Source organism: Peromyscus leucopus, chromosome 8b (assembly GCF_004664715.2).
Source record: "Peromyscus leucopus breed LL Stock chromosome 8b, UCI_PerLeu_2.1, whole genome shotgun sequence".
Lineage (NCBI taxonomy): Eukaryota > Metazoa > Chordata > Mammalia > Rodentia > Cricetidae > Peromyscus > Peromyscus leucopus.
The window spans coordinates 89995927-90134535 of NC_051086.1; the positions used below are offsets into that span (position 1 = coordinate 89995927).

General features: G+C 51.8%; 6 protein-coding genes and 1 non-coding gene across 21 annotated transcripts in view; 4 read left to right on the forward strand and 3 right to left on the reverse strand.

Annotated features, from left to right (window-relative positions):
* The first annotated feature begins 1487 nt into the window (after window positions 1–1487).
* Window positions 1488–11549, forward strand: Fam171a2 (family with sequence similarity 171 member A2). Its single transcript, XM_028882604.2, is given in 9 exon segments — window positions 1488–1745; window positions 4955–5182; window positions 5411–5503; window positions 8600–8692; window positions 8695–8757; window positions 8841–9020; window positions 9129–9245; window positions 9355–9481; window positions 9996–11549. Coding segments are annotated over 9 exon segments (2475 nt in total). The 5' UTR covers window positions 1488–1627; the 3' UTR covers window positions 11452–11549.
* Window positions 11550–12002: 453 nt separating this feature from the next.
* Window positions 12003–18415, reverse strand: Grn (granulin precursor). Its single transcript, XM_028882605.2, has 13 exons — window positions 18309–18415; window positions 15703–15847; window positions 15466–15591; window positions 15263–15347; window positions 14769–14878; window positions 14533–14668; window positions 14304–14413; window positions 13982–14105; window positions 13654–13751; window positions 13318–13563; window positions 12871–13104; window positions 12564–12788; window positions 12003–12475 (listed from the first exon to the last, which is right to left on the reverse strand). Exons 1-13 carry the CDS (start codon window positions 18338–18340, stop codon window positions 12335–12337), a joined length of 1812 nt encoding a protein of 603 aa, XP_028738438.1. The 5' UTR covers window positions 18341–18415; the 3' UTR covers window positions 12003–12334.
* Window positions 18416–39905: 21490 nt separating this feature from the next.
* Slc25a39 (solute carrier family 25 member 39) lies at window positions 39906–44550 on the forward strand. Of its 4 annotated transcripts, none has more exons than XM_028882602.2 (12): window positions 39906–40033; window positions 40807–40906; window positions 41043–41102; window positions 41223–41264; window positions 41478–41611; window positions 42212–42279; window positions 42403–42527; window positions 42696–42869; window positions 43531–43640; window positions 43821–43902; window positions 43981–44061; window positions 44155–44549. In XM_028882602.2, the coding sequence occupies exons 2-12, from the start codon at window positions 40822–40824 to the stop codon at window positions 44268–44270; spliced, it is 1077 nt and encodes a 358-aa protein (XP_028738435.1). In that variant the 5' UTR covers window positions 39906–40033; window positions 40807–40821; the 3' UTR covers window positions 44271–44549. The 4 variants fall into 4 exon arrangements, with proteins under 4 accessions (XP_028738435.1, XP_037056492.1, XP_037056493.1 ...); XM_037200597.1 differs by having other exon boundaries at window positions 39909–40033; window positions 41025–41102; window positions 44155–44550; XM_037200598.1 differs by lacking the exon at window positions 39906–40033 and adding an exon at window positions 40458–40645 and having other exon boundaries at window positions 41025–41102; window positions 44155–44550.
* A 695-nt stretch (window positions 44551–45245) lies between these two features.
* On the reverse strand, window positions 45246–55087 carry Rundc3a (RUN domain containing 3A). Of its 6 annotated transcripts, none has more exons than XM_028882600.2 (11): window positions 54712–55087; window positions 50499–50614; window positions 49842–49978; window positions 49597–49682; window positions 48595–48684; window positions 48417–48497; window positions 48100–48265; window positions 47846–48003; window positions 46961–47098; window positions 46762–46868; window positions 45246–46405 (listed from the first exon to the last, which is right to left on the reverse strand). In XM_028882600.2, exons 1-11 carry the CDS (start codon window positions 54816–54818, stop codon window positions 46386–46388), a joined length of 1206 nt encoding a protein of 401 aa, XP_028738433.1. In that variant the 5' UTR covers window positions 54819–55087; the 3' UTR covers window positions 45246–46385. The 6 variants fall into 6 exon arrangements, with proteins under 6 accessions (XP_028738433.1, XP_028738429.1, XP_028738431.1 ...); XM_028882596.2 differs by having other exon boundaries at window positions 45246–45790; window positions 49842–49990; XM_028882598.2 differs by having other exon boundaries at window positions 45246–45790; window positions 49842–49975; window positions 54712–55062.
* Window positions 55088–85828: 30741 nt separating this feature from the next.
* Window positions 85829–102741, forward strand: Slc4a1 (solute carrier family 4 member 1 (Diego blood group)). Its single transcript, XM_037200908.1, is given in 23 exon segments — window positions 85829–85990; window positions 89989–90071; window positions 90189–90309; window positions 91229–91302; window positions 92067–92247; window positions 92345–92480; window positions 92927–93050; window positions 93170–93245; window positions 93357–93538; window positions 94191–94401; window positions 94575–94787; window positions 94948–95046; window positions 95049–95095; window positions 95203–95397; window positions 96669–96839; window positions 97229–97318; window positions 98009–98175; window positions 98611–98749; window positions 98751–98865; window positions 99854–99895; window positions 99898–100022; window positions 100104–100277; window positions 101138–102741. Coding segments are annotated over 22 exon segments (2778 nt in total). The 5' UTR covers window positions 85829–85990; window positions 89989–90056; the 3' UTR covers window positions 101219–102741.
* Window positions 96185–96257, reverse strand: Trnaa-agc. The gene has a single exon. It is a non-coding gene; the product is annotated as a tRNA-Ala (tRNA).
* Window positions 102742–132212: 29471 nt separating the features above from the next.
* Ubtf (upstream binding transcription factor) overlaps window positions 132213–138609 on the forward strand; it is a 14649-nt gene continuing 8252 nt past the window's right edge. For 2 of the 7 annotated variants that reach the window (XM_028882587.2, XM_028882591.2), the window contains exons 1-4: window positions 133523–133767; window positions 136171–136295; window positions 137622–137797; window positions 138486–138569. In XM_028882587.2, the coding sequence (XP_028738420.1) occupies window positions 136238–136295; window positions 137622–137797; window positions 138486–138569 (318 nt within the window). In that variant the 5' untranslated portion in view covers window positions 133523–133767; window positions 136171–136237. Of the gene's footprint in view, window positions 133305–133522; window positions 133768–134771; window positions 135062–135422; window positions 135497–136170; window positions 136296–137621; window positions 137798–138485; window positions 138570–138609 lie in introns of those variants that run through there. The other 5 variants (XM_028882589.2, XM_028882593.2, XM_028882592.2 and 2 more) reach the window with 5 other exon arrangements.

A 138609-nucleotide genomic window follows, 5' to 3' on the forward strand; every position in this document is an offset into this window, starting at 1 on the left:
AACGGGCAAGTGAAGCAGATTCAAGGCAGCCCTGACAGATTGTAAAGTTGGGTTGAGACCAACAAGATGAAACTCACCAAGGATGAGTGCTAAAGCCGGTGTCAGGCTCCAAAAAAAATGGTTACATAAGCACAGGACGGGGAATATGGTTAGATGGAAATGTCTATTAAAAAGGAGGAGATGTATGCAATCCCATCTACTCCTGGCTAGCTACTCCAGTCTGAGGTGGGAGGGCTGTGAGTTCAAGGACAGCTTAGTCTGCATGTGAGACACTACCAAAAAAGGAGGAAGAGGGAAACAGATGGAAGTGGGGGGAGGGGAAGGAAAGAAGGAAGAGAGGAAGGAGGGAGGGAGGGAAAGACCTGGTGGCCTTTGTCCCCTTAAGTAGAGAGGCCTAAAGAGGGAAGCCTGCTGGGTCCTCTGGGGGTGGCCTTCCTTGTCCTAGGTCCCCTCGAGGGTAGTAGGTTGTGCTGAAAAGCTAACAGGGTAGATGGAGGAGTGTGTGGGTAGATGAGGACCTGCTCACGCAGAACGGAAGTGGAGTGATGGTAACAACCAGAAATAATGAGAGAAAGATTGTTTGGGGCAAGTCTTCAAATGTGGGGTTCAGCGACGCGAAAGATCCAGTGTGTCGTTGGTGAAGCCCGAACCCATGGGATGCTCTGTGGGAGGGAGATTTGCTTCCACGCTCCAAGACCTCTCTGGCCAGGTGACTCCTCCCCCGACCAACACCCATGCTCCTGTCAGACTTGGGCTGGAGTTCCAGGAACTGGCTGTGTAGACCAAGGTGACTTTGAACTCACAGAGATGAGTGCTGTGATTAAAGGTTCGTGGCACCACCCCCGGCACCCCAACCACTCTGCTAGGAAGAGATTATTATAACTGTCATTTTAAAGGATAAGTGAGGTTGACCATGGCGGCTCACATTTGAAATCCCAGCACTCCGGAAACCAAGGCCGGAAGATCGCCATGAGTTCGAGGCCAGTCTGGGCTACCTAGTGAGTTGCAGCCCACCCTGTTTAAAACAAATCAACAGAGTGAGGACCTGAAGGCTGTGAGGGACATGTCTTGCCCAGCTTGTTTCTGAATGGGAGACATGAGAGAGGCCAGACACGACCACAGGTCTACTTTTCCGTGCTGGAGACGGCAGCCTCCTTAACACTGCGGAGCTGTCCCGGTGGGAGAAGGGGAGTCTCACCCTTTTGAACCACACACAGCCCCCAGGAGTAAGCAATAGCCATTCTCCAACACGGCCAGCCCCCCCCTCCCCCAATTTGACACCATATCTCAAGAGCTCTCGAACCTCAACCCGGGTAATTGCCCCCTAATTGCTGCGCTCCCTTGCTGTTTGGAGTCTTGGGTTGCTGGGTGGGGGGCTGTCGGGTGGGCTGCAGGCAGAGCCGGGCCGCGAGGGGGCGGTGCCCGCAGGCCCGCCGTGCCGGGCGCCGACTGCAGGGGGCGCTGGCGGCCGCTCCGGGCGGAGACAATCGAGCCGAGCGGGCGCCGCAGCCGGAGCGGGAGCCCAAGCCCGAGCTGCACGGAGCCGTGCAGAGCTGGGGCTGAGCGGGGCCGGCCGAGCGGGGCCGGGAGGCAGCGATGGACCGCTAGGGCCCGGCCGAGCCCCGCGATGCCGCCGCCGAGTGGCCCCGGCGTCCTCGCGCGGCTGCTGCCGCTGCTGGGGCTGCTGCTCGGCGGCGCCTCCCGGGCTCCCGGCAAGTCTTCGCCGGAGCCCCCCAGCCCTCAGGGTGAGTCTCGGCCGCGAGGGGGAGGCGATCGTGGGCCTGCGCCCGGTGATCGGCTACCACCGCTGGCGCCCTCTTCACGGTGCTAGTGACTTGGGGTGCATTCTGCTCCCAGGATGGGGGGAAGGCGACCCGAGATCGGTGCTTCTGGGAGAGGGAACGGGGGACTGTTTGCGGCGGGGGTCTTGGGGAGACACAATGGGGAGGGCGAGGGTCTCCAGGCTCGGCGCCACCGCCTCCTCCGACTTGTTTTTCTCCCTCCTGGTCCGCGAGGCGCTGCAGCCAGAGCTATTGTCTGCGGAAGACACCCGCCCAGGGGCGGGCTGGGGCGGGCGCCCGCTCCGCAGCCCCCCGCGGGTCCCTAGCCGCGACCCAGGCTGGGTGGGGGCGCAGGCATCGGCTGCCACCCTGGGCCGGACGGGGGCTGGGAGCTTAGAGCTGGGCTGCAAGGGAGGAGGGGAGAGGGGGAGTGGGTGAGGCTGTGGGCGGGATTGACTGCTCGAATGAGGTTTTCACCCAGGAACCTGACAGCTCCCAGCCAGCCCCCCAGGTTTAGAATTTGGGGTGCATCAAATAAACACTGATCAGCTCATACTGGAGGGAGGGACTGCAGTGGTGGTGGTGGGGGCTGAGGGCAGGGGTAATGGTGATTCCCAGCTTAGGGCGCATGGCAAGGCTGTGGTAGCGGAGCCATGCTGAGCGGGCTGGCTGGCTGTAGGCAGCACCAGCTGAGAGGGCAGGTGTCTGGGTCCTTGTCCAGCCCGTCTCTTGCCACTACCCTCCTCTGCCAGCTTCCAGATCCTCCCCTCTTCATTTCGCTTCGCTCCCCCAAAAGGAGGGGACCCTGACCCTCCTCAAGCCTAACCTGGCTCAGATAGGTGTGTGAGGTGGGGGTAGGGCTGGCCTCTGCGGTGAGAGCTGGAGACCCCGACTCCACAGCCCAGTCCTGGATGCTCTGGACCTCCACCCTCCCCATCCCTGCTTCCGTCTCCCACATTTCAGGTTCCTGCGCCACCACCCCACTACTGCCGTACCTTCCCCCTGCCTGTGGCTCCGTCCTGAAACAGTGTTCGTTCCTTACACAGCCCCCCCCCCCCACACACACACCAGAAGCTATCAGGAAAGGCGGCGGCGGCGGGAGGTGGGAAGTGTCTGGTGGAGGGAAGTAGGGTCCGGATGAAGGGAGGAGGTCGGATTTCCTCCTGGAATGAGGCAGGGCTAAAGTGGAGAGATCCAGCTACTGCGTGGAATGTCAAGGTTGGAGGGTAGGGAGAGATTTCCCTCCCTGTGCCTCAGTCTCCCCTGATTTCCCAGAGAAGAGGCCCAAGCTTCCTAGGAAGCTCCGCCCACAAGACTCTGCACCCCAGGGGAGGGAGGGCCCAGGGAATTAGCTGGAATAGAGCCAGGATGGGGGCTCTCTCAGGCAGCTGGCTCGGAGCCCAGGCTGTGGGGAAGAGGCAAACTGCTAGACACCTACCCCACCTCCTCGGCACCGACGCCCCTCGGGCCTTACCTGCCCACCTCTGTATTGTTTCCCCGGGACCCCTCCCTCTTCTAAGGCTTTGGCCCTTGAGCCCAAAGGCTTCCCTCAAGTGACGAAATTTCAGACTCCTGGACCCCCTCTCCCCAGCTGCTCTCTCCAGCTGTTCCCAGCCTAGGATAGGGCTGGGAGCAGTCAGGATCTTTTAGCTTCTCAGAATTCCTACTGGGACAGGAGGCTGCCACTCCTTGGAGAACCAGAGTGGAAGTGGGCAGAGTGGGCGCCCCACCCTGAAGAGCTAGACTCTGGCCTAGCGTGGAGAGGGAGGTGGGCTCCGGGAACAGCTGGATGGGATGCCAGGGACAGGCGTGGTGCCCTGCATTGGAAGCCTGAGATGAGACAGCTGTCACTGTCGAGTGGCAGCCTCCGGGAAAGGCCTTCTCGGGGTTCTGTGGCTGCCCACACCTCCCCCCTCCCCCGCTCCGCTCTCAGCTCCAGAGTCCTTCTCTACCCGGGATTTCCACCCAGCACCCAGTGTATTCCCCGCCAGCCTCCTGTGTCTGAACCTCTCCATCGATGACCCTCAGTGGGGAGGCTGGGGTGGAGCATGGCCTGGAGGGAGAAGTTGGTGCTGAGTGGAGAGGGTTAGGGCGGCCGAGGCTGCCTGAGGAAATCCATGAGAGCAACTCAAGGCCTCATTACCCCATCCAAGCCCAGAGCACCTCACTGCCAGGGCCAATCTGACCGGGTTATCCTGGAGGCGGGGATCACAGCCAGCCTGGGAATCTAGAAGTTGTATGCTTCCTTCCCAATCCCCTCCACAGGATTGTCTGGGTCTTGGGCCTGGGTCTGCTTCCCATGCAGCCCTTCCTCACCAGGGCCCCAGCTCCCTTGCCTGATCTCCTGGGAGGAATGAGGGCGTTGCCATGGTGACTGACTGTAGCTGACCAGCTAATAGACTTGAGGGGAGGGATCGAGATACTTGTTTGGGCTTAGGAGCTGGGGCAGGTCCCTACATTTGAAGGGAAACAGATTTTTGGAAAGGATCCTGGAGTGAGGGTGAGTGATAGGGATGACCTAAGACAGCTTAGCATCTTAATTTTGTTTTTCTTTCTTGAGAACTCAAATGGGGACCCAGCCCCCATCCTCCCTCCAAGTGACCTCACCTTGACCTTCACCCTCTTCACCCGAAGCTCCTCATTCTCCCCTGACTCATTCTTGGCCTTTCTTCTCCTCCCCATAGACATTGGTCTCTTAGGGTCAAGTGGCCAAATATTTATATTCTAGAAGTAGACTGCTAGGTTTGAAGCTCCGATTTCTCACTTAACTGTAGTGCAAGAAATTACACTTTCTGAGCCTCGCTGTCTTTATCTGTAAAATGGGCTGAGGGCATATTTTAGCAAATAGAGCATTTCTTTGGCTGTAAGATGTATTCCTATTTTGGAAACCAGTAAGAGTGGGGGAAATGCTGTCAAATTGTAATGATGACATCACTTATCACAGACACCACCTGAGCTCAGAAACCTGAAAGTGTGCATGGGCTAGAGCTGGCGAAACGGATTGACCTGCTCGGACTGCTGGCTTTGGCAGAGAGCGCCGCTCACTGATTGAACTCGGTGCTGAGAGCCTGGATTTGATATCCCCCAGCACTGCACTGGAGTCAGCCCCCAAACCCCTCTCCCTCAATGTCCCCCCTTCTCATCCTCACTCCCTGCACCCCATCTTCCCACAGAGATCCTGATCAAGGTACAGGTATATGTGAGCGGGGAGCTGGTGCCCCTGGCCCGGGCCTCGGTAGACGTGTTTGGGAACCGCACTCTGCTGGCTGCTGGCACCACGGACGCAGAGGGCGTGGCCACGCTACCCCTCAGTTACCGCCTGGGCACCTGGGTGTTGGTCACTGCTGCCCGCCCCGGTTTCCTCACCAACTCCGTGCCGTGGCGTGTTGACAAGCTGCCCTGTGAGTGCAGGGGCAGGTGGAGGGGGTGGGGACAGAGCGGCAGCTGACCCACCATCAGCCCCTTCCCAAAATAGTCCTTGGGGGTGGAGGGGGCAGCTTCCCAGCAGCTGCTGCTGCCTGGGCTGGGGCATACAGAAGGGGCCGGGGAGGATGAAGCCACTGGGATGCGGATGAAGGCAGCATCTGGGGAGCGCTTCCTCTAGAGCTGACAGGCCACCCTTCTTGCAGTATACGCATCCGTCAGCCTCTACCTGCTCCCAGAGCGCCCAGCCACCCTCATCCTCTATGAGGACCTTGTACACATCCTCCTAGGCTCTCCAGGTAAGCTCTACCCTGCTGTTCACTCCATAGCTCCTCTCCCTGCCCTCACCTGTATGCAGAGACCCCCTGCTTCTTAACACAGTAGCTGGGTGTCCTTGGGCAAGTCACTCACCCTTTCTGAGCAGTACTTGATGTATGTATCAGATGTGGAAAGATAATACTTACATCATCAAATTAAGCTTAAAAAATTGCATCAGGCGCAAGGCCCTGGGTTCAATCCTCAGCTTTAAAAAAAAAAAAATGCATCAGATGTGCTAAGAGAGAGAGAGAAAAAAAAAAAAAACAAGTGTTCAATAAATATTTATAGTTTTTTGGGGGCCTTTTTGTAGTTTCTATTCTCCATGTCCCGCCTCCCTGACCTGCTTATCTCCAGTGGATCGACATGCATTTGTCGTGCACTCTCCTGGTGCCTGGCTGTTCTGAGGCCACGAGGGCATGCCACAGCAGCTCACCATCTATCCCGTGGCCCGGGGCAATCCTCAGTGTTCCTTGTCTCTGCGCACAGGCCTTCGGTCCCAGCTCACATTCTGCTCCGTGCCATGCGGAAGGCTGGTGCTGGCACACAGGGTGAAGGAGAACACACCCACAGCCCACCTCACGGTCCTAGGCAAATGGGAAGACAGACAGACAGACAGACAACTGCCAATCCTGGGAGAGTTTACAGAGCAGGCAGACAGTGGCCGAAACACCCTCACCTTTGGGGGAAACCGGGTGGGGCTAATAAAAGGAGCAGCAGGCTGCGTGGCCTGGGGGTGGCAGGTGAGGTGAGGCGCCTGGCTGGAGAGAGAGGGTGGTGAGTCGGCAGGCAGAAGGGGCAGTGGGGGTTCAGTGTGCTTTCTGGCCGGGACTGCAGACCTGTACTACAGTGGGTTTGGGAGCGGGAAAGGCCCCTCCCCAGTTTAAGTCCTTACGGAATCCTTATGGACAAATTGCTAGTTTGCCATCTTGGGCTCACTTGACGCCATATCAGAGGCCTCCATTGCCCCCCAGGGATTCCAAAATGTCAAATGGATCTTTGTCCCAGTACTTCTGCCCTCTCGTGGCTTCCACAGCTCTTCAGAGCTGGCAGCACCCTGCAGGACAGAGCAACCACTACCCCCTTGTAGCCTGTGACCTCTGGGCCTTTCTCCTGCGTGTCCCCCAAAGCAAGTCCACTTCCTTACTCCCCTACCCTACAAAACTGCAGAGGGTGGGCCAGGCTCCCAACATGTAGTTGGGATGGGCTTGTGTGGAGGGATGTGGGGTGACAAGGCCAGGCTCCAGGATGGTGGTCCTGATACGTTTCTGAAGTTCTGGCTCCATTTCTGCATCTATAAAATGGAGTTGATACCTCAGGGGCTGCTAGGCTAATTAAGGGAGTTACTATACATAGCCTGCTTAGGACAGTATCCAGAATATTTTGAAGTTTAATAAATGTTACCTATGATCACACTGGATTGGAATTCTGTTTATATGTCTGCTCCCTCGGCCCCAACACACACACACACACACACACACACACACACACACACACACACAGCACTGTAAGCTAATGTGTGTCTATCTAAATGGAAATTATCTGGGGCTGGAAAGATGGCTCACTGCTTAAGAGCACTTGTTGCTCTTCCAAGTACTAGGGTCCTATTGGATTCCTAGTACCAGCACGGTGCCACACAAACTACCTTGTCCCAGGAATCTGACGCCCTCTTCTGGCCTCTGAGAGCACTGCACACATGTGGTGCACAGACATAAATACATACAAAATACACATAAAAATAAAGGAAAAATATATACTTCTTTTGTCTGTCTGTTTTTCAAGACAGATTCCTTTGTATAGGCTTGGCTGTTCTGGAACTCACTTTGTAGACCAAGCTGGCCTCAAACTCACAGAGATCCGCCTGCCTCTGCCTCCCCAGTGCTGGGATTAAAGGCATGCACCACCACCAGCTGGTAAGAAAAAATATTTTTTTTAAATATTTATTTATTTATACAGTATTCTGTCTACATGAATGCTTACAGGCCAGAAGAGGGCACCAGATCGAATTATGGATGGCTGTGAGCCACCATGTGGATGCTAGGAACTGAACTCAGGACCTCTGGAAGAGCAGACAGTACTCTTAACCTCTGAGCCATCTCTCCAGCTTTTTTGAAACAGGGTTTCTCTGTGAAACAGTCCTGGCTGACCTAGAACTCGCTCTGTGGACCAGGCTGGCCTCGAACTCACAGAGATCCACCTGCCTCTGCCTCCCAAGTGCTGGGATTAAAGGCATGCACCACCACCACCTGGCCGGGAAATTTAAAAAAGATAAAATTCCTCAGTTGCTCAGCCACACACTTTGGCCACTTTTCTCTTTTTCTTTAATTTTTGAGAGTGGCTCAGAACTCTGGTTCAGTCTAGCCTAAGACTTCTGCTGTAGACGCCCGAGTGCTGACATTACACGTGGGTGCCACCAGGCCAGGCTCACCAGCCATGTGTATCCAGGGGGCACTAAATGGGCAGCACCCTACAGAAGGTTCTAGAGAAACTGTAAAGAACAGCACACACTATACTGTGAGAATGGAGACAGGGGATCTCCTAGTCAGCTCGGCATCCCGGGACTTAACTCAAACACCTGCCACTCAGAAGACACTGTTAGCCCAGGGCATGATTGTCGTTTGTGTGTGTGTGTGTGTGTGTGTGTGTGTGTGTGTGTGTGTGTGTGTGTGTATTTCTGCACACCATGTGCATTCAAGAGCCTATGGAGGTCAGATGAGGGTGTTGGGTTCCCTGGAACCAGAGTTACAGATGGTTGTGAGCTGCCATGTAGGTGATGGGAACAGAACTCTGGGCCTCTGCAGTCAGCTCTCTAAGCCACTGTGCCTTCTCTTCAGCCCCACGACCCTCACCGTTTTATAAGTTTATAAGGAAACTTAAGAGAAAGCAAGTAATTTGTGGAAGGTCACACACACAGTCGCCAGACACGGAGGTTTCAGAACCACATCCCTTCAAGTTACCCGTTCCTCTCCATCACCACCCTGGCCTTTTCGGTTGGCCTAACCCAGTGGTTCCCTTTTTTTGGATGTTTGCACTCTGCGTCGGTCCGGGTCAGGCTGCCATAGTGCCCGCTTTCCATCCAGGTGCCCGCTCCCAGCCCTGGGTGCAGTTCCAGCGCAGAGCGGCCCGCCTGCCCGTCAGCTCTACCTACAGCCAGCTTTGGGCTTCGCTCACCCCGCCAGCTCCCAGCAGGAAATGCGGGCTTTCCCTGCCTTCCTGGGCACCGAGGCCTCCAGCTCAGGTAGGCCATGTCCCGAACGTAGAGGGGAGACTCCTTCCTTCCCTAGGGACTTAGCCATTAGTGCCAGTGTCCTCTTCCCTCAGGCAACGGCTCCTGGCTGGAGCTGATCCCCCTGGCTGCTGTGAGCGTACACCTGCTAACGGGCAATGGCACAGAGGTGCCGCTCTCGGGCCCCATTCACCTGTCCCTGCCCGTGCCCTCGGAGCCTCGTGCCCTGGCTGTGGGCACCAGCATTCCAGCCTGGAGATTTGACCCTAAGAGCGGTAAGTGTTAGGGGCAGGGCTGCAGGAGGTCGGGGAAGGAATGTGGGGCTCAGGTGAGAGGTGGCAGGACACCGAGTTTGACACACGAACTCCTCTGGCCTCTTCCAGGGCTGTGGGTCCGAAACGGCACCGGTGTGATTCGGAAGGAAGGCCGACAGGTCTACTGGACTTTTGTCTCCCCACAGCTGGGGTACTGGGCGGCTGCCATGGCCTCCCCTACGTCTGGTGAGATTGGCGGGCCGGTGGGGCAGTAGGCAGTGGTGGGAGGAGAGGCTGGGAGAGCTCAGGCCCTGTGAGAGGCAGGAAGGGCATCCTAAGCCCTTGCCTGGCACAGGGCTGGTTACCATCACCTCAGGCATCCAGGACATCGGCACCTACCACACAATCTTCCTGCTGACCATCCTGGCCGCTCTCGCACTTCTGGTTCTCATTCTGTTGTGTCTACTGATATACTACTGCCGGTGAGTGTTCCCGGGACCCACCCGCCCTCTCTCCCAGGATCCCTGCACTGGGGTCCCAAAGACGCAGAAAGCACAGTTCTGATCCTCAGTGGGCTTCCGGGAAAGAACAGCAATACAAGGCCTAAGACCGAGAGGCTGGTAGCTTTACAGGGAGGGGTGACAGATGGCAGGACCTGCGGGCCTTGCCCCTTGCGGAGACTATCCAGCTGCTCCAACCAACCCAACTCTCACTCCCAGGGGATCCCCCCAGAGCAGGCACTCTGGCTGGTTTACATGCCAAAGCATTACCGAGTTTACCCCCATGAAGTTGAAAGGATGAAGCTCCTGGACGTGTTATCGTCTTTCTACAACCAGCTTCCAGGCATCATCTAGCGGGACCCCCCTTCCCCCATCTATCTCGAATGTTCCAAGCATCATCCACTATCCATCCCTTGTGTTGGCAACTGTGGGGTTTAAGGAGACCTTTGCTTTCAGCATTCCCGAGGTCTTGTCTCGTCTCGCTCCTCCTCTCCAGGAGACGCTGCTTGAAGCCAAGACAACAGCACCGCAAACTGCAGCTCTCCGGCCCCTCGGACAACAAACGAGATCAGGCCACGTCGATGTCTCAGCTCCACCTCATCTGCGGGGGACCCCTGGAGCCTACCTCTTCGGGAGACCCCGAGGCCCCGCCCCCAGGCTCTCTGCACTCGGCCTTCTCCAGCTCCCGGGACTTAGCATCCTCCCGAGATGACTTCTTCCGTGCCAAACCGCGCTCCGCCAGCCGTCCGGCCGCCGAGCCTCCGGGTACGCGCAGCGGCGACGGTGCCGGGCTCAAGAGCGCCCGCTCCGTCGAGGGTCCTGGAGGGCTGGAGCCCAGCCTGGACGAGTACCGGCGGGGTCCCGCGGGGGCCGCGGCCTTCCTGCACGAGCCGCCCTCGCCGCCGCCGTCCTTCGACCACTATCTAGGCCACAAGGGGGCGACCGAGAGCAAGACCCCTGACTTTCTGCTGTCGCAGTCGGTGGACCAGCTGGCACGGCCGCCGTCCCTCAGCCAGCCCGGCCAGCTCATCTTCTGCGGCTCCATCGACCACCTCAAGGACAACGTGTACCGCAACGTCATGCCCACCCTGGTGATCCCCGCACACTACGTGCGCCTGGGCGGCGAGGCGGGCGCCGTGGGAGTGGGCGACGAGGCCACCCCACCGGAAGGCTCGGCCGCCGGCCCCGCGCGCCCTTTCCCTCCACCCGACCCCCAGCGCCCGCTGATGCAGGGCCACGCGGGTGCCGGGGGAGACGGCGGCGGCGGCGGCGGCGGCGAGGGCTGGGGCGGCGGGCGCTCCGCCCCGGTCAGCGGCTCGGTCACCATCCCGGTGCTGTTCAACGAGTCCACCATGGCGCAGCTCAACGGCGAGCTGCAGGCTCTGACCGAGAAGAAGCTGCTGGAACTGGGCGTGAAGCCTCACCCGCGCGCCTGGTTCGTGTCCCTGGACGGGCGTTCCAACTCGCAAGTGCGCCACTCCTACATCGACCTGCAGGCGGGCGGCGGCGGCCGCAGCACCGACGCCAGCCTGGACTCGGGCGTCGACGTGCACGAGGCTCGGCCGGCGCGTCGCCGGCCCCCACGGGAGGAACGAGAGCGCGCGCAGCCGCCCGCGCCGCCGCCGCCCGCGCCCCCGCGCCTGGCGCTCAGCGAGGACACGGAGCCCAGCAGCAGCGAGAGCCGTACGGGCCTCTGCTCGCCCGAGGACAACTCGCTGACGCCCCTACTGGACGAGGTGGTGGCGCCCGAGGGTCGGGCGGCCACGGTACCCCGGGGTCGGGGCCGCAGCCGTGGGGACAGTTCCCGCAGCAGCGCCAGCGAGCTACGGCGCGACTCGCTCACCAGTCCGGAGGACGAGCTGGGGGCGGAGGTGGGCGACGAGGCTGGCGACAAGAAGAGCCCGTGGCAGCGGCGGGAGGAGCGGCCGCTGATGGTGTTCAACGTCAAGTAGCGCGGCCCGGGGATCGGCCGCCGCCCCGGCCGCCGGTGCAGGTCCCCAGAGTGCGCGCCCCGGGGTGCTGCGGGGGGCACGCGCTCTTAGCCGGGAGAAGGGTTCTGAGCCCATCGGGGGTATGTGCTGGGGGAGTGTCTTGGGAAGGGACCCTGGCTCGAAGCAGAGGGTGGTGGGAGGGGCCCGGTCCCCCTCGGGAGGGGCTGGGGAGGAGGGCTGGGGTGGGGAGCAGTGCCTGGATAAACGTGGCTGTACATAGAAAGATCTATTGTGGGCGAGCAGGAGGGGCGGCCCAGCTTCAGCGGCTAGGGTGAGGGCTGGGAAGGGAGGGGCAATCTCTGTGGACCCTTGGGAGGGGAGGGGTGCTGCTTGGATGTCACAGGGCTGGTGGCTGGGGTGGTCCTGGGGACTAAGTGGGTAATGTGATGGTGACGCTCTAGACACAAAAAAATACAGAGCTGTTGAGGTTGAAGATGTGTGTGTGTGTGTGTGTGTGTTTCTCTGGGGGATGCTGACACTGGAGGACCCCAGAGCACCAAATCAGACACCGCTAAGAAAGTGTACAAACTTTATTGGAGCAAACACACGCACGCACACGTGTGTACATACACACAAGCGAGCTCACACAATACCTGTGGATCGGGAAGAGCACCTGGCCACAAGGTCCACAGAAATCTGAAGAAATGGCAGTTTGAAATGGGGCTTTTTTCCACAGCGTTCTTTGCATAAAAGAAGGTCTTAGTTTGAGGCCCCATCTCCCATGGTGATGGGGTGACTCAGAATGGGTAGGTCTAGAGGAAGAGGTGCTAGGGAGGCCTGAGTGGTGGGTACCCTCTGATCAGGGTGCCCAGGGCTGTGGAGTTTCTTAGTCTTTAGCCCCTCCTTACAGCAGCGGTCTTGGGGCTGGATTACTCAAAAACATGTCCCAGCGAAAGGTCTTCTTTTGAAGCAAACACTTGGTTCCCTTAGACGAGCAGTGGAAGCCAACGGGGCAACAGTGACGCCCGTCTACACAGCAGGTACCCTGGACGGCCAAGGGAGAGTGAGTACCGGAGAAGGCAGGGCCCAGCCCACGGCCACACCCAGCCCCGGGGGTCAGGGACGGCACTGACCTTTAGGTAGGGACAGCAGGCCCACTCTTCTCGGTGGCTTCTACAACAGGTCTGGTCATCGTGGCAGAAATGCCCCTCGCCACACTCCACACCCCCAATGTGAGGGCCGAGGGTCAGGCGGGCAGCAGGCTGGACGGAGTCCACCTCCTTCTCACAGGTTCTGGCCTTCACGTTGCAGGTGTACCCAGCTGGGCAGCAATGCTGGTGATCCTCACAGCACACGGCCTGGGAGCAGGGCAAGGGGCAATCACCCTGCTTAGCCCACGAACACAGCCCCCTTCTCCCAGGGCAGTGGGTGGAAACTCACATGGGGCAACTGGCAGCAGGCCCAGCCTTCCTTCAGGCTAGGGCAGCAGGTCTGGCCTACTGGGCAGCTGATGTGCTGATCACAACTGTTATCCTCACTTAGGGACATGGATGTGTGGTGGGCGGGTATCTTCTCCAGGCTAGCCACTATTCTGTCTCCATCTTGACAGTACCCCTCGGCTGTACACGTAAAGCCGTGGGGGCAGCAATGTTCGTGGTCTAAGCAGCAGACAGCCTAGGGGTGGGGGGCAGAGAAGAGCGTTCTCCCAAGGGACTCGGGGAGGCCTCTGCCCACGGCTCCTCCGGCTGGGGACAGACCACAGCCCAGGGCACCACCCTGGACTAGGCGGACCGTGGACACACAAAGCAACAGGACACTCCTGCCACCCACCCGCCAAGGTCCAGGTGCTCTCCCCACCCCCACACTGCTGACCCCCTATCCTTGTACCTCTGGGACAGGACAACAGCCCCAGTCCCCAGAACTGAGTCTGCAGCAGGTATTGCCAGGAGGGCAGGTAGTGAAGTCGTCACAAGGGACATCACTCGTGAAGACTTGTGGGTGCAGCGGGCTGGGAAAGGCTGAGATCTTCTTCATCCAGGGCAGGTGGAGGGCTCCCATTTCACAGGTGCCCGTCTCTGTGTGACACTCGAACCCTGTCGGGCAGCAGTGGACATGGTCGTCACAGCACACGGCCTACGGTGGACAGAGAAAAGGCCCAAAAGCACTGGCGCCAGGCGGGCTGCCCCGTCCGCTGGGACCCATGTGCCCGCGGCTCCCGGGTACCTTGGTGAAGGGACAGCAGCCCCAGGCCCCAGTGATGAGGTGGCAGCAAGTGTATCCATCCGGGCAGCTCACCTCCATGTCGCACTTCACCTCTATCACTGTGGGCAGAAGACACGTCATCAAAGGCACCGGAACCCGGGGTTGCAGATGGAGCGCTTGGCTACGTCAACCCACAGTGAACCTCAGGCAGCACCCGTGGGGAGGGGAGGGATGCACTTGCCAGGTCCCTCCACGCAGCCATCGACACCCACCCCCACACCCGTTTCCGGACCTGAGCCGAGCCCCCCTTTATTGGGCGGAGGAAATGGGAGTCCAGTCTGCCCTGTACCTGGATAGCCATGCAGCCTGGTCAGGAAGTCCGTGGTGTAGTCCTTGGCCAGGCACTTACTCTGGATCAGGTCACATACCGTGTCGTGGGGACAGCAGTGCAGATGGTCGGAACAACAGATAGCCTGGGTGGGGACAAAGAGGGGGGTCCTGGATTCCAGTCTCTAGGGAGCACAGGGAGCAAGCCAGGCTGATGGCTGACACTACCCCAATCTCCCACCAGGGGGCAGCATGGGCCTTGAGGCGCCCAGCAATCAGCCCAGTTCTTGGAGCCCCCTTGCAAGGCTGTGTCCGGGCCCAGTTGGCTCCAGCCCTTTACTCACATTAGGCATTGGACAGCAGCCATACTTCCCAGTGGGCAGCTCGCAGCAGGTAGAATCATCGGGGCACTGGGTCTGTGCATCCGGACACACCACGGAATCATGCCAATCCACTGGAAGAGGAATGAGGCATGAGGCAGAAGCGCCTGGATGGAGGGGAACTTCTTTCCGGCCAGGAGTTAAATGTGGCTTCACCCCCAAGTGCTAGCTGCATGGCCTCCCACCTCCTCACCTGCCCTGTTGGTCCTTTGTGCAGGGAATTTCCTTAATAGCTCGTGGGTGCCCACAGAACTGATGCATCGTGTGTGAGCCAGGTCACAGGTGGACCCTTGGGGACAGCAGTGTACTCTGTCTTCACAGCAAGAAGCCTGAGAAGAGATAGATGGCCCATAATCCATCTCCTCCAGCCCCAGCTCCCAGCTCTACCCCCACTACCTGTGAGTCACCCCCACTTCCCCACACCTGTACCTGGGGAATGGGGCAGCACCCCCAGGAACCATCAATCATAATGCAGCAGGTAGAGGAGTCGGGACATTCGAATTTGCTATCCGGGCACTGGATAGCACCCACGGAGTTACCTGCAGATGGGAGAGTCCAGGATTCCACCAGTCCAGTCAGTCAAGGTCACTGCCAGCATCATCACTAAAGGAACTGCAGTAGGCCTAACAGCTGGGACCAGGGCTTAGGTGACGGCCCAAGATCCCAAGCCACCCTTCCCACAAGCTAGACCCCACTTCGGAGAGATGGTAGAGGCATCCAGTCAAAGTGGGCGGGTGTGAAATCACCCCAGCGTGGCCTCTCCAGGTCCCCCAACACCTGGAATTCTGCATCCCTGTCTGTCCCCTTCTGCTCTCAGAACTGCCCCTCTGTTCAGAGCAGAACAGGAATCGGGACCACCCAGGCAGCTGGGCTCCGGGGCATTTCCGGCCCACACGATGCCCCCATCCCGTGCCCCACAGCACCTGATTTTCGGAAGCAGGCTGTCCCATTTGTACTACAGTGGAAGCCCGGGGGGCAGCAGTTGAAGCCATCACCACAAGATATACCCTGGGGGACACAGAGAAGCCCGTGTGAGCAAGACCCCTTTGCCGGGGACGAGGAGAGGGAAGGAAAGCGGTCAAGGCAGACCTTAAGCACCGCCCCCTCGGGCCAATCGCACCCTCACCTGAGGAAAGGGGCAGCAACTGGAAGTCCCGGACACAGTGCGGAGACACGAGTAGCCAGAAGGGCAGTGGCTATGGCTCTGACAGGAGCCACTTAGAGGATGGCTCATTACGACAGGCAATGTTTCCTGGAAAGAAGAGATGACATAAACCAGAGTATCCGTGCCAGCCCTCTTCTGGCCAACCCAAGGTAGCCCTTCAGAAGGCTCCGGCTGCCAGCTGGGCTGTGAGGCACTCACCAGAAGAGGGTTGCAGCAGCTGTACTTGGCTCCCCCCGGGTCCGGGCAGCAGGCAATAGAGCAGAGCTGACCATCTGGACACTGTGTTCCAGCCACCAGTCCTGCCACAAAGGCCAGCCAGCTTACCAGGATCCACATGATCTGCCTGCAAACGCCAAGGGAAGTCTGGCAGCCATCTTAAGCCTAGGCCACCTTCTATTCTGAGGCCATGCCCTTCCCTGTGCCCAGGCCAAGGCATGGCATGCATTGGATTTATTGAATCCTCTCCACAAGTGAACAGGAAGGCAAGTCGATGCGCTGCCCGGAGCCAGCGGGTCCCACCGTGTGTGCGGCACACCTGCACCAGCTTGCACACACTGTGAGCATGAACGCTGGCAGGAACACAAGTGTTGATTCACGTCCTCACACACGGCCTAACACCCGACACTAGGGGTGAGTGGAGAGGAGCGGAGTTGTGACAGTCAGGAAGGCGTGTGGCTTTGATCTGAGACCGCGAGCTAACTGGGAGGCAGAGGAGACTTCAGTGGCCGCGGGAGGACAGCCAGCCTCACCTTCCTGCCTGGTGCCAACTCCCACATGTACCTTCCAAAGGCCTTTGGGGAAACAGTTGCCAGTCACATGATCATATGGGAAGCCAAGGGGGTGAGAAAGTTGTGAAAACGGAAGTACAGTGGCCAGAGGTGTCTGGGCTGCTGTCCCCACAGGCCAGCCACTGCCTGCCCGCAACTGTCCCCTCCCCTCCCAGGGGAAGGGCACACAGAGCTGGATTAGCCTCAAAGCTAACTTCATAATGACCCCTCCCCGGCATTAACAGCCTCCCCCCTAAAAGGGGCCATCACCAGGGCCCCCTTGGACTCCTCCAACATGCCACCTGTCTCTCCCTATGCAGAAATCGAAACTCAGCTGCAAGTGCCCCGGTGCCTCAGCAGGAGGAACTGAGCCTCTCACTTCCCTAATAAGCCTTTTCCCAGCTCAGCCACCGAGAGTAAGGCGACCCTGCCTGGGGCAGCAAAACCAGCAATATTCAAAGACCCTCTAGGGGCCACTCTGCCTCTCCCTGCTGTACCCTCTGCAGCAATTATGCAAAGCAGTAATCATAATATTACTTTCACTCTTCAAATCCATGCCCAAGTCAGGGAAAACAGACTGTGGATCCTGGACCTGGGTCCTTATGTCAACTGATACCCTGGACATTGCCAGGGATTGGACACTAAGTCTCAGTGGTCGGAGGTATAAACAGAGGGAAGGGGCTGAGTATCTATGTCCCAGGCAGGTGACCTATGCAGGAGAGAAATAGGCTGGGTATAGCTGGGAGGTGGCGGTGCACGCCTTTAATCCCAGCACTCAGGAGGCAGAGGCAGGCGAGTCTCTGTGAGCTCGAGGTCAGCCTGGGCTACAGAGTGAGTTCCAGGACAGCCAGGGCTACACAGAGGGATCCTGTCTCAAAAAAAGAAAGAAAAGAAAAAAAAAATAGGGTGGGTATAGGAACTGCGAAGCATCTGCACTTGAGTACGAGTCCTGGAAGTGCCACTGATTGATTGCCAAGGGCCTCAGAAATTGTTCCCTGTGTCTCAGTTCGTCAATCTCTGTGTGAACCCTGGTGGCCATAGAAGGCGAGAAATCCCAACCGCCCAGACCTCAAAGCTTCCGCCAGGCACGTTAGGCCGTCTTTGATTCCAGCACTTGAGAGGCTGAGGTGGGCGGATTGCAAGTTCGGGGCCAACTTGGGCTACACGGTGAAAATGAGGCCAGCCTGGGCTACATAGATCTGTTCGCCGCCGCCCCCCACCCCCCAACGCGCCCCCCCCCACCCCCGCTTCCTTCTCTAGTTTTCAAGTGCGCTCTCCCCTAACTCAAAGAAGATCCCCGAGGTCGTCTCCTGGCCAGATTAGAATGGGGTAGGGGAGTCCCAAATCCCCTCATTAGGATTAGGGAGTGGTGACCCCCTGGCCCCCTCTACACCACGCTGTTGAAACAGCCAAAGGACAGGAGCCGTTCAAGACCCTAGCTTCGAAATCTTCCACTAGGTGGCACCCCCCAACTCCGAGTGTCAAGGGGAGATGAATTTCCCAAAAGGTGAGCCAATCGAGCTGCGGAGCAGGGAAAAGTGGCGGGGAGAGGCGGAAGTTAGCTCTCTCACCCTCCAGAAAGGAAGTACGGTTGACACAAGCCAGGGATTCGGCCACCACGCCCAGGTCCTGCTCCCAACCCCTCTGAGATCCCCACCCACCGCAAGCCACCGCGGAGACCACTCGCCGCACCAGCATGAGAAAGAGCCAGGACCTGGAGACAGAGGTGGGAGGCACAGACGGAGAAAAGCTGGCCCAAGAGTGGGGTGGCTCCTGCTCCGGAGAAAGGCCTTCGGCCCTCCGACATGATGGGCAAGGGGAGCCTTTTATTGGGGGTGTCTACAACTGCTCCCACCCCTCCCAAATGAAAAGAAAGAAAGAAACCCTCGTTAGTGCATCAGAAAGCCCGAGGGGATTTTCACGAGGCGGGTCTTCTCTTGTCTCTGAGCTGCGACTCCAGGGGAGTCTCAATTGTATAGCAGCCTGGCCAGGCCTCTGGGCAGTCGCCGGGGAGATGTCTGCAACGGGTCCTCCTACCTGCTTCGGGGTCCGCGCTCCCTGGGAGGCATCTGGCGGTCAGCTCCTGGACTAGGGTTTGGCCGCGCGATGGCCCGCCCACCTCAGTTTCCATTAGCCGAGGGTCGGGGATCCCGGGCTTCCATTGGTTACTTGTCTACATAGAGGCGGGACTCGCCAGGAATGCTGTGTTTCTTTTCTACTCAATTCTCACTGCTCCTCCCTTGCGTCTCTCTCCCCACACCCCATTTCTAGGGATCATGTGACTAGACAATCATATGACACTATGGCCCGCCTCCCCCAGAGCAGCGCTTGCTGGTCGGGTTGCTTCCCACCCCCACCCCCCGGGTCCTGGCGGCGCCTGGCGGGGTGTTCTGGAGATGGAGCTTCGCGTGCCTAAGGCCACCGACAGTTAAGAGGGCTGCCTCCAGGGCGCGTGTTCAAGGTCGTTTACGGGATAGCGTCCGCTCCTGGATCGGGACAGTTGCACATTCATTGTCTTTTCACGCTAGGCAGCGGGGACTCGGAACAAGCTAAAAGATGGTTATGAGGGTGCAGATAAACAGTCCCTAGGTTTGGTTGGGAGACTAGCTTAGACTAAATCTAATAAACGTTCGAGGGCGAGTACCAGGCGCTATGGATGTGTGTAGGGAGGAGGCAGGAGATTGGCTCAAGGTAGGGGAAGAAGAGAGATGTAGATCAACGTTGAACTATATCCAAGAGATAGCGCCACATAGAGCTGAATCTGGAAGAATTTTAAGAGGCTGGTTAGGCGGGCCCGAGGTACTTAGGAAGAGGCTAGGAAACCAGATGGGAAGTACAGTCTCTAGCAAGGGTTGAAAGTCACATTCAAGGTAAGGGCATGTGGCATGGGCCGGCGGAGCAGGCTGGTGACTGTCAAGGTGGAAGAGGCTTCCTAGTTTCAGCTGCCCCCACCTTCGAGGAATTGCCGGGGTGGGTAAATAGATTTTAGCAGCAGAACAGACTAGCCATAAACAAGAGTCAGGCTGCTGAGTGCTAAAGGGCCAGGGCCAGACAGAGACGCCTGAAGAGGCGTCTGGCCAGGAAGAAGACAGGCCTGAGGAAAAGCAGTGTTTGTGTGAAAGACAGGTCCCCCACGTGGAGCAAAGAGCTTGACTGGGAGGCCACTCCATACAAATAAATTCAGGACGGTGAGAGTCTTGCATAGAGCAGAGCAGAAGAGTTGCTGTGGGGTTCTGTGGTGGACTTCTTAGGCTAGAGCTGCAGGAGTCCCAGAAAGTGGAGACCAATGTGGAGAATCTAGGGTAATTCTGCACCCCGATGACATTCGTCTGGGTGTCCCTTCTAGTATCCCCAGACTATAGCTTACACTTCAGTGAGACACATCCATGCTCAGGCAGGGGAGTTGCTTAGCCAGGGCTTGGAAGCGAGCTCCAGCAAGACTGCAGCTCTGAGTCAGGGCCTCCTGTGTTCCAGACTCGCCTCCGACCTGATATGTAGCTGAGGATGAGCCAGGACGCCTCGTTTCCCTTCCCCTACCTTCTAAGAGCTGGGACTTGGCAGCCATACTTAGCTTCTGTGGTGTTGGGATTAAACCCAGGGCCTTGTTCATGCCAGGCAAACGCTATCAACTGAACTGTATCCCAGCCCAGGACTGCCTCATAAGAAAGTGGAAAACGGGAAATTATATTCTGGGCCTACTAAAAGCCTATTTCTTTTTGTTTGTTTGTTTTTTGAGACAGGGTTTCTCTGTGTAGCTTTGAGGCCTTTCCTGGATCTCCCTCTGTAGACCAGGCTGGCCTCGAATTTACAGAGATCCGCCTGCCTCTGCCTCCCAAGTGCTGGGATTAAAGGTGTGTGCCACCACTGCCCAATGAATATTCATTTTTGTGTGTATCATGATTGCATGCCTCTTACACAGTGAAATTTTGAGAAGATTCTCATTCTCCCCATCCTCATCGACTTTTTTTTTTTTTTTTAAGATAGGGTCTCACTGTGTAGTCCTAGCTACCTTTGAATTTACTTAATTAGACCAGTCTGGCCTCTAATTCACATAGATCCACCCACCTCCCTCTGCCTCACAAGTGTTAGGATTAAAGGCATGTGGCACCATGTTCAGCTCTACCGAATCTTTTGAGATGTCACCCATAGAACAAGTAGACAGTCATTTCAGCCAGACGGGCTGGCCAATGGGCCGCTGGGAGCTACCTGTCTCCTCCTCCGCTTCACTGCTTCCAAGGTACACAGCTACACCTTAGGGGCTCACACCTGCAGAGCGAGAACTTGACCCACTGAGCCGTCTCCTTAGCGTCTGAGTTTTATTTTATGTTCTTGGAGTGAGTGATGGGGGTATCAGGTAAGGGCTCTACCTCTGAGCCACATCTCCAGTCCCCGTCTTCAATGTAGCGTAGAGGCTGGGAAGTTTAAGACCCAGGAAAGCAGATGGTAGAATCAAGTCCAGGCCGTCTTTTTATTTTTGTTTTGTTGAGACAGGGTTTCTCTGTGTAGCCCTGGCTGTCCTGGATCTCACTCTGTAGCCCAGGCTGGCCTGGAACTCACAGAGAGCTGTCTGCCTCTGCCACCCAGGTGCTGGGATTAAAGGTGTGAGCCACCACCTCCTGCCCAGGCCATCTTTTGAATGATTCGGGCCTTCCACTGGTTGAGTGAGCCCCACTTACAATCTGGTCTACCCAGAAATCACTGACCTAAATTTCATATCATTCAAAACACATGGAGGGAGGCATGCAGATAACCACCACATTACCCTTTTGTTTTCCTACATTTTCTCCTGTACTATACTATGTATGTGCGTATATATACTGGGTATTACATATTTTCCCTCCCAGCCTGTTACTCGTGTTTTGTGCTGTTACATCATCTGGAATCTATGGATCAATCTTTCCTTTCTGGCTTCTGCTTTTTTTTTTTTTCTTTCCCTTTCCTGGTCAAAATTTATAGAGACTGGGTGTTTCCATATCAAATGCGTACGAGGTCCTGATTCTGTCAGTATTAACACATCCCGTAAGTTTCCAGCCTGATGTCCAGATGCCAGACCTGTGCTGAAGTGGGGCTGTGTGGGTGACAGGCCATGCTGAGTTGTGATGGAAGTGTAGATGTCCCCAGTAAAGTCATGCCTCACACTGCCCTGCTTTCTGCAGGCCAGCCCAGAGCTGCTTGGTTGGGTAAGGGATGTGGGACTCTCCCGCCTGGGACCCTCCCTTTCCCCCTGCCTCTCCCTGATTTTCAATAGTCCCTTCAGGGTTTTCTGCAGTCTCTGCTCTGTTCCGAAGGGCCACGACTGTACCAGCATGGCAGCGCCTCCAATCCGCAGGGCCTTGATGTGCCAGATAACATACAGAATGCCCAGTTAACTGAATTCCAGGTTTATTTGTTTGTATACACAGGGTCTCACTGTGTAGCCTTGACTGGCCCAGAACTCCATATGGAGACCAGGCTGGCCCCAAACTCACAGAGATCCACCTGCCTCTGCCTTCTGAGTGCTGGGATCAAAGGCGTTCGCCACCACCCACCAGACTCTAAAGGTAAATTTCCTTTAGTGTACATACATCTCAAAAATAAAATGACACAAAAAATGACATAAAAAATGCACAAAAATAAAAATAATGACAATAACAGCATGTCCCATGCAGCATTTGAGACACACTTGAAATTATCCACTGTGCAACCGAAACTGAAATTTCACTGGTGGCTTTGTGTTTTTATGTGCTCTGCCTGCTTAACCATGGAAGACCAAGGCTGGACAGAGCACAAAAGCAGCTTCCCATCCCCCACCCTGCCTCGCTTGCCTGAGTCAGCCCGTCACAAGCAGTTCTTGCTCTGGTTCTCCAGTCGACTGCCCTCCTCCTTTGGGTCATCTGAACAGCTGCCTTCCAGCTGTGGTCCCAGGACACACAGGGTGGGATGAGTCACAGCCCAAAGGACTAGCTTGATGCGGGGGGGGGGGGGGGGGGCCGCCTGAACCCCCTACGAGCTGAGTCACACGGTCACCCGTCTTCCATAGTCAGGATGGCGATGGGCAAAGAAGACTAAGATTCTGGGAAAGTCATCCTGGAAGGAAGACCGGTGCCAGAGGAGGAAACGGAGCTCAGAGAGACTCGGGCCAAGGCCTGGTGAGCTCAGGAGCTGTAGAGCGTCCATTCCAAGCTCTGGGTTGAGGTGGGGCCACCTACACAGGAAATGACCAGAGCCTGTGCTGAGAAGGCCGTGGTTTTGGTTGATTTTCTTCTATAGACATCTTTTTTGGGGGCAGGGGGAGAGAGGGGAGTCAGAGTCTTACTGTGCAGCCCTATCTGTCCTGGAGCTCACTATGGAGACCACACTGGTCTCCCAAGTGCTGATGGAAGCCATACCCATTCATGCACACTGGACAGCACTCTACTCCAAACTACACCCTGCCCATGAAGCTCTTTTTTTAAAGATTTATTTATTATGTATACAGTATTCTGTCTACATGCCAGAAGAGGGCACCAGATCGAATTGTAGATGGTTGTGAGCCACCATGTGGTTGCTGGGAATTGAACTCAGGACCTCTGGAAGAGCAGCAAATGCTCTTAACCTCTGAGCCATCTCTCCAGCCCCTCCATGAAGTTCTTAATACATCTATCTTTCTATCTATCTATCTATCTATCTATCTATCTATCTATCTATCTATCTATCTATCATCTACTTATTTATTTTTCCAAGACAGGTTTCTCTGTGTAGCTCTGGCTGTCCTGGAACTCACTCTGTAGACCAGGCTGGCCTCGAACTCAGAGAGCCACCTGCCTCTGCACCATCATTGCCTGGCTTAAATTCTTAATACTTTTCAAATAAAGGGATCCTGTGTTTTCATTAGCCCTGGACCTAGAAAATGAAGTGGCCTGTCACGACTTCCCAGCCCAGGCTCCTCTCCGACTCTAGTTCCTCTGACTGAAAATGCAGGGTCAGCCATGTGTGCTGGTGAAGCCTGCAGTTCCAGCACGCGGAAGGCTGAGACAGAAGAACCGCTTCAAGTTCAGTGCCACCATGAGCTACAAAGCCAACCTGAGGTACATAGCAAGACCTTGTCTCAATCCCTGGCCCTTAAGATGCAGTGTGAATTCCTGGGTTCCTTCCTCATCACAAAGGTCAAATGTGAACAGAGGCAGCTGCACATGCTCGGAGGCAGCATTAGTGCTTCCAAGGTGGGACTGGGAGGCTGGAGAGATGGCTCAGTGGTTAAGAGCACTGGCCGCTCTTCAGAGGACCAGGCACACACTTGCATGACATAGATGCAGAAACAAACCACCCATACACATAAAGTTGAGAAAAAAAAAAAGATGGATTGGGGGTGTGGTGGCGCACACCTTTGGTTCCAGCACTCAGGAGGCAGAGGCAAGAGGATCTCTGAGTTTGAGGCCAGCCTGGTCTACAGAGACAGCCAAGGCTACATAGAGAAACCCTGTCTTGAAAAACCAGAAAAACAAACAAACAACAACAACAAAAAGAGTCAGGACTGGGATTTGAGCGGATCTCCAGAAGCCCCCCTGTTAGTCACTGTGACAAAATACTTGAGATGGATTCAAGCCAACAAAACAAGCCTGGGCGGGAAGGTGACTTAACGCCTGAAGGTGTGCTTGCATCAAGCCTGATGACCTGAGTTCAGTCCCTGGGGCCCATATGATGGAGGGAGAGAACTGGCTCTCATAAGTTGTCCTGTGACCTTCACATGCACACCATGGCACTTGAATGCTTCTATGCACACAATACACCACGCACATGCAAGATAAAAATGAAAAAAAAAAAAAAAAACCGGAAGAAAGGAAGAATTTGTTTTGGCTCAGTTTCAAAGGTTTCAGAATTCAAGGTTGGCTGGCTCCATCGTTTTGGGACTCAGAGGAGGCTGAACGCCTTGGCAAGAGCCTTTGTGTGGCCAAGCTCCTCCCTTCAGACAAAGTGGGGACCGAGACTGCGTGGGTGAGGATAAAATACAAAGTTCAAAAAGGCCCTACTTGCCGGGCAGCGGCGGCACACGCCTTTAATCCCAGCACTTGGTTTTTTTTTTTTTTTTTTGGGTTTTTCGAGACAGGGTTTCTCTGCGTAGCTTTGCGCCTTTCCTGGAACTCACTGGTAGCCAGCTGCTCGAACTCACAGAGATCCGCCTGCTCTGCCTCCCGAGTGCTGGATTAAAGGCGTGCGCCACCACCGCCGGCTTAATCCCAGCACTTGGGAGGCAGAGCCAGGCGGATCTCTGTGAGTTCGAGGCCAGCCTGGGCTACCAAGTGAGATCCAGGAAAGGCGCAAAACTACACAGAGAAACCCTGTCTCGATAAACCAAAACAAACAAACAAAAGGCCCTACCTGCTAATAGTCCATTCAGCTGTGATGCCATCAGTGGATTAAGTCTTATGGAATTTAGTACTCTCAACGCACCGCCAACCAGGAACTAAGCCTGCAGCACAGGAGCCTCTTGTGGGCTGACATCAGATCCAAGGCCAACCTGACCCAGCTCTCCACAGGACTAACAGACAGAGCAAGCAGGGACAGAGAGGGTGTGTCCTTCCCGAGACCTCTGGCCTTAAGTCCTGCTACAGATAGAGTGTCCTTCTTTAGGAAGAAAGGGATATCAGAGCTGGAGTGGTAGCCCAGGCTGGAGCAGCTTAGCGATCAGGCTAGACACTGCCACAGAAGGGTTTTGGGGATGTAGGCACTAAACAGGGTGAGGAGATCAATGCTCTTGTTCCACCATAAGCTGTCATCTTAGACAGTGAGAGTGGCAGGTGATGTTGACTCTTTTTTATTATTATTATTATTATTATTATTTATTTCATGTGTATTGGTGTTTTGTCTGTGTGTACGTCTGTGTGAGGATCCCCTGGTCCCCTGGAACTGGAGTTACAGACAGTTTTGAGCTGCCATATGGGTGCTGGGTATTGAACCAGGGTCCTTTGGAAGAGCAGTCAGTGCTCTTAACCGCTAAGCCATCTATTTCTCCAGCTCCCCTTGATGTTTTACTCTTTACCCATGACTGCGCCCACGGTGGCTGAGCGCTGGATGCTTGCTGCCCTGTGTTCAAACTCTAGTGGTGCCCAAAGCTGTACTCTCCTTCCGTTCCAACAGGCCCGGGTCCAAGGACAAGGCTGGGCGCTTCCTGTAAAGCCTGGAGACGGGCTGGGGTCAGCCAGCTAGAGCTCTCTCCTGCCTGAAGAGCCCCAGTCTCAGCTCTGCCTCTCACCAGCGAGGTGACTTGGGCTTATCCGAATGCTTACAGGGTGTGTTCAGGAGGTCTGAACATGCCAACAAACCCAAGTAGTGATTTCTCAATAACCTGTCACCTCCTTCTCCATCATACCTTTGGTTGCAAGAATTTTCATGAGCAAATTATTTAGGTCAGTGGGATTCATTTTCTGAATCAATGCTATAAACTTTGTGATATAAAATCTGATTCCCGGGCTGGAGAGATGGCTCAGCGGTTTAGAGGTTTAGAGCACCGGCTGCTCTTCTAGAGGACCGTGGTTCAATTCCCAGCACCCACATGGCAGCTCATAACTGTCTGTAATTCCAGTTCCAGGGGATTCAACACCCTCATACCAATTCACATAAAATAAAGTTAAATTAAATTTTTTTAATTTATTTTTTTAATTTTATTTTTTAAAAAATAAAAAAAAAAAACCTGATTCCACTCAAGTTAGGGGGAAAAAGCTGAAACTTTGACCAAGCAAAACACAGGAATTTAGCTCCTCTTGATGCAGTCCCCAGGGTCATGTCTAAAGACGGTGACTCTTCTCTAGAATGTGATCGCCACCAGGTCAGTGCCCTGGGTGTCGATGGAGGTTCCCACCTGTGTCGTGAGTCCTGTGGGTGTGCGGAACACTCTCCCTACCCTGGTCTGGCCTGTGAGTGTGAAGACTGCTGAGGGAAGCTGGCCCCCCAGGGAGTGTCTGAATTGCTGTGGACTCCAGGCAGTGAGAGCATCCTGGACTGTGGACACTAAGGTCTTCCTACTGTGGGACTGAGGCTGAGACTGGCTGGAAGGAGGCAGAGAGAAACGAGAATCAGGGATGTGCTGTGGACGTCTCTACTGTGCCACATCACAGAGTCCTTCTGTAAGGCTGGCAGACAAGAGCACCATGCCCCAGGTGAATGAGATGCCCAGGCTTTGGTCCCAAGTCATGCAGCTGGGAGGTGGTGTCAGCCCCTGAGTACAAACGCACAGATCCCAGGGCTTTGGCTTGTGTCAGCGAGATCCACGACACTGACTGACAGGCCTTCCGCTTGTTGCCTGGTCCCCACTCCCCCTCCAATGCTCTTGAGCTCCACAGCCATTTTCTAGGTAGGTTCTCCAGGAATTGGGGCATAGCTCTCTGAGGAGAGAGCTTGGAGAGGCCACTTGTGTGACACTCATGTTCCTAGGGAGACATGAACAAATATTTGCTCAGCAGTGACAGTGAATCAACAACATAACAAAGTCACAGTGCCACCAAAGTCCAAGCAGGTGAACCAATCAGTTTCTTGGGGCTTCTTACAGGAGTGTGGCTAGAGATTGTGTACAGGAGCATGAATGGCTAAGGACAGCCATAGCACTGAAAGCCTGCCCCAGCACAGAGGATAACTCATGAAAACTGCAACATTGGAGTTCTGATCACAACTTACAGGCAACTTTACATATAGGACAGTCTCCTCTCTTCAGAAGCCCCTACTGCTTAGATAATTTTGGGAAAGGGGGTGCTATATGAATCTGATAAGTTTCAAGGACTTCCTGAGACTTGTGAGTTGTTTCCTTCCTGAGTCTTTTTTTTTTCTTCTTTCTTTCTTTCTTGTTTTTCAAGACAGGGTTTCTCTGTGTAGAGCTGGCTGTCCTAGAACTCACTCTCCAGACCAGGGTGGCCTCAAATTCAGAACTCAGAGATTCTCCTGCCTCTGCTTCCCAAGTGCTGGAATTAAAGGCATATGCCACCACTGCCCAGCTCCTTCTTGAGTCTTAAGGAGTCTTCCTATAGGATGGACTGTTTTCACTCAGAGAAAATTTCTATCTCTTCTACAACACTCTACCCCTTCCTCTAGTTCTTACATTCTTTCTGCTCCATTTGCCATAATGTTCTCTGAACCTCTGAGGGAGTCATATAGGTGTTCACCTAAGGCTGAGCATTGGGCCACTATGCTGCAGAAACGGACCCTGTTATTTTGTCCCTTTCTTGTTTTCCAGATCTGAGAACCAAACCCAGGGCCTTGCACTTGCTAGGCAAGCGCTCTACCACTGAGCTAAATCCCCAACCCCCGAGTAACAGCCCCTTGTTTTTAGGAACTTCACCAGTGGTTACAAGTCTCTGGGGTGGGGGTTGGGGATTTAACTCAGTGGTAGAGCGCTTGCTTAGCAAGCACAAGGCCCTGGGTTCGGTCCTCAGCTCTGGAAAGTTAAAAAAAAAAAGTCTCTGGGGTGTACTTCATATAAAAACAAAAAAAGTTGCCAAGAGGACAATGAGCTGGCTCAGGGGGTAAATGTCCTTACTACTAGGCCTGATGACCTGAGTTTCATCCCTAGGACCTACATAGTGGGAGGAGAACTAACTCTTGAAAGTGTTTCTCTGATGCAAGTGCACACACACACACACACACACACACACACACACACACACACGCAGTACATGTAATTTCAAAGGTTAGAAAAAGAAATTTTCCTCTGATTGAGGCTGGCAGCGACAATGATCTACAGGGCGTAAGCACAAACATTTAGAAGGTAGTTTGGCGGGCACATCACATCCATTTAACAAAATAGCCGTTCTTTTCCCACCGGAGCCTATGGCCTCCCCAGACCCAGGTTTTGGCCTCCCCAGACCCAGGTTTTGTCCTGACTAACACTGCCAGACGTGAATTTCTTCCTGTGAAGCAGGCCTTAGATCCAGTCAGGAATGACGTTGGTTGCAACCAAAACACTCAGTGCCACCATTGCCCTGCAGCCACACCTGCCGTGGGACATCCGGACACCGTGTGAAGATGCATTGCTCTGGCTGATGTAATAAAGACCTAAACAGCCAAGAGCTACACAGGAGGTGTAGGCTGGACTTCCAGGTAGCGAGAGAAGTCTGGGAAGAAGAAAGTGTGATGTCTAGCCAGCCGTGGAGGAGGAAGCAGCATCAGCAACATGGAGAGATGGAGTAACAAGCCACACGACAGAACGGAGATTAAAGTAAATGGGCTAATGTAAGTTAAGAGCTAGTGGGACAAGCCCAAGGTAAGGCTGCTATTGGTGATATTTTGTTTGTGCTCTAACACATAAAGCTTGCCTGGAGATCAGAGTGCAGAGCTAGGCACTAAGTTAATCACAGAGGCCAGGCAGTGGAGGCACACATCTTTGATCCCGGCACTTGGGAGGTGGAGACAGGAAGTGATATGGCTGGTCGGAGAGAGGAATATAAGGTGGGAGGAGACAGGAGCTCACCTTTTTGCGATCTGAGAAGTCGTGGGGGTAAGGGGTGACTGTGTCTGGCTCCTCTACTTCTCTGATCTTTCAGCATTTACCCCGATATCTGGCTCCGGGTTTTTATTATTAAGACAAATTAGAATTTATGCCACAGGCTGAACTTCCATAATTAACAATAAGTCTCCGTGTCATTATTTGGGAGCTGGTGGCCTACAACGAAGCTTACTACATACACAGTCCTTGGCATTTTGATCATGTAGCATGCAAGGGCCACAGCCAGATAGGACTGTGGACAACAGGTCTGCCTAGCAGCCCGCAAGCACCTTCCAACAATAAGAAAGCAATAAAATATATATAAAAGACCATCTAGGATTCAAGAAAAAAAAGAAAGAAAGCCAGCAGGAAGGGAGTTTCCAGTTCATTCTCAGGCTGATTTCTTTAGATATTGTAACCAATGCGTGTATTGTTTTTCGCACAGCTCCTCGCATCTAGATCTGCCATGCAGCCAACAGCAGTGGCAATGGCCTTATCATTTCAGGGCTCCGGGGCCTCCCTGGGCAACTGTACATAGGGCTGTAGACCACCTCTGGAACTGGGGTTTTCATTTCATAACCTTACGATTTTGGTAGTGGTAATTGTAGCTTTCCTCATGAGGGATGTATTTTTTTTAATTTTGCTGTTGTTTTTACTCTTTTTAATATATATATATCTGCCAGGCAGTGGTGGTGCATGCCTTTAATCCCAGCACTTGGGAGGCAGAAGCAGGTGGATCTCCAAGTTCAAGGCCAACCTGTTTTACAGAGTGAGTTCCAGGAAAGCCAGGGCTACATAGAGAAACCCTATCTCAAACCCGCCCCCCAAAAAAGATAAAATATGTATATAAATCTTTTTTGTAGAGGGTGGGTAGGGCCTCTAAATGCCTACCATCATTGGCTTCAGGTATGTGCCAGCTGGTCTTGAGAGTGGTGAAGAGGATACTACCAGGGAAATGTTAAGGAAGTTCTGTACAATATGAAAAGCTTTTATCACTTGTGTTAATGTTCCCAGTAAAAGAGTAACATTGGGTACAGTGGCATGGATGGGATACACTACCTCCGGAATCTGTGGACATTTCCCTTTGGTCATCCTGCCTCCTCATCCTGGGTACGGCTGTTGCTGCCCAGCTACTCTGATGATGTCAGCAGGGCCAGCTTGCCCAATTAGTCTGGCTCAGGCCCAAGTCTTCACTGTGACCTGTCATGGCTGCTGCTGGAGCCAGCTGCCTTTTGCAGACAGGCTCTCAGCTAACGCTGTAGCCCTTGCCTTCCTTTTAGCCATAGCTGCTGAAAGGGGCTAGCCTGGGTTAAAAATCTCTGCCTCACCGCACCCCACACCCTGTACCCAACACCCCACCAGCCAGGGTACCGTACGTCACATACTCTAGGGAAAATATTTTCCACCCCCAGAACAGACTTAATATCTTTTGTGAACTGTTGATTAGGTTTTTAAAGTCTTCCAGAAGCTCCTTACCATAGCATTTGGCTTTCTACTGATTTGTTTTGAAACAGACATCTTCTCATTGTGTAGCTCTGGCTGTCCTGGAGCTTACTCTGTAGACCAGGCAGGCCTTGTACTCAGAGATGTACCTGCCTCTGCCACCCAAGTGCTAGGATTAAAGGCGTGTGCCCTTGCACCGCCACCCAGCCTGTTAATTCTTTTAAGTAGGGTTGGGATTTAGCTCAGTGGTAGAGTTCTTGCCTAGCAAGAGCAAGGCCCTGGGTTCGGTCCTAAGCTCTGGGGGGAAAATTTTTTTAAAAGTAACTCCAACTACGTAGGAATCTCGCCACATCCGCCTTTGAGTAGCCCGTCAGACCCCTTTCTCTGTCTTGTCATTCTCCTGCCCCATTTCACAAGTCTAGTTTCCATATTGGCCTGCATGGTACAGGCTTGCCAGAGTTCTTCCTTCAAAGATCACGTTCCGAATGGGGGTTATAGGACCATTTTTAACGTCCTGGCTGAATCAGTCAGTTAAAAACATTTTTGAAAATGAGTATGAGTGTTTTGCCTGTGTCTATACACCAATTGCATGCCCAGTGCCCACAGAGATGAGATATGGGCGTCAGATACCCTGGAACTGAGATAGCTGTGAGCCGCCATGTGGGTGCTGGGAGCCAAATGCAAGAGCAGAAAAGCTCTTAACCACTGAGCCATCTCTCCAGGCCAAATCAACCAGTTTTTTGTTTGTTTGTTTTTGTTCTGTGGTGTTTTTTTTTTTTTTTTTTTTTTTTTTGAGACAGGATTTCTCTCTGTATGTAGCCTTGGCTGTCTTGGAATTTGCTCTGTAGATCAAGCTGGCTTTGAATTCCTAGCAAGTTCCAGTCAGAGATCTGGCTACTGCCTCCCGAGTGCTGGGATTAAAGGCGTGTGCCACCACAATTCGGCTTTTATCAACCAGTTTTTTAAAAATCTGTAAACACAGAGCCATCAGGCCCAGGGAGCTGAGCACCAAGCATCTCCTCTCTCAGGCCTGATTCTCTTAATAACACCTCCTTCCTTTATCATTCCCCCAGGGTCTGATATTTATGGGAACCTCAGCAGGCCATACACAAGGGTCCCAAACCGCTCCTATGAGCCAGTCTATCAGGGACTGATTTTTCTCAGATTATGCAGTCTTTGTCTCAAGGGGGATAAATAGTTTCTCCAGTTCCAAGGCACTCAGATTAAGCCCATCTGCCTCTAAGTGCTGGATAGTTTTATGTCAGCTTGACACAAGCTAAAGTCATCTGAGAGGAGAGACGCTCAACTGGGAAAATGTCTCCATATGATCAGGCTGTAGGCAGGCCATAGGGCATTTTCTTTCCTGTCTGTCTATCTATCTATCTATCTATCTATCTATCTATCTATCTATCTATCTATCTATCTATCTATCTATCTTTCCCTCTTCTCCTCCTCCTCTTCCTCCTCTGATTTTCAAGACAGGATGTCTTTGTGTAGCCCTGGCTGTCTTAGAATTCACTCTGTAGCCCAGGCTGGCCTAGGATTCACAGAGATAGGCCTGCCTCTGTCTCCTGAGAGCTGGGATTAAAGTGTGCACCACCACCATCTACTTGTAGGGGATTTTCTTTCTTTCTTTCTTTCTTTCTTTTTTTTTTTTTTTTTTTTTTTTTTGTTTGTTTTTTGAGACAGGGTTTCTCTGTGTAGCCCTGGCTACCCTGGAACTCACTCTGAAGACCAGGCTGGCCTCGAACTCACAGAGATCCACCTGCCTCTACCTCTCAATTGCTGGGATTAAAGGGAATTTTCTTAATAGTTATTGATGGGGGGGGGCAGCCCATTGTCTGTGGTGCCATCCCTGGGCTGGTGGTCCTGGGTTCTATAAGAAAGCAGCTTGAACAAGCCCGCCATGGCGGCTGCATCAGCTCCTGCCTCCAGGTTCCTGCCCTGACTTCCTTCGATGATGAACAGCGATATGGAAGTGTAAGGCCAATAAACCCTTTCCTCCCCAACTTGCTTTGGTCCTGGTCTTTCATCTCAGCAATAAAATCCCTAGCAAGGCTACTCCATACCCTACAGCCTCATGAGTCAGGCTGCCACAGATTCTGTCATTGCTTGTTTCCCACTCTTCCAAGTAAGCAATCGAGAGACAGAACACTCTGTGCTCCGTTGTCTCCTGCATCAGGCCATTTGGAATGTTCTCTTGCCTCAGTCTGAGGCTGAGCTAGGATTTTGCTTTCTGTGTGTTGCAGGTCGAACAGGATCTCTAACACCTTTACCCTTCTCTCTTTCTTCCTCATCATCCGACTCTTCCCACAAGCTCCAACTCTTTGGATCCAAGTAAGGGCTCTTTGACATCTAAGTAGCGTTCACTTTAGTCCCCTGGCTGTAAGCAGTAAGCCAGCACCTTAATGTCACCATCGTCACTTTTTACTTTATTTTCCACACAGGACGCTGATGTAGAGGTTAACGACTGCGTGTCTTCCCTCTGTGGTGACTCCTCCCTTCTGGGGAGACATCTGAGCCTCACTTGAATGTCTTGGCCAACAGCAGGGGCCACATAACTACCGTCACAGCCTGCTTACCGTCACAGCCTGCTTACCGTCACAGCCTGCTTACCGTCACAGCCTGCTTACTGCCCCCTCTTGTATGTGTTACTTTTAGGGACTGTAATACATTCTTTGCTCCATCAGCTGTTTGGGGGACGTCCCCGTATTCATGAGATGGACCCTACTCATCAAGGAGGCCACTCCACACCAAGTAGAGGATGATGGCATCCTTGGAGTCCCTCCACAGACATTTCATTCTTAGCTCGGCATTGGTTGCGTGTCCTACCATCCACCACAGGGTGCATGTGACCACCACTCCAGCAGAGCACACAGGGAGAGGAGGCCATAATGGGGTTTCCCCTGGGGGAGCTTCAGTTGTTTGTCTCAGTGCCTGTTGCAGGGGCCACGCAATCACCCCTCTCCAGCTCATCTTTGGACCTGCCTACACCGTCCAGGCATCATTTGCATGGTGGGACACTACTCCTGGAGAGACACCAAGCAGCATCTCCTCATCCTGGATAGGGAGCTCATGACAAGTCAAATTCACACCACCACAGCACAACTCGGTAAACCGAGGCGTTTGTTGGCGTTACTGGCAGGAGCATGGATGACTCAGTGGCATCACCGAAAGCCTGCCCAAGCATGGGTGATGACTCACAAAGCTGGAACCCTCCACCGACCGCTCTGTATGACCAAAGGCACAACAGGTCAGCATCTCTCCCCTCCCCTCCCCTCCCTCCCTCCCCTTCACAGCAGCCCTGACTATAATTTTAGGGAGGGGCAGCTTTGTGAATCTGGTAAGTTTCAGGGGCTTCCTGAGGCTTTAAGTAACCTAACTTTAGAACTTCCTGAGTCCTAGGGAGCCTCCAGAATGTTCCAACTCAGAGGAAATGACTGCACAACCTCCTAACTTCCTGGAAAATCAGTTTCCTCCTCTCTGGAATGGGCACACATCAACCTCAGCACACCCTTCACACAGTCATGTGACATTCAGATGGGATAATGGATGTGAAGAAATCTTGTAAAATAGCACATTAAAAACAGAGATAATTTTTTTTCTTTAGGACATCAAAGGGTTCCTATGATTACCTTTGTGATCTGTCTCTGACGCAATGGGCTGCAGCAGCCCAGGCAAGGAAGCCACCCTTCCCAGAAGTCAACATCATCACCAGAGCCCAGATAAGAGCCCAGAAGTGAAGGCTGCAGGGATGGGGTGGTGGTGGGGGGTGACCAGGAGTTCCCCTCACAGGGCACCTTTCTCCACTGAGACAGCACCCCCAAGAAGGAAGCAAGTCTCTGGAACGTCAGTGTTCCCATCCTTAAGTTGAAGAAACTGGCAGTCTGTAGCCCAGTGGGGAGCCCTTGCATAGCATACACAAGGTCCTGGGTTCAGGCTGGTGGGGGGGGTCAAAGGTCAAGCTACTGTGGAGCTTAGAAAGGAGATAGACTTGGCTTATTAGAGGAGAAACCTGTCCTCCAGGCTTTCTGCAGCCGGTGGGGAAGGGTGCAGGCTCACCTTATTTCAGTGTTGGTAAAAATTAGGGTTTTGGCATATGTAATGAGTTGTGCCTGTAAATCCCAGCATGTGGGAGGCAGACAGGGAGGGTTTAGGCCAGTCTACATAGCAAGGCTCTGTCTCTACGAACAAACAGAAAACAGGCTAAGGCTGTGGCTCCGTTAGTAAAGCTCTTGCCTGGCATATAGGGAACCCAGGTTCGATCCCCAGCACCTCATAAACCAGGAGTGGTGGTGCACACCTGTAATCCTGGCATTTGGGAGGTAGAGGCAGGAGGATGAGGAGTTTAAAATCAGTTAGTTACACAGAGGCCAGCCCAGGCAAAAGATACAAATCAAAACCTCAAAGCCTAACCAACCAGAACAACAAATATGTCCTGCTAACATGGACTGTGATTTCCATCACAATAGCCTTGAATCATAACACAGACCTCTGCGGTAAGGACAGTTATTGTTCCTGTTTCTTGGCCCATGGCGATCTGGTGGGTCATTTACACGCTCGCACCCCAGCCCCTCCCCCAGCCTTACTCAAGAGGTCTTGTTTATGACAGCAGAATGCCCTTGGGAAAGGAACTGCTAAACTCACGATAGGATCTCAGGACGACACACCACACTAAACTGGACTTGCAGTTCCCAGAGGCGGTGAGAATTGTGGGCAACAGTCTCCAAAAGCCTGCTTTTGGACGCCCCTGTTCCCTAGCTCTCCTTTAACGTTCAGCAGGGCACTGCTGGGCGTGGTAGCACAAGCCTACTACCCCAGAACTCAGACAGAAAGGAAAAAGAGGATCCAGAGTTCAAGGCCAGCCTCAGCTACGTAGCAAGTTCTGGGCACTCATGAAAGTCATACATAGGTCCTGTGGTCTTCCTACCCACAACACTTAGAAACCAGGGTAAAGTTCAAGCTGTAATATAAAGGAGAAAGATAAACCACGGTTTTCTTGGGATCCATAGTGATTTTTTAAAAAAGATTTATTTATTTATTTATTTATTTATTATGTATACAGTGTTCTGCCTGCATGTATGCCTGCAGGCCAAATGGGGCACCAGATCTATTATGGATGGTTGTGAGCCACCATGTGGTTGCTGGGAATTGAACTCAGGACCTCTGGAAGAACAGCCAGTGCTCTTAACCGCTGAGCCATCTCTCCAGCTCCCCTCCATAGTGATTTTATTCCTGGGAAATGCAATGATTTGCAAAACTTGTTATTAAAATTAAAAATATTTATTTTATTTATGTGTATGGGTGTTTTGCCTTGCACCACAGGTGTGCATTGCCGATGGAGGTCAAAAGAGGGTGTCAGATATCCTGGGACTGAAGTTACAGATGTTGTGAGCTGCAGTATGGGTGCTAGGAATCAAACCCCGGTCCTCTGGAAGAGCAGCCAGTGAGTCAGCTCTCCAACACTGGAGAAAAATATTAAAGATGGGGGGCACACCAGGAAGTTGTATCAGTAATGAAAAACACTTGTTGCTCTTGCAGAGGACCTGGGTTCGATTCCCAGCGTCCACATGGTGGCTCACAACTGTCTGTAACTCCGTCCCAGGAGAATCGGAAGCCCTCTTCTGACCTTTGTGAGCACCAGGAATACATGTAGTGCACACACATCCATGCAGACAAAATATACATTTAAAAAAAATGAGAGGGCGTGGTGGCGACGCCTTATCCCAGCACTCGGACAGAGCAGCGGATCTGTGAGTCGAGCCAGGTACAATGATCCAGAAAGCAAAGCTAGCAAGAAATGTCTCGAAAAAAAAAAAAAAAAAAAAAAAAAAAAAAAGATGAGAGTAGGGGCTGGGAGATAGCTTATTTGATAAAGTACTTGCTTTGCAACATAGGTATCCAATTTGACCCCCAGGGCCTGTAAAAGCTGAGCATTACAACGTGCACTTTTCTCAGGTGGGGGGGGAGATGGAGACAAGCAGAGCCCTGGTGTCACTGGATGTTAGTCTATACTGCTTTGGCAAGCTCCAGATTAGTAAAATGCCCCATCTCAAAAACTAAAGCAGACAGTCTTGAGGAATGATATCCTTGGTTGACCCCTGACCTCCACACACACATACTTGCACACACCTACATTACACACACAGAAAAAGTTGGAAGTTGTCATCTAGGTCTGTAATTATGAACAAGTTTCTCATGCATGTGATTGCCTAAAAAGGAGGAAATTTAGAGATGTGGTTTTTTTTTTTTAATTTCATTTTTTGTCAGACTGTTCTGCAGACTACAGGACAGTTTAAAACTTGATTTTTTTTTTTTTTTTTTTGGTGATCCAAAGTGGCTGCACTAGCTTTATATATTTCAAAAGTGTCCCCTAGGGGGCAGTGTTGTTCCTGCTAAGTGCGAGTGTCCAGTAACCTGCCGTTCAACTTTGGTTTTGATGCTGGGGATGGAACCTGGGACCTCTGGTGAGCTAGGCAAGCACCCTCCTACTGAGCCACATTTCCAGCCCAAACATCTTCCTTTGAGATTGTTTTACATTGGGATACAGATCTCTGCCTTTCATGGCGTGTGAGGTTGATCGTAAGGACATCACACACTCAGCAGTTCTCTAACGTAATTTTGGGCTGCTGCAAACAAGGTATAGATGAAGAAAACCGACTCCATCATTTTGCTCTTGTGATATCGGTTGGGTAGAAGGAATTCTTGGAAGATTCCAGGCTGGGTCTGGGTTTAGGCCATTAGAATATCGACATCTATTATATGTCCTTAAACTGCCTGGCAAAACAGACACTTCTAAATTCGCTTTAGCAGTTGGTACTCTGGAAGCCAGAATGGAGGCTAGTTAGGGAAGGTCTTCAGGACCCTCCTGGGGTCCATGCCTCTGCAGGCCACACTCAGGGTCTCTCAAATGAAGTACTGGGGATTCAGTCACACTCAGCAAAGCTACTCAGGCCGCCAAGTAGGAGAGGAGATAGCCAGGAAAGCCTGTTGCCAGCAGAGCTAAGCTGGATAATTACATTTTTTTGCTTCTTTGTTTAGTAGTGCTGAGGATTGAACCCAGGGCCTTTCGTGTGATAAGTCCATAGAGCCCATAGAGCTATAGTTTTTTTTTTTTTTTTTTTTGTTTTTGTTTTGTTTTGTTTTGTTTTTGTTTTTTTGTTTTTGTTGTTGTTTTTTGAGACAGGGTTTCTCTGTGTAGCTTTGGTGCCTGTCCTGGAACTTACTTTGTGGACCTGGCTGACCTCAAACTCACAGAGATTCACCTGCCTCTGCCTCCCCAGTGCTGGGACTAAAGGTGTGTGCTACCACCCCCTGGCCCTCAGCTATAGTCTTAAATTTGCCTTAAAATTCACAACAAAACAAAAAAAAAAAAAAAAAAAAAAAAAAAAAAAAAAAAAAAAAAAAAAAAAAAAAAAAAAAAAAAAAAAAAAAAAAAAAAAAAAAAAAAAAAAAAAAAAAAAAAAAAAAAAAAAAAAAAAAAAAAAAAAAAAAAAAAAAAAAAGAGAAAAGAAAACAAAAGCCACCAAAATAAAGAATTAATAAATAGTCAAGTTTGCTATTCTCTACATCATAAGGCATCATACAATGCTGGCCCACTTTTCTCCATCTCTCTCTGGCTCTGCCACCCCATCCTTCTCTTAAGAGTCCACTGGTCACATGTTACATGTAGTCCTCTCCGGGGCAAAATTCAGTGGCTGGCAGGAAGATCTGGCACTTTGGTGAGCCCATGGTGGGCTCAGGCAGGCAGATCAGTGGCCACTGCCTCCTCAGGCCTTCAGGCTTGCAGCTCGAGCCAGTGTGTCTAACCAGGGCTTGGGTGTTTCTAAGGTCCTTGTCTCACCTTGCCAACTTTATGGAAGAAAATCCGATGCCTCAAGACCCACACACAGCCTCTCCAGGCTGCAGACTGCCTTGAGGTATGTGAGTGGTGTTACTGGGGCAGAGTGAGCTCATGGAGAGCAGGCCCTTTTGAATGACTTCAGGGGACTCTTCTTGTTTGTAAACTTGGGAGCATGGAAAGTATTAACCACTGCTGGTCTGTGGTCACTCATGCCTGTGATCTTAGCATTTGGAAGGCAGGAGGATTAGTTCAAGTCATCCTTGCCTAAACATGGAGTTTGGGGTTAGCCTGGGCTAACATGAGACCCTGTTTCAAAAAAAGAAAAAAAAAAAGAAGAAAAGAAAAACAGCCCCAAATCAAAAATAATGAGAGAGAGAGAGAGAGAGAGAGAGAGAGAGAGAGAGAGAGAGAGAGAGAGAGAGGAGAGAGAGAGAGGAAATTACACACGAGGCCTTCGGTTTTCTTCTCTACAGAACAGCAAAATAAATCTCTCCACTCGGGAGCTTGGTAAACCATTAACTTTGAGGTTGAAAGGCCTTTAGCGGGGGCTGAGTTCCCAACTTAACCAACAGCTTATGAAATGATTTTTGAGTCACTTTTAAACCAGGTTTGGCGTTAGAAGTGAATGGGAGGGGCAAGGCAAGGTCTACTAAGCAGCTCCGGCTATCCTCGACCCTTAACCGGTGGCTCCTCCCGCCTCAGCCTCTCCGCCAACCGATTACCGGGGCCTTTTGATCATTGGCTGCTTTCCTAACCACCCGCTTGCTCTCACTCCGCCCCCCAAACTGGAGCTTCCCAGCTGCGGAAAAGCCGCCAGGGTTTTCTCAGGGAAAAGTTATGGTTGGCCACTCGGAATCCACGTGCTAGCCGGGCTGGCTGGGCGGCTCCAGCGCCGAGCACGACCAGTTGGAGCCTGGGGGCGGAGACGGCTCTGACGTTAGAGCCACGGCCCATTCTCCTTAAAGGTGCAGGCTCACACCGCGTGTTCCCGTTCTGTTAGAACGAGCTCCACGCCGCTGTGCAAGTCTTAAAGGCGAGGCCGGCGTTGGGGTGTCGGGTGCTGAGCTGGTGCGGAAGCACCGCTGCGTGCAAGCCCTCCCAGAACCCTGGAAGGCAGAGGCTCAAGTTCTAACTTTGAGTGTTTTATATTCTCTAAAATGGGCTCAGCAATAACCTACTAGAAAAGTTCTGGGAAAGGCCATCCTGGCCTACAATGGGAGCTCTAGGCCAGCCAAGGTTACATCGATCATCTCCAAAAAAAAAAAAAGTTTTGAGCTTTAAAGGCCATAACAGTTTGAGGCCAGTCTCGAAACAGTTTTCTTCCCTGTTCCACGCTCTCACCGGGAGTCCCCGGAGCCCAGAGTCCCAAAGCGGTCCTGTAAAAATTGCTCAGGCCCCACGCTCAGCTGACACGGCTGCCCTGCCCCTTATAAAGCGTTCTGGGGTTGCAACCTCGTTTCATCATCCATAAATGAAAAGGATGGTAATTCCTGCCAACACACTCGCCATAAATTGTCAACTCCCGCTAGGGAGCTCAGTGGGCGAACGTCTGCCATTGCTGCTCCAGGCTCGCATGACCTTGAAGAACCGACCCTCGCGGCCGCTGCCCTATAAAGGTCGCGGAGCAGCGATACCCAGGCGATCTGGAAAAGTCCCAACGATCGCAGGTCCGGACTCCTCGGGCAGCGCTCCTGCGGGGCGCGGGCGGGGTCCACAGAGCTCCTTGCGGCCAGGGGCACGCTCCGTGCAGTCGGCGACCTTGACCTGCTGGCCGCAGGGAGCGCTGGGCCGCGGGGACCCGCCCACGGGGCCGCGGCGCAAGGGCGGGACTCGGGTGGGAGGGGCGGGCCCCGCGGCACTCCGCGCGCGCAGCCAGTCGGCCCGCGGGGCGGGGCCTAGCCCTGCTGGGGGCGGGGCCGGCCCCACCGCTCTCCTAGGCGGCCGCTGTGCGGAGCGGGTGCGCGCGGACCCTGCACCGGCCGCGGAGCCGCTATGGGCCCGCCAGGCCCCTGGCGCGGCGCGGCGCAAGCACGGGCTCAGAGCCAGGTGGGCGGGACGGGACTGGAGTGGGTTCTCCGAGGGTCCCCGGGGACCCCTAGTCGAGGCTGGGGGAAGGGGTGGGCCTCGCCAGGCGCCCCTTTGCCTGGGCCTGGGTATGGAGTGCGGTCGAATCTCGGGGAGAGGGTTTGTTACCGGGTCTCTGCTTCCGTCTCGGTTGAGCCCGCGGCTTGTATTTAAGAGAGAGAGGAAGGAGGCAGAGAGTGGCCTCCATCCAGGCCTCCCGGCCTGGCCCGTCTGGCCGGGGCTGGCAGTGTGGGGGAGGGAAGATGGACCTTCCTCTCTATCGCCAGATTTGTTTACACGTTTCTCTTGATGCCCAACTCCACCTCTCCTGCCCAGGGCGCTCCTGTGCCCGCCCAGATGTTGGGTGGAGGGACAAGGCTCAGGTGTTTCGATCTTTTGGCCTCTGAAGTCCAGAGGTGCACAGTAAGCATGTGGCTGAGGAAATGGCTTTGGCCGTCCCTGCCATTGGCCAACGGCTGTTGTACCTTCTTTCCAAACTAATGACGTTAACCTTGAAGGTCACCGCATCTCTCGAGCCTTAGTTTCCCCTTTGACAAAGTGAAGACGTTTACAACAATTTCAAAGGTTATGGAGGCAAGCTCTGGATGTGCCCTGAGTTCCCTGCTGGTGAAATCCCAGCGTGCCTTACCTCATGTCTGCCTCTCCCCAGGCCGTTCCTTACCTCTTGTTTGCCTCTCTCCAGGCCGTTCTTGTCAGAGGGTAAGACCCATCTGACTGTAGTTTGTTTTTTTCAGGATTGAAACGCCAAGATGGATGATCAGGATCCTGGGGGCATTAGCCCCCTTCAGCAAATGGTGGCCTCGGGAGCTGGGGCTGTGGTCACCTCCCTCTTCAGTAAGACCTAGGGAGATGGGATGTGGGCAGCTGGGGTGTGTGTGATGTGGGCTAGAGGTTGGAGGCAGTTTGGTTCTGATAATGAAGAGGGTGAGTGGGGTACTGAAGAAGCCTTCAGATCCACCTCCTTCCCCAGTGACACCCCTGGATGTGGTGAAGGTCCGCCTCCAGTCTCAGAGGCCCTCAGTAGCCAGCGGTGAGTACCTGGACCTGGAGCCAGATTGAGGGGGGCTGCCTGACAAACTGTGGATCTCCCAGAGATGGGATCCCAGTGTGGGGGGGCAGTCCTGATCACCATGGATGACTTGTGTTTCAGAGTTGACACCTTCCAGATTCTGGAGTCTCTCCTACACCAAATGTGAGTGCCCCGAGCTGCTGGAGCCTGGAAGGGCCCAGGAAAGAAGCGTTCCAGTGTCCCTAGAATATCCGGGTGCCCATGGTCATAGACTAGTATATACTTTTAGTTCACATTAGCCAGCCTTGTGTCCTGCACAGGAATATCCACACAGTGACCCGGGTGTGTCACCCAGCAAGGGTCCCTGCCACCCTAATGCCCGTCCCCTCCCTCCAGCGCCCTCGGCTCTGCAATCCCCAGGGAAGTGCCTCCTCTACTGCAACGGCATCCTGGAGCCGCTGTACCTGTGCCCAAATGGTACCCGCTGCGCCACCTGGTTTCAGGATCCTACCCGATTCACTGGCACCTTGGTAAGGAGCAGCCGTGTACCTGGGGGACTCGGTTTGGTTAGGCTGCAGCTATGGGGAATTCAGAGCAGGTAAGGGGTGGCCTGCTCAGTGTAGGAAGGGCTTGCCTGGGATTCGTTCAGGATTTTTGGTCCTGATGCTGAGAATCAAAACAATAACTGTAACATCTTAATACATGCTAGTCGGGCACTCTGCTACTGAAGAGCGCACCCTAGCCCTCCTTAAAGGTTTTTTTGTTTTGTTTTTGTTTTTTCAAGACAGAGTTTCTCTGTGTAGCTTTTGGCGCCTGTCCTGGAACTCACTTTTGTAGACCAGGTTGGCCTTGAACTCACAGAGATTCACCTGCCTCCCGAGTGCTGGGATTAGAGGCATGCACCACCACTGCCTGGCCCCTCCTTAACGCTTTAAAGGGTGACTAGGAGTCCACCTAGAACCAGATGGGGAGCTGCATGTGTGGAAGCCTGAGGGCCTAACCAGCTCTTAGCAGGACTCAGGACTATGGGCAGAGGCTGAGGGCATCCAGCCAGGCCCTGCCTGAGACAGTCCATCACAGACCTTGCTCACGCCTTCTTCTTTCCCCTGGGCTGGTGCTGGCTTGGTCAGGATGCCTTTGTGAAGATTGTGAGGCACGAGGGCACTAGGACCCTGTGGAGCGGCCTCCCAGCCACCTTGTGAGTACCCCAGTCTTTGGGGTGTTTCCTTCCCTTGACTCCTATTGACTGGGTGGGGGAGGGAGTGTTTGGAGGGTTGGGGAGCCCTTAGGTGACTTTTCTGGCCCCTTTTCTTGCTCCTAGGGTGATGACTGTGCCAGCCACTGCTGTCTACTTCACTGCCTATGACCAGCTCAAGGCGTTCCTATGTGCTCAATCCTTGACCTCTGACCTCTGTGCACCCATGATGGCCGGTGCCCTCGCCCGTAGTGAGCACAGCCTTGGCCCTTGATTTCTCTGTCCAGCCTGGGTCCCAGCACCAGCCTCTGCCAGCCTGGGGGTGGAGAGAGACTCTAAACCCTCAGACCCTGGGGTAAGAGCTGGGTGTTGACGCCTGGCGTCCGTGGCCTGACCTTCCACTTTCTTACCAACCGCAGTGGGCACCGTGACGGTGATCAGCCCCTTGGAGCTGGTGCGGACCAAGCTGCAGGCTCAGCACGTGTCCTACCGCGAGCTAGCGACCTGTGTTCAAGCTTCGGTGGCTCAGGGGGGCTGGCGCTCACTGTGGCTGGGCTGGGGTCCCACCGCCCTTCGAGATGTGCCCTTCTCAGGTAGGCACTCGGGTCAGGGTGTAGGGCAAAAGAGCCCTTAGTGTTCGAGGGGTCTGCGGCCAAGTCCCTCCCTTGTTAATAATGGCCATGCTGAGGGGCCCCCAGCTGGATCAGGCCCTCTGAATAGGTGAGACAGTTGAATGGCTTGATCAGTTTGGGAGGCAACTAGGCAGTGGGACCGGGTCCTGTGCTCATTGCATGAGTTGGCTGTTTGAAACCTGGAGCTTATGCAGGGACGCTTGGCTCTGTCTGGGAGGAAGGGACTGGACCTGCCTGGACTGAGTCTACCAGGTTGATCGCAGTCCTCGGGGGAGGACTTGTCCTGGAAGAGGTGGGAATGGAGGGTAGGCTGGGGGTAAGGGGAGGGGGTGGGAGGGGGAGAATAGGGGAACCCATGGCTGATATGTAGAACTGAATGTATTGTTAAAATATATTATAATATATATAATATATATATATATATATATATATATATATATATATATAAAAATAATAATGGCCATGAACCCACATCTCTTCTCTGAGCCTTGGCTTCCTGGTTTGTGATATGGACTCGGCGGGGGTCGGAGGTCAGAGCAGGCTGCACCCGGGGTGGTCTGGAGAGGAGAAGTCTGGAGCCCACTCCCTGGCTCCCCCTTAATGAGTGTATCTGTTTCCCAAGCTCTGTACTGGTTCAACTATGAGCTGGCAAAGGGCTGGCTGAACGGGCTGAGACCGAAAGACCAGACGTCCGTGGGCGTCAGCTTCGTGGCTGGTGGCGTCTCAGGAATGGTGAGTTGATGGGTTGGGGGTGAGGCCACCAAAGGTGTCCTACAGGACCCTGAGTGGGCGTGAGCAGAGATGCCCAGGAGGCCCCCCCCCCAGCGGTGCCGGCTCGGGAGCCTGCTTGCTTTCGTCAGCCACTCTTGGGGGGCCTGGGAATGGAACCGAGCCCTGTCCCCACCCCGCCAGGTGGCTGCCACCCTTACTCTGCCCTTTGATGTGGTGAAGACCCAGCGACAGATCGCACTGGGGACAGTGGAGGCTGTGAGAGGTGAGCTGGGGTTAGTCAAGGTGGAGGGCAGACAGGCGCCCAAACTGGGTCCCACTGAGCCGGGCCTTGAATTTGCAGTGAAGCCCCCAAGAGTTGATTCCACTTGGCTCCTGCTTCGGAGAATCCAGGCCGAATCGGGCACCAGGGGCCTCTTTGCAGGTGGGTGCCTGCTGTGTGCACATGAACTGTGTCTGTCCATGTCATGTATACGAAGGACCTGGACCCTAACCGAGGCCTGACCTCCCACCACAGGGTTCCTCCCAAGGATCATCAAGGCTGCGCCCTCGTGTGCCATCATGATCAGCACTTACGAGTTTGGCAAAAGCTTCTTCCAGAGGCTCAACCAGGAACAGCCTCTGGACCACTGAAAGGCAAAGAACAACCAGCTCTTGCGCGGGTCGGGACAGGAGACCGAGCCAAGTGCCTTCCCTCCTGCCCAGTCGTCCAGGCTACCCTCACACGTGGGTTCCTGCTGCTCCCACCACGACCTCTCGTCCACCTCCAAGTTCAAGACCAAATCTAACAGCCGCCCCTCTCTTTGTATCCCCTGATGTTTGTTGTAGCCTGGCCCCGAGGAATCAGGATCTCGGGCCAGGCAGCCCTGTTGATTCCCCTTCTAAAGATGATGACCTTCTGTGCACTGCGTGACTGCGGTGTCTCGGGGTATGTGTGTGCATTTGGGGGTCCCCAGTTGGTCACCCACACCTGTTATTTCCAGCACTTAGGAGGCTGAGGCAGGAGGATTGCCTTTAGTACCAGGTGAACCAGTACTGCAAAGCTAGATTTTTGTCTTAAAAAAAAACCAAAACTGCCACTCTGGCATGGTGGCGCACACCTTTAATCCCAGCACTGGAGTGTTGAGGCAGGTGGATCTCTGAGTCTGAAGCCTGCCTGTCTATGTGGGTCCAGGCCAGCCAGAGACTGTCTTTAAAGCTTCCCACCTTACAGGCTGCCCAGACAGGTAGGGTGGGGGTAAAGGGTGCCGATGTGGTGGTGAGGTCCTTCCATGCTAGGCCGCTGTGTTGGGGTGGGGTGAGAGCAAGAGGCCATCTCCCCAGGGCATGCCAAGGTGGCATCCCAGGGCAGAGCTGCCTACTTGCCAGCTCTGGCACAATGGACGGGCACAGGCCTGTGGCAGGGAAATGCCCCCCCAAAGCACACCCTCAAGGAGCTCTGCCAGGGCTTAAGGAGGTCTGAGAGGGGTCAGAGCCAGAGGGCACTGCAGATCTACAGGAGCCCCCTACCTCGAATTATGACCCCATGTGCTCCCTCCCACAGGGCGCATGCTAGTTAAGAGACCCTGTCATGGACCCCTGCCCCACTCCCCGACAGATGAAGCCACCTCAGTCCTCTGGTTTTTATTTGCCTAATCTCTCCCTACATAGGTACCGAGGAAGGGTGACTTCAGAGGGTGTACAGGGACAGACCAGAGGCAGGGCAGCCGGAATGCCAGGGCTGGACCACCTGCTCCTGAGGCAGGTGTGGAAGATGAGCAGCGGGAAGCAGGCAGGCTTCCCCGGGGGACTGAGGGCCTGTGGCCCGGGTGCCCCTTCCCCCGGCCCCACCACTTCCCAGTGCAACGCCTGCCTCCTTGGCCGGAAGCAGGAAGAGACTTGGCTTGTCTTTCCCTAGAGACCCTTGGCTAGGTGGGCAGCATTCTTGAAGGGTTGCCTGGGTTGGGGACTCAAAGGTGGCAGTTGTCCGTGGCCCCTAGCAGATGGGGCTGGCATTGCCCACGCTGTTCCTCAGCTCGGGCTAAGCGCTGGGCTGCCCTCGGGGCTGTCGCTCACCAGACATTCGTTGGATTTGAAGCTCGCCAGGGACTTGCAGCTGGGGATGGAGGCCAGGGAGCCGCAGAGGCCCAGCATGGAGGGCGTGGGGTCCTTCCCTGGGGAGAGAGGGCGGGTGAGGCTGGACCAACCAGACTGTGTGTGGGGGGCAGGGGTTTCATGGATGGGCAGTAAAAGGACAGTTCTCAGGTCACCCCCAGGAGACTCTTGGCCTCTTCTGGAGCATCTGCCATTTTTTGATTAAACCCTGACTCAGCATGCCTTGCATGGGGCTTGGGACACTGTATTGTAAACGTCAGTTTATCTCTGTCTCCCCCTGAGCCTCCGCCTCTTTGTCCATTTATTAAGCACACAGAGAGCATTTGCTCTGGTTCACACTCTGGGAATACAGAGAATGGACAAGACATGGTCCCTGCCCTCGTGGAGCTCACAGTCTGATTGGGGAGACACACACACTCACACAGAGTCACAAACACAGTGTGGTGGGTTACATATCCAAAGCCTGCTGTGTCTCAAAATCCAGTTACCTGATACAGTGTAGTTATATAGCTATAGATTAAAAAAGAAAGAGAAGAGAGACAGGAAATCCAGGCATTGGGAGAACTAGGAAGGGAGGAACCAAGGTGGAGCCAGGGGTGAGGTCAACACAAAATGCATGCGTTGAAGTCCTGGGCATTCACTCGGAGGGAGCCACTAATTTGGTTCTGAGCTTCCTGGCAGCCAAAGAAAAGGGGGAAAATCGATCAGGCGAGCAGTTGAGTGTGCACGTGGTGAGAGCAAACCAGGCCGAGGAATCCCTGGAGTATGAGCCCTCTCCATACATGAACACTGGGGTTCTTTTTACCAATATCCCTATTTTACAGGTGGGAATATGGGCCAGCAAAAAGAGACCAAGCTCAGGTTCTCTGAGTCCCCAAACCAAGCTCCCTCATTGGTGCTGTAAGAAGAGGAAAGGTTGAGAGAAGGGTCTAGCCATTGCTTCACTTGGGACCCCTGAAGTATACTGAGTGTGTGTGTGTGTGTGTGTGTGTGTGTGTGTGTGTGTGTGTGTGTGTGTATGCGCGCTCACCAATGGGGCCCCAGGGTTCCTCGTCCCGCTTGCCCTCTCCCAGGCGCTGGGAATCTGAGCTCAGGCTGGCCTCTGCAGACAGCGGCTCCGTGCTCAGGAAGCTGTGTCTGCAGAACAGAGAAGAGCAGGCAGTGGCCGGGAGCTCCAGGCCTGCTTCCTGGGAGTGGGGTTTGGGGGCATCAGTTGGGTTGGGGCTTACCTCCGATATAGCTTGGAGTTGCCGGCACCCTCAGGCCTATTGAGTGTGCTCAGGGAGGGCCATTGGTTGACCAGGGGTGTGGTGAACTCCTTGGAACCCTGGGCCAGGGGGGCATGGTCACCGGGGATCAGACCTGTCCTGGGAGGGGGAGGGGGATCAGGCCTGGCTGGAAAAGGGAGGCCAGACTCAGCAAAGGTAGGGGCCAGGGCCTAGAAAGGAAACCTGAGTGGTAAAAATGGGGATATATGTGGCTCAGGGGAGATGGCACACACGTGGAATTCCAGCACCAAGAGGTGGATGCAGAAGGAACACAAGTCTCAGACCTGCTACATAATGAGGCCATATTTCTAAAAGGGGCCAGGGAGGCAGTGTTAGATCCTGGAGTGGTACAGGAATAGCCTAGGGGCAGAGGTGGCCAGGACTGGTGTGCCCCTGTTGGGAGTTGGAGTGATGGAGTGTTTAGGAGTCAGAATGACGTATGAGCAAAGTGGAGAGGGTGGGTACTCTTGAAGGGGTGGGATTTGTGCTAGCTAGCTGGGACAGGTTTAGGAAGAAATGTTCTAGGTTGTGGGGTCAGTGGGTGATGCAGATCAGAGGTCTGAACAGTGGGAGTGGTACAATAAAGCTGAAGGCTGCTGAGGTCCCGTGAGTAATGTGGTCCCTGCAGCAGTGGCTAGTGTCTAGCTGAGGTGATGGAGGCTCTTAGAGGCTGTGGGAGCTTAATGTTAGGGGTGATGTTTGGCAACCGCAGGATCTTGGGAGAGAAGGAAGGGATGGGATGGGTGGGCTGATGCACATTGGTAGTTGATGTCAGGAAAGTGATGCCATCCGATGGAGTCATTTTAGGGTTCACAGGGGTCGGGACAGGGCAGGAGGCGGGCTCACAGCTGCTCCTGCAGCTCCAGGATCACGCCTTCCAGCTCCCGCTTCTCACGCTGATTCTGCGCTGCAGCCTCCTCCAGCTGCAGCTGCAGCCGCCGGTTCTCCGCCTCCAGGTCCTTCAGCTGCGACTCGCGCAGACGCACCAGCTCCTCCAGGTATCCCTGCAGGGCGCCAGCTCAGCCTGGACTTCCAAGGGGGTCCCCCAGCCTGGACCCTGGCCACACCACACCCAGCTCCCCGAGCCTCGCCCCGCTCACCTTCTGCGCATAGACAATGCGAAACTTCTGTTCCATCTTGTGCCACTTGCTGTACCAACTGTCCTCGTCGGTGACGAGCGGCAGGTAGGGGTGCTCGGGCGAGTTGTCCTCGCTGGTGCTGCTCTCCGCACTGTGCCGCTCCTCCTCATCCGTCAGGTAGTCGTAGCTTAGGAGCGGGAGCAGTGGGTGGGGCCGGCTCCGCCCCGCCTCGCCCCACTAGCACCCCAACTCCGACCCTTGGGCAGTGACACCAGGATGACACTCAGCGCCCTTCCGGTGCCCATCTCCTCACCCACCGCAATAACGGGGCTGCTCACCTCTGGGTGAATTTTAGGTAGGGCGTGTAATCGATGACCACCGGCGTCTTCCCGTCCAGAACTTCGCCCTTTAGACAGAAGCTGGGGCAGAAGAGCCACAGGGGTGGGGGAGGGAATGAGGGGCGTTGGACAGTTGTGGGGGAGGAAGTCCCCTTCACCACCGCCATGCAGACCCCACCTGAAGTCGATGGCGCTCAGCCCAATCAGCATCCCCGTGAGGACAGTGGCTTCCTCCCGCAGCATGATGGCTCCGGAGTCATAGAACCGTCTGTAGGGAGAGGAGAACGGAGACTCCCAAGGGGCCCCACACCCAGGACTTCTCTGCTTGGCTTACTTACTATAAACTTTCCTGGAGGAAGGAGATGCCTTCTTTCTGCTCACCAGACTGTCTTCTTGGACGCTCATTGGAACTAGTGCCTACCCCACCCCCACCCCCATCACAATGCACACGTCCTGACAAGAGACTCTCTTTTTTTATTTTGTTTTGTTTTCGAGACAGGGTTTCTCTGTGTAGCTTTGGAGCCTGTCCTGGATCTCACTCTGTAGACCAGGCTGGACTCGAACTCACAAAGATTTGCCTAGCTCTGCCTTCCGAGTGCTGGGATTAAAGGCGTGCGCCACCACTGCCCAGCCAAGAGACACTCTTCTGTTCTCTAAGCTAAGCAGCCTCTATCAAGCACTGGGTCACCCCAATCCTTTAAATCAGGGAGCAAGTCATAGTCGTTAGTGCTTGTTATACATACAGTAGATCCTCAAAAGACAACTCTGAAATGTGAAGACTAGGGATAGAATGTAGTAAAAAAAAAAATCAGGTTTGAGGGGGGACCCTCCTAACCTCAATAGCTTCCTACCCCCCAATGGCATGTTCAGCCTTGTGATCTCTGACCCTCAGGACCCACCTTCCTGGCAACTCCCCAGGGCCAAGCACCGAAGCGCCTCCACACATTGGAACTCTGTTCTTGGAAGACCAGAGTGACTGCCTTTGTGTGCGGAGCTGTCGGGGCTGTGTGTTGTAGGTCATGGTGCAAGGCCAAGTGAAATGGTACATGACTGAGGCCGCCGCAGTCCTGTTACCATGTGCATACTGGGACTTGTAGTCCAGATACTGAAGGCTGCTGTGGGGACGTAAGGCTTAGGCAATGAAGGTGCAAACTGCTGCTGTCCTGGAGGTCTGTCTGACCTGGTAGTTCGGTTGTCCCGAAGAGCTGTGGTGATGTATTCTGACATACGCTTCTCCATGAGAGCCACCCGGATCCATGCCCGGCCCTAGAAAGCACGATCACCTTCAGTTGTCCCAGAGGGACCTATATGTGCAACATCAGGTGTGGTCACCCTTCCCAGTGCTGTGGGCAAGGGGTAAGCAAGGACAGGGCCCCTCTGTCCAAAGCGGGGGGCAGTGTGTTGACGCCGGCTGTGGCCCCTCACCTTGGCTCGAGCTGTACTGATATTCTCCATGTTCTCAATGCTGCTCACGCAGTTGTTGGGCACTTTGCTGCAGGCCAGTCGGATATAGTCCCAGAAGCCCCGTTGCCCATCCGAGCTGAACCAGCTCACTGGACCTGCTGGGGCACAAGCTGAGCCAGGGCAGGGAGGGAACTCAGCAAGACCAGGGAGTTTGGAAAGGGTCCATGTCATAAAGCACTCACATGTATAAGCATGAGCCACCACACACACACACACACACACACACACACACACACACACACACACACACAACACACACACACACACAAAACACACACACACACACAACACACACAACACACATACACACACAACACACACACACAACAAACACACACACACACACACACAACACACACACACACACACACACACACGTACTGCCTCCCCCAGCATAAGCAGCGGGCTTGCCAACAGAGCTGCATGCCCACTGATGGAGCTGTGGGCAGATGACCCTTCCCCAGTCTCCTGGTACTGTGTGTTTGTTTCTATGTACAGCCCAGAAGGGAGCCCTGGGCCAGGGATGGCGTTTAGAAATCCACAGAGGAAGGATATCGGAGCAGGGTGGTGGCCGGAGCCACAGGCTGAGGCTGGAAGGGGTGGGCGATGATGGCCTACCTTTAAAACGGTGACTGAGAATCTGCTCCAAAATGGCTGCGAAATTAACAAACTCCTCGGATGAGTCGTCGATGGGCTCCGCTGTGTACTTCTCTAGCAAGGTTTTCACAGAGAACCTGGGTTGAGGGCAGGGGAGGGGGAGGGGGTCAAACAGGGTGGTAGAGGCAGGGTGTCAGAGAGGATGTAATAGACAGAGGGGGGGTCAGGAAGGGCATGAATGTGATGTGGGAGCAGATGAAACCAGAGTGACCACAGAAGATTCTAGACTAGGTGGATAAGAGGGTGACAGATGCAGGGAGGGGGACAGGCTGATCGGCAGAGCAGGTGCAGAAGAGACAGCCAGAGAAAGGAAGCTTCAGGGACAAGGTATGAGAGAGGATGAAACAATATGTAGAAAAAACGAGACTGCAAGAGGTAGGGGTCAGCCCCAGACTCTGTCCCTGCCACCCTTCAGAGTGGCATTTTCCACACGTGTGAACTGAGGGTCAATCAGGAGTCAGAAGTCAGTTTGCACCCATGCTCCCCAACAGTCTTTCAGCATTGTTGGAGCGGGCTTCTGTCTCTCTGGGGGCCGGGGGTCGCCTGTACCAGAGCATATGAATGTAGGCATGCATGCGTGGCCAGGTGGATGGATACTCAGCTCCGGGACATCCCTCCTCCCTCTTCCCTCCTCCCTCTTCTCAGTAGCCCACCCACACACCAGCTGCCCAGAGCCAGGCAGTACAGAGCTTGGGGCGTGGGGGGAGAATGCAGGGTGTGGGTCTGACATACATCAGGTGGGAGGGAGCTCTGGCAGAAGGTCCCTGAGAGGGATCAGGGGGCCCAGACACTGGCTTCTCTTCTCAGGGAGGGAGATAGGCAAAGAAGGCAAGTGAGGCCGAGGGCCTGGAGCCAGGCAGCCTCCATCACTCTCTCCAGCCTTGCTGAAGCCTGCGGCATCCTCTGCCGTCCTTCCTCGGTAGTCTCCACTTGCCATCTTTGCAGTGAGCGGAACAAGGAGAGGACACACAGCTCCTAACATCTCATTACTGCTGTTTCTAAGACAAAGCAGGAGTAGGGTGTCCAGGGATACGGGAGATACTTGGATATGTCCTTTTATTCTACCCATGTTTGCCAAGCTGTACAATGTGCCCAGAACTGTATTTCATGTGCATCAACCCACCTGTCCTTATCACAGCCCTGAGAGGTGGGTCCTCTTATGACCACCTTCTCCGTATTATAGATAAAGGAGGCTAAAGGCTCCAGAAATGGACTGATCAGTCGTGTAACTTGGGAGAAGGCATGCCATTCTCCATCCTTGGCTCTTTCTGCTCCGACTTACAGCTTCCTAGTGGCTGTTATAATTATGGAGGCTCGGCCAGTAAGCTGGTTCAGTGGATAAAGGCACAAAGCACAATGGCCCAAGTTCAATCCCAGGAACTCCATGGTGGAAGGAGAGACCTTACGCCCATCAGTTGTCCTCTGACTTCCACACTCAAACCATGGCACACGCACACACAAAATAAGTAAACAAACAAACAAATGTCATCTCTTAAAAAAGTACTAGCCAGGCATGGTGGCACATGCCTTTGGTCCCAGTACTCAAGAGGCAGAGGCAGGAGGATCACTGTGAGTTCCAGGTTAGCCTGGTTTACACAGTGAATTCCAGGACAGCCAGAACTACATAGATCCTGTCTTAAAAAAGAAAAAGAAGGCCGGGCAGTGGTGGTGCACGCCTTTAATCCCAGCACTCGGGAGGCAGAGGCAGGCGGATCTCTGTGAGTTCGAGGCCAGCCTGGTCTACAGAGTGAGTTCCAGGAAAGGTGCAAAGCTACACAGAGAAACCTTGTCTCGAAAAAAACCAAAAAAAAAAAAAAAAAAAAAAGAGAGAGAGAGAGAGAGAAGAAAAGAAAGGAAAAATAAAAAGAAAAAAATCAAATAAACAAGTACTGAGGCTCTAAGAAGCCTCTGCCCTCTGTTGTCTGCCTCAGTGGAACACAGGCTCCTAAAACTCCCAAGCCAGCAGCCAACCACCCGAGCCTCTCTCCTCCTTTGGGCTTTACCCAGGACAGGTCAGTGTTGGGATGTGCTAGAGGGAAGCAGCTGCCGGACTCAAAGCCTTTTTCCTCGGGTGCAAATGGAAATACCAGCACTTGCTTCGTTCAACTTTGGTTCAGGTCCCAGACAAGGATAGAAGAAGGTGAGAGTGTATGGATTGCTGGGCGCAGGCCAGGTGAGGAGTCAAGCCTGGCCCTGCCAGGAGGGAGCCTGCGACTGCGATCAGGCCATTATCTGGGCTTTCTGATGTACACCATCTATTTGTGGTCATCTGGGTCAGACTTCAGTAGAGGCCTGGGGCTTGGTCAGCACGGCAGCCATCTGCCATCTGTCCTTGGGGGAGCTGAAAGCTGGTCAGAGCCTCTAGGAACCCCATGGTGTGGGCCTGGTTAGGAAAAGCGATAGCTGCTGTGGGTTACCATGGAGACAGGGAGGCCAGGGCCCAGGGGAGCCTGCAGCCTGCTAAAGGGAGCTGCTGGGAGCTGGAGGAGAACCACGTGACAGTGATGAGGCAGCAGGGGTCCCTGGGGTTTTGGAGAATTTTGTCATGTCTCTGACCCCCCTAAACTATCCCTTGTCCCTCACTCTGAGCTACCTCCAAGACACCCGAACCTCTGTTTCTCCAGCTTAGGCCAAGTGATTCTCCCTCCCTTCCCCCACACACGCAAAGCCCTAGCTATCCTGGCAAGCAAGAAAAAGATACCAAGAGCAGAGAGGAACAAGACGAGTGTCATTGAGATCCCTGTTTCTGTGCGCCAGGAACTGGCTAGCATCTAATACGGCACACCACGACCCAATCTTTGGTATGGCTTTTACAACTAAGATGTACAATCTAAGAGTCAAAACATCAAAGGCTCAGAGTAGCTAGGAAACTTCCTCAAGGTTGCCCAGCTAAGGACTGAAGCAAAAGCTTGATCCTAGAACTGTGTGGATCCAAGGGCCAAAATCTCTTGACACCAAACCGACAAGATTTGGGGGATGGGGGCAGAGACAGTGACTGTGCTCTGGGCTGGGTCACCGATACACATCCCAGCCACCTTCACACAGGGCTGATGTCGGAGCACTTTCGAGACACTGGGAAAGGGAGGCTCTGAGACAGAGACAACATGGCTGGGTATGTGCCCTGGCATCCAAAGGAGCTCTGGGTGCTGGAGACTGGGCATCAGGTGGACATGTGTCCTGGGAGGAGGAACAGGGCTGAGGTTTACGTGCAGGCAGGGAGGACTGGTAAGGAAGGACAATCAGGCCTGCATCCAGGAGCAATAGAGTCCAAACATTTGGACATGGCAGGCGTGGAGGCTGCAGGTGGAGAAGGCAGCTGGCCTGGAGATCCCAGAGGGAGAGGCAAGGGCAGGTGGGGACTTGGGAGACAGCCTGCTCAGCTGGCAGCTTTCTGGCCTCAGAGCAGGGCAGGGAGGGTGAGTCACTGCAGGGCCGAAGTAGGAAGGATTACTTCCTGGTGTCCAAGAAAGCTGAGAATTTCCCCAGCCCTGCGACAGCCCCACCCTCGGAGATTTGGGGATGTGGGCTCCCAATCTGCACCCGGACTCAGGGGCCCAGGCTTCTGCAGCTAGGCCTTGAACGTCTACAACAGCAGGGTAGTGCCCGCGACCTTCACTGGATGGATTCAGGGGCTTTGCTGATGTGCCCAGCTGATTCTGCCACAGGCTGCAGCTGCCCAGAAACACCAACCATCCTTACTTCACGAAGGGTCGAGCAGTCTCTTAGGAAAGGTCCACCCAAGAGGCCAAGATGACAGGGATGGCAAGAGGGGACTTGGAGGACACCCGCCCCCAACCCCTTTGAGTCCCCTCTGCCCACCCTGCCCCCACTGCCAGGAAGAGAGCCAGCCAGCCCCCCTCCCCCTCTCACACACAATGTCACTTCCTGGTTCTCACAGGAAGCTGCAGTGCCAATTAAACTCTCTTCATCCCCCCCAAACCCCAGGCCGGGCATAGGCCTGGCTTAGCCAAGAAGAATAAGGACCGGCGTTCCAGCCCGCCTCCGGGTTCCGGGCCTGGGAAGGATAGTGAGCGCGTTCCTTCTAAGCCTCGCTGTCCGGCCTTTTTTTCAGCGGTTGTAGAGCATCCCCGTGGGCATGCTCAACGCTTAGATTTCCCAGCCCGCCCCAACCCTTCCCTCGAACCACCCCACCCGGACCGCCAGCGGCGCCCACCTGCACACGGTGATCAGGTTCCTGCGCTCCACGATCACGTTGCGGGAAGATGCTTTCTTGGAGGGCAGCCCCAGAGCCATGGTGGTCTGGACAAAGCTCGCTTCCATTCAGATGTGCGGCCACTGCTGCTGCCGCCCGCTGCCCCCCACCCCACCCGGAGCCCCGGCCCCCCTCGCAGGATCACGGCTGGGCCTTCTGCCCCCGGGGCCTTCGTCCTCTTCACTGCCATCCCTCTGCCTCGACGCCTGGTGCCCGGCCCCTTCGCTCCCTCCCCCGGCAGCGATTCCGGAGCAAAACAAGGCCGGGGAGGGAGCTCTCCGAGGTGCTGAGCCGGGGCTCGTCACCCCCCTCCCCCAGCCGCCCGCTTCCCCCCCCCAGCCGGTGACGTCAGGGCCATAGGGCTCCGCCCCCCGGCAGCTCGGGACCAATCCGCAAAGGGCACAGGGTTTGGGGGGGAGGGGAAGGACGGAGGCTCCTGAGAGAGCGGAGGGGGTCCCCCCCGGAGAGACAGCGATTGTGTAGAGAAGGACCCTATTCTCCACCCCCACACTCAAGGCTGGGGATCCTCGCCCGGCGTCCCAGCTTTGACGCTTTCTTTCCCTTGTTTCTAAACTGGAGTCGGTGGTCGATCTCGATCTCCCACGGGAGCCTGAAGAATGGAGACCCTCACCTCCCGCACCCTTTTCCGCCCTGCCCCCACCCATCTCAGCCAGACCTGGGCCACTTTCAGAGACTGCAGGTGGCCTTAGGTGCTAACCTAGAAATTAAAGGGATCTCTGTGCTTCTTGCGGGGAGGGTTGGCGGGGGGGGGTGGGGGGGCGCTGCGTTCGTTTGCGGTAGACAGCAAGCCCGTCTCCCCGCCGGTGGAGGATGGGAAAGCCAGCGAAACCATCGGAGTCCAGAACCTGGAACCACTCAGGACAGGGATCTGGGGCTACTGGATTCCGTGGGGGTTCTCAGCAGCAGCCACCCCAGCGACGACTTAAGGGTTAACCCTTTAGCTGCCTTCATTGCTGCAGCCCTGGGGGCGGGGCGGGGGGCTGAGGGGGGCGTCAAAAATGGTTAGCTTTTAGTTGGGCAGGCCTGAAGGCATAATCTGGCTTCTCTGCTATCCTTGGCTTCCCTACTGTTCTTCATATTCCTGTTCGCCTGCCCCGCTCTTGATAAACCAGCTCCAGGATTTGAACATCGCTCTTCTTCAGTTGGGTTGCCCCTGTAATGTGGAGTGTCAGACTTCTCTATACATTATGGACATCAATGCCTTATCAGATCTAATCTGCACCATCTTCTCCCATTCTGTAGGCTGTCTTTGAGTTGTCCATACTGTCACTTAATTCTCAAAAAACTTAAATTTCCATGAAGTCCAAACTGGTCCTTTTTCTTTCTTTCTTTCTTCCATTTGTTGCCTGTGTCTTTGGTGTCAAATCCTAGAAATGTTTTATTGTTTTTGGTTTTTGGTTTGTTTTGAGATAGGATCTCACTGTGTAGCCCTGGCTGGCCTGGAACTCCATTTGTAGACCAGACCTTTTTTTTTTTTGTTTTGTTTTGTTTCTTGAGACAGAGTTTCTCTGTGTAGCTTTGGAGCCTGTCCTGCCTCTGCCTCCCGAGTGCTGGATTAAAGGCGTGTGACCACACCCAACCAGTGATTGCTTCTTTCAGCACTAGTTTGGGAGACTCGTTTTTCTTATATGTTATTTCAGTGTGTGTCTATGGGACATGTATCCCTGCTACCAGGAGGATAATCTTGTGTATTAGACGGGGCCTGATCAGGAGAGCAGAGAGCACATTGCGTGTCTCTGTAGAGGGGATGTAAGTACAGGAGCCTGATTCCTCAGGGGCTGGAAGACAGAAAGAGCAATGAGAAGAGGATGTGGAGACAACACAAGAATTAATGGCAGGGGGTGTGTGTTGGGAGGGGGGAGGCTGGAGGGGCAGGAGAAGGGGAGAGGGTGATCTTTGGTATGTAAAATGAATAAAATTTTTTTCTTAATTAAAAAAAGGAAGAAGTGATGGCAGATGGCAGCCAGGACTGAGGAAGAGTAGAGGTGTTTTTTTATCTAAATTGTTCTGCTTACCAATAAAGACTGGGGAGTCAGATGTTGGGGTGAAAACCTACTGCATGAGAGAAGCCAAGAAGCCACCAGCTGACCTTCCTTTTTAGCTGGAGACCCAGAGAGCTTCTCTCCTGCCATCCCCAACCAAAAAGACCCTTGAATCTCTAAGTCCCTCTTGTTGTGGAATATTATTTTAACTGGGCCGAGATGTGTTACATTTGTTTCTGCTGTGGACTGTTTAACTATGTGAAGGTGTGTTACCGTTGTTTCTGTTGCCTTTGTTTAATTACATAAAGATGTGTTGCGTCTGTCTCACCTTGCCTGCCCAAGGCACCTGATTGGTCTAATAAAAAGCTGAATGGCCAACAGCTAGGCAGGATTGGGACAGGCAGGGCTGGGGGGCGGAGAGAATAAGGAGGAGGAGAAATCTGGGCAAAGGAGAGAAGGAGGAGGATTGAATGAAAAAGAGAGGTTCACTCTTGGGTCCAGAAGCCAGGCAGCTGCCAGCTGCCATGAGAAGCAGTGAGAATAAGATCTACAGGAAGAAAGAAAGGTCAAAAGTCCTGAGGCAAAACACAGATGAAGAGAAACAGGTTGAGTTATAAGAGCAAGTGGGACAAGCGTAAGATAAAGCTGAGCTTCATCAATAGTAATCTCTGTGTCATGATTTGGGAGCTGGCTGGTAGCCTAAAAGAAAAAGCTTGGTACACCTTACTTCTTCCTGTGTGTCTCTCATCAGTCTTCCCAGGTCCTATGGACTCTATGGCTAATTCTTGTCAATGAGTCGATGGCTTCGCCCCTTGATCCAAGGTTCATTTTAACACAGTCTCAGGGCTTCACTGTGCGATCAAAGTCCGGCAACACAGAGGAGCCCTCGAGCCACACCAACGGAGCCCTGCAGATTTGAGAATCAGGCTCAGGAGAAGCTGCCCCAGGAGACTGCTCAGTCCTTCTCAGAGCCGCCATCTCCAACGGTTCACATCACAGAAGGAAGCTCAAGGCTGGACGTAGTGTCCAGTGGTAAAGTCACTATAAAAACAGAACAAACAGTGGCTAACTAACTAATTCTCCTTTCCTCAGCCTTCTGGTCTCCTTTTAGAAGTAACTGAGAGAAAGAGAGTGATGGAGTCTGGGAAATTAGGTAGCAGAGTCATAACGCGGCCATGTATCAGAGAGATCTGGATAGAAGAAAGGAAAGTAACTGAAGCTAGTTTTGCCCTTTCCTCACTCAGCCTCCAAGCAGCTTTCTGTGCCTGATGGAACAAGAACAATTTCAGGCCGTGTGGTGGTGGCGCATGCCTTTAATCCCAGCACTTGGGAGGCAGAGGCAGGCGGATCTCTGTGAGTTCAAGGCCAGCCTGGGCTACAGAGTTTCAGGACAGGCTCCAAAGCTACACAGAGAAACCCTGTCTTGAAAAACAAAACAAAAAGAACAAGTTCAGGATTCTGCCTGACAAGATGCCACGGTCCTTTGTGACTTGAAGATGCTCAGGGGCCAAGGCTGACAGTGGAGACTCAAAGTCTCAACAGTGACAGTGTCCATCTCCCTGAGGGGCTAATACTCTCCAGGACCAGCCCAAATTTCTTCAGAGGATCCTGTAACCCAATGAGTACATTGCAAAGATAAATAACAACAACCCTTGTGTCGAGTGGGAGAGGAAAATTAATATTCAGAGAGAATGTGCAACAAGAAAAACTCTCAAGAAAAAGCATGCCCGGGACTGGGGAAGTGACTCAGACAGTAGAGTGTTTATCGTGTGAACAAGAGGACCTGTGTTCAGATCCACAAGTGTAAAGAAGGGCTGGCAGCCTGCGCCTGCGCCTGTAATCTCAGTGCTGGTGACGGGAGGGGAGATGGAGACAGCATGACTCCTGGAGCCGGCCGGACAGCCTGTCTAGTGGACCCGGCAAGTTCCAGGTTCAGTGAGAGATCCTGTCTCAAACAAACAAACAAAAGATTGAGGAAGCCACTCAGGGGTCTCCACACTCACGCATGTGTACTGACACTCCTCCCGTAGAGCACACACAAAGAGACTAGTATTCCCAAAGCTTCTACAACCTTGTCTCTTTTATGTCTTCGGGTTTTGCTTCTTGGAGACAGGGTCTTATAGAGTCCAAGTAGGTCTCAAATTACGGTCGTCCTGTCTCAGCCTCCCAAATGCTGGGATTACAGGCAAGGGTCACTGTGCCCAGCAATCCTTATTTTTATGGCCAGAAGTGCATATTTATTCATGCTTTTTCTCTATTGTATTACTTATTTTGTAACACTCTTAGCCAGCACATTTATTTATCAAGTTAGACAACTAGATCTTTATGCTTGCAGAATTTGAATTTTCATGGCCAGTGAGATGGGTTTGTAATAGCAGATGTGCATTCTCTCCTTTGGGGCAGGCCTCAAATCCAAGCAGAAACTCTTGGTTACCTCTATAACAGTTATGCCTCAGTTGAACCACTGGGTACTTCTTGCCTATCAAGTTGTTCTTATAGCATGCAGAGTCCAGCATTGGTAAGATCACCAAAGTCTTTTCTTCCCCAGTGTCCTGAATAACACTTTCTATCACTCTTAAAGCTAGCCAGCAGTAAAGAAGCTTCCAGGTCCATTCCAGATTGGTTTTTTCTTTCTCTCTTTTTTTTATTTTATTGTTTTTGGGTTTTGGAGACAAAGTGTCTTTGTGCAACTCTGGCTATCTCATAATGCACTCTGTAGACCAGGCTGGCCTTGAACTCAGAGATCTGCCTTCCTCTGCCTCCTGAGTGCTAGATTAAAGGCATGTGCCACCATTGCCCAGCCCAGATTGATTTCACTACATCAAGCAACCAAAGTGTGTGGTGTTTTTGGTAATAGGATCTAGTTACAGTACGATTGCTCACATTCTTTTTTTAATTTATTTATTTTTATGTGCATTGGTGTTTTGACATGGGTGTCCAGTCCCCTGGAACTGGAGTTACAGACAGTTGTGAGCTGCCATGTGGGTGCTGGGAATTGAACACGGGTCTTCTGGAAGAGCAGTCCGTGCTCTTAACCTCTGAGCCATCTTTCCAGCCCCAATTGCTCACATTCTTAACTTGCCTGATAACACACTCTTTATGACCTGTTTCTTCTTCCCATGTCACATTCCTAGGTGCTCCTAACATCGCTTTGCAAATAAACACTTGCCTTTGATTCCTTGGCTCAGACGCTACTTGTAGGAAATCCAAACAATAGCAATTGATATCCAAAGTTGTCCTAGGGAGCAGACCCCCAGAACAGAATTATGACTTGTATCACGCATCATCTATATGGCAGCTGAATTCCATGGCTGAGACAAATGGGATAAATGCCACTGGAGAGTGGAACCCTTGTCAGTAATAAAACCTCTGGTGGACCATATGTGACACATGTGACACGGAGAGGTGACCCCCATGCCACTGCTCTAACATTTGAGTATGGGGGCAGTCAGCGTTTACAAAACTGTAGACAACAGGGGCTGGAGAGATGGCTTGGTGGTTAAGAGCACTGGCTGCTCTTCCAGAGGTCCTGAGTTCAATTCTCAGAGACCACATGATGGCTCACAACTATCTATAATAGGATCTGATGCCCTCTTCTGTAATGCAGGTATACATGCAGACAGAGCACTCATACATATATATAAACAAACAAATAAATAAATAAATATTTTTCTTTTCTTTTCTTTCTTTCTTTTTTTTTTTTGTTTTTTGTTTTTTGTTTCGAGAGACAGGGTTTCTCTGTGCAGCTTTGTACCTTTCCTGGATCTCGCTTTATAGCCCAGGCTGGCCTCGAACTCAAAGAGATCTGCCTGCCTCTGCCTCCCAGGTGCTGGGATTAAAGGCATGTGCCACCACTGCCTGGCTATTTAAAAACTTGTAGAAAACAGAAGCTGGGTGGTGATGGCGCATGCCTTTAATCCCAGCACTCTGGAGGCAGAGGCAGGCGAATCTCTGTGAGTTCGAGGCCAGCCTGGGCTACAGAGTGAGTTTCAGGACAGGCTCCAAAGCTACACAGAGAAACCCTGTCTTGAAAAACCAAACCAAAACAAACAAAAACAAAAACAAAAAACTTGTAGAAAACAGGCATAGTATGGTGGTCTATTCCTGTAACCCCAGCACTCAGGAAACAAGAAGATCTTGGGTTGCATAGTTAGAATTTGTCTTTTAAAAAGATCATGGTGGCTGGATGGTGGAGTCGCACCACCATTACTCCCAGCACTTCGGAGGCAGGGCAGGCAGATATCTGTGAGTTCAAGTCTAGCCTGGTTTACACAGCAAGATCCAGGAGAGCCAGGGCTACCCAAGAAATCCTGTCTCGAAAAACCAAAAAAAAAAAAAAAAAAAAAAAAAAAAAAAAAAGGTAGAAAGAAAAAAGATCATGGAGTTACTTGACTGCTGTTAGTAAATGTTGTCATCAAAATGTAAAAGGAAAAAAGATTTCCTACCAATCAATTATAAACCTAGGGTAAAGCTAGGTGGTGATGGTACATGCTTTTAATCCTAGCACTTGGGAGGCAGAGGCAGGTGGATCTCAGTAAGTTAAAGGCTAGCCTGGTCTACAAAGTGAGTTCCAGGACTGTTACACAGAGAGACCCTGTCTCAAACAAAATAAAAAACCTGGGGTAGAGCTAAAAGCTAGAGTACTTCATGGCAAAACTGAAGAAAACATATCTCCTGCAACCTATGGAAGCAGAATGTGCTGAAAATCAATTCCATAATCTGATTTTGAAAGCATGAGTCCCCAGTAGCTTAGGGAGCTGCTAATAGAAGGTACGAGACTCTACTACTCTGAGACCTGGTATGGGACTATACATTCTGGTACCTGGGACAGCTTCCTCCTAATCCTTGGAGCCAGAGAAGTAAGTAGCCCTTCCTTCTTGATGGAAGATGCCTCACAAGATGATACTTGCCCCCTTCAAGACCTGACCCTGGCTCTGTGGCCCTAGGCCAATTACTGTGATCAAGTCTCATCATGGACCAGGTGTGGGAGAACTTCTCCAGATGTGGGAACACAGGGGTTCTTCACCAAAAAGGCTGCAGGAGCTGACTAATAATCCAGCAGACATCGGAAGAGCATGCTTGGGTAGGGACCTTGGGAGTGCTGGACTGCAATCAGGAGGTGGAACGCAAGGCTGAAGGAGAGAGAGGTGATGGATGTGGGAACGCACCACCGCACCCAAGCTGAGATATAACATTTTAAAGGCTTGGCAAGGACATCTGAAGTCAGCTTCTGATGTCACTGGGCAGCAGGGTCAAAGTTTGGGGGGAAAGCACTAGTGCTAGTTAATGAGTTAAGAATATTAAAACTTCTGCAGGGGAGGGGGACAAAAGGCACAGAGAGGTGGGCATGCACCATAGAACTGGTGTCCCATAAGACCAGAGAACCCTACCGCCCACTGTGAGCCTCACAAGGGCCCGGAAATACTCCCTTCAATAACGTCATTAGACATATACAAGTCGGTGCGGGGCAACTGGCATCCTCAGCTCAGTGGTAGCTGTCCTCCGCAGGTCACAGTTGACGGCAGTGGAAGCTGCTGGGGACTTGACTCCCCAGAGTCAGTGGCTACAACAGGAAAACTCAGAACAGAAGCCCGATGATAGCATGTGGTCATCACAAACACACAGTCATTCATAGGAATCTACCAGAATGACCAAGAGGACATGGCAGTCTTGGACAGGTGGACTGCCAAGGAAGAGGTCCCTTCTCTTACATAATCTAAAGTAGGCAGGCGGGAGAGAAAAAGGATGATGTCAGTCACTGCAAAGACAAATCACAATCCGCACAGTTGCCAGATCCAAGCCGTGTTTCAGATGCATAGCCTAATGATTGAAGGGGAGTGAGTTCCCGTCTAGAAAAATCTTCTGATACTATAGTAAGTTGCTAACACCCCGGTCTTCTCCTAAGATGCAGTTATCTGAACAGCTGTACACTGAGCAAGGGGAATATCCAGATCTTACAAGGTTTTGAGTATAGAACCTGAGACCGAGGGACCAACATGCCATCGCAGACACTTGGCAGAGTGAGACATACTGCAGACAGAGGGGACCAGAGGGGACCTGATCACAGACTCACCGGATGGATGTTTCTTGAACAATGGGAATTGATGTACTTAGCTGTAGTGCGTAGCTGTTCCAGCTTTGACCTTGAAACACTGCCCCTAGAGTGGCAGAGTGACGGCAGATAACTGCCACACCTGCCTATGACCTGCCCCCGGGGCGTGGCCAAGAGGGACCCCCTTAAGACTGGAGGTACATATATGCTTGCTCTCTTCTGGATACCTCATGGTCCTGCAAGCTGGATGGGAGACCAAGCTGGAGTTCTCTGCTGGATGGCGCCTCACCTCTCCTGGATCCTGTAACCCATCCCTACCGGCTGTAAGTTATCCCAGAACTAAACTTCCCTCGATTACCAGACAGATTACGTGAAATGGCCTCATTACACACAGCAATACTTAGCAGCTACCAGAAACCTCTCTTCTGTTTTTTGAAATAAGAGTTAATGAGGGGCTGGCAACATAGTTTAGGGGCCGCCAGGCTGTACAACCTGAGTTCAATTCCCAGAACCCATATGGAGTAATTTATCTTCTAACCTCCACATACACAGCGACATGCTCGTGCCCCCTCCCACAGACACAAATATAATTTTAAATTAAAAAAAAGTAGCCGGGCAGTGATGGCGCACGCCTTTAATCCCAGCACTCAGGAGGCAGAGCCAGGTGGATCTCTGTGAGTTCAAGGCCAGCCTGGTCTACAAAGCAAGTTCCAGGACAGGCACAAAGCTGCACAGAGAAACCCTGTCTCGAAAAACCAAAAAAAAAAAAAAAAAGTAAACTGGATGGTGATGGTGCACACCTTTAATCCCAGCACTCTGGAGGCAGAGGCAGGTGGACCTCTATGAGTTTGAGACTAGCCTGGTTTACAGAGAGTTCCTGGCCAGCCAGGATTACACAGAGAAACTCTGTCTCAAAAAAAAAAAATTAGGAGAGGTCATATGAAAAGTGATTGTTGTTATTCTCAGGGACACATAGTCGTGGTACCTATAAGGTCTCTGTTTAACTGGCTCATCCTGTTTCAATCTTATAAAAATCAGATAAATGAAAAAAAGCAAACAACAACAACAACAAAAAGATAAAATGAGCATGTACGCTCACTTGTTCATGAAAAAAAAATCAGATAAATGGACGGGCATTGGTGGCACATGCCTTTAATCCCAGCACTTGGGAGGCAGAGCCAGGTGGATTTCTGTGAGTTCGAGGCTAGCCTGGTCTACAGAGTGAGATCCAGGACAGCACCAAAACTGCATGAAGAAACCCTGTCTCAAAAAAAAAAAAAAACCAACAAACAAAAACAAAAAATCAGATAAATGGCTGCAGATGAGGTGAACACAGCCACGCAGAAGCACCAGCTCAACCACTGAGCCAGATGCACTAGCAATTTTGGCTGTTAATTTGGTGACGGAAGATAAGTCCCTTTCCTTGGGGAGAGACATCAGGAGGACTTCAGTCACTCCTAGGGCTTCCTGCTTCCTGCCACAAGAGAGTCCAAAGGGACCTGGATCACTGGCCTTCCATGGCACATCTTCATCCACTGTGTTGATGATGATGAGTGCATTGAACTTGGCTTACAGGAGACATTCCTGATGCTCTCACAAGGCCTCTGCTCAATAGAGGGGAAAGTAATGTTGCAAAGAATCATGGGTCTTTGTGCAAGTTGTAGGTATCCAAGGGCTGGCACCATCACGCACTCCCTACCATTAAGGAAGCTTAGCAGGCTCTTTCAGATCTCAGAGCTAAAAAGGGCTGTACTTGAAAACGCAGGTCCTGCCTATTTGCTGGGTGACTCAGAAGGTTGCTGGTTTTTACTGGGGCCCCAAACAAGAGGGGTTTTCAGCTCTAGGCCAAGATATAATTTCCATGCCTCACGAGTCCTTATAGCCCAGCAGATGCTACCTAGCTTTGACTCATACTGATGCTCTGGGGAGTTTCTGGCAAGCCCAGAAGGCTCTGGAGCAAGGCCATACCTTCTGCAGTGGGAGAGTACTAAAAAAAGTCTGATGTAGCAAGATGTGATTGGCCATGCCTGTAAGCCCCATCTCTCCCGGGGTTTGGGGGAGGTAAGGCGGGAGCATCGTGAGTTGCAGGCCAGTCTGAGCTGCATAGCAAGACTATGTTTAAAAAAAGAAAGAGAGAGAGAGAGAGAGAGAGAAAGAGAGAGAGGGAGGGAGGGAGGGAGGGAGGGAGGGAGGAAGGAAGGAAAAGAGAATAAAAGAAAAGAAAAATACCTGATGTATAACTGAAACCCAATCACTGCTCGGGTGGAGTAAGTGGCTGGAATTACCCATTATCAACTGTGTGTTTCAGAAACACCAAGTCACAAGATTGGGTGGTCACCATCAAAACCCCAGAGATGATGGAGATGTCACATTCAAAATGAGACCTGGGGAATGGAGAGATGGTACAGCAGTTAAGAGCACTGTCTGTTCTTCCAGAGGACCCAGGTTCAATTTCTAGCACCCATGTGGCCGGTCACAATTGTCTGTAATTCTAGCTCCAGGAGATCTGACACCCTCACACAGATACACATGCAAGCAAAACACCAATAAAATAAATAATTTTTTTTTAAAAGATGAGACCTGAGTAGGTGGGAAGGGCACAAGCAAATTATGTGAACAGGGAGATGGACCCCAGACCACCGCCTCTGCTGTACCCACTCCTCTCTTTCAAGTCACGCCTCTGGCTGCTTGCGGAATTCTTTAGCTGCAGCAGCTGGCAGACAGGGAAAGCATCAGGTCTGCTCAAAGACTTGGTGTGGACCACAAAGGACCTGCAGCCACATTATAGCCACAGTCAAGGGTTGCTCAAAAAGGCAGTGGTCAGGAGAAATCCCCTGGGGACTGGACTTAAAACAATTGTACCTGGTCATCAGCACAGAGCAGAAGGACAAAGTGAGCTAAGGACAGACAGGTCACAAACGACAAGCAGTAGCCAGTGGCTTTTCTCATGGGAACAAGACAGGAGACTGGAGATGGGACATTGTGTGCGGAGAGCAAGCAAATGGATGGATGGATGGATGGATGGATGGATGGATTAGAGGTAGCACAAGGTCTGAAGATCTGGGTGTCAGACATCAGTACCCACCAGTAAGAATTCTATGCAGGAGGTATAGGTGGAGTCTTTCTGTTTCCCGGCCGTCACTCCCAAATAACCATAAGAGACTTAATATTAATTATAAATGCTCAGCCAATAGCTTAGGCTTGTCTCCAGCCAGCTCTTACAATGTAAATTAACCCATTTATATTCATCTATGTGCTGCCCCGAGGCTTGTTTATCTCATCTGTGAACTTACCATGTTGCCTCTTCCCCATCTGGCTTGAGACTCCTCAGACTCTGCCCTTCTTCCCAGCATTCTCTTTGCCCTGAAAATCCTGCCTAACTGTTGGCCAATCAACTTTTTATTAACAATGAGAGCAACACATTTTCACAATGCACAAAAGGATTATTCCACAGCATTAAGGGACATTGAGCATGGGGACAAGATAACTTGGCTGGTAACTGTCATCTGGTATCTATCAGAGTGTCTGATCTCTTCATGGGATTCTGAACAGCATCATGTTGGACTGACTCACTTCACCACAAAGGAGATGTGACAATCAACACATGACTTCAGGGTTGCTGACTGCCATTGTTTAGTTTTTGGAGACAGCCTAGATTGGCCTCAAACTTGCTATGTAGCTGAAAATGACTATGAATGCCTGATCCTCCTGCCTCTACCTTCTGAGGGTAGCTAGCTTTCTTGTTGTTTTTTTGGGCTTGTCAGCTCTCCAATAATGACATGGAGACTTCTTATTAATTATGAAAGCTTGGCCTTAGCTTAGGCTTGTTCCCAACAAGCTCTTAAAACTTAACCTGTTCCTATCCATGTTTTGCCACGTGACTTTTTAACCACTCTTCCATTCTGCACATTCAACTTCCTCAATGTCTCCCTGGTGTCTCTTGTATGCCCAGATTCATTTCCCTGAGTTCCTCTGTCTCCCAGAAGTCCTACCTAACCATTCCTGCCTAGCTATTGGCTGCTCAGTTTCTTATTAAACCAATCACAATAATACATCTTCACACAGTGTACAAATATCCCTCAACACCTGAGTGCTGGGATTACAAACATATACCACCACACTCAGCTCTTTTTAAACATCATTTCTTTGCTTTGCTTTATTTTGTGTGAGGGTGTGAGTATAGACACACACTGTCACGATGCAGGGGTGGAGATCAGAGGACAACTCTGGGGTTGTGAGTCAGCTCTTTCCTGCTACCTTGTAGGATCCAGGAATCAAACTTAGGCATCAGGCTTACTCACAAACACCTCCTCCTGCTGAGTCACCTCACCTCACCACACACACACACACACACACACACACACACACACACACACACATCCATGTCCAAGTCCACATATACATACACATATAAATAGCCATTTTAGGAAACATGAAGCAGTATTTCACTGTGGTCTGTTTTTTGCCTCTCCCTAGTTCTGGGATTAAAGAATTCTCGCCGGGCGGTGGTGGCGCACACCTTTAATCCCAGCACTCGGGAGGCAGAGCCAGGTGGATCTCTGTGAGTTCGAGGCCAGCCTGGGCTACCAAGTGAGTTCCAGGAAAGGCACAAAGCTACATAGAGAAACGCTATCTCGAAAAGCCAAAAAAAAAAAAAAAAAAAAAAAAAAAAGAATTCTCATTGTGGTTTTGATTCATCTTTCCAACAACTAATGGTGCTAAACCTCTTCCCATGTGCATATTGGCCCTAGGTAGAAACTCGTAGAAATTTTATTCATTTCTTTTGACCATTTCTTAGTTGGGCTGTATTTTTCTGCAATTAATTTATTTACGCCTTTTTTTATTTTCCAGAGCTGAGGACCGAACCCAGGGCCTTGTGCTTGCTAGGCAAGTGCTCTACCACTGAGCTGAGTCCCCGACCCCTTGTTTACACTTTCATTTTATTTCAGATGTATGAATGTTTTGCCTTCACGTATATCTGTGTACAGCATTATGCCTGGTGCCCACAGAGGCCAGAAGAGGTCATTAGAGCCTCTGGAGCTGGAGTTATGGGCCGTTGTGAGCCACCAAGAAGGTGATATTTATAAATGGAATCTCGGCCCTTTGGAAGAGCAGCCAGTGCTCTTAACTGCTGAGCTATCTCTCCAGTCCCTGAAATTAATTTTTATATTGATTTTTGATCATTGATTAAACATGCCTCTGAATTAAAATAATTTATCTAAAGGCTGTTTTGGACTTTCTGCCCATATTGAGACATTGGCAAATACTAGGCTTATTATTCCCTTCCTAAGGGTCATACTTCCTTGTCCCGCCTGTGCCTATGTGGGGAAGCATTTCAACAGCAAGTGGATGTATACTGTAAGCTACACCAAATGGGCATTACCAGGCCATAGAGGTCCGATTCTAATCTTACTTTATTCAGTGTTAATTACTAATGTATGGCTACTTTCACAATGCTCTTTATGTTTATGAGATTAATATAGGTTTTTATTCTTTGTTCACACAGAAGATTACACTTGTGGGTTTTTCTGACTTCATCAAATTTTATTTCTTAGGAGTGTCCATTGGATTGGGCTGGACAGAGGAAGGAATGAGAAATGAGGAAGAGAAGGGCATGATTCTATTATCTATCCATCATTCATCTATCATCTGTCTACCAAGATCGACTACTTCATTGGCAATGAATCACCTCACTCAATCTGGTGGCTTGTTAGACATGAACAAAATCCTTAGAGCAGACAGGCAAGCTGGACTCTCTGGGGCAGGAGCTGACATCACAATCCATGGCAGAATTTCTTCTTCTTCAGGGGAAGCCTTTTCACTGATGGAGGGAGGAACATCCAGAGCATTGGGGCTAATTCTCTTTACCTCAAGTCAGCTGGCTGGAGATGTTAACCACATATGCGAGATATCTTCCCAGCAATGCTTGGAAAGGTGTTACACGGAGTAACTGGGTACCAGAGCCAAGAGCACAGACACAGCAAACTATTGACAGCACTCTGGTGGGACCTGCCTGATGCTCAGTGTGAGAGCCAAAATTACACTTTAAGTTTTCATTACTATGCCTTAGAGATCCATGAAACAAAAACGTCTCTGATCTGCAAGCCCCTTGCCCAAGGACAGATATTTCCTGAAATGCTGGAGGCAATTGTTTATGGGAGGTAACAAGCCACATGTTTTCACTTCCCTAAACAAGTTTGTTTGATCCATTTGTACCGGATGTGCTTGATCACATGTGGGCGGGAAGTTCATAGGCAAAAAAATGCATCAGGATGTAGGCTGGAGGTACGTTCAGGATGTATGCTTGCCCCTGATTGGACATGATGCGAAATTGCAATGAATTATGGTTTCACCTTCTTAAGCCACTGCAAACTATAATTCTAGGCCATTTCCTAGGAACCTGGGTATGGACCTAGCCAGAGCCCATCCACCTGGCCAGTATTAATTAAAGCTTGCTTCAAATTTGGCTTTAACCTGTAGTGGTGGTCTTATTCTCTATCAGTGGGATTAACAGCTTCTCTCAGGATTAGACTGAGGTTATGTACTGTGGGAAGCAGTCCAGAGCCCTCCCTTCATGCGACTGTATTAATAGAATACTACCAATGTAATCATTAAAATGTTTTATTAGCATATACTAATTATATGTAATAATGGGTTCTAGCATGACATTTTCACACATGTTGTTTCCATCCGAGCACTGACCAGGCCCAAGCCTGCTTCGCATCTCAGGTGAGCATGCACTCAGGGTGGCGTGGCCATGGACTGCTGGCATGGACCACACGGCAACTATTGCCGCTTGTAGAGTTCCAGCATTTCCATTTGGCGGGTCACCATTCCCCAGCACCTTTTCCCTTTCATTTCTAATGATTCTCACTATGTGTGGAGGATTTTGTGTAGACTTTGAAGGATGAAAATGTATAAAATGGCAGCCTCTCTTAAACAAAATTATTTGGAGAAAAGTCCCTGCCTCCATGAAACCATATAGCGTGATAACTCACTCTGCCTACTCCCATGAAAGTTAACACCAGCCCGGGGAAGTGGTGGCACACGCCTTTAATCCCAGCATTCTGGAGGCAGTTCAAGGGCAGCCTCATCTACAGATCAAGTTCCAGGATAGGCTCCAAAGCTACACAGAGAAACCCTGTCACGAAAAACAAAAACAAAACAAAACAAGAGTTAACCCAAGTTGCTAGATTAGATAAGTAACACATGCTTGATAAATAAGATACATTTGATAATCAACATTTATAAATTCCTCAGGTCTACTCAGGTTCACAGTAATATTTGTCTAGCCTTGTCTTTGCTCACTTAAGCTCCAGCTATTTGAATAAGCTGAAAGTAAGACATAGAAAAAAACTGCAATATTCTATAATGGAATGTCTGATCCCCCAAGAAAGTCCTTTTCCTAAGGTCACGCTTTTTAAACAAAAGTCCCCATTCCTTTAGGGCCTTGGGGAAAGTTCCTGCTTGCTAAAAATGGAATCTTGTGGCCCTTCCATTAACATACAGCTGGTGCCTATTAATTAATTTGTCAAGGTCCATGCTGGCTCCCTTCAGCCCTGATCTCAGGCCACATCCAGCTCACCTGCCCCCTTTCTCTCATTTACTCCTATACATACAGAGTAGTTTTTTTTTTTTTTTTCAATAAACGCACGGGCAGCCCCTCCATTCACCCTCAGATCACGTCAGTTCTCCTCCCTTGCTTCACAAATCCTCTTTGGGACCTGAACCCTCCCGGAGCCTGTCCCCAGCAGATTATATAACATGTTTCAATCATAGTCTCCCACTGTTTTCCTTGTAGCACCGCCCCAGTGACCCCCCCTTCCTCTTTCCACTGGTACTTTCAGTGTGTGTGTGTGTGTGTGTGTGTGTGTGTGTGTGTGTGTGTGAGAGAGAGAGAGAGAGAGAGAGAGAGAGAGAGAGAGAGAGAGAGAGAGAGCGCGCACAGGAGCCAATGAGCTTCATGGAGGTTGCTTTCAGAGGCATGGGTAAGAATTTAAGTACAGAAGTTTGAGCACCTTATCAGTGGGTACAGCCCTGGAGAAAATGTCTCTTCCTCCCCCATCAACCTTTGACTGTATACACATTGTATATAAATCCTCAGGAAGTGTGGGGCCCCCTGAGCCTCTCCTACTTCCCTGACTGGATGCAGGCATTCTCGGTCTTGTGCAGATCTTGTGCAGGTCATCTCAGCTGCTGTGAGTTACTGCCAGGGTCATGCCACACCTGGGAGTCAGTGTTCCTGCCCACCCATCTCCGGTTTTTACATTCTTTCTGCCTCCCCCCTTGATGTTCCCTGAGCTTTGGAGAGAGTGATATAGATGCTCCACATATACCTGGGCATCCAACCATCATTTATTCTTGGCACTTGGTCTGGTTCCGAGTCTCTGAAATCATACCAACGCAATCTATGGTTGATGAAGGTGAGCCAGTTTGCTGGCTCAGGCTTGTCAGACTGTAGAAATGTTCCTGACTTTCCAACTTCCCCTCATACACAGTGGGGGGTCCCTAAGATCTCCACCCTTGAGGGATGCTATATATTATTGGGAAATTTTCTACAAGGAAGATTGTCTCTTCTCTCCAATTTTTTTTAGAAGCATAAATATTTATTTGTAACAAAGGAGTTTGCATACAGTGTTGAAAATCTACAACTTCTTGTTAGATTCACATTTACACTTCACCTTTTTAAACAAACATTTATAGTCATTATTTTATACGGATATAGATATGTGAATACAACATTGAGTTCAGTGGTCCCTCAGCATTTTCCACTTAAATGTTTTTTTTTAAACATAAAAACAGGTTATAATTCCAAAGTCCAGAGTTATTTGAAACTGGAAAATATTTTCTCTATAGAAAATAGTAAAAATTACATTTCCCAATAAGCCCTTTGAAGCCAAATAATAGCTGAATTATACATATAAATATTCATTAGATTCTGGGATACAGAAGAAACTTAGCTTCATCTGTTCAGAGAGCTATGTTTTACTTAAGCTGTGTAAGTGAGATTCCTATTCATCTTCCCCTTCACTGTTTGATTTACAGCAGACATTTTTCTATAGGCGAATCCATAATCTAAAAAGATTTTAGCCTCCCCTCCTGAAAGTACCGCCAACATTTTCTTTCATCAGCTTGATACGGTACAAATTCTTATCCTAATAGTGAAATGTTTCACTAAAGCTTGCCCAGTGATTGGGCAAAACCAAAACTTGTTATAAGCCACAGTCATCCTAGGGTTTGGTTCTCTCTGCTGGGTAGACTCCCTGGATCTGTTCTCCACTTATTTTTATTTGCTCAATCATTTAAATAGATCAGTATGGACTTGTGGGTATTTATTGTGTATTTTTGGTTAAAACGTTTGTGTTTGTTTTTTTCTGAGGGTAGGGAGTTCTCACTACGCAGCCTGTGCCTCCCAAGTGCTGAGATTAAAGGCATGCACCACTGTCTCAGTTAGGGCTTCTATTACTGTGAAGAGACACCATGGTCATGGCAACTCTAATAAAGGAAAACATTTAATTGAGGCTGGCTTACATTTTCAGAGGTTTAGTCTGTTATCATCATGGCAGGAAGCATGTTTGTGTACAGGCTGAGAAGGACCTGAGAGTTCTGCATCAGGATCGGCAGGCAGCAGGAAGAGACCCTGAGTCATTGGCCTGGCTTGAACATCTGAGACCTCAAAGCCCGCCCCCAGTGACACACTTCCTCCCACAAAGCCACACCCACTCCAGCAAGGCCACACCTCCTCACAGTGCCACTCCCTATGAGCCTATGGGGGCCATTTTCTTTCCAACCACCACAAGCATCATGCCTGGCTTTCATATAATTTACTTATTTGGTTTTGTTTGTTTATTTGTTTGCTTGACTGTTTTTTGTTTTGTTTTTTTTTAAGATAGGGATTTTTGTGTAGCCCTGACTCTCTTGGAACCCCCCCTGTAGACCAAGCTGGCCTCAAACTCAGAGCTCTGCCTGCCTCTGCCTCCTGAGTACTGGGCTTTAAATGCAACTGCCTAGCTGATAGTTTTGAGACATGCTGTATTGGTAACTCTTCGATTGCTGTGACAAAACATGACAGAGGCAACTGACAAAGGAAAGCATTTAACTGGGCTTGCAGTGTCAGAGGGTCAGCGTCCACGATGGGGGGGAAGGCGTGGTGGCAGGAACTGCTGAGAGCCCAGTCTTGAGACAGGACCACAAGTTAGAGAGATGCTGGGGATGACCCCAGTCTTCTGAAGCCTCACAGCCTAACCCAGTGACACACCTCCTCAAACAAGGCCTCACCCCTAATTGTCAAAACAGTGCCACCAACTGGGGACCAGGTATTCAAACATATGAGCCTGGGGAGTGCAGGGGTGCGGGGTTCTCGTCCAAACACGTCATCCATCACTTTCCTACTGTTCTGTTTCTGTATCCCCACCTTACAAAGAAAGTCACATTCAAACAGCCCACGTGCTTCCCTGTCCTTTTGTTTCAACTTCCTTCAGCCCCTCCCCAGAAAAGCGGCTTCCTGCTGCCTGCCACAACACTGATTCTCTTTTATGCCTGGTGGCTGGAATAGAAAATAACGCCAATTGTGATCATTACATTGAGACGATGGACCACATTTTTGTAATTTATCTTCAGTCTTGGTGCTCAGATGTCCTCATCTCAGCCACTGAGAACTGCCCTGTCTATTTTCCCCTCTTCCAGAGGACAACCCTGAATGCCCTTCTTCACGCACCATCACTTTTTGGGGGTGTGCAGGGGGAAGGGGAGCTGTCGCCAGAGTCTTCCTGCCTTGCCCACAGTCAGGACAAATCCTTGTCACCCGCCAGTCCCACAGCCGCTCAGACCCAACCAAGCAAACACAGAGACTTATATTGCTTACAAACTGTATGGCCGTGGCAGGCTTCTTGCTAACTTTTCTTATATCTTAAAGTAACCCATTTCTAGAAATCTATACCTTGCCACGTGGCTCGTGGCTTACCAGCATCTTCACATGCTTCTTGTACTGGCGGCATCTGGCAGTCAGTCCTTCTGCCTTCCTGTCCTTTTATTTCTCCTCTCTGTTAGTCCCACCTATCCTTCCTGCCTAGCCACAGCCGATCAGGTTTTATTTATTGATCAATCAGAACAACTTGACATACAGACCATCCCCCAGCACAGCCAAGTGCAGACCATCTCAGATACCTGCACTCAGGCCCATGGTCCTAATCATCCTCTATGCAGACCTGCTGGGTAACGCCACAAAGAACCCAAGAAGGGCTCCCACAGGACATACAGAACATCCCACAGCAGGGAGCAGGGTTTTTCATTGACCCGGAACCTGCTAAGAAGCCTAGGTTGCCTGGCCAGCAAGCCCCAGGAATCTGCCTGTCTCTGTCTCAACACAATAGGATTACAGACCCACACCACCATTCCCAGCTTTTTTTTTAAAAAAAAATATAGGTTCTGGGGCTTGAACCCATGTCTTCATGCTTGCAAGACAAGCACGTTACCAACTGAGCCATTGTTCTGTGTCACTGTTACTTTGCAGCACATTCTACAAACACTGAGTGAGCACTCCCGATGTGTGCTGGCCCGTGCCAACTTTAATAAAGGAAGGAGGGAATGAGGAAGAAGAGTGAAACTCCATGGTAGAGAGTAGGGAGGTACACACTGACCTATCTACAGTGACAGGAAGTGACCAGCTCCAGTTCTGGCCAGAAGGTCCTCCGGGTATGTGGAAGTCAATGGGTGTTGGCAGTGATCAACCAGAGAGGGTGGGAGCCATACACCTGAAGGTGCTAGCTGGAGCCACTTGGGTGGACCAGTTATCTGAGAAAGGACACAATAGAAGGCCAGGTTATGAACTCACAGAGTGGAGGGAGAAGATAACTCCGGAAAAATGAACTTGGGGGAGTGTCATGGAGGAGGTGATAAGAAGAAGAGAAAACTAAGAAGATGGAGACGAAAACATGGTGGGGGGGGCACAGAGCAGACATTCCCAAGAGGCTCCCCTGCCTGTGTCAAGTGCTACAAAGAATGGGGAGCAGGAAAGTGTGTGCCGGACCTGGTGGTAAGCAGGTTATACACAGTGTGAGGAGAAAGTGGCCTCATCAGAAGAAGGACCACCGACCAGAGTGAGCAAGCTCAGACTTCTACGGAGTGCTGAGCTGTGTGTGATTGGAGAGCAGACGGTTGTTTCCACAGGATAGACTAGACCTTCTTTATGGGATATGGAAAAGAGAGGCAGTAAGCAGCCTGAGCCCCCTAGAGGTCAGGTGGTGTAGTTACAGAAGGTTTTCAAGGTTGGGGGAGGGGAGAACATTCATTTAAGTCATTATCCCCCCCGGGGTTACAATATTGAGAGAGCCTCTCAGTTTGACCTCCTTGAACTTGATTTCTCATCCAGTTTATTAACTTTATGAATTAAAAAAAATCATTGATTTTTTTCTTTTTTGAGACAAGGTCTCTCTGTGTAGCCCTGGCTGTCCTGAGACTCACAGACAGGCACCTGCCTCTGCCTCCCGAGTGCTGGGATTAGAGGTGTGCGCCATTACACCCATCGATAGTTGTCTTACTTCTGGGATTAACCAGATAATGAGTCCCATTCTGACTCCCTTTCCTGTCTGGGGAGACAGACTCCACTAGCTCCCCCACACTTTCATTTCCTCTGCGTGGAAATAGGTTGGAGAGCATCTCTGGGTGCTGTCCTAGTTGGTGGGGGGCCATGGCCTCCAGCAGGGAAGAGCCTTGGGAGAGTGGGCACCCATGGGTGTCCTGCGAAGGTTAGGCTGTGCTGGGCGGAGGAGGTAGAAGGTGAAGATGTCTGTCTGTCCGTGGCAGATCTCGGTAGTCTTTCCTGACAGCTGCTCTGGGCCCTCCTATCGGGGACAGCAAAGGGACAGTGGAGCCACCAGGCCTTTGAGCTGTCCTCAGTGGCCGAGCTTCGGTAGATCTGAAAACTGTTTACTTCTCTGCTGAATCACAGGAGGGAATAATCCCTGTTCACTCTCGGGGATTATCATCCAAACGTCGCAGGACTCTGTGCCCAGGAGTTTCCCAGGGGCTCTGGGCTTTCTGTGTGTTTACCTTGGTCTCCTAACCCCCAAGACTCCAGTCCCTAGCTTGGGTTTTGTGCTTCATGGATTCCTTTTTGTGGCTCCTAGCACAGATCAGCTCGAGTGAAGTCGACATCTGCAGACTGACTCCCCGTCTTCACACAGTGGGAGCTAGGCAAGCTCATTTCCAGAGCACAAGCTGAGGCGAGACTGGATGCCTTCCCCCCACGTCGGCCAGGCGGTCATCAGACCCAGCATTGCCTCCGAAACAGAACACCTCAAGTCTGATAGCCGGCGGCATCGCCCCCCCCCCCACGCCCATCAGTGCTTTCCCTACCCAGGGCTCCCCAGCTTCCTGGCTTCACTGGTTGGGAACCAGCAGCCGCAGTCAACCAGGGAAAGGCAGAGGCCTGGGTCCTCTGTTCTGATTGGCTGCCCTAAGGGCTGTTCAAAAACAAACCCAGAGCGCGCAGGGAGGGGAGTTTGGACCCCGGGGGCCTCCTTTTCTTTCCGCGCTTCGAGGGACAGCTGAGTCACTGAGCCCAGTCGGTTTGGTCTCTTTTTCACGCAGAGAGACTGAGGCACACGGGAGTTCTGAGGCTTCCTTTGTGAGAGTTCTCCAGGACTCGACCCACCAGCCGCGACTGAGATGGACACAGCTCAAGGCTCCGGTGTGAGACACTCCACAAAGGAGAAGCCCAGGATCCAGTCTTTGCTGCCCCCTGCCCCATCAGCCAGGCCTGAGGGGGTCTCCATCTCCCTGCGTTAGGGGTGTCTCGTGAAGGCAGCAAGGGTCACTGGTCTCAGGAGACCCTGGTGCCAACTGAGGTTTTCTCCTAAAGTGACACTCCTGCTCTCCACCAAGCTCCTCTGTGCCAAGGGCCTCCTAGGATCTGTCCTTCTGCCTCACAGCCTTTTGAACGTGAACCTTCAGAGACCTCTGGAAACTCAGTTAAGGGCACACAGCCAGTGGGAAACCACGCTGGCTCAAAGCCAGTCTCTCAACCACACTCCCCTAGACACACACATGGCATGGGACACACCCAAAGGCCTGGGCCCTGTGACAGACTCTGCCATCAGCTGTCAGGTGGAGGGCCCCAAACATCTGGCTCAGCAGATAGGGGGCACCGAGAGGGGCTGCAGCTGTTCCAAGGGAGGGGCTGCTCCTTGTCAGGGTGTGGCCCCTTTCTAGGAGAACTCTTTTCTCTCTCTCTCACCAGGATGGGCAGAGAGAGAATTTTCTCTGCCAGGAAGGGGTCCCTGTGGGCTGGCAGGGGGAGGCCTGGACAGACAGATGTGGGTCAGCCACAGACAGGGAACCTAAGGGGGTTCCAGGGAGGGGCAGGGACAAGATAGAGGAGGCTGGTCACACAAGCCTCGCCTTTGCCCTCGGGTGTCCAGCGGCTGTCTCTCCCACAGATGGTCACTAGGAGACGGGATGTTTCAGACACATCCTTTTGCCGGTTTCCAAGGACCAACCACCAGTGATGTCAAAACCAACTGCTACTTTGATTTAATTTTTTTCCTTTTTCTCTCATCTATATTCTTTTCTGTCAGTGTGTGTGTGTGTGTGTGTGTGTGTGTGTGTGTGTGTGTGTGTAAGACTGACTTTCAATAGCAAGGGAGTTTAAGGTTTGTTGTTTTGAGGCAGGGTCTCACTATATAGCCTTGTCTGTCTGGGATCTCGCTCTGTAGACCAGGCTGGCCTCGAACTCACAGAGATCTGCCTGCCTCTGCCCACTGAGTGCTGGGATGAAAGGTGTGTACTATCACACCTGGCTTCACTTTTTTTTTTTTTTTTTTTTTGACAGTCTCCTGTATCATAGGCTGGCCTCCAATTCTCTTCACAGCCAAGGAAGAAGATGAACTTGTGATCCTCCTGTGTGGGCTACCACACCATGTTTATGCAGGGCAGCGGGTGGAACCCAGGGCGTGGTACCTGCTAGGCAAGCACCGAGCTACACCTCTAGCCACCCTTTAAAACACACACACACACACACACACAACACACACACATACACACATTTTATTTATTATTTTACTCCGTGTGTGCTCATGTCACAGCGCACATGGAACACCCCGTGGAGAGGGGCCCCTCCTTCTACCGGGTGACGAAACTCAGGCACGGTCTTGGCATCTGGGGTCTTTCTCAGAGCCATCTCTTCAGTTCCCCAGAGCCACCGTTTGGTTTTCAATAAACTGCACAGCACACGGTAAGGCGCCGCCTCTTCACCGTGAGCGTCCTGCCACACTGGAGAGTTGCCTGGGGGTCAGGAGGCCCCTTTGAGAGCTCTCTCTCCCCTGGACAGCAATTTCCTAGTGGAGAGCGGGCAGTCAGGATGGGGGGGGGGATGACGGAAGACGACACAGTGCCGGGGGAATCCAGTGCCTGCTGCCACAGCTAGTATCACGCCCACTGTGTCCTGGGAGGAGAGGTGACACCAGCCGGCCTGAGGACCTAAAAAAGGGTGAACAACACAGGCACCAAGTCTCAAGGTTGCAGAGCAGAACTTAGCTGAAAGCGAAGCCGAGGAAGGAAAATACTTAAGGCCGGGCAGGGCTAGATAGTGTTCAGTTCAGGAGGCCAGTCTGGGAGGAAGAATTGAAGCTAATGCTGAAGTTGAGGCCGCAGGGAGTCGCTGGCGGGGCAGAGGGGTGGGGAGTGTAGGGTCAGTGGACTCTGGTGCCTACAGGGGGACGGGAAGGGTGGGGACCGGTTTCCTCGCAGCGACGCCCACCAGCAGGGGACCAGGTTGCAGCCCCCCCCCGCAGCATTCCACCCACTTCATCCTCGGCCCGCCCCCGTAAGCGTCCTGACCTGCAGGTTCCTGCAGACGTGGGCTGCCCTACAGCAGACCTTGTGCCCAGACCCCGCGAAGTGGGCCGAAGAGGTAGGGTCGAGCGCTTGAGGTTTTACAAGTTCTCGGAGCGGGTGCCAGCTGCCCAGACGCTGTTCCCGCCCTGCCCTGCCCTGCCCCGCCGGTGTTCCAGGCCCGGTCAGTGCAGCCTGCAGCGGTTTCTGCTCCGCTGCAACCCCGCCCCAGCCTGCCTCAGGCGCCTGTTCCCCTTGTGTGTCCGACCAACTAAGCGACTTCCTGGAGGGTTGTCCCTCCTTGTCCACAGCCCAGACTTTAGCCCTCCGCCTCCTGTGGGCCAATGCAGTTCCAGCACACGGCAGGTGAACAACTGGACCTGAGAAGTTACTGCGCCTCTCTGCGCCCAGGGTTCTGCAAACACTGGGAATATGGGATTCAAGAACAACAGCAACGAACTCACCGCGTTTCCACAGAAACTGCTTCTTGATCTTCCCCTTACCTACTCAGAGCCCTTGGGGACATCTTGCTGGTCCTTACAGCTCTAGTCTGAGGCTGCAGCTGCCTGTGGGTGTTTGATTCAAACTAAGTTCCCTAGAAGCCAAGGTAATGAGGGAAACCTGATGAAGTTCTCGCTTGTCCGAAACTGAAAACACAGTCTGTTCATTTGAAGTTCACACCTTGTCCCAGGCTCAGGTCTAGAAGGATGTAGTTCATAGATTCCGTCTGACCTCTCACCCACTGATCTGGCTGAAGGCTACTGGGTCTTTCTAGAACAACCAGGACTCGTGTTGATCCAGTTAGAGGCTACCGGCTTGGCATAAATGGGAATGTGCAGTGGAATTTCCCAGACATGGCACACAGCAGGCTTGCTGATGATCTTCCCCGGGCTTGAACTTGTCCCTGGGTGGAGCTGGGAGAGCAGAGCCGCCTGTGAAGCAGACAGCGTTGAAGGGCTTTGTAGTCACAGCAGTTTGAATTTTGGCTCCAACTGCCAACTGTATGGCCTTAGGCAAGTTCCTGGGGTCCCTGTGGATACAAATTAGCCCATGTCCCCACTAGCTATATAGGGAATAAGAAGGCCTCTAGACCAGAGGCTCTCAGCCTGCGGCTTGCAACCCCTTTGGGGGGTCAAATGACCTTTTCACAGGGGTCACCTGAGACCATCAGAAAACACTGACATTTACATTACAATTCATAACTAGCAAAATTCCAGTTATGAAGTAGCAATGAAAATAATTTTATGGCTGGGGGTCGACTCAACATGAGGAACTGTATTAAAGGGTCGCAGCATTAGGAAGGTTGAGAACCACTGCTCTAGGCCATAGTTTCCGGCAGTCAATCATTATTCAATAAAAGTTCAGAACTTTCCTTTTCAGAAAGGGTCTCACTGTGTAGCTCAGGCTGCCCTCCAGTCCTTGATCACCCTCCTGCCTTGGCCTCCAAAGAGCTGGGACTACCTTTTGTTGGCACCAGAGACCCAGTGACAGAAAGGTCCACAAAAGACCTGCACTCATGGATCTTATTGCTTTGTTTTGTTTTCTGTGTATATGTGTAGTATGTAGTAGTGTGTGTGTATGTGTGTGCGTGTAGTGTGTGTGTAGTAAGCGTGTGCAGTGTGTCTTATGTAGGCCAGACAATATGTGTTTTCTCAATTGTTCTACCTTATTGTCATTATTTTAAGTTCCAGAAGTTACTCTGTAGACCAGGCTGGCCTTGAACCCAAAGATCTTCTTTCCCATTCTGCTTTCCAAATGCTGGGATTACCCACTGAGCCATCTCATCAGCCCCTCCACCTTACGTTTGTCGAGACAGGGTCTCTCATTGAACCAGTACTCACCAGTTGGCTAGACTGGTGGGCCAGCAAGTTCAGGGGCTCGCCCTGTCTCTGCACATGCTGATGACCTGAAGTCAGGTCCTCACACTTGTGCGGCAGGCACCTCACCTTCTGAGCATCTCCCCAGCCCAGGGTTCTGCTTCCCTGGCAAAGATAATAATAAACGAGTTATTAAACCCGAGAGGATCCGCTGGGGAGACGCGTTAGTGGACGTAGTGAGGTGACAGAGACGGGCTGGGTGGCTTGATGCCGTCTCAAGTCTATTCTCCTCTTCTTCCCGGGTGACAGAACCCTGGACACTAAACTTCCAGGAATGGAGATTACGTCACTCAGACTTCCCCAACTGCAGCATGTAACTAAGTCTTGATCTCGGAACACGTCCTTAAGAAGAGGGCTCACTTTTGTCTTTACTCTTCTTGGCAGGCATGAAGAGGTGACGGCTGAAGCTCCCGCAGCCACACTGGACCAAGAGGGAAGAGCTACTTGCTACAGATGACGAGGGACAGAAGGACCTGCAGAGCTCCACTGCGTTCTGGGACCTCCTGCCTCCAGGCTTCCGTATCAGAGAAAGATCAACGTCTATCTTCTTTAAGCCACAAAGATTTTGGGGTTTTGCTCATGTACAATCCGTCTTGATTTTCCTTGTCATGGCCACAGAGTGGCTTGGGGTTGTGTCCAGCTGAGAGGCTAAAGGAGGGTAACACTGAACCAAGGCCTGAATTGTGAATTGGAGGCAGCGTCTGACACACAGGAGCAGCAGCATGATTGACAGTTCATTTTTCCTCTTCCTTTTTTTTTTTTTTTTTTGTCCAAGACAAGGTTTCTCTGTGTAGCCTTGACTGTCTCAGAACTCACTCTGTAGATCAGGCTAGCCTCGAGGTCCACCTGCCTCTGCCTCCTGAGTGCTGCGATTAAAGGCATGCGCCACCACTGACCATTGACAAACGTCCTCATTGACATTTCTAAAAGGCTGCTCAGACCAGTTTGTGGCCGCTGTACTGTTCTGTAGCAGCCAGGGGAGATACGCGGCCATGTGGGAGACCCCTGGACAGATCGGAAATATGAGAGCCCAGGGAAGACCAGTGGCAACAGAGAAGCAAGTAGAGTGGCCTGAGGTGATGTAGGGGTGAGGAGAGGGAAACAGCTGTTTGGGGTGCGGTGAGGAGGGAGGAGACTGGAGGAGGCCCAGGGTGTCTCTTTGCTTGTTTAAGAAATGATTAGATGCAGGGTGGTGGTGGTCCATGCCTTTAATCCCAGCACTCCGGAGGCAGAGGCAGGCAGATCTCTCGAGTTCAAGGCCAGTCTGGTCTACCGAACGAGTTCCAGGACAGCCAGGGCTTCCCAGAGGCATCCTGTCTCAAAAACAAACAAACAAAAAAGAAATTACTAGAAATAAATAAGACTGTCACTGTGTCAGTGGTATGGCCTCTCTCAAACACTGTTGTCTCTAGTATGCTTTGCCGGTGTGACGAGAGCCCCAGTTTTCCCAGATCCCGTTCAAATCCACAAACACTTGGACTACGAAGCCAGGTGTCCGTCTGGAGTCCCAGTGTCTGGGAGGCCGAGGAGAGAGGACCAAGAGCATGAAGCTATGGAGTAAAGCCTTGTCTCTAAAACCACTAACACACCAGCGGAGTCCAGACAGGGTGAGGGTCCCGAAAGCGACGGTCTCTGTCCTAGGGGCGCATGGTCTGTGGCGAAGAGTCAGGCATGGTAGACCTGCCACGGCCCGGAGGGGCAACGCTCGAGGGGTGGCTCAGGACAAACTCAGGACTCGGAAAGCCCGGAAATCAAGAGAACAGAGAATATTCACACAAGGGCACATATCCCAGAATTGGTGGGCCTGGGGCTCCTCAAACAGAGACCCCTTCCTGAGGCAGCCAAGCCCTCCCCTGTCCCCTTGGTCAGGCAGCAGCACCACCCCGACCTCTCTGGACCCTGAAGAGCACCCCACTTGTGTGTATTTTAAAAGGAGGCCTGGAGCCAGCTAGCCTCACAGACCTGGCCCTGCCACCCAGGCTTGGAGAATCCTCCTCTTTCCTCTCAGTCCCAAGGCCCAGCTGAGGGGCTGGCCAGGCAGATGAGGGCACCCAGAGCTCTGAAGGAATACGAAGAGTGGCCTCTCTGGTCCCTGTGCCACCCCCCGCCCCTCACCGTGCTCCCCCGGGAGTGCTGGAGCCATGACTGCTTGTGCATCCCCACCCTGTTCTGTGTCCTCCCCTGTGAGCCCCATTCTTCTCCTCTGCCCCACCCCAACCCCTGACCCCTAGCTCTCTTCCCCTAGGGAACTTCTTCAAGGCTCAGCTCAGATTACTCCCTGGGGGCAACTAGTACTTCCCAAGTCTCCTCAGTCCCCACTCTTTTTCTAAAAAATTAATTTATTTTTATTTTATGTGCATTGGTGTTTTGCCATGGATGTTGAGTCCCTTGGAACTGGAATTACAGACGGTTGTGAGCTGCCATGTAGTTGCTTGGAATTGAACCCCGGTCCTCTGGAAGAGCAGTCGTTGCTCGTAACCCCTGAGCCATTGCTCCAGCCCCCTAAGTCCCCCATTTTACCACACTCTTGCCCTCACACTCTGTGGTTATTGTGGGCTGCTATCATCTCTCTCACTGGACATGAGTTCCTAAGGATGGATGTTCTGAGGAACCAGCTCAAGCAACCGCTTACCCAGGAGACGGTCCAGCTTCGGTAACCCTTCTCCTCAATTCAGCCCCACCCTGCATCCAAAAGGGACTGTGCTTTCAAGCTCCCACCCATCCACTTGGTCCCAACAGTCCACAGAGGAAAGGGTGACCAGAGAAAGGATGTGGTCACACAGCAAAGTGGCAGAACTTCCTGCCCCAGCAGTTTCTAGAAGCTGGGCTGTGGGAGACTCCCCTTGAATAAAAGATCATGGGAGGGCTGGAGAGATGGCTCAGAGGTTAAGAGCACCGACTGCTCTTCCAGAGGTCCTGAGTTCAATTCCCAGCAACCACATGGTGGCTCACAACCATCTGTAATGAGATCTGGCATCCTCTTCCATATACATACTGCAGCACCTGGCCTCACCTATGGTACTTCACCATGTCATGTTTACTGGGACACTTGCTTTCTCTGGCTGCCATTTCAAAGTGATCTTCTTTGCCCTAACCTTGGGCCTTCACGCTTGCCTCCACCCATGGGGCAGCTGGGGCCTCCCTCCTGCGCAGCGAGGCTCGGCTGAGGACTCAGGACAGCAGGGTGTGGAAGAGGGGACTTGCGTTTGTTAGGGGACTCCCTTCTCAAAGGTCACAGTCCCATGCACATTACCCCACTCCTCCTCTTCACCCCGCTACAAAGCACAGGTCACCAAACTGCCGTGAAGCCAGGCCAGGCAGACCGGGAGGTCTGAGCTGGGAGGCTTCCTGTGAGAGGTAACAGTGGGCTGAGGAATGTGGCTCAGTTGGTGGAGCCTGGCACTCACAACGGCTTGGGTTTGACCCTCAGCGCCGTATAAAGTGGGCATGGCCCTGCGCACCTGTTAGTTCAGAACTGAGAATCAGAAGTTCAAGGTTATCCTTGGCTTCATAGCAAGTTTAAGACAAGCTTGAACTGTGTGAAGTCCTGTATTTAAAAAACAAACAATTTCTACAAATCACAGACTTTCCTGAAACTTAGTATGTAGACCGGGCCAGACTTGAACTCACAGAAATCCACCTGCCTCTGCCTCTCAAGTGCTGGGTTTAAAGACATGCACCACCACATAAAAAAAATAAAAAATAAAAAGAAGAAAGGAGAGAGGACAAATGAAAGCCGGACTGTGCTGCTCACCCTGAGGGCTTCATGAGCTTAGAGAGACTTGATGCCCGGCACGGAGAAGTACTGTCCCCCCCGGTCATTTTGCTTACAGGAAGCCACATCACATCTCTGTCAATTTATGTGCTTCCTCTGCATGGGGGACTTGAGAACATTGAACATGACTCCAGCTGAACACTCAGCACAGCCCCTGAAACAAAGGCCTTCTGCTCTAGAAGATTCTGCCCTGACCCACTGTCCCTTTGGCTCTTCAGGGACTCAGCCAGCACAAGTTAGTGATCGAGACTAGTCCGTATGTTCCATTTGGTCGTCCCTATTGTTTTTTTTATTGTTGGAGCCTGAACTTGGTGTGTGTGTGTGTGTGTGTGTGTGTGTGTGTGTGTGTGTGTGTGTAGGGAACACTTGAGTGCTCACTTTCACTCGCAGGTTCTTTTTCTCCTCATGTGTCCCAGGTTGGCCTTGAACTCCATAAGTATATAACTGAGGATGACCTTGAACTTCTGATCCACCTGCCTCCGCCTTTTGAGCTCTGGGATAATATCTCCCGAGTGTTGGGATTAGAGTGAGCGCCACCACACCCGGTTTCCTATGTGGTTGGGGGATCTGGAAGAGCGCTTCCTGCGTACTAGACAAGTACTCGCCAGCTGAGGCCGCCATCCCCGGCCCTGGGAATGTCTCCTGACAGAAGAGGAAACCAAAGCTCCAAGAGACCAGACCAGGAGGCTCCCCTCGTCTCCACAGCCAGTCAGTCAGTGAAGACACCAGGCAGAGCATTCTCATCCCTCCAGGTCCACGGTACCCAACGTGGTCTGGTCTAAACCTCTTCATGCCCACCCTGTGGAACTCATCTGTCAGGCAGAGATAGGTGCCCTGGCCAAGGCACCCCCCACCCTCCCAGGAGGAGAGAACAGTCCTGTTGGAGGTGTGACGGGAGGAACGTGCGGGGGCCAAGAATGCAGTTACTCTGCCTAGGGGCCTGGGCTGGGCTGCCACAGAGGAGCCAGTGTGCCCAGACATTGAAGCTTTGTGAGCTAGGGCTCGTGTGGGGACAGTTGTTTTCTTGACTGGACATTGTTTCAGGCTGACTCTTAGTATTGTGGCCCCCAGAGACCAGCTCTCAGGAGCCAGTGGGGTCTGGTGGAGAACATAGTGAAGGTGCCCTAGTAGGGGCAAGAAGAAGAGAGGACCCATGGCGTCCCATGGGCACCAGGCAGGTGCCTTGGAAGGCTGCAAGGAAACACCAGTCTTGAGGGAAGACATGGGCAAGAGAGAGAAGATGTGTTGAGACTTGGGGCCAGAGTGAAGAGTGGACAGAGGAAAGGCCAACATGTCCAGGGGCCAGTGCCTTCCTGCCGGAGACCTGAAGTCTCGAGAGCTCGCTTTCAAGCCTCAGTCCGTGAAGGCAGATGCCCAGGAATCCCCAGGGGCCAAAAGAGCCCAAAGGCCTTAGGGGCTGGCCAGGCTGGGTGGGGTGGGCCTGATGCACAGCTGTCCAGATGTGGGTGAGAGATAACTCTGTTTATGGGGCACCCGGTTGGAGCAGGGCAAGGGGGTGGGGTGGGAAGGGGCTCCCGGCTGTGGGGCGGGCAGATTAGGAGGCAAGGGCATGAGTCAGGGGTTTGGGAGCCTCCTCCAGGGCACCTGCCGGTGCAGTTAGAGCAGTTGGGAGCTCAGCCAGTCGCAGAGGGCACCAGTGGCGGCAGGACTTCACGAAGGACCCCCCAAGGCTCCTGAGCAGGTGGGAGCAGGGCAGGGAGTGACTGGGTGGTCCTTTGGTATCTGTCCTGAGGGTTTGTGCAGGTGGTCAGCTTGAATCTGTGTCCAAGGGGTATAATCCTAGCCTCCAAGGGGGTGCAGGTGGGTGGGATGGTAACGTGGCTGTGTGCGTGGGAACCAATACAGGACAAAGGGGCAGTTTCCATACAGAGAGGGATGTGTGGCCGGAGTGCATGTTGGGAGCAAAGCTGAGGCATTCCACCATAGTAGCATGTCTACCTGCTCTCTATCTACCAGCCCCATGAGCCCCACGGACTCAGGCCTCTTTCCTCCCTGGCCCTTCTTTCCTCCAAATGTGGGGCATCCTCAGGCCACCCCATCTCTCACCTGGGAGACCACATAGCAGCCAACATTGATTCCCATATGGGACACTTCTGGGGGGCTTGGCACTGTCCCCAGCCCAGAGCGTATTTGAAGGGAAAGAAGAAGCCCCACTCTGGTGAGGGTTGGGAGTCTCTTAGCTCAAGCTGATTCTCTGGGAACTGGGGGCAAATCAGGGAGGGAGAAGATCACAGGCCTGCCCTGGATGGCCGTGGCAGGTGGAGTGACAGACTGTACCAGGCACAGGCCATGTGTTCTCGGCATGGACTTAGTCTGCACAGAGGAGGGCCTGTCAGGTAGGAATCATTCTCACCAGCTCCATTTTACAGATGAAAAAACAAAGAGCAAGCAAACAAACACACAACAACAAAAACGCAGAACTGAGGCTCAGTCGCCGCCCTGAGCCCACAGAGTTAGTAAGCGGCGGGGCCGGGTTGAATAACCACGGGCGGTCTGACCGGGGAGTCCACGTCTCAAGTTCTAGCTCCGAATCAGCTAAGAGTTATTTTCTTCTTTGGGAGGCAGCTCAGTGTAGTGGTTAGAGAAGTTTGTGGAGATGCGGGCCAGGGTTTAATCCTGCCTCTGACACCAATGTCCCCTGCCACCGAAGTAGATGAACTCTGAACCTTGGCTTTGTCAGAAGGTGCCATTGACATTCCTGGCTTCAGCTTAGCAGAGTGGTCTGGGCGACTGGGAGAGATGGGGCCCACAGCTGCTTGTGAGGTATAGGTTTGACAGTGAAAAGGTAGTCTTGTGCCACCAGGGGAGCTGTCTCTGTCATCTGTCCCCATCCACCCTGTGCCTTCCCAGCTGGTGGGCTCTACCTCCTGGGCTCCAGATGTCCCCACTCTCCCCTTATCTGGCCTGGCTGGCAGCTGGCCTTCCAGGTGTTTGGGGTGCTTCCAAACCCAGAGCCCTGCGGGCTCAGGGGTCAGGCTCTTATCAGCTGCAGACAGAGTGGGGCAGCGCTAACAGAGCAGGGCCAACAGGCAACAACCTGGGCCTTGGGGCACCCTTCAAGGCTCAGCTGGACCCCAGGCCCCTTCTCGTCCTTCTCTTCTCTCTGAGTTCCCAGAAGTTGGCATCTAACTGATGGGTGACACAGACACCCGAGAGCTGCCCAAGGCCATTGGTCCAGCAAGGTCAGGGAGGCAGCCTGGAACTCTGGGTCTCTGGCTATGCCATGCTGTCCCTCAGGAGAAGCAAGGCCTCAGTCCCAGCCCCACAGCGGGATTTTTGGTACCTCAGGATCTGAGGCCCAGCCAGAAAGCAGATCCTGCAAGCAGGTCCAGAGAAGGAAAAGAGAAAAATGAAGATAAAATAGAGGGACTGGGTGGGGGCCTTCGGGAGAGGAAGATGGGAAAGACGGAGAGAGGAGACAGGGAAACGGTGTATAGCCAGCTGGGCTGCCGAGGTGCAAAGACCCCCGCAGAGAGTTGTCCGTTCTTGGGCTTGAGAACACTGCGTGACTGTCACTTGCCACTTCCGAGGACTTGACAATGCCTCTCCCTCTCAGAACCTCAGGACTGTCCAGGACCCAGAAAGTTCTCTGTATGGGTCTTTCTAAACGTATGCCCTGCTCTAGACCCTTGCATGGCCCCTTGCGTGACTGCATGGCTCTCCATCTACCCCTCTGCCCTCCCTGCTCCACCCCTCTGCCTCTGACTCTTTGATCCATCCTCTGCCCTCCATCCTCTGCCCTCCATCCTCTGCCCTCCGTCCTCTGCCCTCCATCCTCTGCCCTCCATCCTCTGCCCTCCATCCTCTGCCCTCCATCCTCTGACCCTTTGATCCATCCTCTGCCCTCCATCCTCTGACCCTTTGATCCATCCTCTGCCCTCCATCCTCTGACCCTTTGATCCGTCCTCTGCCCTCCATCCTCTGCCCTCGATCTGTCCTCTGCCCTCCATCCTCTGACCCTTTGATCCATCCTCTGCCCTCCATCTTCTGACCCTTTGATCCGTCCTCTGCCCTCCATCCTCTGACCTCCATCCTCTGACCTCCATCCTCTGACCCTTTGATCTGTCCTCTGCCCTCCATCCTCTGACCCTTTGATCCATCCTCTGCCCTCCATCCTCTGCCTCCACCTCTGCCCTCCATCCTCTGCCCTCCATCCTCTGCCCTCCATCCTCTGCCCTCCATCCTCTGCCCTCCATCCTCTGCCCTCCATCCTCTGCCCTCCATCCTCTGACCCTTTGATCCATCCTCTGCCCTCCATCTTCTGACCCTTTGATCCGTCCTCTGCCCTCCATCCTCTGCCCTCCATCCTCTGACCTCCATCCTCTGACCCTTTGATCTGTCCTCTGCCCTCCATCCTCTGACCCTTTGATCCATCCTCTGCCCTCTATCCTCTGCCCTCCATCCTCTGCCCTCCATCCTCTGCCCTCCATCCTCTGCCCTTCCGTCGTCTGCTCACCTGCCTTTCACTCACCCCTTACTCGCTCTACTCTGCTCCTGTGTCCTCCCCGCTCCCCCTCTCTGTCCCAGCCTATTCCTTCAGTGTTCTCACACCTAGGCTGGGCCTCTTTACTTAGCTCTTGAGACCCCTCCTGAGATCCCTGCACTTGAGTCCTACTCTTCCTCCTGTGACATCCTCCGCAGCATCCAACACAAGTGGCCACCAAATTCCATCCATGTAGGAACCACTTAGGTCATCTTGAGAGTAAGGGCACACTCAGCTAGGCCTCTCGTGCTCAGCCAAGTGGCTGCATCTGATGACCCCACCCAAACGCTGGTCACCCCAATGTTCCGGGGGCAGTGGGTGAGAAAGAAAGCCCCTCCACACCCAGACTGGCACATTCGGTGACCCGTCCCCACATTCTGCGTGGGTCCACCTTTGTCTTGAGAAAATGGAGGCCGAGGTTCTGTGGGGACTCCATTAGGACTGAAATGTGCAGAGACTTTACATTCAAGTGTCTTCTTTTCCAAAGGATGTGTCATACGATTAATTGTACGCAAATCAATCAAGAAACCATGCCCAACTACGTCAGGGCCTGGCAGGGTGGTTAAGGGCCTGTGGAAGGGTGATATTGGAACTGAGATAAGAGAAAGGCTGTTGACAGAAGGAGCGTCTAGGGGTGAGCAATGCATGTGCAAAGGCCCTGGGGTAGGCAAGGCCTCGGTAAGTTCTAGGAACTGGAAAGAAGCCAATAGATCAGGGATAAAACAAGCCAGAGGAGTAGGGTTCAAATGGAAGGAGGAAGCAGGCTCACTTCCTTCAGGGCCTGTTGTCCAGGCAGAAGCAGCCATTTCTAGGAAAAGAGAATCTATTATGGAGACTCTAAGGGGAGCCAAGCCCCCTAAGGAAGGCATAGGTTATGTCCTGGGAGTTAGCTGAGTTCTTGGGACTCAGTTAGGTAAGGCCTGGTGGATGCAGGATGGAGCTATAGACATCATACCACTTGACCACTTGGATCACGTACACCGAGGAGAAGGCAGCCATACTGATATCTCCTGTCTCTCAGCCCACGTACCCACACACCTACAAACACAGTGTCTTCCTCCATCTGATCCATCTCATGTCCCCAGGCTCTCCTGGCACTAAAAGTCAGCTCCCTTAGGGGGACCCAGAAGCAGCAGGAGGCCAATAGAGGGTGAGTGACGTGACTATGCCTCTTTTAGCCTGCACCCCTCTTCCAGGGACCTGATGTGCGGGTTATGCTGGGGGCTCAGATAGCCGAGGACGACTGTACACTGAGGACAGCATCATGGGGGACATGCAGGTAAGTGTCTCCTGATCCATGCAGGGCTCCTGCCTTGGGCCCTGGAAACCAACCTGGGCTGGTCCTCGGGGGACTTGGGGAGCCACTTAACCCAGCCTTGATGGCCTCTTCCCACAGGACCATGAGGAAGTTCTGGCGATCCCAGATCAGGACAGCGAGGACGAACTGGAGCATGAGATAGAACAGATAGCGTATCAAGACTCAGACATCCATGTGGTCCAGATGCAGGAACCAGAAGGTGAGACCCATCCCTTGCCTTCTGCTACCAGAGGAGCCGCTGGGTCCCCCTAGGGACAGTAGGGACCCAGTCCTTCCTGTCTCCACCGCCCCAGCCCTGGGGCCAGTTCTCCCCACAATCCTGGCTGATTGAAGGATAAACAATGTTTTGTTTGAAATGATCACAGGAGGTGATTGTGGGGCTGGGCCCCTTCCACATGTGACAGGGCAGCCAGGTATGTCTGGGACAAGGGCACAAACCCAACTGCTGCCCTGTCTGTCCCCTATCAGCATGGAGGCCAAGCAGCTGTCCTGTTGCTGGAACTTTATTGCGTCTAGATAGCTGGAGACTCTGAGAAATGGGAGACAATTGTGGGGACTCCGTGAACAGAGACCCCAGGAGTCCATACCACCTTCCTTGGCTTGCCCAAGGTCTTAGGTGGGGAGCCTGAGGCGGGACCTGTTTACTGTCAACAGGGCTAAGTACAAGTGATTGGATTTGAAGTTAAGAGGCCCCCCTTGGGAAATGAGGGGAATATAAGGGGTTCACCCACCCGATCTGAGTGGTGTGTGGTAAGAGGCTGCCAGCTGGCGGGGTAGCTAGGCAGGTGGGAAGAGGCAAAGAAGTCTGGTCCCAGACGGGGCAGGGGAGGGAGGGGAAGGTTTTGAACATTGTGACTTGAGACTCTCCCCTATCCTTACTGAGGAAGGGTCAGGCTCAGGGCTCAGATCACCACAATGAATTCAGGGTTCCTCAATAAGGTCCAGATGGGGAGTGTCGGACCCAAGCTGGGCCCAGAACAGGAGTGGATGTGGGGTTGGGCAGGGGTCCCAGCCCAGGACCAGTCTGGGTTCCTGGGGTCCCCTGAAGGTAGTACAGCAGGGCCTGAGTGAGGGGTCATGTCACAGACAATGCTAACTGGCCCTGGGTTGGTTTTCAGCTCTTCCCACAGAGCAGATAGCCACAGACTACATCCCCACCAGCACCTCCACATCGCACCCGAGCTCCAGTCAGGTGAGGACCCAGACCCCATCCCCTTCTCAAGTTGCCTTGAGATTCATTACGTACCACAGGGAGGGACAGAGAGAGAATTGGGGTGGCAGAGACTCCCCCTGCCCCAAGCAGATTGGAGGGGTCGTCCTAGGACACCAGTGGAGGGACAGGAGTATGAGCACCAACAGAGAAATGGACTCTTTCTGAATCCCTTGGACGGACTGTTTTCTTACTGCTGAGGACTAAGCCAGGGCTTTCAGGCCCGGTTGGGTTAGATACTCACTGGCGACATACAGAATCAAGTGTATACTCTCCCCTGCCCCAGCACCCGAGACCCCACTTAGCACCAGACTGCCAAGCTGGTTAGGAAATTGGGTCCCTAAACTGTGACCCTGAGAGTAGCCACCTGGCCCAGGACAGTATGAGTCATGTCCCTCAATACTCTTAGAGACAGGAGACTGACCCAATGGCTTCCCAAGCCCCTTCAGCCTCGGTCACCGGGCCCCAGTTTTCTGACCAAGAGGCTGGTCCAGAGGTTCATGCCTCTTCTGAAATGTGGTAACGGCTTTCTGAGGAGGGTAGAACATGGAGCCAGGGGGTGGGTCAGACCCACAGGACCCTTGCACATCTCCCCATGCTCTGAGCAGGAGATCTGTCCTGATCCTTCCAGGGCCCAGTGCCTTTTGGAAGCCTAGCTTAGAGCTGAGCGCCCTCAGGACCCAAGCTTCCAGTCTCCCCACGGGCTTGCCCATGCTCCATGGACTAACCTGGGCCGTGGGCCTCAGGTCTATGTGGAGCTGCAGGAGCTGAAGATGGACCAGAGGAACCAGGAACTCCAGTGGGTGGAGGCAGCACACTGGGTAGGGCTAGAAGAAAACCTACGAGAGGATGGGGTGTGGGGCCGTCCACATCTGTCTTACCTCACCTTCTGGAGCCTTCTAGAACTGCAGAAAGTCTTTTCAAAAGGTAAGTCCTGCCGGGCCCTCCGTGGCTGCGGCGTAGGAGGCTTGCTCGGGCAGCACTGGGCAGCCACTCAGCCCCACCCCTCCACTGCCTGCTGCAGGCACCGTCCTCCTGGATCTGGCAGAGACATCCCTGGCTGGGGTGGCCAATCAACTTCTAGACGGCTTCATCTACGAGGACCAGATTCGGCCTCAGGACCGAGAGGAGCTGCTCCGGGCTCTACTACTCAAACGCAGGTGCTCTGCCTGTCAGGCCCCGGGCTTCACAACCCATGGGCTCCTCCCAGCCCTCGACCCCAAGGTCTCCCTACCCTCCCTCAGCTCCAAATGGACCCCAGCCCAGCAGGCTAGGGGACTGCTCTTCATCCCCCATAGTTTCTCCATCTGCCTGACATCCCCAGAGGCAGACCAGAACTTCAAGTTCACACTCACGGAGCATGGACTCGAGAGCCTTCATCCCATCCATTTTCTCCCCCCACCTAGACGTCCGAGACAGGGGCCACCTACTTTCATCCACACTGTCCTTGAAGAGGAGACTCTGATTTTCCTCCTCTAGGGTCTCTCTAGTTTGGTCACTGGGAAATCCCACGGATGTTTGTCCCTCCCACCACTGGTCTCCCTCTTACGGAAAATTCAGTCCAAATAGCTCCCTCAGCCCACATCACCTGTATGTGTTCCTGCAGCCACGCGGAGGACCTGAAGTCTCTGGAGGGAGTGAAGCCCGCCATCCTGACCCGCTCTGGGGGCCCTTCTGAGCCCCTCCTTGCCCAGCAGCCATCACTGGAGACCACGCTGTACTGTGGACAGGTGAGGAGGCTAGGACGAGGTTGGGGGTGGGAAGGGCTGGGAGAGGCAAAGGCTAGATGCTCGGGTCTCTCAGGCTCAGTGTGACCCCACGACCGCCTTCTTCATCTTCCTTCCCACAGGCAGAGGGGGACCCAGAAGGACTCTCCGGGACTCTGAAGATCCCCCCAGATTCAGAAGCCGCACTGGTGCTAGTGGGTAAGAGTTCTTCCCCTCTGCGTACTCTGCTTCAGGCCCTGGGCAGCCCCTCTCTTGGATTCAGACACTGAGTCCTGGAGGTCTGGCTTCACCTCCTGGTGCCTCCCACAGGCGGCACTAATTTTCTGGAGAGGTCTGTGCTGGGCTTCGTGAGGCTGAAGGAGGCTGTGCGGCTGGAGGACCTGGAGCGGCCGGAGCCTGTGCGCTTCCTTTTAGTTCTGCTGGGCCCCGAGGCTCCCCATGTTGACTTCACCCAGCTGGGCAGAGCAGCGGCTACACTCATGACCGAAAGAGTAAGCAGCCGCGTGGCGGGGTTAGCAGGGAGTCAGTGGGAGGGCAGAAGACGTCAAGTTCTCCCCCATGGACTAGCCTGGGCGACTTTATATTCACTATTTGGATCCACTTGGTTGAATTCCTCCTGTTCCTGGCCTGGCTAGTCCAGTCTTATCCTGGCTTGCATTGGACGGACAGGTCCAGTCTAGTCCAGTCAGGACCACTGTGACCTGGTGCTAGCTGGCCCAACTTGCTGTGTGGTATACCTAGCCCACCAGGGATACTTTAGCTCATCTTTTCCCACCCAGGGTGCCCGTCTCCCTAAAGCTGGTCCTCAGAGGTCAGAGGGAGTCGAAAGAACCAGACCCTATCTGTAATGACAGCCGTGGTTTTAGTGAACCAGACCCTATATAACGACAGCCGTGGTTTTGGTGGCTGGTCCCTGGCTATACATGTCCAGCCTTCAAGTTTTTGAGACAAAGGTCTCACCATGTAGCTCTGACTGGCCTGGAGCTCACTATGTAGCCCAGGCTGGCCTCAAACATAAGGCAGTCCTCCTATCTCTACCTCCTGAGTGTTTAGACTCCAGGCTGGCATCATTTAGTTGCTCTGCTCCCCTGGGGTCTCTTGTCTACAGTCCTGTTCCTGACGCTCTCTCCCGCACACACACAGGTGTTCCGCACAACCGCCTACCTGGCACAGAGCCGAGGGGAGCTGCTGAGCTCCCTGGAGAACTTCCTGGACTGTAGCCTGGTCCTGCCGCCCACCGATGCCCCTTCAGAGCAAGCTCTGCTCAACCTGGTGCCCTTGCAGAAGGAGCTGCTTAGAAGGCGTTACCTGCCCGGGCTCCCTAAGCCGGACCCTGCCTTGTACAAGACCCTAGGTACCTGTTCTGCCCTCGACAGGGCTTCCTGATTCCCCATAGACCCCTGGCCCCTGGCACAGTGCCCCTGTCCTACCAAACACCCCCTAGCATCTGTTCCTGTGGTCAGGCTTCCCTGTCACCCCGGCCATCCCTGTTAGCCCCTCTGACCATGTCCCTGTCTTCTGCAACAGACTTGAACGGGCACCCAGGGAGCCCCGGTGGCGCAGATGACCCTCTACAGCGCACAGGCCGGATCTTTGGAGGCCTGATCCGTGACATCCGGCGCCGTTATCCATACTATCTGAGTGACATCACAGATGCGCTCAGCCCCCAGGTCCTGGCTGCCGTCATCTTCATCTACTTTGCTGCCCTGTCGCCTGCTGTCACCTTTGGCGGCCTCCTGGGTCAGTGACAGTGATGGTCCCCGTAAAACTCACCCTGACCCTCTGACCTCTGCCTTCTCGCCTCTGACCTGATCTGATGCTCTCTCTGTCCCACAACTTACTCTCACGGTCCTTGGAAATAATCTCGCCATCCTGACCCTCATGTGGCTTTTTCCCACAGGAGAAAAGACCGGGAACCTGATGGGGGTGTCGGAGCTGCTCATCTCCACGGCCGTACAAGGCATTCTCTTTGCTCTCCTGGGGGCGCAGCCCCTGCTGGTGCTGGCTTCTCGGGACCCCTGCTGGTGTTTGAGGAAGCCTTCTTCTCGGTAGCCCGGTCCCAGCCCCACTCTGCCCCTAGCTGACCTGCCTGGTGCCCACAGGGTGACTGAGCCTGCCTTTGTCTGACCAGAACCCTCTGTCTGCCTGCCTGCAGTTCTGTGAAAGCAATAACCTGGAGTACATCGTGGGCCGCGCGTGGATCGGTTTCTGGCTCATTCTGTTGGTGCTGCTGGTGGTGGCCTTTGAAGGCAGCTTCCTGGTCCGATTCATCTCCCGCTACACCCAGGAGATCTTCTCCTTCCTCATCTCCCTCATCTTCATCTACGAGACTTTCTCCAAGCTGATCAAGGTGGGGCCCGGGAGAACGCGAACACACACATAGCACGTGTGTGAGAGGGTGTTACCATGTATGTGCCTGTACAGCATGTCTGTAGCCATGTTTCCACCCGTATGCACAACCATGATCATGGACACATGCATGTTTCTGGGTTCTAGGATTTGCAGTTGGGTTGCTCAGGACCCTGTAAAGGCTGGTGACTCAGTGCTCATGCTACGACTGGGCAGGGGGACTGTATAAGGGAAGGCTTTCGTATGTAAACTTGTCCATGTCCGTGACCACACATCATGTGACACAGTGGCCACTATGTATGTGTGTAGCAGCCTGGGAAACCATGTGTAGTGAGACAGTGGGTGCTTAGGATGCCCTAGACCTTTCCTCTCCTGCTCTTGACCTCCATAACCCACAGGGCCTCTGCCACGTTAGCTTGTCCCCCCCACCCCCAAAAGCTCTGCCTACCTCCACATCTGTACTGTCTACGAAAGAAGGATCATTTCAGCCGGTGGTGGTGGTGGTGGTGGTGGTGGTGGTGGTGGCAGCGGCAGCAGCGGCACACACCTTTAATCCTAGTACTCAAAGGCAGAGGCAGGAGGATCTCTGAGTTCAAGGCCAGTCTGGTCTACAGAGTGAGTTCTAGGACAGCCAGAACCCCTGACTTGAAAAACGGGGGGGGGGGGGGGAGGTGATCTATTTATTTACTTATCATGCTGGGGATCAAACCTCCTCCATGCTAGGCAAATGATGTCACTGTCACCAACTCCTTAAGCCCTTTTTGGTTTTGTTTGTTTGTTTTTTGTTTTTTGGAGCTGAGGATCGAACCCAGGGCCTTGTGCTTGCTAGGCAAGCGCTCTACCACTGAGCTAAATCCCCAACTCCTGTAAGCCCTTTTTTGTAAATCTTTTTATTACTTACTGTTGCCTCCCAGCCTTCTCATATTTCAAACAAGGCCTGGACGCATATGCCTATACATGCTTATTGCTCCTTTGACCCTTCCCACACAAGCTAACTTGTTCTTCATTCATAAAAAACCAAGCTGGTTAATATGTCAGATGAGAAAGAAGGTGGACAGATGGATGGATGCATGCGCAGGTGGATAGATGGTGGGTGGGTGATGGATGTACGGGCAGTAGTAGATGGGCAGATGGATGTCTGGATGTATAGATGGATGGATGGATGGATGGATGGAAAGACAGATGGATGATAGTGCCCAGTCAACTTATCTGACACTGTCTAGTTCAAGCCAAGACTTGGGAGGGAACCCATGCTTTGCGTTTCTGTTATAGATTTTCCAGGACTACCCGCTGCAACAGAACTACCCCCCTGTTCCGATGAAGCCCAAACCTCTGGGTCCCGTGCCTAACACAGCCCTCTTCTCCCTGGTGCTCATGGCTGGCACCTTCTTACTTGCCATGATGCTGCGAAAGTTCAAGAACAGTACCTACTTCCCTGGCAAGGTCAGTGCACCCCTATCCTTCACCAATCCCGAGCTTCTCCAGTACCCTTGGCTTCCCTTCCTTCCCCAGCTCCCCATTCCCAATACCAGGGCTCAGCGGCCCTCTTCTGACCCGGGGTTCATGTGGCAGCCAAAGCCATCTCTGCTCAGCACCAAGACCCAGCAGGGGGCCAGGGGCAGACAGTTCTTGGGAGAGGGGATGAAGGGTGGGGTGAGGGCAGGACAGCCAGCAGCAGAGGAAGAAGGAAGACAGGGTGGTTGGAGTACAGACAGTCCTCAGTTCCTGGGGGACCCCTCGGGTTGAGCTGACTCCCTGGTAAACGGAGGATGGGAAGGAAAGTGGGTAGGAGGCAGGCTACGGACACAACTGGTTCCTTCCTCTGCCCACAGCTGCGGAGAGTCATCGGGGACTTCGGGGTCCCCATCTCCATCCTGATAATGGTCGTGGTGGATTCCTTTGTCAAGGACACCTACACCCAGGTGACTCCTCATCCTCTGCCATGCCACCCTTCATTCCCTTCCCTTCCCATGCCCTGCCAAAATGGCTTTTCCTAACCCAAAGCCAGCTAGAACTTTTTCCCCTGTCCTTGCTCTTCCAATATTCCCTCAGGACCTCTCTAGCCCAGACCACACTGCACTTTTTTTTTTTTTTTTTTTTTAAGATTTATTTATTTATTTATTTTTTATGTATATAGCACGTATGTCTGCAAGCCAGAAGAGGGCACCAGATCTCATTACAGGTGGTTGTGAGCCACCATGTGGTTGCTAAGAATTGAACTCAGGACCTCGGGAAGAGCAGTCAGTGCTCTTAACCTCTGAGCCATCTCTCCAGCCCCCCACACTGCACTTCTTATTCCTTTGCCCAGGGCAGTAGCAGAGAGTGTGCTTTGAGCCAGGTAGACCCGGGTAAACCTCAGCTCAGCCACCAGCTGTCTGTGAGGCTTGGGGCTAACTGTGCAACCTCTCTGCTCCCGTTTCCTCGTCTGTAACATTGAGAGTGAGAAGATACATATGAAGGGCTTGGAGAAGTAGCTAGCAACAGAGTGAATGTTCAACAAGCCAGTCCTTGAGCACTTCGATCCAACTCCCTGCCCCAGGCCCTTGCTTTCCCAGCCCCCATCTTTCCCTCTCTGCCTGGCCCCCCATTCTCACCAACTGTCTCCCTCACAGAAACTGTCGGTACCTGACGGCCTCAAAGTGTCCAATTCCACTGCCCGGGGCTGGGTCATCCACCCTCTGGGTCTGTACAGCGAGTTTCCCTATTGGATGATGCTTGCTTCTGCCCTGCCCGCTCTGCTGGTCTTCATCCTCATATTCCTTGAGTCTCAGATCACCACGTAAGAGCAAGGGCAGAGGCTTGGCCGGGGAGGGCTGGAGGCTGGGAGGGGAGCAGGCTCTGGGCCCACAGGAGGCTGGCCAGGGGCCCTCTGCTAGCTGATGGGAGTGTCGGAAAAGCAGAGGCAAGTCTGAGTTTTGTGGCCTCTGGGGTGGCATCCTTTGAAGACCATGTAAACAGGGAGCTATGAGATGAACTGCTGGAAGGTGGGAGGGGCCTGCACAGGCAAGGTTCCCGACTTGGGCAAGAATGCCTAAGGGTGTTCTGAAGACTTCTAGACCTCAGGAGTCTGGATTCTCAAACAGCCAGAGGGAGGGAGCCAGGGACTCAAAGGGGAATGGAACAGAAACCAAAAAGGCTCAGAGGGACACTGGTGTGGGGAAGAAAAGAGGGGCCTAAGGAGGGCCCAGCTCACCAGACCTCCTTCCGCCCCCAGGCTGATCGTCAGCAAACCAGAGCGCAAGATGATCAAGGGCTCCGGCTTCCATCTGGACCTCCTGCTAGTCGTTGGCATGGGTGGGGTGGCCGCCATTTTTGGGATGCCTTGGCTTAGTGCCACCACTGTGCGTTCTGTTCACCCACGCTAATGCCCTCACAGTCATGGGCAAGGCCAGCGGTCCCGGGGCTGCAACTCAGGTCCAAGAGGTCAAGGAGCAGCGGATCAGTGGGCTCCTGGTCTCTGTGCTTGTGGGTAAGTGAGGCCGGCCATGGCCCTGCCACCCTGCTCCACTCCCTCCGAGTCCTTCTTCTTAGGACTGGGGGGGCTCTTCCCACTTAGGGAACCCCACCTCCACCATCCTGCCCTGCCCAATCCTGACTCCTTCTCTTGGGATTAAGGACAAAGCTCCCATCCAGTCTACTCTGTATCCAGGTCCCTACCCACCGTTTCCCACCCACCCCACCTCCCAGCACTAGTTAACTCACTGGAGGGGATCTAGTAAGTCGAGGAAGCACAGGGCCCTGGGACACTGTGATGGGCATTTGTGCAGAGCAGGAGAACTGAACTGCTGAGCTTTTCCAGATCAGACTCTGCCTCCACCCCGCCTCCACCTCTGCCTCCACAAGAGCAGCCAACAAAGCTGTAATAGACTGTGGGGTTTTGCTCTTCCTTCCCTGCTGCTGGCTGGGTAATTTCCATGGCCTCTGGGCCTCAGTTTCCCTATCTGCACAGTTAGAGGATTTACTAAATCCCTGAAATTCTTCTCCAGATCAGTTGCTCTAGGGCTGACCCCACGCACAGCTCAGTCTAAGGAAAGGCAGAGTGTCTGGGCTCCATAGGGTTTCTAGAGAAGCTGAACCCAGCAGGATGAGCCGCGGGATAGTCATGGATGGAGCGATCAAAGTTCCCCTTTCCTTCCCTCCCCTTTTCTTTCCATCTGTAGAGGATGATGGAGGCTTTCTGGGGTGAGGAGAAAGGCAGGTCCCTCTGACCGCTGCGACTGTCCCCATTAGGCTCAGGGAGTGGGTGGCAGGCAGGCAGGCAGGAGTTTGACTCCTTGGAAACTGTTCACCCTTGAGCCTATAAAGCCTTAGAAGTTGTTCACCTCCGAGCCTATAAACAGCTATTGCAGAAAAGGGTCACTTGGCACCTGTGGTTCATGGTCAGTCCCAAATATGACCTAAGTCCTGTGGGTGCTGGTCCTTGAGTGACCTGAACTAAGTGTGTCCCCTCCACCCAGGACTGTCCATCCTCATGGAGCCTATCTTGTCCCGCATCCCTCTGTCGTGCTGTTCGGCATCTTCCTGTACATGGGAGTCACATCCCTCAGTGGCATCCAGCTCTTTGATCGCATCTTGCTGTTGTTCAAGCCACCCAAGTACCACCCCGACGTGCCCTTTGTCAAGAGGGTATGTGACTTTGAAGCTGTCCGGCCAGGGTGGGGCAGGGGTGTCAGAACAGGGCAGACACTGACCTCAGCTCCCCTGCAGGTGAGGACCTGGCGCATGCACCTGTTCACGGGCATCCAGATCATCTGCCTGGCAGCGCTGTGGGTGGTGAAGTCCACCCCTGCCTCACTGGCCCTACCCTTTGTCCTCATCCTCACTGTGCCTCTGCGTCGCTTCCTGCTGCCATTCATCTTCAGCAGGCTGGAACTCCAGTGTGTGAGTAGTGGGGACCCCGGGTGGGAGGCAGGGAAGGAAGAGGGACCACAGGGTGGAGGAGATAGCAGTGGGGTTAGGGATAGAGATGTACCTCCCGGGCACGGAATTCTGGGTTCAATTCCCAGCACCCCATAAACTGTACGTGGAGGCACGTGCCTATAATCCCAGCACTAGGGAGGTAGTGGCGAGGGAATCAGAAATTCTAGTTCATCCTTGGCCACACAGTTCAAAGCCAGCCTGAGTTACATAAGACAGCATCGAAAGAAAGAAAGAAAGAAAGAAAGAAAGAAAGAAAGAAAGAAAGAAAGAAAGAAAGAAAGGAAGAAAGAAAGAGAGAAAGAGAGGAAGGAAGGAAGGAAGGAAGGAAGGAAGGAAGGAAGGAAGGAAGGAAAAGAAAGAAAGGAAAAGAAGTCTGTGTCCAGAGCTTTTGTCTCAGTCTTGGTCTGCTGTGTCTTAGCATATGATCTGGAGCAAGTGACCTCATTTCTCTGTGCCTCACCATAGTGCAGGGAGGAATAATGACAGGGTGAGAAGCGTTATGAGGTGCGTGCACAGGGTGTGTTCCGCACGAGCTGGTGAGCAGACAGCCCCGCCATCTTATTATTATAACATCCCGCCGAAGTTATTGGGGACATTTAGTGTGGGGCTGGGGCTGCCATGGTGAGGGGATCCCTTGCCCACCTCTTACAGCTCCTCCTCACCAGACCCCCAGAGGCCACTTGCCCTCTGTAAACCACTCATCTAGTCCAATCCTCTGCTGGAGGGATAGCACAAGGCTTGCCCAGGCTGGTTCCTAACTCCAGATGTGCCTCTCAGGCCCCAGAAAGGTCTCTCACCTTCTCTCCCTCCCACCCCTCTAGCTGGATGGTGATGACGCCAAAGTGAGCTTTGACGAGGAGGAAGGTCTGGACGAATATGACGAAGTGCCCATGCCTGTGTGAGGGGCAGGCCTGGGCCCCCAACCATCCCACTTCCCCACCTTCCCAGGAAGAGCATTCACGGGCATCTCACGGCTGTGGGTGGGGAAGGCAGGGTTGTCTAGGAAACACTCTGCCTAAGGTACAATGCATTTTCTGGCTGAAGATGACCAGAAGCCATATCAGGGAACCGAGGTCACAGTCTCTTGAGACCATGCTGGAAAAGTTAGGTCTGAGTCTCCTCCCTCCATGGCACAGTTATAAATAGCAAAGGGGAGAGATGGAGGACAGTTTTCAAGTTCCTGCTGGCTGTGTGGCCTCATGTAAGTCCCTTGACCTCTCTGGCCTCTGCTTCCTACTCTGTAAAACAGAGGCATTGATAATAATACCCATGGTTCTGTCAATAGACCACATGTCTCTGAGAACCAATGGTAAATGTGAAAGGCCAGTCAAGGGCAGTCATCATTTTCTGAGCCTGCCAGAGGTCACACAGCTCCTGGGCTGTACAGTGGGACTTGAACCATGCCTCCTGACCCAGAGGGCGTAGCTCTGTCCTCCATCTTCCACAAATCCTCTTTCCCTGCTCAAAAATACCCCTGATGACTTCCTCCCTTCCCTTCTCTGTCCCAGCCCCACCCCAGACCCTCTTCTCTACACCCAGAGAGGTATCCTGGTGAGAATAAGGTCCGGGTGAGGGACTGGGTCTCAGACTCATAAGTGCTTGCTCTCTCCCACCAGACACTCATTCATTCACTCATTCATCATTCATTCATTCACTCCATAGCCACCTACAAAGCTCTGAACCTAGTGGACACAGAGGGGACTGGGTTAAGCCCCTGCCTCGGAGTGGGGCCCAACACACAAGTCTGCCCTGGACTTGGATGGGGAGGGAGGGAAGATGGGAGGATTGTAATTTATTAACCGTATTTTCTAAGTGCTTCCTCTGCGCCTCGGCTTTGTCTATGCACCCAGCCACCGTGAGAGACCTGCCGTGTCCAGCCCCAACTAAACTGAATCTCAGGGAAACCCAAGGTTTGACCTGTTGGAGTAGGAGATGGTAGCTTGCTCAGGACATGGATAACAATTTATTTTTTTTACAAAACAAAAATATTTGAAAAAAAAAAAAAAGAGTTGAAAGAACCAGAAGTTGTGAGAAGTGAAACAGGAAATCTGAGTGAACAGGTGGCAGGAGGCCCCCACGGAAGATTCTCAGGGGTCTCTGAACGCACACAGCCGCCCCCAGCACATCACCACATTTGAGTCCTCGGCAGTGAATGCGCATAAGAATGGTACCTACCTTGTAGGGGAGCTGGGAGGACGGACTGACTGACACAGTGTAAGGAAAGCGCTTGCTGAGCGCAGAGCCCGCCTTGGGGGAGGGGGGGCTGCTGGTGCGACTGCTCTGACGTCACACCCCTGTCCCCGCCTGCCTCGCTTTGCTCCCGAACTTTGCCAAAGAGAGTGGGGATCGCACCACCACCCACTCTGCCGGCGCCCTTCCCCGCCTGCTTGGGAATAGGTTTTGCCAATAATATGTCTGTGTTAAAGGGGTGCCTCGCTTGAAGTCCTGTCTCAGAGTCGGGGTGCCCCGGGGGTCTTGACTGGACCCAGTGGATGACGGCATTAGGTGGAACCCGTGTGGGGCTTCAACCATTCGGGACCACTCGAGTCATGCTAGGCGTGGCCCTAGGCATGGGGAGGGGCAGTTCCTCTGGGATGGGTGCTGACTTCGGAGATGAATTTGCTCTCTTGTACAACCTTCATCTTCTGAGTAAGCAAGACCTGACTGGTAAGGCGGGGGAGGGGCTGTCGGAGGGCCTTGCCCTTTGCACTCATAGCCGCCCCCCCCCCCAGTCTCTTTAAATCTGTCAGCTCCGTATCCTAGATCCGAAAGCTGGATGGAGCCTTTGAGAGCAATCACCGAAGGACTCCAAGGACCGGAGAGGAAGTTAGCCTTCCTGACGCTGCCATGAGAGCGGCCTCTCTCCTTCTCCTCATCTTCTCATCCAGAACAACATCTCTTGACCAACTTGCCATTAGCCTTCACTCGGATCCCCCTTTAAAGTCTCTCCCCCTGCTTCCTGCAGTTCTAGGGTGCTCCTAGGCCTGAGTGTCCCCCATCCTGGAAAGGAGGATGCAAGCCTACAAGACCTCCCCACCCTCCTCAGACTTCAGGAGGAGGTCAATGTTGGGCAGAGCCTCCCAGCTTCCTTCCCTGGGTCTGTGTTTACCAGCTGACTGCCCCCAGCTGACCCCTCCCAGGCTGGCTGGGGCAAAAGGCCTGGGTGCTAACTGGGATCCAAGGAGAGCCATCCCAAGGCCTGCTTCCGATTCACACCAGCTGCACATCCCCCACAGGGTTAGGCCTGTCCCGGGGCTTGTATTTTCCTCACCCCAACCCACCCCCCACCTTCCAGTCTGAGATTGAGACAGCCGTGGAGGGCTGAAGCCGGCATGTTCCCAGCCCCTCCCATTTGCAAACTGTGCCGCCTTGGGCCACCCAGCAGCAATCGGGGCTTGGATTTCCTGCAGGGCTATTCTTTCACATCCTTCCACTCTCCTGAGGGAGGAACCAACCAGATTTAGCAAAGGAAAGCCACCTTGACTTGGAGAAGTTCCTGCCCTTCAAAGCTTACATCCCTCTCCTTTTTTTTTTTTTTTTTTTTAATTTTCACTTTTGAGACTGGGTTTCTTGTAGCCCCAAGCTGGCCTCAAACTTAGTGTCTAGCTCGGGACAATCTCGAACTCCTGAACCCCCTGCCTCTGAGCACTGGGGTTACAGATGGATGAGTCCCATCAAAACTGGCTTTTAGGCCCAGCAGTGGTGGTGCACACCTTTAACCCCAGCAGCACTCGAGAGGCAGAGGCAGGCAGATCTGAGTTCAAGGCCAGCCTGGTCTACAGAGTGAGATCCAGGCCAGGCACCAAAACTACACAGAGAAACAAAATACAAATGTATGCCTGTCTCAAAAAACAAAACAACAACAACAACAGCAACAAAAAAAAACTGGCTTTCAGCTGGGTGGGGGTGGTCCGTATCTTTAATTCTAGCACTTGTGAATTTGAGGCCAGCCTGCTCTACAGAGTGAGTTCCAGGACAGCCAGGACTGTTTCACAGAGAAACCCTGTCTCAGAAAACAAACAAACAAACAAAAAACCCATTGGCTTTCAAATCATTTTTTTGTCTTATTGCTGGGGACAGTCCCCACAACCTGGTGTATGTCAGGCAAGTCCAGTTCCATTGAGTTACTGTCCTGGTCCACCCTCTCTAATGTTTGTTTGTTTTTGGTTTTTCAAGACAGGGTTTCTCTGTGTAGCTAGGCTGGCCTTGAACTCAGAGATTCACCTGCCTCCGTGATGAACCAGCCAGCCTCCGTCTTGGGCTTGAAAACCATCTCATAGTAAAGACAAACTAGGTTCATTCCTGTTTGTGATTAAACTCTGTTTCTCAAGGACTGGGCTATGGCCCACCTGTAACCTAACTTCGCCTGTTCCAGGGATGGCAGTCATGTCTCCCCACCCCCACCCCCCCAGCTGAGGCTCGAACCCAAGGCCCTGTGCTTGCTAGGCAAGCACTCTACCACCGAGCTAAATCCCCAGCCCCTGGCAGTCAAGTCTTTGTTTCAAAAAGTTACTAACCATTTTGCAACCCTACCTTTGTTCAAAAGGGTTGTTATGGCCACCTTGCAATCACGTCTTTGTTTCGGGTCATTGTGACTAACTTCTTATGCTTATATTCTGCTCCTGTACCCCACCTCTTTTGTCTGCCAAATCCCCCATTTGGAAAGCCCCTACCTCAGAGGGGCTTTGTTTTCCTCACATCCAGTGCTGACCTCTGGAAGCCCACCTTAGGGGGAGGTAGCCTATGTACATGAATAAAAAAGCTTGCTTTAATTAATTTGGCCAGGATAATTTGGGTCCCTGGTCTTTCTCTTCCCGTCTTTGAGATTAGCATCTGCCTCCTGAGTGCTGGGATTAAAGGCATGTGCCACCCTTTCCTGCTACCCTCTCCAGTTTTTAATCTTGTGAAACCAGTCCTGGGGGTGTGAGGCTAGGACAGTGACTTAGAGTACCACTGCTCACGGGATGGGACTCAGCCCCACGCTGACAAGGCAGTCCCTGCTTTTCAGCCAGATCCCAGGCTGTTTGTGGGTTTGACCAACACACTAAATGCCACAGAGGAGACATTTAGCCGTAAAAAAAGGGAGAACTCCAGGAGGACGGAAGCATGGGGTCTCAGCCCATCCCCTACCCACCTCACCTAGCAGACATTCTGAGGCGTTATACTTTTTACCAACCTTTCCTGAAAGCAGATGGGGTGCTTGTAATGGGGTGTGTCGTCAAACTGGAAGACGCTGGGTCACAGCCAGCCTAGTCCCTCTTCTACCTTGAACCTCAAACACAATCTGGTACTAGAAAACCTCCTTCTGGGGCTGGAATGATGGCTCAGTGGTTAAGAGCACCACCTGTGCTACCATAGGACCCAGGTTCAATTCCCAGCACCCACATGGCAGCTAATAACTGTAACTCTAAGATCTGACACCCTTACACAGACATACATGTAGGTAAAACACCAATGCACATAAAATAAAGATACATAAATTATTTTTTTAAAAAAGAAAGAAAACCTCCTTCTTTTATTTTATTTATTTGTTTGTTTGTTTATTCATTCATTCGTTCATTTGTTTATTCATTCATTCATTCATTCATTCATTTATTTATTTGGCGATTTTCCGACACAGGGCTTCTCTGTGTAACAGCTCTAGCTGTCCTGGAACTCGCTTTGTAGATCAGGCTGGCCTCGAACTCACAGAGTGCTTTTTTTTTTTCAATTACATTTCTTCACTCAGAAGGCAGAGGCAATCAGAACTCGGACTGGTCTACACAGTGAGACCCAGTCACAAAAATAGCATCATATTTGTTTGTTTGTTTGTTTGTTTGGGCCGGAGCTGAGGGTGGGGTCGTCGCTTGCAGACGCCCGGGTCCAAGAGCTGGAGAACAGGTGCAGTTCAGTGAGCAACAGACAGGAGTGAGCTCTGAGTTCTTTCCTTTCACATGTGGCCCTGGGCTTGAACTCGGATCCTCAGACTTGGTGGCAAGCACCTTTACCCCCTGAGCTATCTTGCCAGCCCAAGGAAATCTTGAAGGCCACTAGAACCCTCTGAGATTGATGTCCAGGTTGCTTTCAGCCCTGTGGACTCTCATTTCCTGCCTCTCCCATGTACCCTGCCCTCCCTGCCCTGCCCTCCCCACCCCTTTCCTTCTTCAAAGAAATCACTGCCATTTTTTTATCTTAGTTTTTTATTTTTTTTTACTTTAGTGTGTGTTGGCGTGGGTGAGTGCTTGTATGCAAAGGTGAAGGCAATACGTGCTATTCCTCAAGAACTGGTCCCTCACTTTTTTTTTTCTTTTTTTTTTTTTTTTTTTTTTTTTTTTTGATGTATCTAGGGTGGGAGTATACAGTCTGTGTGTCTGTGCACCTCTGTGCAGGTACACACACAAAGGAAAATGTTGAAAGTCTTCCTCTCTCTCTCTCTCATCTCTCTTTTTTTTTTTTTTTTTTTTTTTGTTTGTTTGTTTGTTTGTTTTCGAGACAGGGTTTCTCTGTGTAGCTTTGCGCCTTTCCTGGATCTCACTCTGTAGACCAGGCTGGCCTCGAACTCACAAAGATCCGCCTGGCTCTACCTCCCGAGTGCTGGGATTAAAGGTGTGCGCCACCAACGCCCAGCTTCCTCTATCTCTTTTCGCCATACTCCTTTGAGACTGGGTCTCTCCCTGAACCTCAAGTTCACCATTTTGACTAGGCTGGCTGGCCAGCAGTCCCTGGGGTCCTCCTGTTTGTGTCCCCCAACCGGGGTTTACAGGCCATGCCTGGCTTTTAATATGTTGTGTGGTGCACATTTGAACACAAGTTCCCCAGGCTTGCAGGGCGAGTGCTTTTACCCATGAGCCATCTCCGAAGCTCCCGCCTTGGTTTTTGTTTTGTTCGAGACAGGGTGTGGTGGTAATCTAATTGTACTGAAATATTATTTTGATTGTATGTTAATAAATAAAGTTGTCCGGGGGTCAGAGCTATTAGAGCCATAGCAAGAGTGTGGCGGTGGTGGCACACGCCTTTAATCCCATAGATCTCTGTGTGTTCAGGGATATCGCCAGCATTGGAGACATATGCCTTTAAGACCTAGGGGGCTGTACATTCAGACAGTGACGAGGCAGTCATGTGTTTGGGTTTACAACCAATGAGAAGGCAGAACAACATACTATAAAAAAAAAACGAACAGACAGGAAGTAGGTCTCTTTCGGGAAGCTGGGACACCGCAGGCGGAAGGGTGAGATTTTAGCTCTGAGCTCTGACCTCTTGGCTTTCTCCTTTACATTGTTTCTGTGTTTCTTATTTAATAAGACGGTTAGTTACATCAATAACAGGTTTCTCTGTGTGGTTTTTGGTGCCTGTCCTGGATCTCGCTCTGTAGACCATGCTGTGAGTTCGAGGCCAGCCTGGTCTCGAACTCACAGAGATCCGCCTGGCTCTGCCTCCTGAGTGCTGGGATTAAAGGCGTGCACCACTGCTGCCCAGCCCCACCTTGGTTTTTGAGTCAGGGTCTCTCATTAGGACCCAGAGCTCACCAATTCTGCAATGCTGATTAGCCAGTGAGCTCCAGGGATCTACCCACCTGCCCCTGCCTCCCCCTGCCCTGTGCATGCTGGGATTACAAGCATGCGCCCTGTGCCACCATACCCAGCTTTTTATATGGGTGCGAGGGAGGCAGCCAGCGCCATGTGCCAGAGCCACGTGGCAGGTTTGAGGCTTGGCTCACGCAGTCAGAAAAGGCTGCAGACGTGCAATAAAATGGTTCAGACTGAGAAAACCTTTAAACTGATACAGTAAAATTGGGTATAAGGCCAGGCAGTGGTGGCTCACACCTTTAATCCCAGTGCTGGGAGGCAGAGGTAGGAGATCTCTGAGTTCAAGGCCAGCCTAGTCTACAAAGTGAGTTCCTGGACAGCAAGGACTAAACAAAGAAAATTTGTTTTAAAAAACTAAATAAATAAATAATTAAAAATGGGTATAAATAGTCAAAGAAAAAATAGCTTAAAAATAATAAAGCAAAGTGTTTTGGGTTTTGGTTTTAGTTTTCCAAGACAGAGTTTCTCCATGTAGCTTTGGAGTTTGGTCTGGAACTCACTCGGTAGCCCAGGCTGGCCTTGAACTCACAGAGATCCGTCTGCCTCTGCCTCCCAAGTGCTGGGACTAAAGGTGTGCACTACCACCTGGCTTAAAGTAAAGTTTTTAAAGAGAGATTAGGTAATATAAAAGAAAAAAAGCCATGGAAAATACACAGGGCATCTGGATCCTGTATGGTGCTTTGTTGAATGAATTTCTTGCATGCTGATGAGCAAATGGCAGCTGCTGAGCGACACTGGATTATGAAAGGGATTGATGAATTAACCTACATAGTTTAAGAGTGTCTTAGCTTCAAAATGGAAGTCAGAAAATACGCTGTGTTGGGGGAAAGGTTATGCCTTTGTTTCCATAGGAAACAAAAAGTTATGGTTCTCTTCAAAATTAAATAAGATCAGATTTGATTGGGGGAGACCTCCTGAGGATCTTGGCTGCAGACATGAGAGAAAAAGCCAAGAAAGACTACAAGACAGGTGATGTATATGCTGATCCCTCTACCGCTTGAGACTGGATGAGACATGATAAATCTTGTTGACTACAGAGTTCTCGTGACTTTTTATTGCGGCGATCTCCTCGGCCAGCGAGAAAGAACGACCACCACTCAAGGATTCTTCTCAAATCACACTTTATTGGAGAGCCTTTTGATTAAGGGAGAGCTGGAAGCAAGGGGCCCCGAGCACTAAAAAGCAGCTGCTTATATAGGGATAAGAGGCATGGATCGCTCTTGGACTGGCTGACATTAGCTTGCCACACGCCAAACAAATAGCGACGCAAAGCAGGATTCATCGAAAGCATTGCTTATAAGTTGTATATCTCAGAGCAGGAGTCGCGCATCTTATATGGCACTGTCTCTATTTTATTACATGCCATCTTTTCATATGGATGGATAGAGATTTGCATTACAGTTTGGTTATGCAGACCAAATGAACTTATAAAGTTGACAGATGCCTTTAGCTGCTCAAACATAGAAAAAAAAATAATTTTTAACTAACTTGTGCACACTTCACTTTCCATACTTGTATTAACGCAGATATATATGTTACCTTTACAAGTTTGTGTTTTCAGAAAAAATAAAGGACTAGACACCAATAAAGACAAGTAATCCAGGTGATCCAGCCTCTCAGAATGCCTCTGTTTCAGTTTCCTCAAAATTCTGCATCCGGAACGACTTCAAAGCTGCTAGCTGAGATGGTCCAGCCTCACAGACTACTCCAGCCAAGATGTCAGATAAGCTCTACACTTTCCCACCACACAGAGACTAAACAAAAAATAATACAGCTAGCTCTCCCAGGATTTGACCATTATCCCAATTTTTTAGAGTCCCCTAAAGATGCTATCACCTCCAGATTAGCAGTCTAGTGAACACAATGCCACATTCCTAAGAGGTGGTGTGGGTGGTTTTGGTCATTCAGTGGATTGTGGATGTTTGTCATCATTTAGGGGGGTTGGTTACAAGTTGTTGTTGGTCATAATCAGGAAAAAAGCTGAACAAGGGAGATTAAATTCAGGGATCTCTTTCTGAAGAGATTTCTTTCTGAAGAAAAGGGGGAGCACAGAGTATTGAAATGATGGAATAAAAGGATGATTGTTGAGTCTACTTTTGAACTAAAAACTACTACTAGTCTCATATATTTTACATTGGTATGGATATATATATATGTATATAAATATACAAAAAATTTAAGGTTATTTTTGTTATGTTGTATATATGTTTCTATTCTTGTTTAAGGTATTGTACCTATGCAACTCATTTTAAAAGTTATGTAAAGTTTTAGTCCTTTAAAGCTATTATTATAAACCATTTAGTATAATCAAGAAATGCAGGTTAGTAGTTAGTCATCTATAGCAATAAAACTTGTAGTCATGTTAGGTATGTTTTCAAGGTCATACAGAGATATATTTTAGGTAGATAGATGGTCTTCAAACACTTCAGAAACCTACAGAATATGGCATTTAAGATGTTTTAATAACATAAGGCTTTTCATGACAGTGAGACATGCTTGCTCCTGGCATTGAAGAACCTCCATATGGAGTTTGTTTTCTTTGTAGCAAAGCTATCCACTGGTCAAGAAACTGCCCTTGCCTTGACTGCTGACAGTCTGTTGTCCAAACTGGATAAGCAGGACACAAAAGAAAGTGACTGCTGAACTTTGCTAAGACAAGGTAGGACAGCCCTTCAAAATTCCTACTTCACAGAAAAGTCTGTCAGATAGTCTAGTCCTGTAGGTCAAAGATGGATGCCCCAACATTGCAGAGGAATCTTGGGGTGACTGTTCAGGCAGGCAGATGTCCCTGTCATTTCTATAGTCTTGGAAGTTGTTTGCTCTGCACTTCATGCTTACGCAGGCAATGTTATATCCTTCTTGGGTCTCTGAAGGGGATTGAAGACTAGATAGTATATAGTTTTCCTAACTCAGAAAAAAAAAACTTACATAAGAGATATAAAGTTTATAAGGTTGAAAAACATGAAAGCTTAAGTAGTTTATCTAAGAAGATATTTAAGGTCTACAAAGATATTTTTAGGATGATAATACAAGTTATGATAGAAAATGGTTTAGGTATAAAACTTTAAACTCATCAAGATAAGATATATAATAGAGTGAGTTCTCCAAATTTAACAAATACAAATGGACTAGACATTGAGAATGTAATTCTTAGTTGATAATTCTTCTTTTTTTAATTTTTTTTTTTTTTTTTGAGACAGGGTTTCTCTGTGTGGTTTTGGTGCCTGTTCTGGATCTTGCTCTATAGACCAGGCTGGCCTTGAACTCACAGAGATCCTCCTGGCTCTGCCTCCTGAGTGCTGGGATTAAAGGCATGCACCATTATCGCCTGGCGATAATTGTTCTTATTGTATATAATTTTACTGTACTGGAGTTAAAACTTTTCTTTTTTTATTTAGACAAAAGGGGGAAATGTTGTGGGATATTGTACACTGTGTGAAAATGTATCGCTGTGATTGATATAATAAAAAGCTGAATGACCAATAGCTAGGCAGGAGGTATAGGCAGGACCTCTGGGTAGAGAGGGAACTCTGAGAGGAATCTAAGCATGTGGGGGACTCCAGGGGACACGGAGAGGACACAGAAAGTACAAGATGGGGAGAAGTGATGCTACACGGTAGATTAATATAAATGAGTTAATTTAAGTTATAAGAACTAGTTAGGAACAAGCCTAAACTACATGCCAGGCTTTCGTCATTAGTAAGTCTCCATGCCATTGTTTGGGAGCTTCCTGGCAGGACAGAAAAAGACTCATTGCAGTTGTGAGCAGCTGGATGTGAGTGCTGGGAACCACACCTGTGTCTTCTGGAAGAGCAACACGTGCTCTTGACCGCTGGACCATTCCTCCAGCCCTCACATCCTATATACTTTTTCCTCTTTCAAAAATTGTTTTTAAGCCAGGCAGTGATGGCGCACGCCTTTAATCCCAGCACTTGGGAGGCAGAGCCAGGTGGATCTCTGAGTTCAAGGCTAGTCTGGTGTACAGAGCGAGATCCAGGACAGGCACCAAAACTACATGGAGAAACCCTGTCTCAAAAAAAAACAAAAAAACAAAAGCAAAAACAAAAACAAAAAAAAACAACTGTTTCTAAATTTCCTGTGCGGTTTATTCTGCAGTGCGGGGAGGGGGGGGGATAGAGCCTGGGCCCTCATCCACACAAGGCAAGTGCTCTATGCCTGAGCTGTTCATCGCCCACAGTCTTGGTTCTCAGTCCTGCTGATCTTCTCAGGCCTTTCATAAACACCACCTTAATAGTAATGAGGTGTGAGCACAAAATAACTCCACCTAGAAAGGGAATCATTGGGCAGAATAAAATTTTAAAAGAGCTCTTGGCCTACAGCTACTTTACAGAGCTGCTGTGGGAGCAAAGAGCCTGAAAGAGACCTAAGACTCAGAAACAGCAGTTAGTAAATTACAGAGAATTATCCCACATCTGTCAAGTGGACCACTAGGCAGGTCGTCAAGGCATAATGAGGACACAGCCACCAGCTCAGACTGGTGCAATCATGTCCTGCGCCCGGCGACTCAACGGGAGCAGAAACACGCAGCCTCTCTCTGAGCTCGGTTAATGCATCTGCAAAGGAGAGGTAATAAGCCTCACCTCACGGAGTCGGAGTCATGGAGGGTCGCAGTGACACAATGAGCCTGGAGTCCCTAGTTGAGCGCAGGAAGTAAGTAGGCACAAATTCCTCCTAATGTCTCTGTGTGGTTTGGTTCTTCTGGGCAGTGCTGGGGATCTAACCAGGGGTCTCCAGTGTACTCTGCCACTCAACTGCACCCCAAGCCTGGCTTCTGGTTGTTTCCTTGAGACAGGGTCTCACTCTGTACCCCCAGACTGCTCTAGGAAGTCCCTAGGTAGCCCAGGCTGGCCTCAAAATCACAGCACTCCTCTTGTCTTGGTCTCCCAAGCACTGGGATTATAGGCTTGTGCCACTTGGTCTAGCCTGTCGGTTCTCACTCCACTCATCTCTAAAATCAGACCTGTTGCTATGTCAACATCCAGTTGACAGATGGTCTGTCAGGCTCCCATGCCACAATCTTTTTTTTTTTTTTTTTTTTTTTGAGACAGGGTTTCTCTGTGTAGCTTTGCGCCTTTCCTGGAACTTGCTTTGTAGACCAGGCCGGCCTCGAACTCAGAGATCCGCCTGCTCTGCCTCCCGAGTGCTGGGATTAAAGGCGTGTGCCACCACCGCCGCCGCCGCCGCCCCGCCGCCGCCGCCGCCCGCCGCCGCCGCCGGCCACAATCTTACTATGTGTCCCAGACCAGTCAAGAGATCTTCAGCCTCTCTTCTCTCTTTGAAACAGTGTCTCCCAATGTAGCCCCGACTGGAACTTGCTATGTAGCCTAGGCTAGCCTCAAGCTTGTGACAATTCTCCTGCCTCTGCCTCCAGAACGCTGGAATTACAGATGCGCACCACCAAACCAGTGACAGCCTTTGCCATGGTCAGTCATCATCATCGTCATCACCATCAACAATGTCATTTTGAGACCTAGCCTCACTAAATTCTTTAGTCTAATACAGACTTACGTTTTGAACACTTAGTGGTACTATCTTGAAAAGCCATGAAAACTTTGGGAGGTGACCTCCAGATGCAGGAAGTAGGTCTGTTGGGAGAAGGAGGACTAAGCTTCTAAGGTTGTACTGGGTCTCCTGGGTCACTCCTCTGCTCTCTGTTTTCTGTCTGTCGTGAATAAGCTCCTTGGCCACACAATCCCGTCACCATACCTTAGGGCATGGGTCCAAGCAGCCACGGAGGAGACCCTGTGAAAGACTTAGCGAAATAAATACTTCCTCCTTCCAGTTCCCTCTGCCAAGAGTTTCATCACAGTGACTATTTGTCTTGGTTATGGACTGAGGCATCCTTTAAGTACATGAGGTCATAAACGGGAGACTTCGCAAAGAAGAGACTCTGGACATTGACAAGTGGCTTGTCTTGATGGTCAGCGAGAGCAGAGGGTGGGTAGAGAGGTAGAGGTTCAGCTAAGGGCTGAGAAGTAGAAAGCACAGAAAAGATTTGACTGGAGAAGCAAGCCCTTCTTGGAGAAATTAGTATAAGACATGGAAAGCAAGGCCAGGTTTCAAGAAACTGGAAGGTCAGGAATGGTAAGAGGCTCTGGAGAGATAGCTCAGTAGTTAGGGACACTGACCCCTCTTTCAAGGACCTGGATTCAATTCCCAGCACCCACAGGGCAGCTCACAGCAGTCCATATTTCCAGTTTCAGGGTGATCCAACGCACTCTTTTGGCCTCCTCTATGTTTTGGGGACCAACCCCAGGCCCTTGGTTACACCAGACAAGCAATTTACCACTAGGCCTTCATTGCAGGGTCTTCTGTTGGTTTTGTTTTTGTTTTTGAGACAGGGTTTCTCTGTGTAACAGACCTAGCTGTCCTGGAACTCCATTTGTAAACCAGGCTGGCCTTGAACTCAGAGATCTGCCTCCGGAGTGCTGGGATTAAAGGTGTGTACCACCACTGCCAAGCTCATTGCAGAGTCTTGATATGGGGAGTGACATGATTAGAATCCCTTTAAAAGCTGCATGTAATGCTGGTCGGATTTAATCCCAGCACTCGGCAGGCAGAGCCAGGCAGATCTCTGTGAGTTCGAGGCCAGCCTGGTCTACAAAGCAAGTTCCAGGACAGGCACCAAAACTACACAGAGAAACCTTGTCTCCAAAAACAAACAACAAAAAACAAACAAACAAACAAACAAAAAAACCCACAAACTATAAACTACAACAAAAATGCCCCAGAGACTATGTATGTGGCCTAGTTGACAAAGTATTTGCCTCTCTGGCACAAAGCCTTGGGTTCAATCCCCAGCACCACATAAAAACCAGACCTGGTATGGGTCGTGGTGGTGCACTTTAATCCCAGCACTCAGGAGGTAGAGGCAGATGGTTCTCTCAGTTCGAGGCCAGCCTGGTCAACAGAGTGAGTTCCAGGACAGCCAGGGCTACATAGAGAAACCCTGTCTTGAAAAACCAAAACAAAGAAATGAATTTAAAACAAAACAAAAAGCAGACCCTGTGACACACACCTACATTCCCAGCACTTGGGAGGTAGAGGCAAGAGGATCAGATATGCAAGGCCATCCTCTGCTATATAATGAGTTTCAGGCCAGTCTGTGTTATATCATATCCTGTCTCAAAATAAAATACAATCAACCAAAAACCAAAATGAAACAAAAAACAAAACCAGAAAACCAAAACTCATCGAGAAGCATCCGGAACATAAAAAATTGGTGACATTTGTTCGGCAAAGTCAAGTGACATCATGGAAAGCCTGCTGGGCTGGCAGTCCACATGGTGACCTCAGAAAGTTGTTTCATTCCCAGGTCTCTGGGCCCACGGCCAGATGACAGGAGGTGAGGAAGGAAGGGCTGGGGAGCTGCAGAGGCAGGGGGTGGGGCTGCAGGCAGGGTAGGAGCTTGGCTGCATAGAGACAGGAGGAGGGTTCAGCAGGCAGCTTTCCAAAACGGGGCAGAGAACGCCTTGCCAACGAGGGGACATGCGCGTGATCGTGTGTCCGTTATTCTTTTCCTTAAAACTTCTAATACTTCCAGGCCGGGCGGTGGTGGCGGCGGCGGCGCCTGCCTTTAATCCCAGCACTCGGGAGGCAGAGCCAGGAGGATCTCTGTGAGTTCGAGGCCAGCCTGGGCTACCAAGTGAGTTCCAGGAAAGGCGCAAAGCTACACAGAGAAACCCTGTCTCAAAAAACCAAAAAAAAAAAAAACTTCTAATACTTCCAAAAGCTTATTTGTATGTTGCAAAACACTTAAACCCGTGGAAACTATTTAACATGGAAAATAAAACATGAGGCAGGAGGATCAGCAAAATAATTTTGAGTATAGTCCCCCAGGTTTATTTACATGTACCTATGTTAATGGAGCACACACATTTTTTTATATTTATTTATTTAGAGACAAGGTCTGTCTTAGGGTTTCTATTGCTATGAAGAAACACCATGACCAAAAAGCAAGTTGGGGTCGCTGGAGAGATGGCTCAGTGGTTAAGAGCACTGGCTGCTCTTCTGGAGGACCTGGGTTCTATTCCCAGCACCCACATGGCAGCTCACAACTGTCTGCAACTCCAGGGATCTGACACCTTCACACCAACATACATAAAATAAATCTACATAAGGGCAGGCGTCTCCATGATGGGTAAGGTGACCTGCTGACGTCCCACGCAACCCAAGTCAGAAGCTCATTTTTTAGTAAAAGGGGGACCTGTAAGGTCCTGGCCCCTGTTTTGGGTAACTGTTGCCTTGCTTGCTGACCTTGACCTTGATATCATCCCTATGCTAATTCCCTCTCGGGTTCCACCCTCCTGAATGCTTAAGTGAAGTTCCTTGTCTGGGTATCCTGCATAATGGGCATTAACAGCTTAGATGCAAGATTGTAAAACATCCATAGCGAACTTCTGCCCTCCGGGGTTCTCCCATTGTGCTGTAAGCCTGTATTTAAGACCTCCTCCCTCCTTCAATAAACAGCATTTGGCATTTTAAAAAAATCTAAATAAGTAATTTAAAAAAGAAAAAGCAAGTTGGGGAGGAAAGGGTTTATTTGGCTTACACTTCAGCATTGCTGTTCATCACTGAAGGAAGTCAGGACAGGAAACTCAAGCAGGGCAGAATCCTGGAGGCAGGAGCTGATACAGAGGCCATGCAGGAATGCTGCTTACTCAGCCTGCTTTCTTATAGAACCCAGGACCAGCAGCCCAGGGATGGCCCCACCCACCATGGGCTGGGTCCTCCCCCATTGATCACTAAATGAGAAATGCCTGACAGCTGGATCTCATGGAGGCATTTCCTCAGTTGATGGCTCTAGCTTCTGTCAGGCTGACACACACAACCAGCTACTACACGGTCGCTCACAGCTGGCCTTGAACTCCATATATAACTGAGGATGACCTTGAACTCATGATCTTTCTGCTTCCACCTCCCAAGAGCTGGGATTATAGGTCTGGTGTGTGCCTCCATACCCAGTTTAGCATACGTGATTTTTCTGTTTGTTTTTTCAAGACAGGGTTTCTCCATGTTGTCCTGGAACTCACTCTGGTAGACCAGGCTGGCTTTGGCCTCAAACTCAGGGCTCCACCTGCCTGTGCCCCACTCTTGGCTAGCATACAAGATTTTTAAATACAGTCTCAAACATCTAAAGTCAAAATGTATGGAGTAGAAAGAAGACATAGATTTAAACGCACAAGTTTGGGGATAGGTGTAGCTTGCTGCTCTTTGAAGCAGGATTTCATTATGTATGCAGCTCACACTGGCCTCAGGTTCAAGGCTGTCCTGCCTCAGTCTCTCTGTTGCTGAGCTTACAGGCATGCGTTTCAACATTCAGCTTTACAACCACTTAAAAAAATTTTTTTTGACATAGGATCTTACATAGCCCAAGGTGGTTTTGAACTTGCTATGTAGCCAAGGATAACCATGATCCTTGCCTCTACTTTGGAGTGCTGGGATTGTAAGTGTGTGCCATTGTGCCAGTTTTTATGGAGAGCTGGGAACCAAACCCAGGGTTTGGTGCACACGAGGCAAATGCTCCACAAGAGAGCTTCATCCTTAGCCCCTTCCTGGCCGCTTCTGTCCCGCACAGTGGTAGGAAGCATACTTCAACTCCACATGGATCTTTCACCCCAGCATTTCACATTCTAGGCCACAAAACACAACTTAGCAAATCAGGGAGCTGTGGTGCATGTCTCTAATCCCAGCACTTGGGCAGCAGAGGCAGGTGGATCTCTGTGAGCTCGAGGCCAGCCTGGGGGTATACAGGAAAAACTTCTGGAAAGGAAATCCAAAGATCTGGAAGCTAAGCAATGGCGTCTGTTTCATCTTTACATATTATTGTTATTGCGTGTCTGGAAATGCATGTGAGCTGCAGTGTGGGTATGGGTGTCAGAGGACAGACATACAGACAGGAGCCAATTCTCCCTTCCATCAATACAGGAGTTCTTGGGATCGACTTCTGCAGCAGGGATTTTCTGTCCGGCGCTTTACCTGCTGATCCATCTCTCTGGCCCTAGGAATGTGTTTCTGAATAGCAGTTAAACTGTACAATAAATAGAGTTAGAAAGTATTTTGAAGGTAAGACTGGGCATGATAGCACATGCTTGTTACCCAATACCAAGAATATGATACAGGAGGAGAGTTGGAGAGCTAGAAGCCAGCCTGGACTACACAGTAAGTCCCAGGCCAACTTAGACTACAGTGTTAGATTGGGGGGGGGGAGATGAAGAGAAGGAGGGAGAGAGAGAAAGAGAGAGATTTTTGCTAATGAAAGTTGAGATGGAAACATTCAATTTTGTGAAAAACAAAATAAATATTTAGAATACAGAATAAAATCTCAAATTAGTTATCAAAGCATCTATCTGGCATTTGGGAAGAAAAGATGAAGATTTTTTTTTTTTTCAAGACAGGGTTTCTTTGTGTAACAGGCCTGCCTGTTCTGGAACTAACTCACTTTGTAGACCTGGTTGACCTCTTTCTGAGTGCCGGGATTAAGGGCATGTGCTAGAAATTGGAGGACAAGCTGGTCTACATAGAGAGTTGCAAGCTAGTCAGAGCGATGAAGTGAGACTTTGTCTCAAACAAACACATGTACACACACACACACACACACACACACACACACACACACACATACACACGGGGGAGGGGGGGAACTAGGAGAAAACTAAAACCAAAGCAAAACCCTGGCCTGGTGACTCAGGCCTGCAACCCCAGACTGAGACAGGAAGAAGCAAAGCTGAAGACCTGCCTGGGCAAACGGGGGAGATCCTGTCCTGACTTTAAAATAGTGAAAAGAGGGGGCTGGAGAGACGGCTCAGCGGTTAAGAGCACTGGCTGCTCTTCCCGAGGACCCAGGTTCAATTCCCAGCACCCACATGGCGGCTCACAACTGTCCGTAACTGCGGTTCCAGGGGACCCAACACCTTTCCACAGGCAAAATAAAACACCAATGCATGTAAAAACAAATAAATAATTTAAAGCTAGTAAAATGGGAGTTGGGGATATAGCTCAACAGAGCACCTGCCGAGTATGCTTTGACGACAACAACAAAGGCACAGTGACACCCAGGGACTGGGAGGTGGCTCAGGGTTAATGTTTTGGTAAATGTCTGGTTGTTCTTAGAAATATGCCCCCAAACTAACCAACCCCCCCAACCTATCTTTGTGTCTGTGTGTGTGTGTGTGTGTGTGTGTGTGTGTGTGTGTGTTTCCCCAGACGTGGTTTCTCTGTGTAGTCCTGGCTGTCCTGGAACTCACTCTGTAGACCAGGCTGGCCTCGAACTCACAGAGATCCACCTGCCTCTACCTCCCAAGTGCTGGGATTAAAGGTGTGCACCACCACCACCACCACCAGACTATCACCTTCCTAACCCTCAATGGTTGAGAAGTTGATATGAGAGTTTATTTCCTACCTTCCACTTTTGGCCAAGAATGAAATGTTCCTCCCTGTTCAGCTGTCTTGTTCTTCATCGTCTCCACAGTTCTTAGTGGCTGGGGGGGGGGGTTAGGAAAAGGGCCCAGTTGGCAAGAACTGGAAACGGAGCCAATGTGACTGCTGCTGTTGCCTGTGGTCATCAGACTCCAGCTTCCTCACTCAGCTGTGGGGACTCACACTAGTAAGTTAAGTTCTAGCTCAGGGAGATTCAGTTCCCTGAGCATCCAGCCTTCGTATGAGCTGTGAGCATGAATCAGGTTGGGAAGTTCTGCCTGAGCGAAACACTGCAGCTACACAGACAAGCAACATGTAAAGAGCTGTACCAGCATTGCAATATAGATTTTAGAATGTTAATTAAGATATACATTGCAGAAGCTGCATGCATACGTTTATTTATAAGCATCTGATTTATTTTTATGTATTGTGGACTCGAGCTTGTGCCTGGAGAGCCCTCAAACAGATGAGCAATTAGTTAGTATTTTCTGCCTCTCCAGTGTGCAGATGGGACCATTCTAGCCTCATTTAAATTGTTTATCTTGGATATTTGTCACACTAAGAAAACATCTAGCCAGGTGGTAGTGCCACAGCTCTCAGGAGGCAGAGGCAGGAGGATCCCTGTGAGTTCCAGGCCAGCCTGGTCTTCAGAGGGAGCTCCAGGACCCCCAGAGCTACACAGAGAAACCCTGTCTAGAAAAAACAAACAGTAACAGATGTCTAACACAGGGGGCATGATCGAGATACATTGTATACATGTGTAAAACTGTCAAAGCGTAAATAAACTATCTTAAATTTAAAAAGTTACTTCGTGTCTAAGTGTTTTACCTGCATATGTATCTGCACCACTCACAAACCCAGTGCATGCAGAGGCCAGAAGAGGGTCTTGGATCCCCTGGAACCGAAGTTACAGATGGTTGTGAGGCATCATGTAGGTGCTGGGAATTGAACCCAAGCCCTCTAGAAGAGCAGCCAATACTGTTACTCCAGCCCCAGGAAAAGTCTAACAGAAAACTGGTACAAGAAGTGGGATCATTACTGTAACTAAGCCTCACTGTGCTTTAGAAGTCACTGGTGGGGTGGGCAGGAAGATGGTTCAGTCGGTAAAATCACTTTCTGTACACGTCTGAATTTAATCCCCAGAACCCACATAAAAACCTAGATTCCATCCGTCGTTCCAGCACTCCTGTGGTGAGATGCAAGGCAGAGACCGGAGAATTGCCCTGGAGGCTTGAGAGCCAGCTAGCCTGGAGTATTTTGTACAGCACAGACAAAGGAGAGACACTGCCCTGCCTCAACAAGGTGAGAGGCAAGAACAGACCCTCCCAGGAGTTGTCCTCTGAGTCCCACGGACACACTGGGGCATGCACATGTTTGCATGTACAAGTCCATTCACATAGAGAAATATGTGGAGGAAGAGGAGGAGGAGGAAGACGCTGCAGCTGAAACAGCAGTTACCATTCTTAGGATTATAGGCATGTCCTACAAAGCCAAGTTTTCAGAAGCTTTTGGAACTGATGTGAGGGAGAAATTTGGAGATCTGGATTAGAGAAGTTCTAGAACAGCAGTTTTCAACCTGTGAGTAAAGACCCCTTTGGGGGGGGTCACATATCAGATATCCTGCATATCAGATATTTACATTATGATTCACAATTACAGTTATGAAGTAGCAATGAAAATAATTTTATGGTTGAGGTCACCATAACACGAGGAACTGTATTAAAGGGTCGCAGCATTAGGAAAAGTTGAGAACCACTGGTCTAGAATGATGTAAGCAGAGCTTAGTGGTCAATTCTGGTGGAGTCCAGAAGATCAGAATGCCAACAGAAAGGCAGACAGCAATGATGATGCTTACATAGTTTCAAATGGGAATGAAGATTCTATTGAGAATTGACTAGGGGCATGCCACATGGTGGAAAGAACTTGTCTAAACACACACACACACACACACACACACACACACACACACACACACACTTTAATTTTGTGTATATAGATGGCTTCCCTGGATGATGAACTTCTTAGCAAACAGATAAAATAAACCCTTTCCTCCCCATGGTGCTTTTGCTCATGGTCTTTTATCACAACAATAGAAACCCTAACTAACACAGCCCCCAGAGACTCGTATGTTTGAATACTTTGGCCACAGTTGGCAGAACTGTTTGGGAAGGATTAGGAGGTGTGGCCTTGTTGGAGAAGGTGTGGCTTTGAGGTTTCAAAAGCTTCCCACCATCCTCGTATGCTCTTTGTCTCTCACTCTTGATTTGAGATGTGGGTTCTCAGCTGCTCCTGCTGACATGCCTGCACTCTGCCATCATGGCTTCTCATCCTCTAGGAAACATAAGCCCAATTAAATGCTTTCTTTTAGAAGTCACCTTGGTCACAGTGTTTTATTACAGCAACAGAAAAGTAACTAATATGGGGGGGGGGGTTGATGCCTCTGGCCTGCATAGACCCTTGCACTCGTGTGTATACACCCAGACACATACACATACTTAAAAAATAATGATGAAGAAATTTTCTTTTTTTAATTTCAAATTTTTTCTTTTCATTTAACATATCAACCCCTGTTTCCCCTCCCTCCCCTTCTCCCAATCCCCCCCCAGCCCCTCCCTATCCCACTCTCATCCCCTCCTCATAGTGGGTAAGGCCTCCCTTGGGTAGTCAGCACAGGCTGGCATACCAAGTTGGGGCAGGACTAAGACCCATAGAGGCTTCCCAGCTGTCAGTCCAGAGTCCATGAGCTCCCACTAGCTTGGGTCAGCTATTGCTATGGTTTTTGCCATCATGATCCTGATCCCCTTTGCTCTTATAATCCCTCCTCCCTCTCTTCAACTGAACTTAGGAGCTTGGCCAAGTGCTTGGTTGTGGGTCTCTGTATCTGCCTCCATCAGTCACTGAACGTAGGTTCTATGATGACAATTAGGGTAGACAGTAATCTGAGTACAGGTGAAGGCTAGTTCAAGCACCCTCTCCACCATTGCTGTGAGTCTTAGCTTGTGAGTTCCTGGGGATTTCCATAGCTCCAGGTTTCTCCTTAACCCCTTAATGGTTCACTCTGTCAAGATATCTCTTTCATTGCTCTCCCTCTCTGTCCCTCCCCTAACTCAGCCATCTTGAACCCTCTTATTCCCACCTTCCATCCCCTACCCTCTATTCCCCCCTCCCAGCTTACCCAGAAGATCTTAACCCTTTCCCCTTCCTGGGGCGATCCTTGTGTGTCCCTCTTAGGGTTCTCCTCTTCACCTAGCTTCTCTGGGGCTGTGGGTTGTAGCCTGGTTATTTTTTGCTTTGCATCTAATACTCATCTTTAGCCATCAGGGAAATGCAAATCAAAATGACTCTGAGATATCATCTGACACCTATCAGAATGGTTAAGATAAAAAAACATCTATGACAGTTTATGTTGGAGAGGATGTGGAGAAAGGGGAACATTCCTCCACTGCTGGTGGGAATGCAATCTTGTACAGCCACTCTGGAAATCAGTATGGCGGTATCACAGTAAATTGGGAATCAACCTACATCAATCATACCACAAGGACACTTGCTCAACAATGTTCATAGCAGCATTATTCAAAATAGCCAGAACCTGGAAACAACCTAGATGCCCTTCAACCAAAGAATGGATAAAGAAAATGTGGTACATTTACACAATGGAGTATTATGAGGTGGTAAAAAACAATGTCATCATGAAATTTGTAGGCAAATAGATGGAATTAAAATTATCATCCTGAGTGAGGTAACCCAGACCCAGAGTACAAACACAGTAGGCAGCCCTCTGATTTGGTCTATGGCATGGATATTGTTGGCTGCTTATAGCCAGGTTTATAGTGAGTATCAGGAGCAAAAGCATATAGACAAAGATTTGATAATTTGCAGTTTGGCTTGAAAAAGCATAAAGCTGAAGCCAAGAAAGGAATGCTTCATTGAAGAAGGGTTTGGGGATATTACAAAGAAGCTGAATAGTGGGGCGTGGTGGTTCCTGCCTGTAATCCTAGCACCTGTGATGCCTGATAAGAGAATCACCGTGTATTTAAGGCCAGCCTGGGTTACACAGTGAGGTCCTGTCCAGGCTGAGTTACAACGCAATGCTCTCTCCATCAAAATAAAAGACAAAAATGTAGGTCTGATGTTGAGAGAATGAGGGAGAGACAGAGACAGAGACAGAGACACATAGAGACAGAGACAAAAAAAACAGAGACAGAGCTCTAAGGGAATTTGCTAGATCCTACCTACAGCAGGCTCAAGAGTATAATACCTTTAACTAATTTGAAAGACGACTTTGATAAGAGGACTCGAGGCTTCCCTGGTCACAGGGCTATGTAGAGAAGTGTTTCCCACCATGTTCAGACATCGGGCACCCATGGGATCCTACACCTCAATGGGAGCAAATGCCAGTGAAGGCACAGAACATCAGGAACTCCCACTGCTGTTTGCAAAACACAGAGGTATGGTGGCTTTGGAAAAAACTTGATTTCTTTTTTCCTTTTTTCTTTTGTAGACTTTATTATTTATTTTCTGTGTATCGGTGTTTTTTGCCTGAATGTGTGTCTATGCGCCACATGTACACAGTGTCCTCAGAGGCCAGAAGAGTGTCAGGGGGACATGAGAGAGTTCCAGCTTTGGAACTCATGGAAAACAGCTCACCGTTCAGCAAAACCATAGTGGGTGTGCCCTGGAGAGTCAGAGCCCCAGGACTACGTGTCTTGAGGACCTCATGCTGTTATTGAGCATGGCTCTGTTTATCATCCTCGAGGTCACCGTGTCCCTCATAACCTATGAAAACTCTCAGGAGGTTTCCAGCCCCTCACTGGGCGGTGTCACTGGTACTTACAGTAATAGAGATTGGCTTTTCCAAGCATTGCTGCTGGAGCAGATGAATGATTCAACCACCACTCTTAGAAAGAATTTAGAGATGTAGATTGTTATTAAAGTTAGGTTTAAGATGTTTTTGTTAAAGGTTTTTTTTTTCTTCTTTTTTTTTTTTTTTTTTTTTTTTTTTTTTTTTGATTTTTCGAGACAGGGTTTCTCTGTGTAGCTTTGCGCCTTTCCTGGGACTCACTTGGTAGCCCAGGCTGGCCTCGAACTCACAGAGATCCGCCTGGCTCTGCCTCCCGAGTGCTGGGATTAAAGGCGTGCGCCACCGCCGCCCGGCCTTGTTAAAGGTTTTGATGTCAAAAATTTGGAGGAACAATTTAAAGTTTGGAAAGGCGCTCAAAGGCAGCCTGGTTCTTACTAGCTGACAGGCCCTTCTTGGAAGAGATGGGTTGGTGACCAACGGTGATGACTAATTTCTTGTAGCCACTTCTGCCCTTGGCTTCCTGGTATGATTTAATAAAATAAAATAAAATAATGTTGATGAGTGGTGTGCACTCTGAGGAATTAAAGTAGAAATGACTGATTGTTTAGATCTGTGACTCTTTTTTTTTTTTGGTTTTTCTAAGACAGGGTTTCTTTGTGTAGCTTTGCGCCTTTCCTGGAACTCACTTGGTAGCCCAGGCTGGCCTTGAACTCACAGAGATCCGCCTGGCTCTGCCTCCCGAGTGCTATGATTAAAGGCGTGCACCACCACCACCTGGCAAATAAATTACTTATAAAAAATCTTTTGTAAAGTTACTTTTTGAGATAAAGAATAACATGATTGATCCTTTCTTTGTAACCACAAGCAGCTGCCTGCCAGTACAAAGGAACTGGCTGAAACATACTCGGCTTGCTAAAACTTTGTTAATCAATTATAAAAGAATCGTTGCTTTGAGGTGAAGATGTTACGGTGGGAAAATTAATACAAAGAAAAATGTTCAACTACTTGTGAACTACACTAAGAAAAACATGTAACTTGTGATCATAATGTGATTTCTTCCTGTGCTAAGATTTTAATTTGTTTTTGGAAAATATGGAACTTGTGGTTGTGAGTAATTTTTCCTTTCATAGAAATTTTTGTCTTAGGAGGTATAAAAAGGATAAAAGAAAAATAAGAAATATATGAGGATTATAACCGGGAAGAAGAAGGAAAGCAACAGGGTGAAACAGGACAGAAAGAACGTAGTAGGAGCAGAAAGAACAATAAAATGAAGAATTAAGGGTTTTTTTTTTTGTTTTGTTTTTGAGACAGGGTTTCTCTGTAGCTTTGGTGTCTGTCCTGGATCTCACTCTGTAGACCAGGCTGGCCTCGAACTCACAGAGATCCACCTGGCTCTGCCTCCCGAGCGCTGGGATTAAAAGCATGCACCACCACCATCTGGTGAATTAAGTTTTAAAAAAACAAATTTATATATTGATTTATTTTACATCCCAGCCGCAGTTTCCCCTCCTTCCTCTCCTCTCAGCCCCCCCACTTCCCTGCCTGCCCTCCACCATTCACTCCTCCATTTCTATTCAGAAAAGGGTAGACTGTCTCAGACTCTTTTACTGGATTTTGGAACCCTATTCCTCATAATGGGTTGCCTTGCCCAGCCTCAATACAGGGGGAGGTTCTTACTCTTATTGCATCTTGGTAAGAACTAAGTTTTGACCCCTCAGATAAAGTCTCCTGTGTGCAGTTTCGCCAACGCCACACCTCCTCTCCAGGTTCTGTGATCTGCTGAGAGCTGATTCTCTCAGCAAAGAGGGAGTCAGATCCTCTGAAATGAAATTACAGAAGGTTATTAGCTACCACGTGGGTTCTGGGGAGCCATCTCCCCAGCTCCTACAGTTTCTTTATAAAGTTAAACTTTTTTTTTTTGTAATCTCAACTGGACTTGGTGATGCATACTGCAATTCCATAGCTTAGGAGATGGAGATGGAGACAGGAAGAAGAGTAGTTCAAGGTTAGCCTTAGCTATATAACAAGAGATTCATTAAACCTTGTCTAAAACAAAACCAAACTGTTAGTGCTGTGGCGGTGGCTCAGTAGTTAACAGCATGTATTGCTCTTCCAGAGGATCTGAGCTCAGTTCCCAGCACCCACACTGGCAGCTCACAGCTATAATAATCTCCAGCTCCAAGTGATTTTACACCCTTTCCTGGAATGCTCTGGGCACTCGTGTACACACACACACACACACACACACACACACACACACACAGCACCACCACCACCATCACCTACCCTGGATATAGAGACAATTTTTTAAAAAACTTTCACATACATGCACATGACACCCCCCCCATATACATACATAATTTTTTAAAACTTCAAAGACATGCATTTATCACATATGATGCTGAATTTTTTGTCTTAATTAGACCATGAACTGTCCTCCGATTTGATCATTCTGGCTGTGCCTGTAAGGGGGTCTCTGGTTAGATTAAAATAGCTGACCAAAACAAATTGTGCTCCTCAATGTTGAATCTCATATAACAATCAATTGAGCACCCATAAGTAGAACAAAAACATGGAAAGAAGGAAGGAAGGAAGGAAGGAAGAAGGGAGGAAGGAAGGAAGGAAGGAAGGAAGGAAGGAAGGAAGGAAGGAAGGAAGGACAGAGATAAAGCAAGTGTGGATGCTGAAAAGCTAGAGATCCAATGAGAACAGATGTTTCAGTGTGGGTCACAAGGCTGGGAAAATCCAATATCTGTCCTTCCTTCCTTTTCCCAGTACTTGGGATCAAACTTAAGACCTTAGGCATGCTGAGCCAATGTACCACCTCTGAGCTACACCAGCCCATCATTGTCTCTCCTGATTCTCAGGCCTTTGGATCTGGACTAGAACTACACTATTAGTTCTCTTGGGTGACTATAGACCTTGAGATTTCCTAACTTCTATATCTGTATGATCCAACTATTGTCCGTCTAGTCTCTGATCCATCCTTGTCTGTTTTCTATTATTAGCAATGAATACCACAGTTTGGGTAACTTTATGAAGAAAATGGAGTTGTTTGGGGGTTTGGGTTCTTCCCACACACACATATCTCACAGTCCTGAAAGTTAAAAATCACCTGAGGCCACGTTGGTGTCCCAGGGCCACGCTCCCACCAGGGCCATACTGATCTGAGTGGCTTACGGTGCCACCCAGGGCCACAGTGACATCTGGGGCTGAGCTTTGGCCAAGGGCCATGTCTGGGTCCATGGTAGCCCAACCACAGCTGGGATCTATATTGATGTCTATAGCCCGTGCCACCACCAAAAGCCATAGGGATGTCCATGCTCTGGGCCCCCATCTGAGGCCATGTTGATGTCTGAGGGCCATGCTGCCACCAGGAGCCATACTCATCTGAGTGGCCTGCATTGCCACCTGAGGCCATGGTGACATTCAGGCCCGAGCTGCAGCTGAGGGGTATGTCTGAGTCTCTTGCCCTACTGAAGCAGCCAGGGTCTGTGATAATGTCCATGACCCATGTTACCATTGGGGGCCATGGAAGAGCTGACCCCAGTGGCCTGGGCACTGAAGAGCTGGTCCTGCTGCCCAATGACCACCTCAGCAGGAGACCTGGCCCCACTCCCGAGAGAGAAATGGCCCCAGTGTTGTGGGCTCAGGAGAGCCGTCCTCACCTGGATGGCTGCCACAACAGGAGAGCTGGCCCTGTACCTGGAAAAGCTGGCCCCACCCCCTCATCATCTGTGCGGGAGAGCTGGCCCTGACCCTTTCCTGAGGGGGTGGTCCTCGTAGAGGCCCAGACTGACCAACTCAGCTACCACCCAGGCCCACATCCACCCCAACATCTACGCCATCTATGACCTCCTGGAGAACGTGAAGGGACCTCCCTCCGGTCCTGTGGAGCTCCATGACTGGGTCAACAGTGGATAGCCCAGAGAAGTTTCACTGATGGCCCAGGATTGACGGTGTGCCAGAGGCAGAGGCCTTGAACCAGACCAACAACTCATGGCATGGAACGTTAGCAAGTAAAGCTGTTCGGGCAAAAAGGTAAACTTTGTAACACAGGGAAGCTACCAAGGCCACTGGGACAAATGAACATGTGATGGGGGAGCAGGAAGGACGGAGGACTGGAAGTTGTTTTTTTTTTTTTTTTTTTTTTTTTTTTTAAATTTTCTTTTGTGGGAGGCTACAAGGGTAGAGGGCAGACATGGAGGGACTGGGAAATGAGTGGGATTATAGTACATGCTGTGAAATTCCCAAAGAACCAATAAAAATTATGTTAATTAGGAAAAATGACAGCGGGCAGTGGTGGCACACGCCTTAAATCCCAGCACTCAGGAGACAGAGGTGGGTGGATCTCTGTGAGTTCAAGGGCAGCCTGGTCTACAGAGCAAGTTCCAGGACAGCCAAGACTACACAGTGAAACCCTGTCTTGAAAAACCAACCCCTCTCCAAAAAAAAAAAAAAGAAGTGATTAAAGTGGCCCAGCACAATGTCCCAGCTAGAAAAGGTGCCATTTGCCAAGCCTGACGGCCTGCGTTTGATTCCCAGGTCCCATATGGTGGAAAGAGATTGGTTCTGAACTCCAGAGGGGCTCCGTGGCACACAACCACCCCCACATACAAGTAAGTAAATGAAATAAAAGCTAATAGTAATAATAATAAGGCATCCATATTCAAAGCCACATTGTTCACAATGATAAAAATAACTGGAGCCAGCAAGATGGTCAATGGGGGAAGACTCTAGCCTCTCAATAATGCAAGCTTAAAGACATGAGTTTGAGCTCCAGAGTCCATGTCCAAGTGAAAGCAGAGACCCGAGTCCACAGTTATCCTCTGACCTCCACATGCATGTGGCTGCCATGCTGTGCTCCTCCTACAGCATATGCACACAGTCATAATAAATAAAATGTAACCCGCACACACAACCTGGATCCAACCTAGATGTCCATTAGCCGTAGAATAGATAAATTGTGGCATATATATTTGTTTTGCTTTGTTTTTCGAGACAAGGTTTCTCTGTGTAGCTCTGCCTGTCCTGGAACTCACTCTGTAGCCCAGGCTGCCCTGGAACTCAGAGATCTGCTTGCCTCTGTCCCCTGAGTGATGGGATTAAAGGTGTGTGCCAACATGCCCCACAAAGTGTGGTATATTTATGCAGTGGAATACTATGCAATCTACCAAACAATAATCTATGGAGATAGAACTCAGAATGCTGAGGACATTTGGAGGGGAATATTGGCTGAGTGAGCTTGCTATATACTGGAAATACTCAATATTTTTATCTGATTGATGGTTACATTATATATATAATATAATATATATGTTGTTTTCCTGTCAACTAAGCAGCCGTACCTGAATCTACTTATATTTTAACTATTTATTGTCTATGTCCCTTGGCCCTGCAGTTGGCAACACCCCACTGTTTTGACTGCGGCCTGGCAGGATTTCTGAGGCTGCCAAATGTAGATTTTAACTAAGTCTCTATCATTCTATTTACCAATAAAGACTCAAGAGTCAAATGTTGGGGTGAAAACCTGCTAGATCAGAGAAGCCAAGAAGCAACCAGCTGACCTTCCTTTTTGGCTGGAGACACAGCAAGAGAAGTGTCTCTCCATTTGTCCCAAAGGAGAAAAACAACAATTAAACACAAGCCGGGTGGCAGTGGCACACACCAGCACTCGGGAGGCAGAGCCAGGCAGATCTCTGTGAGTTCAAGGCCAACCTGGTCTACAGAGTGAGATCCAGGAGAGGCTCCAAAACTACACAGAGAAACCCTGTCTCAAAAAACAAAACAAGGGGTTGGGGATTTAGCTCAGTGGTAGAGCGCTTGCCTAGCAAGTGCAAGGCCCTGGGTTTGGTCCTCAGCTCTGAAAAAAAAAGAAAAGAAAAGAAAAACAAACACAAAAACACCTTGGATCTCTCAGTCCCTCTCTACTCTTTTCTGAGTCTCCTCTGTCCTCTCTATGACTGATTCCTGTCAACTAGTCACTGGCTCCCCCCCACCCCCAATCCAAGGTGTGAGCAAATATCGCACAACATAGCTTTACATGGCACTCTAACTCCAGGTTCAAGGGACCCAACAACCTCTTCTGACAGCACACACACACACACACACACACACACACACACACACACACAAAGAAATAAATAAAAATAAATCCTGTTTGTTTTTTTTTTTAATTTTTTTTCCTTTATATAACAAGTCAACTACTACATTTTGCTTAAAGTATCCAAGGAACCCTGGGAGTTTCTTACAGCCTGTTTGGACAGGGCAGCCCAGAGGACTGCAGCCAAGTCCGGGTGCATATCTAGCAGTATGCTGTTGCTAGCCTGGGCTGGGGTTATGGAATGTCAAGGCTCTGCTTCAAGGCGAATGCCAGAGAGCAGGAACGGGGGGGGGGGGGGGGGCGGCCCCCGGACCAGCAGGGAAAGAGGTGAAGAACAAGGTCCAGGGCAGATTCTTTCACTCTGTGGCCTGTGGCCCAAACCGTAGACTCCTGACCTCACCAGAAACTCAACAAAGGTAAAGAAGCTAAATGGTTTCCAAGTCCACCCACGAGTTTTGCTGCCCAAGGAATCAATAATAATAATAATAATGATCTTTATGATTCATGTTCATCCTGTTTTATTCCAAAGCACTTTACCAAAAAGCCCCTTGGCTCAGCCAAAAAGTTCAGGGCCAGAAGCCAGAATACCTGCGCTCCAGATCTGTCCATGGAACATTTGGACTTTATTGGAGTGTGTTTCTCTGGTTTTAATTGTGGTAGTGCCATATATGGAGAAATATATAGTTTTATTTACGTCCTCTCCCTTAACCCTCCAATCCCTGACGAGGAAGCAATCCTCATTCTAAGCACATAGATAAGGAAATGGGGTCTAGTTAGGGCAGAATTTATCCAAACTCACACAGTATTAAAAAGTATTAAAGAGGCTGGGTGGTGGTAGCGCAAGCCTTTAACCCCAGCACTCGGGAGGCAGAGGCAGGCTGGGTCTCTGTGAGTTTAAGGCCAGCCTGGTCTACAGAGTTCCAGGGCAGCCAAGGCTATACAGAGAAACCTTGCCTCAAAAAACAAAACCAACCGACCGACCAACCAACCAAACAACAACAAGAACCCCAAAAATCAAAAACAAAACAAAAGGTGGGGTGGGGAAAGTAAGTGGGTAATTCTGGCTGGCCTTGAACTCCCTATATGAAGGAGGCTGGCCTTAAACTCACAGTGATCCACCTGTCTCAAGTGCTGAGATTAAAGGCTTGGGCCATTGGGGCTGACATCTGAGCCCTTTAATTTTACCCTAGTCAAAATAGATAAATATATTCCACGCTCTGCTTTTTTTAGTGTGACAGGAGATGGCTTGATCCCATACAAAATGCCTAGTGCATATTCCAAAGGCAGATCTGGGCTGACGGGGCTCTAAACGTACAATTTGGGAGGAAAACTCTTTTTATTAAAAAAAAAAAAATAAATAATTTGAGAACAGACCCGCCTGTAGGCCTTCCAAGCAACGGGCCTTGAAGACTAAACTTGATTATCATGGTACACGCTGTGCCCCTAAACCGGACACATCAGATCTCGGTTCATGCAACGTGGCGGAAGTGGGATGTGGAAGTCCTGGGAAAGGAGTCTCATTTTCCCCAGGAGACGAGAGGAATTACACCAGCAGCGAAACTGTGAGGAAGGAGAAGGCAGTGTGCCAGGGAATAGTCCAAAGAGACAGTGCGACCCAGCTGGCTGAGATGTGAGCAACAGCGGTGTTATTGTGGCAGCCGAGGAGCCAGGAGCAATGGCGTTGCCCGGTGAGCGATGGCACAAACCACGCGTGGGCTGGCCTGGTGGAAGCAGGCGTCCTTGACATTGCCTTCTCCCTCCCCACGTCTAATCCTGACAGCCCTTCCGCTGAGCAGGGAAGGCAAAAGCCCAGACAGCGGGAGACCAGAAAGTCGTTCACGCCCAGGCTTTTCCTCTTCGGACTTGCCGGATGGTGGGATGCGGGAGGTTCGAACGGCTGCAGCTCCAGCCTTAGGACTGGGGGCCGGGCTCTCCTGCCCGCTCCCCGCCGCCGGCCGGGGTGGGGGCTGAGCCCGCGGCCTGCTTTCTCAGGGCTGGCCAAGCCTTTTTGACAAGCTGATTGCGAGGATGGGATTGGCTGATCCAGGCGTGACGCCGGTAACAACAAAGGTGGAGTTGGAAGAAATTAGATTAAAGGAGAAGAGAGGAAAAAAAAAAATTAAAAGGAGAGCTAGCAGGCGACTGGAGGCAGAGACCAAGGGGAGACGCACGAAGCTCCGTTCCCGGTTCTGACTCCCCCCCCCCCACCTCCAAGCTCCTTCGCACAAACGCTCCGGGATTTTGCTCTAAACCCCCACCCCGGCGGCGGCCTAGTTACGGAAGCCGGGGTAGAAGGGATGGCCGCTCCGCTGCGTCTTGAAAAATCTTCCCAACTCCCACTGATACCACTACGACCCAGGGGAGAACTTTTCGCTCCAACTCCTCGGATCCTAAGGCCGCTGAAGATGGGGGGCATCGAGAACAACGAAAGACTCGCTCTGAAACCCGGAAGGCCCTCGCGGGGCATCGCGATCGAACGAGGCGGGGTGTTTCCCCGGTATTTCGATGTGTTGCAAACCTAGGAGCGTCTTTATTTTTTCATTTTTGTAACACTCCCTTCGCCCCCACCCCGCTTTAGGTTCAGGGTTGCAAAAGCAGAGCAATAAAAAAAAAAAAAAAAAAAAAAAAAAAAAAAAAAAACCTGCGCACACACTCACTCAGACACACACCAGTGGCGACAGGGGAGAGTTGGAAAAACGCAGGAGAGGAGGAGGAGGCAGGAGACAGCGGGGATGGAGCAATGGGAGCGGGAGCAGGCAGGATCCCTCAGATCCCCCCTCCGGCTTCAAGCTGCCTCGCCCGCCCCGGCAGGGGAGCGAGGAGTCGGGCGAGCAGATGGAGCGGAGCTCGCTCTAGGCAGCTGGCTTGGCCGGAGACTGGAGGAGCCGCCAAGCGACCGGCTGATTGGAAGAGAAACGCAGAGCGATGGAGGCGGGGGTAGGAGGACGATTTCTCTGCGGGGACTGGCGGCGGCGTACACGCCCGGGTCGGGCGCTGCAGAGCTTGGCTAGCTTTCAACCCGCGCTCGGCGGCTCCAGCCCCGCGCACCCCCGCCCCCAGCCCTGCCGGCGGCCCCGCAGGTGAGTGCGAGCCTAGAGCAAAAAAAAGAACCAAACGTCGAAAAAATGTCTGCCTGGAAAGAAAAAAAAAACAAAAAAATTTTTTTCCTTATTCCTTTTTTTAAAAATTTCGTGCAGCCCCCAGAGCGGTGGGAGGGAAGGGGTGAGGCTGAGCCGCCCGGAGGAGGCGGAGGGGCCAGGCGAGGCCGGGGCGGCCCGGGAGGCGGCGGCGCCAAGGCGGCTCTGACGGGCTAGCGCTCGAAGCGGCGCTGCGCTGCGCCGAGGCGGGCGGGCGGGCGGGCGGAGCGGGGCGGGCGGAGCGCGGCGCGTGGGGCTCGCCATTAGCCGTCGCTCCGCTTCGCCATCTCGGGCTTTGTCTGGAGACTCGCTGGCCCGGCGTCGGCAGCTGCGGAGCTGCGACTCCGCTCTTGCGCCCGCCGGAGTGCCAGGTTCCCCCCTGCCCTCACCAGCACCCACACGCTCGGTAAGTGGGCCTCGGTGCGGCGGATTTCGGGGGAAAGGGGTTGCTCCCTGGCGGCGCCGATCTCCAGGCTCCACGCGCCCAGGGCAGGCCTAGGGAGCCACGCCGGGCTGGATTGAACCGGCTCCCTTCCTCTACCGGGGCCGGCCAGTCCGGGTCGTTCCCGCGGGTGTGAGAAACTAGGTGGATTTGGGGGAGTTTTTTGTTTGTTTGTTTTTTAGGGAACTAGTAGTATATTTTTTAAGTTTCGTGAGTGCCGTTCGGAGATAAGGGGACCGCGAGGTAGGCGCCGAAACCTGGCACCGCGATCGGCGAGCGTGAGCCCAAAGCCGGTGGCCACGCTCCGGGGACCAGGGTGGGCGATCGCCCGCTCCCCGAGGCGGGAGAGGGAAGCGGACGAGGGCTGGCCCGGAAGACCGAGCCTAAGCTCGGAGAACCTGGAAGAGAGCTCCAGAGCAGGGCTGCCGGCACCCGCGAGGCTCGCCGGCCACCCCTCTGGGCACCCTCTCCACCGCCGCACCTCGGCCCTCCCTCCCGCGCCGGCCAAGCCTGCTAGTTCCCCCGCGGGGCTGGCGAGGTCGCTCTCGCCGCCTGCTTGCCTGCCCGCCTCGGCTCGCAGCCCCGCCGCCATCCGGGCGGCTGCGTGTCTCCCTGCCCCGGCCCCCCCCCCCTTCCCCGGCGGCAGCAACAGCAGCAGCCGCCGCCGCCACTACCACCACCCCCCTCCCCTCCTTCCTTGCCTCCGCCTCGGCCGCCCGGGTCCCCCCAGCGCCCGCCCCTCCTCCCAGCTGCCCCCCGCGGAGCCCGCCCGGGCAGGCTGTGGGAGGGAGCGGAGCCGGCGAGGCGGGCGGGCTGGCGCTCGCTCCCCGGGGGTCGGTGTGCGCTCTACGGGGAAGGACGCGCTCGCTGCCCCGCTTCTCCCGCCCCCCTCCCGCTCCTCCTCCTCCCTTCTCCCTCCTCCTCCCCGCTCCGGCGGCGGAGGCTGCTGCGGCGGCGGCGGCGGGGGGTGTGCGAGCTGAGGCCGGGGCCGGCGGGCGGGCGGCGGGCGGGCTGCCTGCAGGCGGAGGGCGCTGTGCTTTGTGCTTTTCGCCGCGAGGAGCAGCAGGCAGCAGCCACAGCCGCCGCCGCCACAGCAGCAGCAGCCGCCGCCCCAGCGCCGCCGCCGCGCCCGGAGGAGGAGCCGCTGCCGCCGCGGGAGGGAGTTGCGGCTGTGCCCGGCCGAGCGGGGGAGGGCGCCGCGCTCAGAGCCGGGAAGGGAGCCGCCGGAGCGGGGAGCTCAGAGGCCGCGCTGCGCCGGGTAACCGAGGCGGCGGAGGACGTGCGCCGGGGCCGGGGCTAGGGAGCGAGCCGCGGACGCCGGGCGGCGAGACCGGGGAGGAGGACTGGAGACGAGCTGACCGGGACACGGGGAAGGGCGCCGAGAGCCAGGGGTGGGAAGGGCAGGAAGCGAGGCCCCAGATGGAGGAGCCCGCGCTTCTCCGGCCGGCAGGCGCAGTTCTTGCCGGCCGCCGGAGGGGGCGGCGGGGCCGGTGAGCGCAGCGCCCCCGCCTCGCGGCCGCCGTCCTCCCGCCCTCTGCTTGGCTCGGCTCCCCGGAGGCCGGGGCGGGGGCGCCGGCAGGGCTGGGCCGCAGGCTCGGGGAGGAGGCGGCCGTTCCCGCCGCGGTCGCGCCTCTGCGCCGGGCATCTCCGTGCGCGTCGGGGTAGCTGGGCGGTGGCGGCGTCTCTGGCCCCGGTAGGGTGGCTCGGGGGCGGGGGACAGGCTAGGCCGCTTCTCTCCGGCTGCTCGCCTGCCCGGACGGGCGGCGACCGCGTTGGGAGGTTGGAAGGGGGGAGCAGCGGGAATCCGGATCTGGTCCCCGGGGGCGGTGTGGCCGCTACGCTCCCGGGCTGGCGGCGGCTGCGCTGCGTCCGGGTCCCCGCCGGGTTGCGGAGGCGGGGGGAACCGGCCGGGGGGAAGCGGGAGGAGGAGACTGGGGCGCGTGCCCGCTCCCGTGCCCGCGCGCGCCCTTTACCCGCCCTTCCTCCCCCGCCCTCCAGCCTGGGGCCTCCCCGGGGCGGGCGCTCAACGAGGAGGAGGAGGAGGAAGGGAAAAATTTTTTTTTTTTTTTTTTTGGCCCGGGTGGGGGAAGGAGGCCGGAGGGCGGGCGCTAGCTGCACGCGGGAGCTGGGAGCAGTCTCTCGCGTGGGCAGGGGAGGGCGCATGCGGCGCAGCCGGGCTGCAGGGGCTGGGGGCTGGGGTAGGGAAGAGAGGGGTTCACTCCTACAACCACCGATGAAGTCTGTGATCCTCCTGGTTGGGTCTCGCTGAGAGTGTGGATCTATGCCCCCTCCCTTGTGGGAGGGGGTGGGATAAAAAGTCCCCCCCCCCATCTGCCTACCTGAGTGGATCTGGTGTCTCTTCGAAAGGGTGAGGTGGCTTTGACCCCGGGTTGCCCGGCCAGCGCGACCGAGGAGGTGGCTGGACAGCTGGAGAATGAACGGAGAAGCAGACTGTCCCACAGACCTGGAAATGGCCGCCCCCAAAGGCCAAGGTAGGGGACCCCAGTTTCTGCCCTCTTTAAACTGGTCTTTTCTCACACATGAACTCACCAGCTACTATAAGGTTCCACTAGACTGTGTTCCGTGCACTGGGAGAGGGTCTTAAGTGTACAGAGTCAAGCGTCTGCCCTTGGGGGTTTGGCCAAATCCAAATTACTTTGCTTTCACCTTAAGTGTTGTGTCTTTTACATTCCCCTCCTGCTGTGATTGAGGGGCAGGGCAGACCCGTGCAAGCCAGTTCCTAGTTAGCCTAAAGTGTTATGCCCTCACCTTAGAGGAAGAGAAGGTTTTTGTCAGAGGTCGGTAGGAGGAGGAGAGGGGTTATTTAGTTATTGAGGGTCCCGAGCCATAGGAGCTGTAGATGGTTAGGGCCTAGCTGGCAGTGTAATGTCTGTGAAGTGGAGGGTCTGAGGCAGAGCATCTGGCAATGCTTGAGAGACATGAGGGGAGAGGACTATGGGTCCATGGGACCCTCTCTGTTGACCCTGGCCCAGGGTACTGCATGCAAGTGGAAGTCAAGAGCCTTTTGTATCCTGGTCATGGATTCCCCCAGCTCAGCTTCCAGAGCAGCCACGCTCCAGAGAGGTCTGAGCTGCCGATGGGCTTCACTTCAGCAGCTGAAAAGAGTTAGCCCAAGATGCCTTTTTGCCTTCCTGAGGAGTTGGGCTGTGATGGCAACTTGGAATTCTGGGGTTCTCCAGAGAGTAAGGCCCTGAGAACTCTCCCCGCCCGCATGCCTTTTCTGAGAACTGTTGTATGTGGTTCTGATGTTTGAATTCCACCTTTCTGGTTGCCAGAAATTCTTCTCCTTTGATCTTCCTTCCTTAAAGTGACTGTGAGGGAGGCAGGTGGTGATAGACTTTAATGTTGGGCTGGAGAGATCTTCGTGGGATACCTTACTACCCACACCCCAACTCAGGCCTTGCATGCTTTTTATACCTACCTACAGCATGACCACATTTAGATGTTATCTACATCCCTGCTTCCTTCCCTTTCTGGTGAGCCATGTACCTTAAGGCCCCCAAATCACTATAGCTTTACTCCAGCTCATATAATAAAAGTGCCCATGACAGCCTAGCATGTTAGAAATGATAGCTTTGAAGTAAGCCAGACATGACGTCCAGAGTGGCTAAGTATGGTGGTATCTGGTCCAGAGCCCCTGCCCTAATCCAGTATGGCCACAGTTTTAGGGGCTGAGCCAGGTCTGAGGAAGGATGAATTCAGATGAAAGGCAGCCAGGGGCTTTGGGAGGAGGGTTTGAACTCAAAAAGGCTGGGGATGGCGAGAGCCAGGTGTGATGAGTTCTCTCACCTCTCCAGACCGCTGGTCCCAGGAAGATATGCTGACTTTGCTGGAATGCATGAAGAACAACCTCCCATCCAATGACAGCTCCAAGTTCAAAACCACAGAGTCGCACATGGACTGGGAGAAAGTTGCATTTAAGGACTTTTCAGGAGATATGTGCAAGCTCAAATGGGTGGAGATTTCCAATGAGGTAACTGATTCCTACCTTTTGACAGACACATCTGTATGTGCCTTTGTCTCAGATTTTTTGTTTGTTTGTTTGGTTTGTTTTTTGAGACAGGGTTTCTCTGTGTAGCTTTGCGCCTTTCCTGGAACTCACTTGGTAGCCAGGCTGGCCTTGAACTCACAGAGATCCGCCTGGCTCTGCCTCCTGAGTGCTGGGATTAAAGGCGTGCACCACCACCGCCCAGCTTGTCTCAGGTTTTTAATCTCAGAGAAAATGGGGAAAGTAAGGCAGACCTGTCCTATTTGTAGTAGACAGAGGGTGTTTACATGTTTGTCAGCTCTGATTATTATGCCTTAGGGGACAGAGTAGCCTGGGCGATAGCAACAGCCTGACGCTCACAATTCTACTACAGTCTTTCTAGGTGGCCTTGAATACCCAAACCAATCTAAGGAGTTAATGAGGTACAGGCATGGAAGCCACAGTGAAGTCAGTCTGTCCTGTGGTGACCGCCATTAGGTGTGCCCTCACTGCCTGGACCTCTGCCGTAGGCATGATCTAGTGCCTCTGGCTGAGGTTGCCTGTACGTAGGCTGTTGGTTTGTGTCCTCAGTGAACTCAGTCTGGTGAGGAGTGGCAATAATATCGGAAAAGAAGGCTGCACTGTGGAGTGAAGTTTCCCAAATTCCTTTCTCCCCATTGGCTTCTTCCTCCAGGTGAGGAAGTTCCGTACGTTGACAGAATTGATCCTTGATGCTCAGGAACATGTTAAAAACCCTTACAAAGGCAAAAAGCTCAAGGTGAGATGCCAGGAGAAGCCCGGGGGTCGGGGTTGAAAGA

Coding starts and splice junctions, on each gene's coding strand:
- Rundc3a (XM_028882596.2), bottom strand. CDS start 54,818: ATGGAAGCGAGCTTTGTCCAGACCACCATGGCTCTGGGGCTGCCCTCC. Junction 46,869..46,960: donor AACTCCAAGCTATATCGGAG/GTAAGCCCCAAC, acceptor TCTGTTCTGCAG/ACACAGCTTCCTGAGCACGG. Junction 45,791..46,761: donor GGAACCCTGGGGCCCCATTG/GTGAGCGCGCAT, acceptor CTCTCTCCCCAG/GGAAGGACCCCACGCCCTCC.
- Grn (XM_028882605.2), bottom strand. CDS start 18,340: ATGCCTCCCAGGGAGCGCGGACCCCGAAGCAG. Junction 15,348..15,465: donor GTTGCTGCCCCTTTCCTCAG/GTGAGGGTGCGA, acceptor TGTGTCCCCCAG/GGTATATCTTGTGGTGATGG. Junction 12,476..12,563: donor CCTGCTGTCCCTACCTAAAG/GTCAGTGCCGTC, acceptor TTGGCCGTCCAG/GGTACCTGCTGTGTAGACGG.
- Slc25a39 (XM_037200597.1), top strand. CDS start 40,822: ATGGATGATCAGGATCCTGGGGGCATTAGCCCCCTTCAGCAAATGGTG. Junction 42,280..42,402: donor AGCGGCCTCCCAGCCACCTT/GTGAGTACCCCA, acceptor TCTTGCTCCTAG/GGTGATGACTGTGCCAGCCA. Junction 42,870..43,530: donor TCGAGATGTGCCCTTCTCAG/GTAGGCACTCGG, acceptor CTGTTTCCCAAG/CTCTGTACTGGTTCAACTAT.